We start from the raw sequence: 137,275 nt of genomic DNA on the forward strand, positions 1-137,275 counted from the left end.
TTAGGGCCTGGCTCATAGTTGGTGTCTAAGTAAACATTTATTTATGTTTTGTAAACATGCAAACAATAAATGATTTAGTGTATTGACTAAATAATAAATGAACAAATAAACCTGGAAAAACATTTAGAGCAGAGACTCAGAAAATGAAGACATCTGATTTATACATTTATGTTTCATAATTCTTATTTCTTTTGTCTCCTATCAAAACTCCTGGGTTTTTAATCTTTTTAATTTTTATTTGTTTCTTTATTTTTTGAGATAGGGTCTTGCTCTGTTACCCAGACTGGAGTGCAGTGGTGCGATCATAGCTCACTGCAACCTCGAACTCCTGAGCTCAAGCGATCTTCCTGCCTCAGTTTCCCAAGTAGCTGGGAGTACAGTCATACACCACCACACGCAGCTGATTTTTTCCTTTTTTTTGGTAGGGGCAGGGTCTTGCTATGATGCTCAGGCTGGTCTTAAACTCCTGTCCTAAAGTGATCCTTCCACTTCAACCTCCCAAAGTGCTAGGATTATAGGTGTGGGCCACTACACCTGGTCACTGCAGACTACTCTTTGGTGAACTTTTCCCTAGACTTCAGTATGCCAAAGAATGAGTTTGAAAACTGTTAAAACTGTAGGTTCCAGGCCCCCCATTCTTAAAGATTTTGTATCAGCAAATTTTGGTGTGTCCAGGAATCTTTATTTTTATCAAATATCCACCCAAGGTGACTCACCCTTTGGGAAACGTTGTTCTAGGGGAAGACACAGATAGTCCTCCAGACCCAGCTTTGCTGAGAACTTCTCTTAGCAATTGAAGTGGTATCAGAGAAACAGCTCTCGGTTACTCCGCCCTCCAGGTATGTCAGGGACTCTGGGAAACACACAAGAAGGATATGCTTGAAGCTGAGAGACAATAGGTAAAAATCAGATCGATGTTCTAATATTTCTTCCAACTGCCATCTTCCACTTTGTGTAGGCCTAAATAATGGATGCCACTTGCTTCATTCACTTTTAGGCAACACTTGGGGCAAAACAAACTGAAGAAAGGCCATGGCCTATGTAAGGTTCACCTACCATGCTGTCTTTATGGCAAGCCTGCTAAAATGTAGCCAGAGGATATGAGTCCTTTCTAAGAGGAGATAGAGATGCCTCTATCATTTTTCCTATTTCTGCACCAACATTCCTTCCAACCACCCCTGCATGTTGCACTTGTTCCTGTAAAGATCTGACTTCAAAGATACTTGACCTCTAGGTCTGAGGGGAGCAGAAACTTTTTGAGGGCATGAATTGTCTTATTTATTCTTCTATCCCCAATGCCCACCACAGTGCCAGGCATAGATTATGAGCTCAGAAAATACCAATATCTTCATGTTTAACTGAGGAAGACAATAAAAGAGCATTTCCTTTCTGCCAAGGTAACATCTGGGAAGACCTTGGATGTGATAGCACATGTTGATGGGAAGCAGTGATTACATCACACTCCATGGTATAAATTAATGGAAAGAAATTGTCCTTCTTTTTGTTCTTCCTAGGGTTATGAGAAAGTGGGTTTAATTATTCCTGCTTAATCTCAATATGTTGAGAATCTGTATTTATTCGAGCTTTAAAATGTGAGGTGACTTGCCTTAGCAAAACAATACATATAAATAGGCATTATTTTAATTGTATTCATGAAGAATGTGGCTATGTTCTTGTAATTTCTCATTTGGTTTAAATGATGCCAGTGTTTCATACTTAAGTCACAAATGTGGAATTTTGAGACAGAGGACTCTAAGAATAAAGACGTATATTTTGCCAACATTTCCCCACATTGGTATTTGAGGGAAGAGAATCAACTCTACAGTTGTGAAGAGTAGGGTGCTTTTATATTTAGCAAAAGAATTGCCTGAGCAAGTTATACAATTCCCGACACATCCATTTTTAGCTAGGAAAGAAAAATCTGATAGAATATTTCTGAGTTCTTTGATGAAAAGGTGATAGGACACATTTATAGTGTTCCCACAGTAACAAAAGGGCTCCCAGGACACACAGCTGCTCCAGATAGCATATGTTCAGGGTACAGTGAGAACATTACTGTTCTTAATAATAAAAAGGTTCATCCTTTTTCAGACGCCAAGAAATAGTCAAACGTCTTGGACCAGCTCCAACTCTTTTTGGTCAGCCCTCTTTTACCTCTTGTGGATGTTCTTTTAGCAGCAGTGAAAAAAAAACATGTGGACTAGGAGATGAGCCCGCCAGGAGGAAGGGAGTGAGCATACCAACAGTTCCTTGGTTAGGTGTGGAGGCAGCTGTTGAGCTTCAAATACATAAATAAAGGCAAATTCAAAGATCGAGAACACAGATAGCACTGTCTCATATTTTTCCCACTGCATTTAGTATCTTCTATCTTTTTCAACAGTATTTGATTGCTTTTTCTTGGAATAAATAAAAAATTGTCTTGATCTTCCCATGACTATTCTAGATCAGGCCCCCATTTCTGTCTTTCACATTAATGAGGGAAATAATTTTATTCCTCTTTTAATCTTCAGGCATAAAACCTGGGTCTGCAGGGTTCCCAGGGATGGAAGTGTTGTGTGTCAATCACCAAAGCTAAGTTAGACAAAGAATATTTTGTTAAATGATATATAATTATTATACAAATGTACATTTTTACATATTGACAATGATTTAATACTGGGAAATCGTAAAAGTATATTTTAAAACAGTAAACAAAATGATGAATTTTCACAAATAGTGCAAAGTCTTCTGGACATGTTGGTAGGAGAGTGTTGTGTAAAACTGGAAACCTTTGTAATAGAAAGAATGATCCAAACCAATCTAGGGGTTGCCAGGTATGACATTCTGTTCTTAACCATGTTATCGAAGAGTCTCAGGACACCTGGAGCAAAAAGGATCTAACCATATGCAGAGAGAATTGGTGGCTGCATACCTGACGTGGTGACCTGAAAGACCGTCTCACCACAGGCTATCACAATACCTGTTGTTCCACCTCCAGAGCCAGGCTATGGCCTCCAGAAGATCATATTATGTGTACAAGTATCTTACCCAGGAGAAGTGTTGCATTGACTCATTAATTCTATTCCTGGCATGGATAAGATAAACACTTTGTACTGAAACCTAGAGAATGGCTCAGTGTGAAAGGAGATTTTGGAGATGAGAAAGGAACAGTATTGGTCCTCAGTAGGAGACCCTGCTTGGGTTGGGAGAGAGGTGGGAGCTTGGAGAGCCAGGGGACAAGTGTGAGGACCGTGACTGTGGGCAGATGGCAGTCAGAGAAGGGTGAGGGGAAAGCCTCAGGGTCCTCCTCTCTGGATTGTTTGGTTGTTCTACCAAGAGAAGGCAGAAGGTTTTAGACTCTGGAAACTGGGAAGACTACTCCCTGTTTGGTTGGATGAGGCCTAATAAAATATCCACTTTAGGGTGCAGGGATGATGTCCTTTATGAAAAGGTCAGCTCTGGAGGAAGGCATGTCAATTCTCTCTGCTTTCACGCTCAAGAACAGAATTTTCCAAACAGCAAAATGGGAGCCACTGTGGGACAGGATGGATATTTTTATCTTAATAATTATATATGTTTAGTATCTATTGGAAAAAGGTAAGTAGCACATCAAACCTATGATTTTATGAATATTACAACTTAGGAAGAAACTAAAGTGAAAAGAAACTGAGTCCATTTAAAGGAAAATATTAAGTAGGTTAAAAAAAATCATGAAGGCATATGAATGATTAGGGTGTGGAAAACACTGTTTTAGAGATATTTGGAAATAAACACACCGATGGTCTACTTAAGGGTTATGATATATTTATAAGCTAGTAAATGGAGCCATTTATCTTAAATGCAAATGACTGGGGGGGAAATGAAGTTGGATCCTCAAATGATACAGCATTCTGGTGTCCACAGCATTTTGGGGAAAGTACTGTAATCAATACGCAGCACTTCAGAGACACTATTACAGGGTGGGGTCTTTGGAATTCAAGGTCTGAATTCAGACTTCACAAATTATTAGCTCTGTGACCTTAGGTAAGATACTTTATCTCTCTGAGTCTCAGTTTGCTCACCTATAAAATGGAAATACAGTCGGCCCTCCATATCTGTGGGTTCTACATTCATGAATTCAACCAACCTCAGACTAAAAATACTTGGAAACAAAATAGATGATTGTGTCTGTACTGAAGGTATACGAATTTTTTTCTTGTGATTATTTCCTAAACAATGCAGTGTAACAACTATTTATATAGCATTTACATTGTATTAGGTATAAAAAGTAATCTAAAGATGATTTAAAGTGCATAGGAGGATGTGAGTAGGTTATATGCAAATACCATGTCATTTTATGTAAGGGACTTGATCATCCGTGGATTTTGGCATCTGTTGGGGTTCCTGGAACCAACCCCTGAGGATACCAAGGGACAGTTATATCTCCTTCCAAGGATTACTGTAACAGTTAAATGAGATGATGAATGTAAATTGCTTAGCATACCTAGATAATAGCAGTATCTCAACAATCTCAAAAATGGTTGTTCTGATGTGCTTATTATCCTTTTCTTGCTTGGGACTTTTTTCAATCCTTTTCTTTTAAAGTACCCATCTCTACAGACATGACACTTATTATTACATTCTTTGGTTTCACATGTCATCATTTTAGTATAAAAGACTATGGAAAAGTACATGATTACCTCCCAGAAAACCTCCTGATTGCCTCCCTGGGTAATTCAATTCATGACCATTCTCTGCTTTTCATGCATTTTTAAATGTTTTGCTTCTGTTCGTAGAAGATCCCATATAATCTACCTCTTTCTATTGCCAAAATTCCAGAAAGGCTTCATGATGATCTTTCACCCATTTGATACTTTCATAACAGCCAATCGACCTTGTAACTACGTGACACATTCTTCCACTTGTGGGTCATTTGCCTCTTTTGGAAAGACATGTGAAATGGAGTCTTCTGTTGCTTTATCTAGATACTGTGTGCCAATTGCTGGGGCCACTTAATACCAGGAGAGGGTCAAAAGGAGACATTCCTGAAACAATTCTTCCTAGTGCCAAACTGACCAGCTTAGCTTTCTAGAGCTGAATCATAACCCTCGTTGGCTGATGTATTAGGCTAACCTAACAGGCCTGAACTACCAGGTAACTAAAGCCAGGCTGTTCTATGCTATTTTGAAACAGCCTTGTAAAATCAGTGTTTTCACAATGTGCTTTCAATCATTGAGACATACATCGCCATCATGATGCTCCCTCTGTCCCTGATCACCACTGCCATCATGGTTCGATCAGCAGAAGGTGACTTTGTTAAGAGCGTGGACTCGTGTGAATCCCAGGTCCACTACTCATTGTGTGACCTTTAGCCAGTTACCCGGTTTCTCAGTTTCCTCAACTATAAAATGGGAAGCACACATGCAGTGCTTAGAATAGTGTCTGTGTTGCAGTCATCCCACAGGAATGATTTGAACCCCCACCCAAAATTTGATTCAGATGTTGAAAATTGATAATGCTACACACACACCAAGAAGATATGAAAAGGTTTATCATGATCAGGGTTTTGGGGGAGAGCAGGGCAGGCCTCCCAAACTGGTCCAAAAATGGCTTGAAAGAACAAGGAAAGGAGGCTGGCCAGGAGTTTTTATTGTGGTTAGTGGGTGGGGACCACCGAGGGTCCCAAACATGGGCAGGATCTTGTGTGGTTGGAATCTTGCTGGTGCCAAAGGAGGGAGCGCCAGGACTTCTTACCATCTTGCCCAGATGTGTGCAGAAGGGAGGAGGGGAGGGCTTAAGAGCTGTCAGGAGTCTAACATCAAAAAAAATGGCGTCAGAATCTATTATAGCGTGTCGCAGAGCAAATAGTCAATAAATTCTGTTCCTGTATTTGCCTTCCACTAATCCCTAAAGTTCTCCTACGTGTGATATGCTGGGTTTTTGACCTAATAGTGAGATGTACTATACAGACTTTCCAGGTAGACTTGTTCTCTATTTAATGCCAAATAGAGCATCACCCTGAATGGGTTTATGTTGCCCCTGAAAGACCAAGTCAGTAAGTCAATATGAGCACTTCATCACCAATAGCAAATGACTTAAGAGTGAATAAAAAAGTCTCAATCTACTTTTCTATATTCATATGAGTGGGCGTGTATGTTTCATCATCTGTATGCATATAAAAATAAATACACAATCACTGGTTGTAACATTAGTGTCAGTACATTGCGATAATTTTATACATTATTATCAGCATCTTTGAGATGATTAAAAATGTTTTCAACCTCAGGAATATGGGAATCCGAGACGATAGGTGTGGATTTACTTGCTTTTAGTTTTAAGAATTTTACATCAAAACATCTGTGATAAGTCAAAAGGCAAAGAGAGCCCTAAGTTATGGTGTGTGTATGTGTGTGTGTGTTAGTTTTATCGTGGTATAATTTACATATAATGAAATATAATTTTGACTACAATATGACAAATTTTGACAAATATACAGTCATATAACCTCCACAATAATCATGATATTTCCATCACTCTAAAAAGTTTTCTTGTGACCCTTTGCAGTCAGTCCCCTACCTAAAACCCCTGGCCCCTGGTAACCAACCACTGATCTGATTTTAATCACGATAGCTTTATCTTTTCTAGAATTTCATATAATCAAAATCATACAGTCATTTGTGCATGATTCCTTGTATTAGTTTTCTATTGCTGCCTTTACAAATGCCACAAACAGCAGCTTAAACAATACAAATTTATTATCTCACAGTTCTGTGGGTCTGAAGTTCAGGTACAGTGTGGTCCAACCTGGTCCTCTGCATAGATTTCACAAGGCCAAGATCCTAAGGCAGCCCTGTTCTCCTTACTGGGTGCCCTGGGGAAGATGCCATTCCCAGGCGTGTTCTGGTTGTTGGCAGAATCCAAGCAGCCGCAGGACTAGGGTCCCATTTCCTTGCTGGCTGATAACTGACGACCATCCTTAGTTGCTAGAGGCCTCTCTCCAGTCATTGTATATGGTCCCCAATGTCCCAGAACCAGCAACAGTGCATCAAATCCTTCTCACACTTCGAATCATTTTGACATCCCCTTCTGCTGCATCTCCATGACTCCAGCTGGAGAAACTTCTGTGCTTTTAAGGGTGAACATGATTAGAGTGAGCCCCGCTGAGTAATCCGGGACAATCTCTTTATGTTAAAGTCCTTAACCTTCATGACACCTGCAAAGTCCCTTTTGCCATTTAATGTAACATGCTCACAGGTTCCAGGGATTAGGGTGTGGACATCTTTTGGAGGGTATCCTGTCTACCCCACTGCTTTCATTTAATAATTCTTTTAAGATCCATCCATGTTGTTTTATGTGTCAATAGTTCATTTTTATTGCTCAGTAGCATACCATTATAAGGATATACCATAATTTATTCCTTACCAGTTGATGAACATTTGGGTTGGTTCCAGTTTTTGTCTAATATTAATGAAGTTGCTATTTGGAGGGCTCAGAAAACAATACCCCAAAGTATGGCACTTTGACATGCTGAGTACTCTGAACTAGAGAAAGCAGCCTCGTAACCAAGGTCTCTCCGACCTTTTCCCCGTCCTCCCCTGCCCCTATTTCTTGCTCCTCTGCCTCTCCTGAAGTATACGGTGGGGCTTTCTCCGAAGTTCCCTTATCTGACTAAGGGACATTCCTCCAGAAGAAATGTAATTGTCTTGAGCCCCCTCCCAGAGCCCAGATGAACTTTGTCCCAGGCTATTGTTTGTTTCATGTCTCCTAAAAATTATTTACTCTTCCCCTGAAAGTGCCCACAACCCTTCACCTCCCTCTCTCTTATGAAAAAGGGCATATAAGCTGCTAAATCTCATTGGGTTATTAGGTACCCAATTTCCTCTGATACACCTGTGCACATAGTAATTTATATGCCTTTTCTCCTGTTAATCAGTCTATTACCAAGTTCATTTCTCATTCAAATATTGAATCTCAACAGAGGAGAGAGAGGGTTCTCTCACCCCAATACTATGAAACATGTATATACAAGTCTTTAAGTGAGTACATATTTTAATTTTTCTTGTGTAAATACCTAGAAATAGAATGGTTGTGTCACATGATAAGAGTACATTTAACTTTAGAAGAAAGTGCCAAATTATTTTCCAAAGCGACTGTACCATTTTGCATATCCACCAGCAATATATGAGAATTCTAGTTTCTCTACAACCTCACAATAGTTAGTATTGTCAGTTTAAAAAAAAAAAGAAGCCCCTCTAGTAGGTGTGGAGTGGTATTTCATTGTGATTTCGATTTGCATTTCCCTAGCAACTGATGATGTTGAGCATCTTTTCAGGTATTTATTTGCCATATATCATCTTTGTTTCTGTTTCTTAATTTGCAAAATAGGGAATGTCATGTCCATTTTACAAGGTTATCATGAATTAATGATAATGTAAATCATTAATGAGAATGATTTACCCAAAAGCACCTAGAACTCAAAAATTATTACAGGACAGGTGCTTTAGAAAAATCATCTCATTTAAACCTCAGAACAACCCTTTTAGGTAAATACTTGCAGTGAGTTAAATGTCGGCACCCAAAAAGATATATCCACATCCTGACACCTGGAAGCTGCGCATGTATCTCATTTGGAAAAAGAGTTTTTGCAGATGTAATTAAGTTAAAAACCTGTAAACGAGATCATCTTGAATAACCCAGGTGGGCCCTAAAGTCAATGACAAGTATCCTTATTAAGAGACACACAGTGGAGATGGGGGGAGGATAAGGTCATGTGAAGACAGAGGCAGAGAATGAAGTTATGCAGCCACAAGCCAGGGAATATCTGGGGCCACCAGAAGCTGGAAGAGGCAAAAAGGGTTTTTTTCTGTTCCCTCTCCAATCTACCTTTTCTGGGACTCCAATTACACATATGTTAGACTACAGCTTACTGATTTCCTGTTCATTTTTTTTCCAGTCTTTTTTCTCTGTGTATTTTATTTGAATAGTTTCTATCGCTGGGTCTTCAAGTTCATTATTTTTTTTTCTTCTGCAGAATCCAATCTGCTGTTAATTTCATCCACTCTGGGTGTTTCTTTTGTGTTTTCGTTTTTGCCTCAGGTATTGTGTATTTCATCTCTAAAAGTTCCATTTGTATCTTCTTTATGTCTTTCATTTCTCCTCTCATCATGTTTATGCTTTCATCTGCCTTCCTGAATATATGTAGTATTTTTATAGATGGTTTAATGTCCGTTTCTACTAATTCTATCATCTGTATAATTGTTTTTTATAATTATATTTTGTCCAGTTCATGTTTGTTTGGGGAAATAAATCTGATTCTTATTATTCCATCATGTTTAGAAGCTAAGACTTTAATGTTCTTGGGACAACTGTTGAAGAGAGTTATTTGTTTTATATACTCAAGGTATGCGTAATAATTAGCCAACTGGGAAAATATTAAAACTTATTACTGAGTTAATCTCAACTTGGTGAAAACTGTTGCTTGATATAATTAGGTAAAAGATATGATTACATGATTAGAAAATAAAACTTGACTATGTCTTCAGGGTTCTAAATTTTTATCTTAAATAGAATAAAACTTTTTTACATCAACAATTTTCTCTTCACTTCATATACCACTACAGTGACTAAATTTTCATAAGGTGCTTGGCATTTCCTACATTTGTACTCCTGCATGCCTCAAAAATATGTCTGCACTACTGGAAGAAGTTTTAACACTAGCTGCTAAATGTTCAGATCTTCATTTGCAAATACCTAGCATAGTTTCCCTACTGAAATCCCACAGATAGAATTTCCTATCTGGTTAGTATCTAGTAAATGCTCAACACTTTTTGGCATATCTCCAAATTGATAAGTGAAAAGGGAGCTGTAAAAGTCTCCTTTTGCACAAAGCACTATTGCTTGGTTATGTGAGATGAAAGTGCTTGTGTATTGTTTGCTATATGGTAACTTCTTTGGGGAAAGGAGTGTGTCTTGTGCGTAGCTGTATCCACAGAGACCATGCTGGGCACATAGTAAGTGCTGAAAATATCTGTAGAAATAAGTGAAGAGACTACTGTTTATACTCAAAGATGACAAGACGTACCCTGGCTAATTTACCAGTATCTCTCAGAGCCTGTTAATTTTTGCATTTTCAGCCGAGCATCCAGAAAATTAAAAGACAATAAAAATGATAAAGTATACCCTTAGGTGTTACAGGTTATAGCTAAAATCTTTTGATCAGGAGCCCATCTGCAGTGGCCTATTAAAGTCTGGATGCAAAAATCTGAGAAGACTGGATTGCTGGCATCAGACTGAATTTCCAGAGGTGAATCTTTAACCTTAAAGATAAAACTTAATTCTGGTAGCATATATTTTTATGGTATCATATAAATTTAACCCACCTTAGCTAAGATTATATTCCATAAGGAATACTTTTTCTTATACATTTTGTGATTTTGTATTTCATAATTAAATTTACAAGAGAAGAGATAGTAAATGTTTAGGCTGTTTTAAAATGTTTGCTGAATTTTGCTTGTCGCATCTGTTCATTACTGTGTACTTTATGTCCTTTTAACCAAGCCCAAATTTGAAAGAAAATACCAGATGTTCCCTTATTTTTCCGTGTGTGTGTGTGTGTGTGTGTGTGTGTATGCATGGGTGTGTGTGAAAGAGAGAGAGAGAGAGAGAGAGAGAGAAACTATCTTTAAAAGACATCAAACATAGGCATTGCTTATTGATTGGTAGTCTTTTTTGGTTGCAAACTAATCAACTGACAAAAATAAAGTGGATCCTATGTGTAGAACTTGGAAAATAGTTTATAACAAAGAACTCCAAGCAATGTATGTCAGGAACAAGACCATACATGTAGACTAAAGCATGTATTGTGTGCTTTGGAAATAAACAAGGAAGCTATTAGCTATGTAAATCTTGAATAATTACATTGATGTGCTTTCACTTTATCAAAGTGCATTTTTTGTCATATGGATATCAAATTATTCCACCATTTTTTATTGAAAAGATTATCCTTTCTTGACTGAATTGCCTTTATACCTTGTCAAAAATTAGTTGACCACATATATGTGAGATTATCTCTGGAATCTATATTCTTTTGCATTGATCTGTGTATCTATCTTTATGGCAACATCACACTGTCTTAATAATTCTAACTTTTTAATAAGTCTTAAAGTCAGTTTGTTTGTTTGTTTTTTTTTTTTTTTTTGAGACAGAGTCTCACTCTGTTGCCCAGGCTAGAGTGCCATGGCATCAGCCTAGCTCACAGCAACCTCAAACTCCTGGGCTCAAGCAATCCTTCTGCCTCAGCTTCCCGAGTAGCTGGGACTACAGGCATGCGCCACCACGCCCAGCTAATTTTTTCTATATATTTTTATTTGCCTAGCTAATTTCTTTTTATTTTTAGTAGAGACAGGGTCTCACTCTTGCTCAGGCTGGTCTCGAACTCCTGACATTGAATGATCCTCCCACCTTGGCCTCCCAGAGTGCTAGGATTACAGGCATGAGCCACCACGCCCTGTCAAGTCATATATTTTTAGTCTTCCAACTTTGTTCTTTTTTCAGATTGGTTTTGGCTTTTCCAGAACCTTTACATATACATAGAAGTTTTTAAGTCAGCCTGTCAAATCTACAAAAAAGTCTGCTATGATTTTAACTGAGACTGCGTTGAATCTATAGATTAAAATTTCAGGAAAATTGACATCTTAGCAATATAGAGTCTTTTGATCCCTGAATATGATATGTCTTTCTACTTGTTTAGGTCTTCTTTACTTTCAGCAATGTTTTGTAGTTTTCAATGTCTAGGACTCCAGATATACTTTGTCAGATTTAATCCTAAGTATTCTAAATTTTTTGATGTTATCATAAATAGTATTGTTTTAGATTTCAATATCTGATTGTTCATTGCTAGCATATAGAAATAAAATTGATTTATGTATACTGATCTTCTATCTTGCAACCTTACTAAATCACTCGTAAGTTCTACATAAACAATGACACTATCTCCAATTAGGGACAGGTTGGGTTCTTCCTTTACAATTTAGATGTCTTTTATTTCTTTTTATGGCCTTATTGTATTAGCTAGAACTTCCAATTCAACATTGAATAAAGATGATGAAAGCAGATATCCTTAACTTGTTTGTGATCTTGAGGGGAAAGCATTTAGTTTTGTACCGTTGAGAATGATATTAGCTGTAATTTTTTATAGATGCTCCTTATCAAATTGAGGAAGTTCACTTCCATTTCTAGTTTGCCAAGAGTTTTTATCAGAAATGGATGTTGAATTTTGTCAAATGCTTTTCAAAGTCTATTGAGATGATCACAGTTTTTTGTTTGTTAATGTGGTAAATTACCTTGATTGATTTTCTAATGTTAAACCAACTTGCATTACTGGGACAAACCTCATTTTGTCATGATGTATTACCTTTTTCATGTATAGTTGGATTCAATTTGCTAAAGTTTTGTTTAGAATTTTTGCATTTAGGTTCATGAGGTAAGTTGGTATGTAGTTTTCTTTTAAGATCTTTCTCTGGTTTTAGTATCAGGGTAAAGCTGCTTTCATAGGATGAATGAAGTGTTCCCTCTCCTTCAATTTTGTGGAAGAGTTTGTGTAGATTTGGCATTAGCAGTTATTTTTTTTATTTTAGCAGGGGAGAGGGTTAAATAGACATTCAATTTCTGTCTTAGATATAGGCTATTTGGGTTATCTATATCTTCCTGAATGAGCTTGATAGCGTGTATCTTTTAAGGAATTTGTCCATTTCCTCTAAGTTGTCAAATTTATTGGCATAAAGTTGTTCATAATATTCTCTTATTATCCCTTTAATATTTATAGAATCTGAAGTGATGCCACTCTCATTCATGATATTGGCAATTTATGCCTTCTTGCTTCTTGATGTACATTGGTGTGGTTTTCTTTATGTTTCATGTGCTCAGGGTTTGTTTTGTTTCTTGGATCTGTGAGTTTTTAGTTTTCACTGAATTTGGGAGGTTTCCAATCATTATTTCTTCAAATGTTTTTTCTGCCTCCTCTCTTTTCAGGAACTCTGATTATACCTCTATTAGGCCATTTGAAGTTGTCCCATAGCCACTGGTGCTATTTATTTTCTTTTTTCGCTCTGTTTCATTTTGGTTAGTTTCTGTTGCTATATCTTCAAGTTTACTAATCTTTTCTTCTGTAATTTCTGGTCTACCATTATTCTTATGTAGTGCATTTTTTGTTTCAAACATAGTACTTTTCATCTCTAGAAGTTCAGTTTTGTTTTTAAATGTCTTCTTGTCTCAAGTTCACTTTTTAAACATATATAATACAGTTATAATAGTTGTTTTAATGTCTTTGTCTATTAATCTTAACATCTGTGTTAGTTCTAGGTTGGTTTTGATTAATTAGGTTTCTTCCTCATTGTGGATCATGTTTTCTTGGCATGCCTGATAATTTTTTGTTAGATGCCAGACAGTACGAATTTTACTTTTTTGGCTGTTGGATATTTTTAAATTTCCTATAAGTTCATCTGATTTTTTTTTTTTCTGGGATGTAGTTACATTACTTGGGGATAGTTTGGTTATTGTCTTCCTTTTAAGATTTGTCAGGCAGGTCCATAGCAGTGTTTAGTCCAGAGATAATTATTCCTCACTACTCAAGTAAGACTCTTCTACCACCTGAATTATGAATTTTTCCAGTCTGGGTAGGAACAGGCACTTTCCCAGCCCTGTCTGATCACTAGGGATTGTTCCTTCGAATCTTTTCAGGTGGTTCCTTTCCTAGTCTTGGATAATTTTCTTACTTGAATTTACATAGGTCTCTGAAGTTTTCACTCTGCGCTGTTCTCTCTTCTCCAGTTCCCTGTCCCATAAATTCTAGCCATCTCAATCTACCTGGGCTCTTAACTCCATCCCCTCAACTCAAGGAGTCTCCTGGGATCCTTTAGCACTTGTCTTCCTGCATCATAACTTGGAATTTCTCAGTAAATGGAGGCAATTGTGGGGTCCACCTTTTTACTTTCCATGTCTCAAGGATCATCTCCACTGTCTTGAAAAATCATTGTTTGGTGTATTTTGTCTGTTTTTTTGATTGTTTCAAGTGGGAGGATAAATTTGGTCCCTGTTTCTTCATTTTGATCAAGAGCAGAAATCCAGTTTAAATGTGTTTTAAAGGTACAGTATTATAGCAGGACTTCAAGACACTTCACCAAAGTGTATATATTTACTTTATTATTCCAAAGTAACAAATAAGTACCTAAGATATTATGAAAACCCCACCAATTATGTCTTTTTTTTTTTTTTTTTTTGAGACAGAGTCTTGCTCTGTTGCCCGGGCTAGAGTGAGTGCCATGGCGTCAGCCTAGCTCACAGCAACCTCAAACTCCTGGGCTCAAGCAATCCTTCTGCCTCAGCCTCCCAAGTAGCTGGGACTACAGGCATGTGCCACCATGCCCAGCTCATTTTTTCTATATATATTTTTAGTTGTCCATATAATTTCTTTCTATTTTTAGTAGAGACGGGGTCTCGCTCTTGCTCAGGCTGGTCTCGAACTCCTGACCTTGAGCGATCCACCCGCCTTGGCCTCCCAGAGTGCTAGGATTACAGGCGTGAGCCACCACGCCCGGCCCAATTATGTCTTATTCACCCTTGCACATTTAACATCTATCATAGTTCCTAGCCTGTAGCACATAGTAGGTGCTTAATAAATATTTTAAAGATTGATCACGAATGAAATAAAGTGAAAAAGTATTGAAGGGAATTATATTCAGATGTTGCCTGATTGAGTTCTGGATTCTCTATCTCTGTGTATGCTTAATTTTTATTCTTCCTTATACAGCCAGGCTTTCTCTAGGGAAGAATGTATCAGGGGCGATATTTCCAAGCAACCCCATTTTCGCATCCTTCTCACTATGTGACTGCAGAGATAAGATCCCCTTCTTCTCCAGCTCCAAATGGAAAAATCCTAGGGAAGAACTCTAATCAGTCTAGATTAGATCATATATCCACCCACATGCTGAGAGAGAGAGAGCAGGATACTGTTATTTTTCAGCAAAGCCTTTTTTTTCCATTAAAGTATATGTCATTCATAAAAATGGTGGAAAATTTAGATAGGTAGAAAAAAGAAAGTGTAAGTATTTCACCATCCACTGTAATCTACTGTTAAACTGTAGAACATTTCTTTTCTTTTTATGGATAAGTTCTCATGGAAGATGGGGGAGGGGCAGCAGAAGTAGCACGTTAGCATGTTATTTCAGTTTCTATTGAATCCATTCTTTCTGCAGAAGGGTAGATGGAATTGGAAACCAATTAGACCCTGTATTTTGCCTATAAACACAAGAAGTCTATGTTTTAATTAAGCACTAGAAAATAAGGCAAGAGAAGAATCATTCTACTTCTTTGTCTATGTTAAGAAATACTATGTCTTTAAGAGACCCAGAAACTATTTTGTTCCCATTGCCAGGCTTGACTCACCTGTGTGAAGAAACACTTGTATACCTTCAGGGCAGCCTCTTTTGAACACTTGTATAAATTAAAGTTTGCCTTTAGAGATTTCAAAATTCTGTGTCAAAAGTTACTTGCAAGGGGAGTGTTAGCAAATCAGCTCTAGTGGTTCTCACAAAGCATAGGCCTTAAGATACAGGTTTTGAAAGCAAAGCCCCTATTTTATTGGGGCGAGCCATTCACCAGTGTTTGTTGAATACCTACTTTGGGCATAACACTGTACATGCTACTTTGGGGATCATAAAGGAAATGGACACGTGATTCCTGCCCTTAAAAAGAAAATGAACTACCTAACTGAGGCGGTATGAAAAATGGATTTTTCAGCTTTTGTAGGAGGGAGAGATCAGGATTTTAAAGCCACACATCCAGGTTTGACAAATATTCAGTTCAACAAATTTGTATTTCATTGCCCATCACCGCAATTCACAGCATCTGTTACTGAAGCATAAAATATGAAAGGCACAATGTCCCTCCCCACAGGACCACTGGCAGAACATAAAGTACCTCTTAACCCAGGGAATGGAAATCTCACCAAGTCCCTCTGAGTGGGGTTTAGCAAAATAGTATCTTCTCTTGACTGACCAATTAGAAAAAGGTCTCCCCTCCGGCAGACGAATTCAGAAAAAATGTGCCCCTTCTCCTACTGCCCTGGGCTGAGCAGAGGGGAGGCTGGAATTTGGATACCGTTTGCATCCTTTGCATCTGCATGGCACAGTCTACACGAGGAACCTGCAGTTTATTCTCACTCATCTGTCCTTACTTTTTCTAATAACAACTGATCCTAAGTTTCTGAGCCAGGTAACTAAGGAATGTCCTTATAGATGTGGAATTCTGCTGCCTCAAATTGTTACTATGACTTTTTTTAACCTCTTGTCTTACCTCCAGATTCCACAGTCTTGGTGCTATGCTTATTCCAAGAGATATATATGTTTCTTTTCCCATATTGTTAGATAGATGGCAGAAGATAAGAAGCCCTGGGCAGCTGGAGTAGTTTTTGCCAATACATGCATTTCAGTGCTATGACTTATGGGTAGAGACAAGAGGGCTAGAGTACCTTTGAGCAAATACTCAATCCTCCAGTGACCCCTCTGGCAATACATCAGAGGTTCTGCAGTGTAGCTTCAAGCAACAAATTGAGGCCAGCCAGAATGGATGGGGAGGCCTCTGCTGTGCTCAGCTTTTAAAAATACCTGCACTACAGTGCATGACAACTGGCTTCTGCTCAAGAGCATTTGATAACTCCAAACTGGGCCTGATTGATATTCAGACTGCACTGACCTCAGGAGTGCTTTTGGGAGATGGCTCTGGTCTGCAAAACTTTCTTTTGAGTCAGAGTTGTTTCAAGAATATAACTAGGGTGTTCCTATAACTGACTCCGAATAAACGGAAGCCTAAAGCTAAGAACCTTCAGCCTTTTTACAAACCTTGTTATAAATTACCTGGGATTTGTTGGGACTACCAAGTATACTAAAGTTACTATCTTGAAAATAAACATTGTTTTGTGGGGTTACATCCTTGTTTAGAAAATAATTGGATTTCTGGCCCTCTTTCAGTGCTGGTGTCCAACAGCTATTTGGAAAGCATGAGATTTGCCCCTCTGAAATCTGGACTTGTTTACTCAATTTTCACTAAGCAAATAATCATCTCACCAAATGAGAAGGATTATCTAGGCTCCTAGAAAAAGAATTAGGTTATTTGTTGCTGCAGAATTTGCAGTAGTGGGCAGCTGGAGGTAACCTTAGGATCTATTACTGGGTAGTAAATGCACACCAAGGAATATTATGCGGTGGTTAGAAAAACTCACATGTACACATAGCAACATGGATGAACCTAAAACACACAGTACCTAGTAGAAAAAGTAAGAAGGAGGGGCAAATAAATATAGAACAATAACATTTACATAAATTAAAAATACATGCATACAAGACAACGCTATCTATATTGCAAAAATATATACAAACAAAAAGGTAACACATCACAAATACCAAAATGGATGCCTAGAGGAGCAGGATAGGAAAGAAAATGGGGTATGAGAATGAAAGAATAAATAGCATAAGAATCAGACCTTGCAGGGAGCAATGATTAGTTTTGTATTTATACTTCTGTATAACTGGGAAGTTTTAATTTTTTTTTTAAATCATGAGTCTGTACTTCTTTTATAATTAAAAATATTCATAATTTTTAACAATATGTGTCAAGGTCAAAATTTTAAACAATTTATCCTTGACGAATAGGAAAGGAAAAATTGAAAAAGGTATCCCTGACATATTACTCTATATATTTATACTTCAGAATTTTTTTTAATATGGAACACTTTACAAATTTGTGTGTCACCCTTGCACAGTGACCATGTTAATGTTCTCTGTTATCATTCCAATTTTAGTATGCTCTGCTGAAGCAAGTATGATACTTTAGAATTCCTTAATGTACATAAACTACTTTTATAATTTAAAAAATGTAAGACTTTCAAAATATTGTCACAAAGAGGAACAAATAAATACTTGATATTTTGTTCTATAATGTTCAAGTTTAAGTGCTGGGAACAAGGATACAAATTTCCTGCCTTCGGAGAGCAAAGAGATAGGTAGGACATAATGTAAAATAGCTTCTAAGTCCCAACCCGGTGTACAGAGTGAAAACATCATGGGACAAATTAAAAGGCCATTGGAACTGGTAAGAATAAATGAATTTGTAACTTTCAACAATGGTGTCAGTGGTCTATCAGGGACACTAGGTTTTGGGAGTTGAAGAAAGACCGGATGGGAATGAGTAGGAGGCATCGAGTGCTGGCCACTCATCTGAAATCTCTGCTGGGACCAAAAACACTTCATAAGAAAGTGGTTGAGAGTTTATGTGCTCTGGATGCTCGCGTATGAGTGCTGGCTCTGTCTCTTCCTTCTTGTGTAGCCTTAATCTTAAATGGGGCTAACCGTAGTCTTTGCCACATAAGATTTCATGGGAATTAACTACAGTGCTACATGTAAAGCATTTAAGGTGCCTGGCATATGGTAGGCACTCTATAAATATTAGTTGCTGTTACTATTACTTGTCAAGTTATATTTATATTTATTATATTAGAAAATATAAACATAGTAGCCTTGGACCTCTCATAATTCAATTAATGTTTATAGAACATGATGCTTGCACACATGCCATGAGATATTATCCTTTCCTTAAAGACTAATAGCCAAATAATATTTTAAAAGATATACAATAACGCAGGTCAGTGTATGCCACATTCCAAATATGTGATCTGGACCACACTGGTTCTGCAATTTGAAGATTAGAAAAATCACTGAGGACAGCAGCAATTAGGAAAGACATTGCAGAGATAAGATGTGAATGGACCTTAAAGAATAGGTCAGGAGAGGAAAGGGCACGCTGGGAGTGAGGTGGGGAAATGTGATGAGCAGAGACTAGAAACAAGAAAGACGCCTCGTTTAAATGTAATATGGTGCCCTGGATTGGATCCTTGAACAACAAAGGAACATCAGTGTGAAAACTGGTGTTCCATGAAAGCAAGACTCCTGCATTGCTTAGTGGCCTATAACGGGGCCTGGTGGATGCTCAGTAAATATTTATTGAACAAACAAATGAATCTAGTGAGCTAACCGACATGAGAGTATCCAAATACTATAAAGTAGGACTGAAGGTTGATGAGGGCTAATGTCTACCCATTGAAAACGCTAGTAGGGAGGGAGAAGTTTCCTGGAAGAAGCTTGACAAGGGGAAGGAACACCTTGATACGAATACACTGTGGAGAAGGCTTATGTGACGGAGGGCTTCAATCTAGATCCCTGTAAGCTAAATTGAGCCAGAGAGCATTTCCTTGCTGATGAGTGTCCCTACCTAGAGGAAATAGAGAGCTTTAAGAAGTAGAAGTCTCTGTTTTCTGAGCACGATTCCAGATATTGTAGCACGTTAAAGATGACAGACAAAGGAGATGACACCTTAAGACTTATTGCAGATTGCATTTTTTCCTCCTTTTGTGGATTAGCTGGTGTTGAGTAATGCCTGTCCAGGAAGTAATAGGGAATGTGGGGAAAGAAGGTTTCTGCTGTTCTCTGTGTAATTTTAAGAGCTATGTTATCAGGGAGGCTTGAGGTCTAACTAATACTGTGATGTCTAGACTAAGTGTAAACTACTGATCCATTTTATAGATGAAGAAGCAAAGAGTATGAGTTTCTTGCCAAGTTCACACGGCTAACTTAGCACCAGAGCCATCGAAACATTCCTCTGCTCATATGTCCTGTACACAAATCTACAATGATGTGCGTGCAAACATACACACACGATATTATAAAAATACTGAAGTAGGGCTTTTGACTGTGTGGAGATAACAATGAAGTAAATCTTCCTAAAGGAAGTCAGGCCAGAATTAAGCCCCAAATGATGAGTAGGCATTAAGTTGATGGTTGAAATTGGGTAGGCAGGAGCCAGCTCACAGAGCGTTCTGTGTACCTTGTCATGGAGCTTGGACTTTTTCCTGTTTTCAGGGAGAAACTACTGAAAGGTTTTACACTGGGAAATTATACTGCCAGACTTTCATTTTAGACAGATCTCTCTGTTGGATTTTTTACAGCAGTGAATATCCAACTTTCACATGTGCATCAGATTCACCCAGAGGGTGTTTAAAACAGATTCTCTGGGCCCCATTCCCTGAGTTTCCCATTCAGTAGATAGCATAGCCTACCACACACCTAGGCTATGTGGTACAGCCTATTGCTCCTGGGCTACAAACCTGTACAGCATGCTACTGTGCTGAAATCTGTAGGCAATTGTAACACAATGGTGTATCTAAACATAGAAAAGGTACAATAAAAATATAATATAAAAGATAAAAAGTGGTACAACTGTATAGAGCACTTACCATGAATGGAACTTTCAGGACTGGGAGCTGCTCTGGGTGAGTCAGTGAGCGAGTGGTGAGTGAATGAATGCGAAGGCCTAGTGCATTATCACGCACTACGGTAAACTTTATAAACACTGTATACTCAGGCTACTAAATTTATAAAAAGCAGTTTTCTTTCTTCAATAATAAATTAAGCTTAGCTTACTGTAACTTTTTTACTTTATAAATTTTTTTAAACTTTTTGGATCTTTTGTCCTAACTGTGTAAAACACATTGTACAGCCATATAAAAATATTTTCTTTCTTTATATACTTATTCTATAAACTTTTTTCTATTTTTAAATTTATTTACTTAAAAAATTTTTTTGTTAAAAACTAAGACACAAACACACATATTAGTCTAGGCCTACACAGGGTTAAGATCATCAATACCACTGTCTTCCACCTCCATGTCTTGTCCCCCTGGGAGATCTTCAGGGACAATAGCACACTGGGAGCTACCATCTCCTATGAAAATAATGCTTTCTTCTGGAATGGTAACTGTTTCACAGTTAACTTTTTTTTAATAAGTAGAAGGAGTATACTCTAAAATAATGATTAAAAAGTATAACATGGCAAGTACATTAACAAGTAAGTCATTTATTATTAACAAATGAGGAAAATGAGGTCTAGAAAAGTTAAGTAATTTATCCAAGGTCAAAAAACCAATAAATGACAGAGTCAGGCTTTTGGGGAAAATAAAACTGCAGCAAATTCAAAATGGACAAAATTTGAGTTTAACCTCCTTGAAAACAAAATGCAAACTTTAGGGAGTTTTATTTAGGCAAAGTGGAGCCTCCCTGGGTTAACTGGAAAAAAAACCTGATCACCTTGTGTCAAATGGAAAACTGCAACATTAGCCTTTCTTGTGAAAGGTGATATAATTTAGGGCATATGCTGATGCAGAGTGGAAGAATACTTCAGAAAACCCGAAAAAGGGCATTTTCTTGTGAGACAGTGACCTTTTTTGAGGTCACTTTACTATACGAGTAAATTGCAGCCTGTGTCTGTTCCACTATGCTAGTGCCTGAGACTTTTAAATTTGGAGGCAAAATATTAGCAAACCAATCTGGCCACAGACCTAAGGCCAAATCTTCCATTTCACTTTACAGATAATAAAGATCATATTTTGACTTTCATCTCTCTGACTTCTTATTTGGCTTCCTAATTAGTAGAGAAAGCAGGTGTTATTTACTGACCACCCTCTAAAAACCCACAATAGACAGTGTTCGAATATATACAATTCAGTTACATATCCAACCCTTTTAGACTGATCACTATTGATCATTGTTTTTATTTTCAAAAAAAATTCTTCATCATAACTTCTACAGTTGGACAACATTAACTAAAGTGGTCATACAAAGCAAGATTTTTACAAGAACCATCTCAGGTACATGTTGCAACTCTAACTGACACGTGACTTTGTTTCCAGTGTTCATTTCTAAATACCCCAAATACTATCCTAGAGGCAAAACCCTCCAAAAAGGTTCATGTTCACAAACCCTTGAGGCTTACTTCTCAGTTTCTGGCTCAGCTCCTAAAATCATGCTTCTTATTGCTTTCTTTCAAGCTGAAGGGAAGGCATTCTTTGTCCTTGTCAGTGCTGTATTTTTAAGTACCTGTTTGTATTCAAAAAAAGGAGAGAAAAAGACCTACCTAGGAAGTCTCCTCCTCCAGAGTGAAAAACCACTGGCTCTTCCTTATAACCAGGAGGAGACATTACATTTTACTCTTTTTTTCAGGATTAAATTTTGGAAGAAGAAATTATTTAAAGGTATTTTTTATACCCCACTAAAATCATACCTTGAAAAAGCTGATTGTCTCAGCAACAGCTTGATATCACAATTGCTTTCAGTACAAAATTGAGAGGCTATTTCTGAACATGTCTGAATCTTACCAGAACAGACTATTTTAAAACAAAACTTTTAAATTGTCATGAACAGAAATTTACAATAGTTTTATGCACCCCTAGCTTACCACCAAAAAACAACTTGTACATCCTCTGGAGAAAGACCAAAACCCAACATGAATGCATACTCCTAACACTTTTATGGAACAAAGAGAGGGGGATTATTAATGCATCAAGTATTTTAAAAGATTACTTGCCTAAGTGTTAAGTCTCAACCATTACAGACAGAAATAACTAACAAATGTAATAAGAGAAAATAAAGAGCCTTCAGTAGCTGGGACTACTAGTTACCTATCCAACATTCACTGGATGCTGGTAAATGCTTAACCAAAAGAAGGCAGGGCCTTAATTTTCAGTGTTTGTCAGTTTTCCTTTTAAATACTCCTACCATGGCCAATTTCAGGCTACCAGTGTGTTTTAGCAACAAACTTTACAAAGACCCTGAAAATTTAACCATCAGTTCTTGAAAGCCAGTGCAAGCCTTTTGGAACACACTACGGCGTTCATCCTTCACCTTCTTTCTCACTTCCTCATTTTGTTACAGTGACAATTTGCCCAGATTAAAAATGAAAATGATATTTCCTAGCCATCTTTGCAAATAGGAGAGGCTACACGAGTGTTCTCACCAAGGAGATGCAGGCAGATGTTGTAGCAGTGGTGACGGCCTATCATAGATGGTGGCAGCCAGTGGTGTTTTCCTCAAAGTGGCTTCAGTTTCAGTTCACCTCTCTCTGTCCCTATCCATTTCTTTTTCCTGTCTGGAATGCAGACATGACGACTGGAGCTGCAGCAGTCATTTTGTAATCAACGATGTGGGAGAGGCAAAGGGAATCACAGAAACCTTGGCCCTAACACCTTTGAATTGTCTCACTCCTCCTGATTCCTTTTTCTGGTCTTCCTTTTATAAGAGATGAAGTAAAAACAAACAAACAAAAAAGCTCCTATCTTGCTTAAGCTACTGTCATTTAGGTTTTGTATTAAATGCAGCCAAAACCAATCCTTCAACATGGGAAAACTTGCCAATGGCTGTAGGCCTAGTGAAGAGAAATTGCTTGCTACTGGAAGCAAAACTGTTGAAGAATTTTTTTCTGGAAATCACATAGTCATTAAAACTTTAAAAAATGAATCCACTAATTATTCTGTTGGTATGAGTTTACCTAAAATACTTGCCTTGGGGGCGGAAATTTAATTCTCAGCCCAGCACTATGAACATTCAGTGAAAAGAATATGACCACATTTACTGAACACATACAATACACTATATCCCATGTTAAGTACGTTAGAGGCATCAGGGAACTTGCTGTGTGACCTTGGGCAAGTCACTTAATATGTTGGTGCCTCAGTTTCCTCATCTATAAAATGGAGAGAACACAGTACCTATCGCATAGGGTTGTTTTGAAGGATAAAGGAGTTAATAACACATATGTAAGGTGCTCAAAACAATGGCTGGCAAATAGTAAACATAAGCTACTATTATCATGATTATTATTTCTCTCAAACCCTATTTAATAGTCACTGATATTATCCACAAATGAGAATGATGGCATGTACCTCACAGGGAGCTTCTGAGACTATAAGGAGATGCTGTCCCTCAGGTACTTAGCTTGCACCAGGTAAATGCTCGGTAAACTCTAGCCGTTATGAATCTGATACGTAATAGCACTTGAATGAGGCTCTTTTAGTGAGATTAGTGCCACAATATTGTGATGGTAAAGAGAAAGAACTAGGTTGTTGTGGGAGAGAAGGTCAGTTATTATTCATTCACCTCTATAATGCACTAATGGGATCTCAGGATACATAATTAATGGGTCAAAGGACGAGTGATATGTGACACACAATAAATACAACCCAGGTGATACAAGGCACAATAAGAGGGAGGGAGCACAGGACACCTCAGGAGGGAGGTTTTAGCAGATAGAAGAAATAACTCTAGATCCAGAGACCTGGTATTGGGCCTGATTCTGCCATTTATTCATTTTTTGACCTTAGATAAATTACTTAACTTTTCTAGACCTCATTTTCCTCATTTGTTAAAATGAGAATTTTGAGCTCAACAAGCTCATCCATCCCAGCTTTTAAAATTATTTTTGTTTATTTGTTCATTTATTTAATACCTAGGAGATGATGTTGAACTTTAAAGAATAGGTAGACGTTTTAAAATTAGAGACGCCAGGATTATAACTGAATATGAACAAAGGGTATGACCTTTAAGTGCTTTTGGAGAATATGTGTTGCAAAGTTGCTTGTGTTTGTATGAGAGTATGGAGACCAAGCAAGAAATGTGGGTCAGGGTTGTACTTTGAGAGACCTTGGGTACTAGGCCGTGGAGTTAACAGTTCACTGGGAGGCACTGCTAAACCATGGAACTTTTCTGAACAGGAGAATGACATGGTTCAACCACTGTCCTAGGAAGAATAATTCAGCAGTTAGAATGATACCCACACGCCGGAGGCATGGAAGAGAGTTGGGGGACCACTCCAGAGATCACAGTTAATGAGGGTGTGAGGAAGGCAGGACCTTCCTCTCATGAGAGTTTGAAAAAGGACATGAGTATCATCTGGAAGGAATGAACCAATGGAAACTTCTCCCTGTGTGATTTAAATGGTGACGAGTGAATGTGACAGCTCAGTAGTTTAGCTCGGGATCAGGCCTCGCACAAACTAGGGATGTGAACATTTGCTAGGTGAACTTAGGAGCAACATTTAAACAACAGATAGTAAAATCATTGATAAGCAAAGAGAATGCTGTAAATATATATCAGGAGTTCAGTAGCATTAATAGTCACTGTGAGGTTTTGGGGTATAAGAACATTGAAGTTCTATATAGCAGGAAAATGGTTGAGGGAATCATTTTCCCTCAAAGCCTGTGTCTAAATATTATAAATACTTCCTGACCCCAATGGCAATGTGGCCCCAGAGAATAATTCCATTAAGCAAAGAGTATAGAATGCCCCTTAAATTTCAGAAACTGTGGGAATCAATATAAAATTCCACTGTCACCATAATATTTGCCATAAAATTTTCACACTGAACTTGTAGTATACATAGACTGTTACAAACCCCTTAGGAAAGGGCTAGCAACTTTTTATGAATTTCTAGACTTTAGAATTAGATCCAAAATTCTGACTTGATAGTGAGGACAATCATGAGAACAATTACTGTGCCCTACTTTAAGGAAAAATATCAATTTGTATTTGACCATAACAGTTGTATTAGACGTTTATTCCTTCAGAGAATATTTGAGGGTCTGCCATGACAAGTCTGTGCAAACTTTGGGCCAGTGGTGGGGAACAAACTCGATACAGAGTTTATTGGGAGGCACTTAAAAGGCTAGTGGGTCTTCCCAGTAGATATTCAACGACATGCCTAAATACATTTATGTACAGCTACAAATTCTTTGAAGGAAAAAGAGTGTGATGAGTAAATAAATGTTCTCATAATTCTTTAGCAACAAAAATCATACTTTTCACCTTTTCTGCTCCATAGTGATCACTGAAGCATTCCTTTTTAATATGAAGAATACCCCACCAGTGATCATTGGTGGGCTCATTCCAGGGAAATAGATTCACTTAAATTCACTGAAGGAGCTGATAAATAAATTATTACATTTATTTTTCTATTGCGTGGAACCATCTCTTAAAGTAGGTTTTTGCCATTTTTTCTACATATATAAAATTTACAGCCAATTTTAAGGGCTTACCTTTTTGTAAATTGTTAATAGCTGATTTTTTAAAATAAAGTCATTAAATAGCATAATTAATTTGCCTTTCAGTTCCTTGAAATCTCCTTTTCTCTGAGGATCTTGTCCTCCTCTCTACTTCAGCTGTCTACTCTCTCTGCTTACACCCCTAGATCTTGGCATGACTCAAAACTGTCCCAGCTTCATGATTTCAATTTCAAGCATCTCATTCTCAGACTGTTCCCCAGCTTTTGGGAGTGGCTCCCAATTCCAGCAATTAGTGGACCTCACTGGGACCTTCAATCTCTGGATCCTGTTCATCTTTCCAACATCTCACGCTCCTTTATGTCCTCACCTCCCTCCTATCACAGTCCCCCATAGTCACTCCCTTGCCTACACCTTCTGCTCTCTGACCCTCTTACCCTCCCACACCCACCTGCAAAACCCCAGCCCTAGTTAAACCCAGCTCTGCCCCTTATGCTGACAGAGGCTGGAGAAAATCCACAGGCGTGCTGACTGGTCTTGCTCTAAATTCATGCCCACTAACCTCAAATGGGCACTTAACAGGGCTGCCTGGCAATCCTACCACATTTCCGTAATCCATTTGCTCTCAAACTCTCCCAGATGACTGTTTCATATCGCTCCTCTCTTTTCCAACCTACAACATCTCTTCCACCCCTGCCGCTCTCAGGAAGCAGGTCCCTTGGCCATTTCACCAAGACAAGAGAACAGTGAGAAGACACCTGCATTCCCATCTCTGCAGCCACCAGCCCGTGTGCATCTGGACCCACTCATCCTGCCTTCCCCGCAGTGTCTAGCTTTTGTGGACTGGCCCCCTGGCTTTTCTGTGAATGGGTAAAGTAGACTCAGCTTCTGGGTCCTTGCACTTGCTCTCCCCTCTGGCTGGGATGTTGGAAACCCATCCCTCAGTCTGCCTATTGTGCTTCCTGCTCTTCCCTCAGGACGTCTTGCCAGTGAGCTTTTCCCTGTCCCTACAGAAATAGCAACCTCCCTCATTCCCAACCCCTCCCTCCCTGCTTTTGCCATCAATTGTATCACACCCTAGCATATTTGTATATTTATTGGTTATCTGTTTACCTTGATGGGGCCAGGGGTTTTTATCTGTTTGCCACCATATACCCTAATGGAACAGTGCTTGATTTATTCGTTCATTTACTCAACATATGTTCAATGAGCCCCTGTTAGGAGCCAGGCACTGCTTGGGCACTGAAACTGTAGGAATGAACACAATAGACCAAAATTCGTGCTCTTTTGGCTAAATAAGTAGTTAGATAGTGGTAAGTGAAACATCCACAGCCAAACAGGGAAAGAAGATATAAAATGGATGTATGAGGGATTGAAGAGAGGTGGGTGAGATTTTAGATGGTGGCCGGGGTAGGCCTCATTGAGTGGAGTGAAGAGGGAGGTGAGGAGTGAGCTGTGTGGACATCCATGGGAGGGCTTTCCAGGGAATGCTAAGGGTTGAATGAGTGCCTCCAAGTTCATGTGTTGGAAACTTAATGTCCAATGCAGCTGTGTGGCGAGGTGGGACCTTTAAGAGGAATTAGGTCATGAGGGCTGTTAAATTAAGTTTAGCCTCAAGCTGACTCCTTACATAGTTTAGTTCAGCCTGAAGGTTTCTCCATACACAATGAATTGTAACCTAACTGGATGTGCAAACGGACTGTAACCTACTCTTGTACCAATCACAGAGTTTCAGCCAATCACAGGAAGCCAACTGTTCACACTGTATTCAAATAAAGCAAATGGCAAGCTGTAACCAATCCAGCTGTTTCTGTACCTCACTTCTGTTTTCTGGATGTCACTTTCCTTTCTCTGGCCATAAATATTATCTAATTATGTGGCAGCTACAGAGTCTCTTGGAACCTATCCTGGTTCTAGGTATTGGCCGATCCATGAATTGTTCTTTGCTCAATGACACTGTTGAATTTGTCTAAAATTTTTCTTTTAACAGAGCCCTCATGAATGGATTAATGCCATGATGGGAGTGGGTTTGTTATCTCAGGAGTGGGTTCCTGATAAAAGGATGGGTTCAGCCCCCTTCCACTGTCTCCCTCTCACATGGTCTCTCTCACTGTGTGATGCCTTCTACCAGGTTATGAGGAGCAAGAAGGCCCTCACCAGATGCAGCCCCTTGACCTTGCACTTCCCAGCTTCCAGAACCCTGAGACAAATTAACTTCTATTGTTTATAAATTACCCAGTCTGTGGTATTCTGTTACAGCAGCACAAAGTGAACTAAGAGAGGGAGGGAACCGCTAGCACAGAGGTACTGAGGTGGGAGTGTGCCCAGATTGTTCCAGAAGAGTGAAGAGGCTTGAGTGAGAGGGAGAGCAGGAGACCAGGCCAGAGTGGTAAAGGAGGCAGGGGAAGAAAGATTGTATAGGGTCTTGTATACTTTGTGAGAACTTTTATTCTGAGTAAAATGGAGAACCAAGTAAAGATGTGTTTAAAATTTTAATACAATGATATTCATATACAGTCCACACTTTTTTACAACAGTCCCAGTATCCCAGTAGTGTCCTTTCAAAAAAAGAGTATCCAAATTTTTATTACCACTTAAAGAAATAACTTGCACAAGGGGCAAAATCGAATTTTATAGCATACATAATATTAATAATTATCACTGAGGCTACTAGGACTGCACTAAGAAAGGCCATGTATAGGTTAAAAAAATATTAACAGCTTTATAATGTCATTTTATAGCTTCCCCTCCCCTCCCAGAATCCAATCAAGGATCATACACTGCATTTAGTTATCATGTTTTTTTTAAAAAAAAAAACAGCTTTATTGAGCTAAAATTCACATACCATATAATTCAATGGCATTTAGTACATCCACAGAGTTGTGCAATCATCACCAGAAACTAATTTCAGAACAATTTCATTATCCCATAATCTTTAGCTATCACCCTCCAGGTTTCTCATTCCCCCAACCCTAGGCAACCACCAGTCTACTTTGTCTCTATAGATTTGCCTACTCTGGACATTTCATATAAATGGAAGAATCTAGTATGTGTTTTTTTGTGTCTACCTTCTTTCACTCAGCGTCATGTTTTGAAAGTTTGTCCTTGTAGCATGTACCAGTACTTCATTTCTTTTTTATGGTTGAATAATGTTCCCTTGTGTATATGTGTGTATGTATCTCATTCTATTTATCAAGTGAGGATTTGCACAGGGGAGTGGCCTGATCTGAGAGGCATTTAACAAGGCTCACTTCAGCAGTTGTTCCAAGGAACAGAGAATGATCAATTGTGCCAAATGCTGCGTTTAGGGAAAATTAGATGAGGTCCAAGAATTGACCAATAACTGCTCAAATAGTTTAAGGAAGAAAGGAATTTAATTAGCAGAAATATTCTGATACATAATTTATAAATGGCATTTTATGAGTTTTATGGGATTTGTTGCCTTTCCTTTGAATAATTAAACACGGAATGCAGATACAATAATTAATAAATAAGAATTTAAAATGGAATGCCAGACATGTAAAGGTACACAAACAATTAGAAAGTACCATTAATTTACATTGATCTTTGATGTCTTCTTTATGTTGCTGGTAACAATTCTTTTGGTTCATGTGAAATATATTCCTCAGAATAATTATTCTTCTCTAAACATAATTGAACATTATAGTAATTACCCAAGATTTTATGCCAGCTTCCAGCAAGTTGGCCAAGAGAAAAGCTGACACTTGTAAGAAGATATTTTCAATATCTATGCAGATCGGGTAGATAAGAATAAAGTTTGTTTTTGTTTGGGGGGAGTTGGTGTCATCTAAAAGATTGTAGAAGCTGAACCAAAAATTTAGAGTTCTAAAGAGATATCTCCTTGTGGCATGCCATTATTTGGAGCAACAAGGTTACCTACTCGAATCATTGGATCCCCATTTGGCACAAAAGGCATCTGTTGATTCAAGGTTTGGTAGAAGCACAAGCAATAGTCACTAGGCTATCCAATTCTGGGCACGAGCAACTTCTGGGGCCTGCAAATCATCTGGGGAGTGAGCGAGGGGCAATGAAAACTAACTGTCAAAAATGCACTCAATGTTTATAGGACGATTCGGTAGGCGCGGTGGAATGAACTTTTAACGAACATTTCAGAAAATAAACACACGGAACATTGACCTTTACTTGAAGAGAATGCACCCAGTCCGCTCCTCCGGGACTAAAGAAGACAGGGTTAGGAAAGTCAGAACACCGCCGTGCTGTTTCCTCTCCTTGGAATAAATGGGGCGTGGGACTGGGGGCGGGGGGCGGTGGCTCGGACCGCTCCCCGGCGCCGGCCGCGGCCCCCGAGGCGCTGCGCTCGCGCTCGCGCTGGCCGGGCCCGGAATTTGGAGAGGATCCCTGGTCGCGCGGCAGCGGCGGCGGCGGCGGCGGCGGCGGCGGCGCGCGGGTGCGCGTGTGAGCGAGCGGGCGGGCGGGCGAGTGTGCCGGGTACTGGCAGCCGAGGAGTGGAGGCTGGGCGGCTCCGACTCCCTGACGCCAGCGCGACCAGATCAATCCAGGCTCCGGGAGCGAGCGAGCGCGCGGGCGGGCGGGCGGAGGAAGGAGAGGCCGAGCGGCTCAAGCCCGGGCGAGGCGCGGGGAGGGACCCTGGGAGCAGAGTGCGGCGCAGCGCCTGGCCGGCCGGACAGGGGCCGCGGGACCCCGCTCGCCCGGCCACTCGTGCGCCCGCGCGGACGGGCGCGCCGCCAACCCGGTAAAACGAAACAGACCCGAACCCAACTTTCCCCTTTAGCCGCGTCCCCGCCCTCCCCTCGGCACCCTGGGCTTTTCAGTGCTGCGGCTGCCTCCGCTAGGGCAGGCGCGGGGCCGCTGCGGTGGTGCGGGGCCGGCGGCGCGGGCTGCGGCGGGGAGGGGGCTCTTCCTCGCGTGGGGCGGACCGCGACCCCCCCATCCCCCATGATGGCGCCTCCCGGCCGCTCGGAGGAGCGAACCTGCCACCGCGTCCTCCTCTCGCGCGCAGCCGGCCGGGCTCCCCTCGCGTCTTTGTTGGGTCAGCTTTGGGGGAGCCGCGTTCCTCGGCCCCGAGCCTCGCCCCCGGGCCTGCCCGCGGCGGGACCTCACCGGCCGCCCTCCCCTGCTGCCCGCTCCCGGGTTTTCTTTCCCTTTTTGCAGCCGGGCCGAGGCCCGTCCGCGCGGCCCGCGAGCCCATTGTGTCCCCGCGCCGGCCGGGGCGACCCCTGCGGGAGTTTGAGGACGGCCGCCGGGGCTGCCCCTTCACGCTCCCGGCGCCTGGCGGAGCGGGTCCGGCGGGGGGGGGGGGGGGGGACACCCAGCGCCCTGCGACCCTCCGCATCCCACACGGGCTCCCCTCTCTGCCCCAAACAGCCTCTTTGGGGTCTGAGTCAAGGGAACTTCGCACCGAAATTCCCTCTAATTTATTCAAAGGTTTGGCGGCGGCGCGTAATTTTTTTTTTTTTTCCTCTTCCGCCTACACCCCCTGCGTCTCCGTGTGTCGTCTCATTCCTTTCCCTTTACCGGATTCGATTGCCTCACTGCGTGTGTATTCGTGAGTTCGCTCTTGAACAACTGTTCCTTTACTCTGCTCCCTGCCTTTGTTAGTGTTTCTCGGGGTTGTTTCTGTGGCCAGGTGGGGGTGGTGGGTGTGAGAGAGACAGACGTGGGCTTGTTTTTCTAGTTGCTGAATATATATGAAGGTTTAAAGGGAGAGCGTTTACTTGATGTGCTTTAGGAAGGGAGGAGGAACAAATGCTTGCCAGATCTCACAACTACAGTAGCTGCGGCTTTTGTTTATTTTGAGGCGCATGCGATTTTTAAATACACTGTGCGAGATAACCAGTGAGGCGCTTTCCTTCTGAAAACTGAGGCCCGTCTCAGAACCATCTCCCGAGCATCGTTTTCGTGAGTGCTGTCATAACCGGCCTTTTTCTTTGCTCTCCTGTTGTCCTTCCTTCCATTGTATTTGAAGTTTCAAAGTACGTGGAATGATACAGAAGTTGCATGATAACTGTTATGTCTTCCTGTTGCTGAAACTCTCAGCGGCTAAAATGACAGAATTTCTTTATTTCAGAACATCTCTTATTTGTCGTTGATAACATGCCCACACCTCAGTAACACAATGGGAAAACTGTTCCCTGCCCATGTTGATTTTTCATCTCGTGTATAATTCCACTTTAAATTATATTGACGATAGGTGAGCAGTATTGGAATCACTGTTTATTGATAAAAAGAATCGAGACAGAGCTATCGTTCACCGCCCTGGCATTTTCAATTGGCATAAATATTTTTGCATCAGTGTTACTCTGATGTAGGTGGCAGACCTAAATATGATGTACTGATTAAAGTGTTTGTATTCCCCTCGCCCCCTGTCTTTCCCATTTGCAATTATTTGATTTTTTTTTGCAGGTGGTGTACCATTTGTGTAATACTGCAGTCCTTAGGAAACTAACTAGGGTCGTGAGAGATGATTTTCTGGAGGTGGGTGATGCCAGAGCCTCTAGAAGATCCAGGCAGGATCAGGTTTCTTCTGAGGGTAGGGATTTGTCCTTGATTTAGTTTTGACCCCTACAACTATAGGTATATAACCAAATACATTTTTCTTTTTGCCAGTATCCTTTGGTTTTATACCCTTGAAGAGCTGATGATCTTTGCATTTTAGAGAAATGACAGTTTCTAGGCAATTAAAAATGTTGACCTCTTACACCTCTTGGAATTTAAGTGATTTTATTTTTACTAAGTTCATAAAGCATTAAGAAGAAGTAAGTCTCATTTTCCCAACTACATTTATTACTTTAGCTAAAAACTAAGTTTTAGTTTGTAATTTTGATTTCTAGTGATTCTGGGTTAAAGATAAAATCTAATAACTCGGTAGATTGGAAAAAGAAGTAACTTGAGTGTAATTAGACAAGCATGTTTAAGCTGCAGCAGCCTACATAATCAAGGCCAAGTTGTGTGTGTATAAAAGATCTCATTTGTGTAGTCTTACAGGGCTAATGGAGGCATCATTGAGGCTTTATAAATAATGTAAGTTGTGTATAATGTAGAGTCTCCAGAGACGGCAGAGAAAGCATCATTACCAGCCTTTTCAACCTGCTTGAGATCTTAAATTGATTTACAGCACTGAACTGGTGCAAAATGATACATCAGGATGACATGGGGTCAGCCTGTAAAAGTCTATGATGTCAGCCTATTAGTTCAGTCATCATAATTAAACCGTATTACAGGGGCAGCTAAGCAGGAGTCTGGCGTTATACTTCAGATATGGGTGGTACATGGATTTTGTTTATAGTGGAAAGGTTAGTATGGCCAGGACACTGATGTTTCTGAAAGAGGGAAGAAAGGCTTACAGAACTATGAATTTCTGGAAAAAATTGCAGATAAATGCAGAGATATTTACTCTGCATTGTATAAGTAGCTTTTCATTTGGTAGTGGAAAAACAGATGCGTTGTGGGTGCTGATAACTTCTGATTTGTACTGAATCATGCTTTTTGTGAGCTTGAATTTAACTTCACCTTAGGGACCTTCTAAAATATCAGAAGACCACATACTTCTTATCTCTGATCCCTTTATTAGCACTGAGTTTGCACTGTATTGATGTATTAGCAGATATATTTCTTTAACTAGTCATAGTTACCAGGCCTCTGCTAAAGATACTTGAATTGAACATAGGAACATTTCAGGAAGAGAACATCCTTAGTATTTTTTGCTTAGATTTCTCACCAATGCTCATTCAGTTTTTGGGTCAGCTAGGGTTGCCTTTGTCCAATAAGGCAGCCATAGTTACACGTAGCTATTTAAATTAAAATTAAATAAAAATACAAATGTGTTTTCTCAGCACTCGCCACATATCAAATGTTCAGTAGCCGTGCGTGGTTAGCGGCTACCACATTGGACAGTTTGTATACAGAACAATTCCATCATCGCAGGAAGTTCTGGTAGACAGTGCTGCCCCAGGACCTTTGCCTCTCTTTTCACTTATTACCTCCACTAATGAGTTTGTGGGGTCAAAGAGAGAAAGACGTATATCAATTAATTTTACTGCTGAGTAGCTGTTCTTGTTAAAAAACAGTTTGGAAGTGACAGTTGAAGCTACAAGATAAAAGGAGGTTGACTTTTCTGTAGATTTTATCATCATTAGTGTCATGGACCCTAATTTGATTTAGAGCATTAGGTAGGAGAAATAATCGTAGCTGATTTTTTTCTGGACTTTCACTGGATGTATGCATGCCAGGCATTGTTTATAGTATTAATATCTCATTTAAGTCTCGAAACTTTCCTAAGTGCGATTGTTAATCACATTTTACAGGTAAAGAAACTGAAGCCAGAGTGATTCAGTGTCTTGCCTCAGGCTGCATAACTAGTGAATGATTATGGTTTATAATCTTAGCTGGAATATGAGCAAGGCAGTCTGACTGTAGAGCCTCATTCTCAACTCTACCTTCTAGCATACCCAAATATGCTAGATGGAAACATTGTTCTGCTGTGCTTCACTATGCCAGTATAGACATGACTTTGCTTTTAATTTTTTAGGCCGTTAGATAAATTTGCCTTCTGTTGTGTTTTTTGGGCTATTTTCTTCTGTTGTAAGTGTTTAAGAAAGGAAAAATAATGTTAATACTTATCTAAGCAGTACTTAATTTGAAGAATACAACTGACATAAAAGTAATGCATTTCAAAGCCAAATTAGTTTTATCTCTGTTTTTCTAAATAATTCCTTCCACTTGCCTCTTCATTTTCTTGTATAATCACAAGTTGATATTACTTATGAGGAAAGTTCTAGTAGTTCAGTTTATCTGTCTTGCCAAAATTAGTCTGTCTTCCCTGAGCTGTTAACCACTGAGCCTTGAGATAAGAATAGTTCATTGCAAATTCCTTGGGGATTTTTTAAAAAAACATCTAATGTTTACTTTTGTGTAATGTCTTTTACAATTCAATTGTTCTTAACTTTTTGGGATCAGGGCTATTTAAATCTGATGAAACTATGGATTCTATATCTTCTCCTTATTGCCATCTTCCTATCCCAAAATGTTTATATACCCTAGTGAATTTATGTGTACACTTAAGTACCCACATTGCATGATCTTTCAGGTGAAGTACATCCATGGAACTGCCTTGTTGAGTGCTTTCATAAACATTGATTTGTAATTTCCTTTACAGAGACTAGAGATATTTAGTGTTAAAGGTTGCTTTAAAGATTTCCTAATCTAGTTGGTCCGTATCAAGATGAGCAATCTGAGACCCAGAGAAGATAACCAGCTTGTCTGAAGTCACCCATCTAGTGACTGGAAGAGGAAAAGCTAGACCTGGATCCCTCCTAGTGTGAAGTACCCATTTGTTTGTTTTTTCGTATCATGCTCATTATGTTCCTGAGGCTTTGGTCTGAACATATCCAGTGTAATTTATACAGGAAAGGAAAGAATTTGGCATGATAATGACTTTTTGTACCTAACGTTGTTTGAGCTAAATAGGAATCAAGTCTGACAACCATATAGAGATGTGTATATGTTTGTTTTCTACAGATTAAAATAGATTTTTTTTTCATTCTGGAGATGGAAGAGAAAAGCCCTATGTCTAATTTAATCAATAGGACCTTAGTAGAAAATGGGAGATCCAAGATTGTACACAGTTCAAATTAAATCAGGCAATTCTGACATACAACAAATACAAAATAAAATCTCCTCTTTTTACTCTCAAATCGCATTCCCAACCAAAAGCTAAAGTTTTAGGTATTTAGGGAAGGAGCTAGGGAGTATCAGGGAGACAGTTGGACAAGTCTGAGGAGAAAAAGGATAATTTAAATATTAAAATATGGAGAAAATAGGTATTAAGTCACGAAATAACTTTGAGGTTGATGAAATGTTCTGGCACTTACTATGTGGTTTTACTTTTGGCTACCAAAATTTCAAGGCATGCTTTGATAACAAACAGGGGCATCTTCTCTTCGGCCCAAGCTGAAATCTCTTGACTTACTATATTCCTTTTCTGCTGTTGTCTGGTAGTACAAATATTGAGTTTAATCTGGTGATCTGTCATCTGATTTGCAGCAAAAATACCTGAAATATTTTTAACTCTCTGCCGTAGCTTCCTTTAAAAAGAAAAGGAAAAAAAGGGCAAAGATAAGTAGGCTGAATGCAGTTACTTAAAATCTAAATTAAAACGTTAATTTTGGTATGCATTATCAACATGGTGTCAGTTTTAGAGATGCACCACTAGTCCTATATGGAAAAAAGTAACATTTACAGCTGTTACTGGCTGACTTGAAGAAATGGGCAGGCTGTTTGTAACATTCATTTGCATAAGGAAAGCTGTCTTTCAGAGAGGACAAGCCAAAACTTTTATAAAGGGTTCAACTCCTGTGACTACATCAGGGTTTTAAGAAGGTACTGGGGACTGTAGTATTTGAACAGTTTAGCATCTTTGTCATTTCTGTTAGCTAAAATCAGAGCTTTTGAGAAGTCTGTTTCTTGAAAATAAAGCATCAGTTCCTCTGAGATTTGAAGAAGTCCTGACCTGGTGATTCTCCCAAATCTCTTCTCTGTTCCCAGGTTTGAAAAAGGAGTCTTATTCTCTTATAAGAATCCCAGGTCTGTGGTGTGGTAGATTGGTTTCTTAACTAATTTTTTTGGAACACGTCTAAATTTAAAGAAAGAATGCATGTACATACAGTTGTTAATTATGCATCTATATGCTTTTGAGCTCAGGATGTAAGTGAATATTCACTATGTCCTGTTTGGGAAGACGGGAATAGGGGAGTCTCTCAAGTGATTCAAAATGTGTATTTATACATAATTTTTAAATACTTTATTTGTAGTTTCCCTTTGATTTTAGGGCTGCTGTACTATGGATATCCCCTACATTCTGAGAGTGTTAGGGTATAGTTACTAAAACTATTTATTTATTTTCTTCTCCTTGTCTATTTTTTGTGGTTTCTTTGTGGGTATGCACATACAAAGTAGAAGTATTTCAGACCTTTGTAGCTTTTTTTCCTTTCCCTTTGAAACACTGCAAGAAAAGAAAGGGGAACTAATTTCCTTTCAACTATTATAATTAGGCATTAAATTAAGTCATTATTCAGTTGGTTAAATGCAAAATCTTTTGTTTAGATTGAAGGGAAATGTATCTCATTAATGGAGGAGAGATATACAATATCCCCTTGTTTGATAATTTTGGTGCAGTATTATAATGGTATATGCTTCATTTATTTCATGAATATTTATTGGTGCTAATAAGTGGGAAGACACATAAAAAATACAAGGTAAGATAGGAGTAAGTACAGACAGCTCACATGAGGACCACTGTGCTATGGAAGGACATGTGGGTTTACATAGGTAGAAGGGTGAGAGACATTCTAGGCAGAATAGTGGCCTGGAAGACTTAGGAGATAAGCATGGACGTTGAGTATCTCTAGAGCAGCACTGTCCAGTAGAATTTCTGCGGTGATGGAAATGTTCTATATCTGCGATCAAGCACTAAAAATGTGGCCAGTGCAACTGAAGAACTGCATTTTTTTGTTTTAATTAATTTATGTTTCAATAGCTACATGTGGCTATCATGTTGAACAGCACATACTCAAAGGCGAGTGAGCTGCTCTGCCTGACCTCAGTGGGTATTCCTGATGGAGCCCAGTATGGTGGGGTGGAGATGCTCAGAAAGGATAGTTGAGGTAGGAATTTGAGGACTTTACAGTACCAGAATGAGGAAGCATTGGGAAGTCACTGCAAGTGTTTGAACATGTAGCTCAGATTGGAGGGAAAGAACCCAGTGCCAGGAGATTAATAAGAAAGTTATAGATTTATCTATGTGATGATAAATCTCTGATAAAGTTCTGTATGGAAAGAGAAGGGTTTTGTGGGCAAAAAACCATGAAGACTGGTAATTATATGGCCATAGAGTAATGAGAGAGAGAGAGAGACCAGAGATTGTCCTTAAGTTTCCAACCTTGGTGGCTGGAAAATTTATAATGCTATTACTTAAGGATAGAGAAGAACTGGTTGTAGAAGGAATAAGGATTGTGTGAATAATAAATTAGAATTAACATGTTGAGTTTAAGGTGGGATATCAAGTAGAAGTATTCTACAGGCAAGTTGGAGATATGTAACTAAAGTTTAGGGAAGATCAGTGAGTCTTACGTGTAGACTCTGGGTAATCATCTACTGGGTATTCTGAGAGAACCATGGAGAGAGAAACAGCTGGTAGTTTGATTCTTTCATTGGATCACCACCTTAGGAATTGATAGAAGGAAGAGGCTAATTTGAAGTAGACTGTTTTGCGAGGCTGTTGGGGGAGATGAAGAACTGGAAGAAAGGTGTGGGGTCAGAAGAGTGGTGAAACCAGGAAGCCACAGGAAGAAATTCCAGAGGTAGGTTTGGAGGGGGAAATGTATGGTTCAGGGTGAAGGAGGAAATGGGATCATCAAGTGAATGCAGTTTTAAAGAAGAAACTGAGCGTATTAAGAAATGAGAACTAGATTCTTATATTCCCTCAAGTAACTTGTTTTTGAAAATAGATGAGACCTTTTCATATTCAAAGACTGAGGGAAAGAAGTCTATGGACAGAGAGTGGTTTTGGAAGAAACACTGTAGTTAGTGTGCCAGGGAATCTATGAAGAATTCAAATTCTAAACAGTTGGTGGGAAGCCTAGGGTGAAGTGTGATGAGGCTGTATAGTATACTAGGTAGTTGTCACTTTCTAGTGTCACTATGTGGCCTGGTAGATTCAGGCATAGCAAACAGGCTCAGAGAAAGGCTCTAGAGTCAGCCTGCCTGGGTTTAAGTCCAAGCCTAACAAACTTACTTGCTTTATAACTTTGGGAAAGCTGCCATTAACTTTTGTAGCTCCCTCGTCTGAGTAGAGATAATAGTATCAGCCTCAGGATTGCTGTAAAGATGAAATGAGTTGTACTTCCATTTTTCATCTAAGATTGTGCTAAGACATTATTTCATGTACTACTGAGGAAAAAACCTGTCAATTAAATTAGACATACCATTAATTGTAAGAATTCCTGGTTTCAGGGTGTTAAAATAGGAGGGAAAGATGTTTCTTAGTGAGTGAAATATAGAATACATAAAAGATTTAGCTTAGGAATTGGCACATAATGAGCGTTCGGAATATGTAAGCTATTTATAAAAATCAATGTGTGTGGTTTTTTTTTTTTTTAGAGTCCAGATTGTTAATGAGGACAACTAGTCCAATCTAGATAAGGGGGTGACAGGTTATAAGGAGCCTATTGCACTTAATAAATTGAAAAGAGGTAAGCAGTGGGAATCCTGGTAATGAAATAATGAAATACCAAGTTTAGGAATTTTTTAGATAACAAACAACAAATAACGCTGTAGATAAAGCATTTCCCTAGCGATTCAAGATAAAGGTTTCTAAGAAAAGTATAGTAATTGAATTAAGAAAAGAATCTCTTTGATGATTTAAAGTTATTTAAGTTGCCAGATCTTTACAAAATAAGTACTGCATTCTGAATTTATCTATTAATCTTATAGCACTTATTACTGTTAAAACAATTTCTTTTTCATTAAAGCAATACATGCTTAGTGCAGAAAGATTTTTGGAATAAATTCTTGTCATAGTGTTAGAAGGAAAGAGGGAGATTGATTTATGCCATTTCGGGGGTGGGGGAGGTTGTTATTAATAGCCAGCTGCAGAGCCCTTCTAAATGTGGCTCCAAAAGCAGAAACAATAAAGGAAAATCTTTATAGATTTGACAGCATTTATGTGACCAAACATACTCAGAAACACAACCTGAAAGACAGATAACAGATTTGCAACAAGTTATTGTTCTTTGTAAGAAACTCTCTATCAATAGGAAACACCACCCCAATAGAAAAATTGGTAACGGACGTGAACAAGCAATTCACAAACAAATGAAAAACAAACTAATAAACAGAAAGTGTTCTGCTGTGTCTTGGATCAGACTCTTGACTAGAATAGGGACGATGCCTTTTACTTTATTTTGTAACTTTTTGTGGACCAGGAAATATCAGACTGGGAAAACTGGGCTATTCCTATGGAGGAAAAGGAAGCCAAAATTTTCCAGCCACCTACGAGAATGTGGAGTTAGGAGGAGGTACAAGATATCTATAAGCTGAAATTGTAAAAGGCAGGTATCCTTCTTCCTTCCGTGACATGATTTTGGACTAGGAGTTTCCGTATTAGCGTGTGAGGCGGTCCAAACCCTTTAGGAGCTATCAGTTATACAGTTTCTCAGACAACTGGCATCCTCGATGAACCTTAAAGACACCGATGCCTCCTAGAGCACGTCGAAATAGGCCTCTTTTTGTCCTGCCTGAGTTTCAGTATTAGATTTTATAGTGGCATTTACTCATTGAAGTGAAACACAGTGATGGTCCTTTAATATGGTTTTGATTATTGAGATGGATGAGTTTATAAGGTATTAAAGTGAGAAAAGTTCCTCCATGTAGTAGTAAAACCCTTTATAGTAAAAAAGTTTTTAAAAGTTAGGCATCAGCGTTTAATTTTCTAGATTTTCTTTTAAGGATAATAGTTAATGGTCATGGGCTTTCTGTTGGTGGAAAACCTCAAACTGTTTTTCTTCTGCTTTCACACCACAAGCAGTCAACACAAAAGGCTTCTGTGACCAGAGGCATGGGGTTTTTTCCCCACATACCAGCAGCAGACACACCTAGGTGTCCTCTAATTCAATTGAGTTCTGACACTATCTACTTGGAGATGACCTCAGATCCCACAGGGTGAGGGCTCAGTCCCCAAGGTTGCCCCTCACCACCGCTGCTCACAAGCTGAGGCCTCCAGAACTTCTGACTGACCAGCTTCACGTTGTGATTTCCCACAACCGTCTCTTTGGGTTCAATTAATTTGCTGGAATGGCTCACAGAACTCAGGGACCTTACACTTGCTGGTTTATTATAAAGGATATTGCAAAGGATACAGAAGAAGATATGTACAGGGCAAGGTATGGGGGAGGGAGTGGGGAGCTTTCATGCCCTCCCGGGGTCCCCCACCCTCCAGGAACTCCCACGTGTTCCCCTGTCCAGAAGCTCTCCGAACCTTGTCCTCTTGGGGTTTTATGGAGCCTTTATTGCGTAGGCATGATTGATGAAACCACCGGCAGTTGTGATCAATGTTACCTTCAGCCCTCTCCTCTCCCTTTCTGGGAGGTTGGAGGGTGGGGCTGAAAGTCCCCACCCTCTAATCTTGTCTTAGCCTTTCCCCAGGTGACCAGCCCCCATCCTGAAGCTACTTAGGGGCTGCCAGCCCTCGTCAATCGTTAGCATACAAAAAGAATCTTTGGAGTCTCCAAGGATTTTGGGAGTTGTATGCCAGGAAATGGGGTCAAAGACCAGGTATATATTTTACAGTATTACAGGTTTAAAAAGGCTTTTCATATGCTGCCATAAGGGAATGCATTTGTCGGTTATTGGTAGGATCCTTACCTAACTGAGTAACATTCAGTCTTACCTCAGCATTAAGTGGGCTCTTACCTAGCCACAAGGGGGAATCAGAGTTTGTCTTCTGCCTTACCATCTCCTTTCTTTGAGATGATCTGCAAATATTCCATAGTGGGGGAAAAAAAGACTTTTAAATCTCACAGGCTCACGGCTGGGTCTGCTGGCATCCCTGCCGGTCATTTAAGCCCTTTCTGAGTGATGCTCCAAAGTGGTCTGTGTCCGTCAGACCTGTCACTCAAACACTTCAAGCTAAGTTGGACAGGGAGGATGAGTGCCTGGAAAAGGGGTCTTACTTTTATTGGAGACAACAGCTTTTTGTAGAAAAGAGAATAATGATGCGGTGAACGTTGCCGTAGAAATGATACAGCTGATCGTGTATAGCTTGCTATCTCATCTATTACCACTTCCTGTTTTGCTTACTCCCCATTGCTGGCTTTGCAGTCCAGCAAAATTAATAACAACCTCTTTATTTTCCATGTGTTTCTGTTTGTGTACTCAGGACTTCTATTTAGTTTATTCGAGCTTGAGGGAATATTTGATTGGTTTTAAATGTTTTTCTGTTCACTGTGAACAAAACTTGATTATCATTTAAATGTTGGCACAAAAACAACATTTACAGCATTTATTTGCAGTTAAACACTGAAGAGTTTTGTCACATTGTGTGGGCTGAGATGTTCTGTATTCTAGGAAAGCCTCCTCTGAAAAGGGTGCATCCTCACTGTGGGGTTCTGCTGTTTTGTTAAGCTGATATTAACCAGTTCAGCAAGTGTTGCATGCATTCCTACTGTGCAGCCAGCACTGGGCTCTGTTTTGGGAGTAATAGAGAAATGCGTAAGTCATTTTCTGCCTTGAAGAAGCATCTAACTGGTAAGAGGAGATTATAAGTTTGAAGATGTTTCACTTACAGTTGGGATAGTCTTTTAAAATCAGGGGATTTTGTCTGATGCAGTTGATAGGGCTTTTGCTTCCAGCCCACTTCTATCTTAGTTCATTCCTTCAGCAAGGCTTTGAGTGTCTTTATTTATATTTATACTTACATTCATAGTATATCTCATTGATAAAATTGGGATAAGGGATCATAAATGTAGGACTTGCACTGAGGATCTTGTAACTTTAAGGAACAATACAAACCTGCTTGTCTAGTCTAGCTTCTGTTGTAATACCTTTTATTACAGTTACCTCATTAACCCTTCAGACTGAGTTCCTTGAGGGTATGGACAGTGTCTTAATGATCTTTGTGTTAGCATAGTGCCTAGCACAGTGGTTCTCATTCTGTCTGCTCATCAGAATCGCAGGAACAAGCACCACAAAAATGCCTGGGCCCATCCTATTGAAGGCTAAGGTAGGGAGCTTTTAAAAAAGTACCACGGAGAGTATCAGTATTGTTAACCTTCAGCAATATTAAGAACTGTTGGATTGACACACAGTAGGTACTTGAGTGAATTTTTCATTTTGCTGTTTTAAAAAAATGTGTCAGGAAATATAATACCGTATGCTGTATGTTCCTGGTGGATGTGAGTCGTGTCTTTTATACTCGGTAGCGCTTGGCGCTGTGTGATGCGTGTTGTAGGTGCTCAGACACCACACCAGTCAAGTTCTGGGGATTGACTGTTTTGATCCCCCTTTTTTTCCTTTGAGGAGAAAAGAGGAAGAAACGGTCTGTGTGTTTCACATCTTTCCCTTTTCCCTTTGTGAAGGAATCAGCAGTTCCTTGAGTCCCAGAGTCCAGAAGTGGAGTTAAATGAAGCTGTGGAGGCCTGAGGTGCTCAGATGACAATGAGAAAGGGAGAGGAAGAGTGTGGTGGAATAGAGCAGTGGTTCAGCTGGCAATGTCTAGGAAAGTGTTTGGTTGTTACAACTCGGGGTAGGGGCAGGGGCGTTGCAGCTGGCATCTAGTGGGTGGAGGCCAGAGATGCCACTAAACAACCTGTGATGCTAACGTTGAGAAACCCTGAAGTAGAGGATGCACAGGGGCTCAGGAGACAGACAGGATAACTGAGGTGGTGGTGGCACTGGCCGCTGCCGCTGCCACACCAGTCCCAGGTTTGCTTTGTCTTCCCCCCACTCCTCACCTTCTCAGCCCACATCCTCCAGAGTTCAGAGTACTGTTTTTTGCCATTATCTATAAATAGCGTTGTGACTTACAGCTGGGTGTTAGGCATTAACATTAATATTTTGGTGTTTTACCTATATTAAAATATAGTACTTGAAAGAGTACTATATTTTAGTTTAGTTACATTTTTCTTTATCTCTACCTTTGCTTGATTGGAAAAGTATGACCTCAAGAAAAAAAATGAGCCAGTAAGTTTTGTTGTTTTGTTTATGTTTTCAATAAAGGACCTTAAAAATAATCAATGGGACTGTAAAGAAAATTAATTTCTTAAAAGGAATTTAACTTTAATATTCCACAGATTCAGCATAACAAAAGGATCGTTAAGATTTGAACACGTACATGGGCCGTTGTTGTGAAGTGATGTTGATAATTTGCTTATGTCTTGTTGAATTACAGCTTATAACTTCTTATCCTTGTTCTAAGCTCTTTAGATTAAACTGAATTTAGTTTTATCACTGCTACCCTGATAAAAACTCTTGGTCTTTCCATGTCTAGGAATGTGGGAAGATACTAAGAAGGAAAGCGACAAGAAAAACATGACTAAGTTGGGAAGGGAGGGGAGGGAGATGGAGAGATTAACAGAAGACTGTAAGCGAATCCTGGCTCCCCAGTCCTGCTGTATGCAGCAGACAGGAGGAGGTTAGTTAGGAGGAGGGTGGTAGAGGGGTTGCCTTGGCAAGTTTCTTAACCTTTCTGTGTCTTAGTTTCATATCTCTAAAATATTTAATATTAATAGTACTTATTTTCTAGGATTCTTATAAGGATTGAGAGAGTTATTTAGTAAGTTTAAAGTGCTCAGGACAGTGCTTGGCTGTTCACTGTGGTGGTGATGATAATGATACATGAATGATTTTTAATTCTTTCTGAATACAGTTGACCCTTGAACAACAGGGGCCTGAACTCCACAGGTCCACTTATACTCAGATTTTTTTCAACCAAAACCAGTTAGAAAATACAGTATTCAAGGGATGTGAAACCTGAGTATGTGGAGGGCCTACTTTTTATGTATATACAAGTTCCACAGGGCCACTGAGGGCCTTGAGTGTATTTGGATTTTGGTATATGTGGGGGTGGGTGGGAGGGGTGGTCCTAGAACCAATCCCCGGCATACACCGAGACACGACTGTACTTGTGTTGGAAATTGGTGGAGACCATGGATGCATGTTTACATAGTGTTTCCCATAGAGCCACCTACACGATGCTTTCTCCCTTTGAAATTGGTGGTGATGGTGATAAACGTTCACTGAGTTTTCAAACTGGGATGTCTCATGTGTTCTGTAAAAGTCTGTTTCTTGCAGACTCTGAATTCAAAGAAAAAAATAAGAGTGATTTATATGATAAAACGTTTGTCTTAATTAGTTCTTATAATATAATAAAACCATTATAGTTAACTGTTATCCACTTACAGGTTTTCCACAGTAATTTTTGAATCGTGAATAGTCATTTCTCTAGAACTTACCATGTTCTCGGGGCATATAATAGCTTTATTATTGGTCTAAGCAAAATATAAATAATTAAAAGCTTTCTTTGTTAAATCATAATACATTCTAGAGGCAATAGTTATTATTAAGACTGCTTTGGATTATCCATTCTGTTGTTCATATGCATTGATGTGACTGGTTGATGGTCAGTGGAACATTGGGTTTTCCGTTGCAAGGTAAGTAGCACAAAGCTTAGGATGCATGGAAGATTAAGTTGTAGCAAAGAAAATGGCACAGATTATGATGTTCCTCCTTAAAGAGCCTGAACGTGTCCTGTGACTCTTATCACAGTTTACCATATTACATGGTTCTTCCATGCTTCCCACACCTACTTTGTAACTATAAGCTTGGAGGTGGTGGGAACTGTATCACACTCGTTTTCTTTCTACTGCACCTTTATGTTGATGGTAAGGGCTTAAAGAATTTGTTCAATTAAATAGTGGATTAATTGAGACTAAGGTGTCTTAGTAGTTCAGCATGTAAAGGAGGAGAACTTAAATTCCGAAGGCTTCTAAGAGCACTATATTGGGTTTTTCCATTCTGATTGGTAAATAAGTTGCTGTAGGGAAGTTAGTGGGTAAGACTGGACTGAACAAGTCATGAGAGGTAGAAAAGGTCTAGATTTATGGTGCTGGTCTCGCCTAATTCCACAGGTGATGCTTGCTTATATCTAAAGCGTCATTTCTCTAAAAGCAGTGCAAAATTTTGCATTGGCTTCTTTTAGCTCTTAGGTAGAGGGAGCGCTTACATTCTGGAACAGGGCTGCCGCTGTTTGTGCAGTTTCTCCTCTGAGGTGGCCAAGCGAACGTCTGTAAGTCCAGTGCAGTGTTTGGCAGATTGAAAACAGACTGTCATTGATTGTCATGTGGAGGAGAGAGAAATCTGGCCGACCTCAATGTTTGTTTCAGTGGTTACATAAACTTTGATTTTTAGAAGTTATTCTTCCAAATAACAGATTTATATACTCGAAAAGGGACAGGACCAAATTGCTCTTAAAGATATTTAAGTGATGTGAGACTTTTTTTTTAGTAAAACATTCGCGTCTTGAAAAATTTAATAGATATTTGAATTGGTAATGGAAAAGAAACTTACTTTTTTGTTGTAATATGACATTTTGTGGCATTGGATTTTTTGATCATGTGGCTGAATTGCTTAATAAAGTACATTCCATTCCCATCCATATCATATTCACCCAGAATTAGGTCATATATTCCAATGGTGTATACAGGAATATATTTCTCTGAACATCCCCCTTCATCGGCATTCCGTGTTGTGCACATACACTTTCAATGTTTTTTTTCCTTTATAAGAAGATACATCTTGCCACCTCTTGGTCATAATGTTGTCCTCTAGAGCCATGCAGAATAAATCTCTTACCTACTTTCGGTGTTTATTTATTTATTTAATTTTATTGTTAAAAGTAAAAGTGGCCAGCTCTCCTGTACCCCCGTGCTGGCAGCTCGCTCCTAAGGTAATCACTTGTTCAGTTTTGTTTATTTCTTCCCAGGCCTTTAAAAACACACATGTATATATATAGTTTTTGTTTCTGTTTGTGTTATTAAAAAGGGATCATACTACGGATATTGTTCTGCTACTTCTAACTGAACAGTTATGGTATGGTTTTCTTTTCACGCTAGTACTGTCCATGAAAGTCTGTCTTTTTTTCCTTCTTCTTTAACAGTTACATCGTAGTTGAATGTACCATAATTTATTTAATCATTCCATTATTGTTAGACATCTGGGTTGTTTAGGACGTGAATATACTTGAATATAAATCTTTGTGCGTGCTCATTTGAGGATGCTGCTTCCCTTGTAGCTTCTTCAAATTGTGGCTGTTTTTTCTCATAACCCTCGGACCTCTTTTTTTTTTTTTTTTTTTTTTTTGAGACAGAGTCTCACTCTGTTGCCCAGGCTAGAGTGAGTGCCGTGGCGTCAGCCTAGCTCACAGCAACCTCAAACTCCTGGGCTCAAGCGATCCTACTGCCTCAGCCTCCCGAGTAGCTGGGACTACAGGCATGCGCCACCATGCCCGGCTAATTTTTTCTATATATATTTTTAGCTGTCCATATAATTTCTTTCTATTTTTAGTAGAGGTGGGGTCTCGCTCTTGCTCAGGCTGGTCTCGAACTCCTGAGCTCAAACGATCCGCCCACCTCGGCCTCCCAGAGTGCTAGGATTACAGGCGTGAGCCACCGCGCCCGGCCCCTCGGACCTCTTCATTGCCACCTCCAAACCATCCTTCTACCATCCTCTATAAAAACACCCAGCTTTGACTATCATGTAAGGTTATACCACTTACTACCCTTCCTTGTCAGTTATTTTCTGTCCTGCTACCCTAATTCCTACATTTAATTTCTAGTTGGCGCTCCCTTTAGACTACAGGTTGAATATCCCTAATCTAAAAATTCAAAGTGCCTGAATATCTGAAACTTTTTGAGCACTGATGTGACGCCACAAGTGGAAAATTTTACACCTGACCTCATGTGATGTGTTGCAGTCAAAACACAGTCAACACTTTGTTTCATACACAAAGTTTTAAAATTATTAAAAATACTGTGTGTCACTGCTGTCTAGCCATTGTTAAAATATATTGTATAAAATTACCTTCAGGCCATGTGTATAAGGTGTATATGAAACAAATGAATTTTGTGTTTAGAGTTGGGTCTCATCCCCAAGATACCTCATTATGTATATGCAAATATTTCAGAATCCAAAAAAATCTGAAACACTTCTGGTCGCAAACGTTTCGGATAAAGGATACTTAACGTGTACCCTTGTCATAATTGTCAGACTACTTCTCCAATGGCCTTGTCTTTGACCCAACCTCAAATACTTAATCTCTGGCTAGAAGGATTCCATAAAAAGAAAAAACAAAACTCATAGTCCCCATAATATAGGATTGCATACTTCTAATAGTTATTTTCTTTATTGACATAAGCAGTAAAGTGTTACTTGTTCATGTCTGTACTTTCAAAATATATCCAGAATGTAACCATTTCTGCTACATTGGTCCAATTCTTTATCATCTCATACCTTAGCAATTGCCATAATTTCCTAACTGGTTTCCCTGCTCAATGCTCCCTACTTTTATCCCTGCATCTTTCAGTTTGTTCTCAACCCAGCAAACGATGGTAATTCTGTTGGACTGTAAGTCGGGTAGTGGCTCTGCTCTGCTCAGATCTCCCAGTGGTTCAGCTGCCCTTGTCAGCTCTCTGGCCTCATCTTCCATTTTTCTCCCCTCCATCACTCCATTCCAGCCACAGCAAGGACTCCTTGCTGTTCCTTGAGCATTTAAGGCACATTCTTGCCAAATGGCCTTTGCACTGGCTCTTCTTTTTGTAATGTGCTTCCCCAGTTATTCCTTTTCACGGTGCTTATTCGTAAAGCTCATTCTTCACAAGACCTTCCTAGAACGTCAACTCCATGAAGAGATGCACTTGGAGAAACTGTTTTTGCCTCTCTTTCAACGCTGTGTCCCCAGTGCTTAGAATAGTACCTGACACATGGTAGGTGTTTGCTGAATAAATTGAATGACTGTAGTGGCTATTGGTTTTTCTTTTTATTATTTCCTTTTTTTTTTTTCTTGTTATAAAGTTAGAACTTCATTAGACAGAAAAAAACTAGAACATAAACTTAATTTTTTTGTATATATAAAGTATTAAAATCAGTATTATTGGTGAAACTGCTGTGTTACATACTTTGTTTTTCACTGTTATAATTTTCAAATCAGTCTTGCATATTTATATTTAATCCTTTTAACAACCCTGTGGAGTAGGTGGTAGCATCAAAATTTTGTGGAAAAGCAAGTTGAGGCTCAGCGTTGTTTCTTGTTTTTTTTTTTTTTGTTTTTTTCTTCAAAGTACTGCTACTAAGTGGGAGAGCTACAATTCAAACCTTTTCAAGTCAAGGACTCTTGTTTGGAAACCTTCTTAAAATGGCAAAAAAATTTTGGGCGTTTTATTTGAAAGCCTGGAGAATATGCCCCAGTTTCTCATTCTGGGTTTAGTCTGCCTTTTGTTTCCATTTTGAAAATATGTAAAATAAATGGTTAACTTTAAAATTCCTGACAATGACAGATCAACAAGTTTTATTTCTCTCACCTGTGGAGGAAGTGGCCTCCACCCAGTTTTACTGAATTAGGAGGGAAGTGATTTTTTCAAGTGATAAAAAGAAATAAAATTCCATGCTCTTCCCAGAGGAGGAGTTCAACAATTGGGAGAGTGGCGTGAGACCATATGTTGGTTTGTAAAAGGATATAACTTGTAAAGATGTTTCCTTTGATGCCTGTGATGAATATGGATGTGTTTCCCTTCTAGAGGGTCCTGATTAAATTATGCAATTAAGAGCTGAGCTAAAGGATCTAAATATAGGGAGAGGGTTCGGGCTGTCCTGCTTTGTGTAAGTCAGTTCACCTCTACAGATGTGCATGTTGTTGTCATAAACGGCACCTGTGAGATCAGTGGAGAAAGAGAAGTGTGTTCCAAAAATGAAATATAGTAGGATTTTTGTTTTAAAAATAAGACGGATAAGTTTTTCTTCTGGTAGTTGACTCCATTTTCATCTGTGAATTTGGTATTCGAATTACTTATTTTTTGTAACCTGATTAATGGATTCTTTAGTATCAGTACTAGTTTAAAATGTAGATCTGCCACTGACAAGAATATGGTCTTGAGAAAGTTTCTTAGCCCCGGAGCCTCAAATTTATTAGTCAAGCTGAGGTAATGATATATGCCTTGAAAGATTGCTGTGCAGAGTCAATGTGATGTTTGTAAAAACAGACAGTATAGTGCTTATATAAGGTACTGGCTCAATTAAACAGTTTCATTTATTAGTTAATATGGAATCATTCATAACTGGCCACTTACGGAAATTTACCACAGTAAGCATTCTTTGTAATCTGTAAAATTGCTGTTCTAGGATAACAGTGACTCAAAGAGGATAGTTTTTTCTAAGAAACAAACTCTTAGATTTTTGTCCTTGGGTAGTGAATAAAATTTATTTATTTTAATTTTTTATTTTAGAGTATTATGGGGGTACAAATGCTTTGGTTACATAAATTGCCTTTGCACCGCCTGACAAGCATGCCCATCCCTCAGATGGTGCACATCGCATCCCTTAGGGTTTACCCATCCCCTCCTTACTCCGTCCACCTGCCTGGCACCCTGGGAATGTTACTTCTCATATGTGCACATTAGTGTTGATCAGTTAGTACCAATTTAATGGTCAGTACATGTAGCATTTATTTTTCCATTCTTGTGATACTTCACTTGGAAGAATGGGCTCCAGTTCCATCCAGAATAATACAATAGGTAATTCACAATTTTTTTTTTTTTTTTTTTTTTGTGGCTGGCTGAGTATACATATACCACATTTTGTTAATTGACTCATGTACTGATGGGCACTTGGGTTGTTTCCACATCTTTGCAATTGTGAATTGTGCTGCTATATACATTCAAGTGCAGGTGTCTTTTTTATATTAATAGAATGTCTTTTTTTCCTTTGAATAGATACCCAGTAGTGGGATTTCTTGATCAAGTGGTAGTTCTACTTTTAGTTCTTTCAGATAACTCCATACTACTTTCCATAGAGGTTGTACTAGTTTGCAGTCTGACCAACAGTGTATGAGTGTTCCTATCCCTCTGCATCCATGCCAGTGTTTGTTGTTTTGGGACATTTTGACAAAAGCCATTCTCACTGGAGTTAAGTGATACCTCATTGTGGTTTTGATTTGCATTTCACTGATGATTAGAGATGTTGAGCATTTTTTCATGTTTCTTGGCCATTAGTCTATCTTCTTTTGAAAAGTTTCTGTTTGTGTCCTTTGCCCACTTTTTAATGGGGTTGTTTGATTTTTTTCTTGCTGATTTTCCTGAGTTCTATATAAATTCTAGTTATTAGCCCTTTATCAGATGTATAGCATGCAAATATTTTCTCCCATTCTGTAGGTTGTCTTTTTGCTCTAGTAATAGTTTCTTTGGCTGTGCAGAAGCTTTTTAATTTGATCAGGTCTCATTTATGTATTTTTGTTGATGCTGTGATTGCTTTTGGGGTCTTCTTCATAAATTCTTTGCCAACGCTGATGTCTACAAGAATTTTTTCAACCTTTTCGTCTAGAATTCTTATGGTTTCATGCCTTAGGTTTAAGTCTGTTATCCATCGTGAGTTGATTTTTGTGAGAGGTGTGAATCCTAGTTCAGTCTTCTACATGTGGCTATACAATTTTCCCAGCACCATTTATTGAATAGGGATTCTTTTCCCCAGTGTATATTTTTGTCTGCTTTATCAAAAATCAGACGGCTATATGAGGATGGTTTTATATCTGGGTTCTCAGTCCTGTTCCATTGGTCTGTATCTCTGTTCTTGTGCTAGGGACATGCTGTTTTGGTTACTATAGCCTTGTAGTATAGCTTGAAGTCTGGTAAATTGATGCCTCCCAATGTGTTCTTTTTGCTTAAGGTTGCTTAAACTATATGGAGTCTTCTCTGGTTCCATATGAAATGCCTCTGGTCTTCAGTCTTTCCTGTGTTTGAGGAGTGAGCACTTGCTGGCCAGAGGAGCCTTTATAGTGTATGAGTTGACATGAATATGGATTGGCTTTATCAGAGTGAGGTAATGAGGACCTGGATATCTTGAAAGGCTACCATGTCCTGAAGGACGGTATTCCATCGTAAGCATCATTTTGAGAATGGAGAGTCAATGGGATTAAGGAATGTTGTATGACTTTTAGAGGAAATGGCAAGGAGACATAGAAAAAGCCAAGTTTATTGAAGTTGGGGACAGTAAGAAAACTTATAAATGCCTTCAGTCTCCTTAAGTAAGCATGTCGTCATCTAATGAGACAACAGAACTGACACCTGCTATTATATCGGGAATCTCTATGACTAAGAAAAATTAGGGAGCCTGGATTTGTCAGGATGGAAGGATTTGTGTATGCAGAGCAGAACTAGAAAGAATTCTAGAAATAATTTTCCAATACTGTGAAGGTATGTTGAATAGCATACTTGGGACACCTAAATGTATAAACAACAGTTATATCCTTGTAGACTCACATAATTGTGACATCCATACATTCCTTACTTCCGTTTTGTCAAGGGGAGGCGACTTTTGAAATCATTTGGCTGAAATATGACAGCTTGCAGTGAATTTACACGTGGTAAGTGGTAAGCTAGAATTCAGTCTACGTGTTATTCCTTTTCTTTTTGATTCCTAAGATTTCATTCACTTAACAGCATTGCAACTCTTGTTAGCATGTCACTTAAGTCACACCTGAGAGGCTGGAATACTGGCTGTTAGTGTGTGTGCTTTAAAGGCAGTAGTTACCTACATTATTGCATTACTATACATAGGCTTTCAAGTGCTTAACCTCGCTCCCACCTCCAACTCCCAGTTCTCCAGGTTTGGAAAATCAATCTCTGGAAAAAATTTCTCTAATGGAAAAAACGGCAAACTGGCTATTCTTTATCATCGATCCTATGTTTGGAAGGTTTGGAAGTGTTTGAAAGTAACTAAAACAAGGCTGAAGAGTAAGACGCTCAGTAGGTTAGAATTTGACTCCGGGGTGTTTGTGACAGTAGGAGTCCCCTGCTGCTGGGGACTGACAAGGCAGAGTTCCATGATCTCCGTGGATCTCCACCTGGCTTTTTTGTGTAAGAATTTTGTTTAAATACGTTTTTTCCCCTGAAGACTCAAGCGGAGTTCATTTTAGCCTTTCTAGCAGTGAAATTAAGTACTATACTTTTAAAAGAATATTCAGAGTCTGTAAAAGGAATGGAGAGAGGTTTTATCCATTTTCATTATTCTTCTTATTCTAGAATTTTTTCTTATTTTGGTTAGTGGTGAGTTTTAGCCATATTTGACTGATTTGAGATAGAGAAATGTTGGAAGGTGAGGGCTAACTGCTGTTTTAAAACAGGAAAAAGGAATGCAAAGGCACTTCACCTGTTTCCTCCTACTATACAAACACAGCGGGTCCTCCAATAACATCATTTTGTTCGATGTTGTTTCTTTCTAATGTTGATGAGAAAAAAATTAATTCCCAGCTGGTGCCGCTGTCTATGGATTTAGCACGTACTCCCATGTCTTCATGGGTTTTCTCTGGGTACTCGGGTTTTCTCCTGTATCCCAAAGGTGTGCATGCGAGGTGAATGGTCGCAGTGTAAGTGAGAAGGGAGAGAGTGTGAGCGCCCTGTGGCGTCCTGGCCAGAACTGGTTCCCACCTTGCACACTGAGCTACGGGATAGGCTCCGGCCACCTTCAACCCTGAGCTGGAATAACTGGGTAAATAATTACGTTACTTGTTCTGATTAATCTCTCTTAAATATATGCATAGCTCACATTTATTTCAATATTTTATATTAGAAGTGTTTTAGGCGTTTATTTAGAAGTTTGGTGATGTTTTTGTGGCCAGAAATATGCCCTAGGAACTAACTCATGTTTATATGAATTGGCCTGTAGTAAAATTGGTTTCATTATTTGTCCTTTTGCTTAAAAGTTGCAGTTTCTGAGAACCTGTCGATGATAAGTGAGGATGTACCGTGTCTCAAAACCCAGTTAGTTCCTAATTGGAGTGACCGGGGGAAAGAAGTATTTGGGCATATTATTTATAGAGCATTGCCACTTTGGAGTATTTTCTGACACTGAAATAGTAAGATCCATCTCTGTTTTTATATTCATTGTAATGGCATTGGACTTGTGTAGCAAATTTTAGCTTGTCTTTTTCCTGTCTGCCTTAAGAATAAAGATTTATTTTTTTAAGGAGCTGTAGAATAACCTTGCATACTTTTTATTAGGAACTGTTTAGAGTTGGTACCACTTGCAGTTGCATTCTGCTTGTTCCAGAATACTGTATTCCCCTGTCTTCATTACTGTTTTTTGTGGGTACTGTCCATCAGCTTGTTTCTCCATCTGGAAATGTGAGTATATGCCAGTTTCTGGTTCAGCCCTCTTGCTGGACTGTTCTCTCATGTGAATTGTTCGCTGTTCCACTTTTAAGTAATAGGTATTTTAGCTTTATCAAAAGTTTGCAAGCTCCCAATTCTTCTGGAGTTCTGATTAATTCAGTAGCTTGATTTTATTTAGGACTAATGATTATGACTATGATTTTTCCTCTCATTTTATGAATTCTTCGTCTTACTCTTATCAACAAAGCTTACTGCAATTCTTGCCTTGCAAGATGGCTCGCAAAATGCAAGCAATGATGGATTGTGCTGTATGTTTTAAAATATTTACTGGCATTAAAACTCTGAGGTTTTTTTTGAAGACTTTGTCTTTTTAAGCATTTTTAACCATCATATTTAGTGTATAGTCTTCTGTGGTTTCTGTGAGTGTCAGGAATTTTTAAGGTGTCTTTGTTTTATCCACCTTGGGAATCCTGATGTGTTTTGACAATTCTGTCTTTGTTAGGAGTATACAGTTGACTACCTAAGTGAAATGAAGCAGGTTAAAAAAAGTAGTTTATTTTGGAGTAATGAAAGTTACATTACAGATCCCCTGGCATGATCCCCTTTGACCCTTTTTGGTGTTTTAATTTAGCTAAACATCTCAGAGGAGGCAAGAGTTAATCTCATCAGGCTTTGAATCCTGGCTAAAATTGGATGTTAGGATAAATGATACATGCCTTTCTGTAGTATTAATTAATATTGCCATTGATCACTTTATACAACATATCTCTGAGGTTTCTTACATCTCCATGGCATCTAACGAGGTATATTGTGAAATGATTTTATATATTAAAAGTACTGAACTGCAGAATCTATGTGGTTTCCTTGCGATCACTCTGAAGCCCACTGTAGATCTCCTTTGGGAACTCCAGTCTTGCTTTTTCTGTATATTCACAAAACCGGTACATCTGTTTAAGAAGAAAGCTAGTGGTGTAAGTCTGGAAATATGCACACGGTTGTTTTATTTAATTACTTGGAAATATTTGTTTCCAACAACAACAAGAAGCATCAAACAAAATTTTTATAAAGTTGTCTTTTTTTCTTGAATAGCTTTTCTAGCTGTTAAAGAGTTTCAAAGTGAAGTTGATCAATACCCTGAGCTTTTAGTTCCTTAATTCTTTTGATTTTTATGCCATGATTTTTTACCGTTAGTTAAGACGGAGTAATGAACCAAAGAATAAGAAGTGGAGACCAAAAAAAAAAAGTTTCTTGCTTCATTGACAATAGACCATTTATCTTTGTCATTTGCCTGAAGGTACTATGAGTCTTTGGGGTTTTTTTTCTTCCCCAGTCACTTTTTGGAGCCTATTTAGTTTGTTTATTTTATTGAATAATATAATTATTCTCTCAGTATTCAGTGAGAGGATTTACTTTGTCTAGTCCGTTGAATTCTGTGCCATTGTAAGAATTGTAAAACAACCTCTAGTCGGAAGGTAAGTTGGTCATTCTTTGTCTCCTCATCTTTTATTAAAGGAACTTGGTTTGTAACACTTGTTGGTAACCTCTCCCTTTTTAAAAAAATTGTATCTTCAGATACAAATTAGAGTAATTTTCTTTTAAAACTTTCCATGGGTATTTGAGTTCTGTAAGGTATTCAATGGCAGAGAGTGTATTTTGATGATATTCACACAGTTGGAAAATTTACATGTTTCTTTACTACTATACATGAGGCCAAGATGAAGAAAATGTCCATTGTTGCACAATTGTCTAATTAGGTTTCCTTTAAAGAGAAAGCAAGTGACACAGCTGTTAAGAGTATTTTAAAACTTTTTGCTTTTTTCCTTTTAACGTTAAGGAATACCACATAAGTTACAAAATTAAATAGCTTGTCAAGAGTAGTATATTTTTCTAATTTCACTTGTGGTAGTTCTAATAGAAATCCTTTCCATGGGTGAGACTACTTAGGAAAAGGTTGTGAATTTAGAACCCTGTTTTAAATTCTGTCTTTATTACTTCCAAAACTGGATCACACTATAAGTCCAACCTGACTTCTAAATAGAGTATATGTGTGGCTTGAGCTCATAAATTGATTTTTGTAATTTTGTAATTAACAAATATTTGCATAGAAAGGCTTTTTTAAAAATTTGAAAGTTACAATTTTTCAATGTTTGAAAAGTTTAGAGAAATAGGAGAGGTATTATACTCTGCTTAAGACCTTTTCCAAGTTATTACATAGTTTTTATGAAGATGATTTTTAAGGGCTACATAATATTCCATTGAATGGATTACACAGTTTACTTAGCTATTTTCTGATTGTTAGATGTTTCTCTTTTTCCTATTATAAATAATGCTCCGATGAAAATCTGTGTGAAATTTTTTTCCCTTTCCAGTTCAGAACATTTCCTTAGAGTAAATTTCTGAAGATGAAGTTGCTAGAACAAAGATCTCAATATTTTTAAGGCTGCTGGAAGGTTCTTAACTAGGGGAATGGTTTTTCTTTCTCGTCAGTGTGAAATGTTTTTATTTGGACAAGAGGGAAGGAAATCTCTGTTTGCTGACTCATGTTTTTATTTTGCACTTTAAACTGATAAGGCCACTTAGCTTTTGACATAAACTAAGGCAGGAAGTACAAAAGGGGCAGAAAAAAAAATTTAGTTGTCTTGCCAAGGCCATGGTATCATGGACTCATTTGAGTTCCTTATGTGAAGTAGTTTACTTGTTTGACTTGTATATTTAAAAAATGCTTAACTCAGGTAGGCAAAAATTAGTCATCAGCCTGCATTTTGTTTTGTCTGTGCATATTTATATGCAAAGATTTATGATCTTTTCACTTCAATTTTTGTGAGTGGCATCAAGACATTCACTACCAAACTGGCCTCTGCAGTGTTTGGAAGTGTTAGGTTTTAAAATTTTTTTGCTCCCTCTATGGAGAGATCTTCCTGGATGGAAAGATCTTCCTGTATTGAGGAGGTCACCTTAGCTGTCTTTCTAAAAGACATCTGATCACACTGATGCTCTGATTTGAAACATTCCACTTGTCCACAGGATAAGCTGTGTCACAGGCCCTTCACAGTCCTGCCTCTGCCCTTCATATCAGCCTGTGTCATCGCGAACCAGATTAAATCCTAGCATTTCTATCATGTGTCTGTTAGAACAAGCAATTTAGAAAAGTGGTTTTAAAATTCAAGGTCTAAATGGGTTCAAATTCTGGCAGGCCGTGCCACGTATAGCTGTGTACATACCTTTGGACAAGAAATTTAATTTTTCTATCTTTCCCTTTCCTTACCTGTAAAATGAAGAAAATGATAGTATTTACATTAGGGAGTTTGTTGCTAGGATTAAACTAGTTAATAGATGTAAAATGCTTAGAACAGCGTCTGTCATGTAATGAGCACTCAAAATGTTAGCACTATTGTTTTGCAAAAATTCTAATCCTTTAGATCTGATATTTTTCTTGGAAAAACTTCCTGAAATCCCTGGAGTTAATTGTTCTCTTCTTTTCTGCTTTTATATATTATTGGGTGTCTTAGTCCATTCAGGCTGCTATGACAAGATACCATAGACTGGGTGGCTTAATAACAACATAAATTTATTTCTCAAAAGTTCTGGTGGCTGGAAAATCCAAGATCAAGGTGCTGGCAGCTTCTGTGTCTGGTAAGGGCCTTCTTCCTCCTAGATGACCTCTTCTAACTATGACCTCACATGGTGGAAGAGAGGAGAAATCTCTCTGTGGTCTCTTTTATAAGGGCACGAATCCCATTCATGAGGGCTCCACCCTCAAGATCTAAGCACCTCCCAAAGGGCCTACCTCCTAATACCATCACCTTTGTCGTAAGGATTTCAACATTCAGGCCATTGCATTGTTTATACTTGTTTTATAGCTTTTATCACACTGTTCTTTTTAGTTAATAGTGGGAAAATGCACAGGACATGGGCATCCTCTTCTCTTGTTCCCGCACCCAAAGTTGACCTTGGTACAACCACAGCATTACTTCTGACTCAGGTCCTGGAGATGGCCTACCTAATAAGAAGACATCTCAGCACAGTCCTTTGTCATTAGCATGCAGGTTAGCAGTTTGCTTTATGGGAATTAGCTGTTTACACATTGGCCCTTCCATCGCATTGTGAGCCTCTTCAGGGTGTCAGACATCTTTGCCTTTGTGTCTCTTGTGTCTAGCACAATGCCAGGTACTCAGCAGGTGCTCAGGACAGCTTTGTGGAATGAATGTCAATTTGAGTAGTTTCAACAAAAGTCTGAAGTGGTGGTTCTTATCCACACCCCACCCCCAATGTATTTGCCTTTTGTAATACCTATCTGAGTTTGAAATAGCCCCAAATGATTTTGATGTAAACTTACCCCTTCCATTTGAAAATTATTGGTTAAAATATTAAAAAGCTGTTTTCAGAGTAGAAGAAAAGGACATGGAGAATATGAAGAAATGTATTCCCTCTACAAATTGTTACTGGAGGCCTAGAAAGAAGTCGTCTGTCTTGTTCTTTTGCAAAACTAACCTTTAGTAGAAAGTACATTATCCTAGCAATAGGCACACTCTGACCGAGTGTGACTTTTGATAATAGCATAGTTTTGTTTTCTTTTTCCTTTTCTGTTAAGAGAAAATACTACCTCCTTCAAAAGAACTAGTAAATTTGGGTAAAATGTTTTACTGTAAAAAAGAAAACTGACCCTTTGTAGTCTACTAAATAAAGTTGAACCTCCACACTTGGCCTTCAAACTTTTTTAGGAAGCTAAATCATTCATCAAACATTTATTGAGAATCTGCTATTTGCCAGGTACTGTGCTAGGTTCCAAAGATAGGAAAATAATAAATTAGAGTCCTCAACCATTTTCCTGTAATGAGGAAGGCAGGTATATAGATTATCACAGTTTAGCAGTAAATATGCTCAATTTGCTGTGACAGCTGTTCATAATCATTATATATTTTTTTAACTTATGAAGATTACCAATAATTTCCTGTTTTAATTAATATTCCTGTTAATGGTAATTTGTGCTTCTCTTTTTTATTGATCAGTTTTGCTAGGGGTTTATCCCATTATATTAGTATTTCCAAAGAACCAACTTAGATTTTATAGGTTTTTCTTTAGTATACTTTAAAAAAAAAAAAAAAAACTGCTCTCATTTCTTTTTACTTTCTTTGAGTTTACTGTTCCAGTTTTTTTACTTGTGGTAGATACATAACATACTAGTTTTCAACTTTCTTCTTTTGTAATATATGCATTTAAGGCTACTAATTACTCTCTAAGCATTACTTGAACAACATCCTATAAATTTTGATATGTCATATTCAGTTTAAAATATTTTCTATTTTCATTGTGATTTCTTCTTTGATCCACGGGTTATTTAAAAGTGTGGTTATTTTCAATAACAATATTTTTGTTGATTTCTTAGTTATACTAAGATCAAAAGATATATTCTATATGATTTTACTTCTTTGATATATGTTGAGATTTGCTTTATGGCTCATTATATGGTCAGTTTGAGTAAGTATTCCATGTGTATTTCAAAGTATTATGTATTCTACAATTATTGTGTTCAGTGATCTATATAGGTGAATTGTGTCAAGTTTTTAAACATGTTACTCTTCTATATCTATCAATTTTTGTTTGCTAATTTTATCAGTTACTATGTTAATTTCCCACAAGAATTTTGGATTTGTCTATTTGTCATTTTAATTGTCAGTTTTTGCTTTATGTATTTTGAGACTGTTATTACTTGCATAAAAATTTGAGATTTTGATATATATATAACATGGATAAACTCTTAACATTATGAAATGTCCTTTTTAAAAAAAATCACTGATGATGCTTCTTGCTTTAAAGTCTATTTTATCTGAATGGATAGCTATGCCAACATTTTGGTTAGAATATGCATAGTAGATCTTTTCCTATCCTTTTGTTTTCATTCTTTTTGCGTCCTTATATTTAATTTAAGTACAATATAGTTAAGAGGTGTTCCCCACCCCACCTCTATCTTTTAATTGTCATATTTTAGTCTGTTTATATTTAAGCAATTGGTTATACTTTTGAGATTAGATCTAAATCTTATTATTTTCTATTTGTCTCATCTATTATTTGCTCACTTTTCTCCTTACATTCTTTGGATTAATCATGTTTTTAAAAAGTTTTCATATTTTTTAACTTCTTTATTAGCTTGCTGTAGTTTTTAACTTACTCTCATTTGTTGCTTTATTATGACATGAATTCATAACTTATGATACCAGTAATAATGCTTAACCATGGCTGTCACACAAGGATCTTAGAACACTAACTTCATTTGTTCCTTTTGTTTTTTATTGCTGTTGTCATGCATTTTAATTCTACATATATTTTAAATACCACAAGACAGTCCTATTATTATTTTGTAAAGTCAGTGTTTATTTAGACTTATCCCTATTTACCCTTCAGGAGCTCTTCATTCTTTCCTACAGTTCCTTGCTGATTTGTAGAATGTTTTTTCTTTTACCTGAAGAATTCCCATTGGTATTTCTTTTAGTGCCAATCTGCTGGAGGCCAATTCTCTCAGATTTTGTTTGTTAGGAAACATCTCTATTTCGCAATCATTCTGAGTGATTTTTTCCCTTTAAGTGTAGAATTCTAAGTTACCAGCTATTTATTTACATTTGGTATGCTTAAGATGTCATTTCATTGTCCTCTTGTTTTCATTGTGTCTGTTGAAACGTCAGCTGTCAACCTTATTTTACTTATTTGAAGACCTTGTGTCTTTTTAAAGATTTTCATCTTGGGTTTTCAGTGATCTTACTGTGATATGATACATAGAAACTTGTGGATTTCTTTGTATTTATCCTTCTTGGGATATGTAGAGCTTCATGAATCTATGGCTAGATGTGTTGTCCGTTTTGGAAAATCCTTGGTATCTAAAAAATACTGCTCTGTCACAGTCTTTCTGTCCTCCTTTGGAACACCAGTGACATGGTGGTAGACCTCTGCACCATATATATTGTGTCCTTTCAGTTCCCAGTTCTTTTTTTGAGTTTTCCTTTTTTTCTTTCTCTCTGCTTCAGTATGGACATTTTTACTGATCTTTCTGCCCACTAATCCTTCACTGTAACTAGTCTATTGTTCAGTTCATCTGTTTAAAGTCTTCATTACCATATTTTTTAGTTCTAGAATTTTTATTTCATTCTTTTTTAAGGATCAGTTTTCTGTTAAAATCCTCAATCTTGTGTTCTGTTTCCTTGATGTATTAATCAGTAATCATGAATATTTTAAAGTCTGTATCTAGTAACTCCACTATCTGGATTACCTCTTAGGTATGTTTCTGTTCTGTTTTGTTTTGGTTATTTGGTCCTGTCTCCTGGTATGCCTGCTAACTTTTTATTGATTTCTGCACATCATGAAAAAAAAATTGTAGCAGCTAGGGATAATGTTACCTCCCTCTATAGGAGATTTATTTTTCTTCTGGCAAGCTGTTAGAGTGATACCCATTGTCTTGATCCAGTTTAGGATTAAGATCATTCTCAGCCAGGTTTTAGTGCCAATGAAGACTAGTCCATTTCAGTTTTGCCCTTATTCTTGGGTATACTCCTTCTGGAGACTCAGATGAAAGCCTAGAGTATTTGCCAGGGTTTCTCCTTGTTGGTAGGCTTTTTTGTTTTTGTCTCCTCAGCACTGTGAGCGTACTGGAAGCTCTACTTAGTTTTTCAGCCCCTTAGTTGCCACTTTCTGCTTGGCTACTGGATCCCTTGCTGCTTATAGCATAGGCATTGGCAAATGCCTGGAGAGGAAAAATAGTGAAGAATGTTCAGTTCACTTCATTGCATTGCAAAGAAAACAAGTTGCTCTGACACATGCTGTTCCCTCTTAGCAGGAGTTTATGCACAGCTAACCTCTTTAACTTTTCTCACCTTTTGTGGTTTCATTTGTTGAAGATTAGATAGAAGGTTTAAGTAAGACAACTAGACCAAAGAATTTGGTACAATATGTGTTCATGTGCTTCATTTTTTTCATGTCAATAAAAAGCAAAATTTTAAAAGTGGGAGTTAAATTTCTTACTCTGCTTGCCCTATAGCCCATAGACACGGGCTTGTTTACTTAATAAATACCTTAAAATGTTACCACATTTAAATGGTAGAAATATTAATGTAACTGCCTTTTCTTTTAACATAAGAAATACTTGTGGGACAAACTAAAAAAACAGAGATGTTAAAACTCATATTTTTGTTATTTCCTGTTTTCAGCTTTTGTTGATTGAGGTATATTTTGAAACATATTTTTAGAGGTCATAAATAAATCTAAAATAAAGTATTACAATATCTATTGAGAACTTGGACTTTTTTTGCACTAAAGTGTCTGTTGCCTCTATCCCAGAGCTTATGCAAACAGTGACATACTACTTGTTAAGCTGCGTCTCAGTTTACTGATCTGTAAAATGGCAATGGTTGCATTACCTAGCTCAAAAGACTGTGAAAAAGTTTGAATGCTGTGTGTTAGTCTGCTTTGGCTACCATAATAAAATATCATAGACTGTGTGGCTTAAACAGCAGAAATGATTTTCTAATAGTTCTGGAGGCTGAAAAGTCCAAGATCAAGATTCTGGACAATTCGGTTTCTGGTGAGGGCTCTGTTTCTAGTTTGCAGATGGCTGCCTTCTTGTTGTGCCTTCACATGGCCTTTCCTCAGTGCATGTGCTGGAGGTTAGGGGTTAGGGGAGGGCAGGGAAGAGTGCTCTCTCCTCTTATAAGACCACCAGTCCTATTGGATTAGGGCTCCACCTTTATGACCTTTTTTTTTTTTTTTTTTTTTTTTAACCTAATTACTTGCTTAGAAATTCCATCTCCAAATACAGTCACATTGGGAGTTAGGGCTTCAACATAAGACTTTGGGGGGGGGGGGACATAATTCAGTCCATAGCATCCTATCAAGCATAAAAGCACTTAAAATAGTACTGGCACATAGCAATTACTTAATAAATTGTGGTTGTGTGGTCTCACCTATGATTTAAAATCATAGGATTTTGAACAATTTTTTCCTTCTTTTCTTTGTAGGTGCTGACTTTGGGTTACTTTTTAAAACACTAGGAATGGTAATTTCTACTTTTTGGAACCTCAAACTAAGAAGCTAAAGAGAATCCTGTGTAAATGAACTGAAATCTCTTCTGCTGTCTTCTTGCATTTGGAGACTCCTTTATTTCCCGGTGTCCAAGGAGTGTATAACTAGTGCAGTCATTATGAATGTGACCAGTTTATTTTCCTTCACAAGTCCAGCTGTGAAGAGACTTCTTGGGTGGAAACAGGGGGATGAAGAAGAAAAATGGGCAGAGAAGGCTGTTGATGCTTTGGTGAAAAAACTGAAGAAAAAGAAAGGTGCCATGGAGGAACTGGAAAAGGCCTTGAGCTGCCCGGGGCAGCCCAGCAACTGCGTCACCATTCCCCGCTCTCTAGATGGCAGGCTGCAGGTCTCCCACCGGAAGGGACTGCCTCATGTCATTTACTGTCGCGTGTGGCGCTGGCCCGACCTCCAGAGCCACCATGAACTGAAACCACTGGAATGCTGCGAGTTTCCTTTTGGTTCCAAGCAGAAGGAGGTCTGCATCAATCCCTACCACTATAAGCGAGTAGAAAGCCCTGGTAAGTCAGTCCTGTTACGTTGATGTACTTAGGGTACCCAGTAGCAGATTCGTGGTGTTTAGAGTATCACAACAGTCCTTTTCCATGTATTTATTTGTAATTTTAAAATATTTGGGGAAATTTTCTTTGTGTGTGTGTGAGAGAGAGGGAGAGCACGCTTAAGTATTTCATATATTTTAATAGTTTATTCCTCTCTAGTTATTTCATGGGAGCTCTTATTTCCTAGGAGCAGGCTATCAGAACTGTCATTGCAGCACTAATACCTCTAATTTTTAATAAATTGTTTTTTTCCTAAATTTATTTTTTATGTTTCACATTGGTTCTATGCATTTCTTTAGACAAATTTAGCTATGAATGCATTACAAGGGAAGAAAATTAGGAAAGTAGCACAGTGGTGCCAACTACATACTTGAGGGAAGTACAGCATGAGGGCCGTGCCATTGACTTTGTACCACTTTGTACTTAACAACAGCACTTTTTATCATCTCTGGTAGAATTTTGCTGTGCCATGTTCCCTGTGCAGGATATGAAGGAATGATGTTCTGCTATAGAATCACTTGCTACTGTTACTTTATAAGATATTCCTAGTTTTTACATGTTTGACCTTTTTGGAGAGGGTACAGTAAAGGATACATTTTTAAATTTGTATGGTTTTGCCCTCAGGTTAGAATCTACATTCTCGACAGTTGGATCAATGGGAAAGTGATTAGACATTCAAGCATTTAGCTATCTCATTGTCAGATTGGGACCAATTTTGTTGATGGATTGGCTATTAACAGCTTCATGGTTAACAGAGGTTCCCAAACGTGGCAGTGCAGTAGAATTACGTGGCTCCCCTCCCAGAAATCCCGATCCTGGGATAGCCTGGTTTTCTGTTTTTAACAAGTACTTCAGGTGTTGCTTGGTGTTTGGGAACTACTGAGCTATCATATAATAACATGTTTTTTTCCTTTTTGAAAAAAATCTATATTTTTGTGGAATATTTAAGATATACCAAAAAAAAAGTTTAAAGACTAGGGAAAAATATAATGAACATCTTTGTATCCACCACTCATTTTAAGAAATAAAAAATTACACATTTTAAGAAATAAAAAATTATGCATAAACAGAAACCATTGTTTATGCCTGTCTTCCTGATCCTGTTCCCTTTGGTAATCATCATCTTGAATTTGATATTTATCATTCCTATGCATGTTTTTATACTGTTATTACATATATATGAATCCATGACAATATGTAATATTTTTTGTATTTTTAAATGATATATAATGATACTGAAGTTTCCTTTTACAACTTGTTATATTCATTCAACATTATGTTTTGTGATTTCTAGATTATATACTTTAGGATTACCTTGTCAAATGCTGTGAAAAACTTTCTGGGAATGTATTGGAATTTCATTGATTTCATTTGGGAAGGATTGACATAGTATGCTCTTGAGCTTAATATTTACCACTATAAGTTTTCTCCATACAGTTCTTGCACATCTTTTCTTAGATTTATTTCTAGATAACTGGTTTTTATTGTAGCCTTTTTAAAGTTACATTTTGTTACAGTTGTTCTTGGCTAGGAGTGCTATTGCTTTTTTTCCAATAACCATACTGAATTTTCCTTATCAGTTCTCATATAGACATTCTTTAGTGCTTGTTATACCAGCTGTGATACAATTTTTTTTAAAAAAAAAACTCAACATAGAGATACATGATCCCTTTTTAGCCAGAAATTGAAATGGAGCTAAAAGTTTTGGAGAATAAAAAGTAGTGTGTATGTAATATGTACAAACAAGATAATTTAGGTACATGATTTTTTGATCCCCATAGTAACTTTAAGAAGCGAAGTTTTTAAATTCTGTACAAGCGATGACATTGAAGCCCCTACAAATTGAATGACCTGTGTGTGTGTCAGACAACTGGAAAGTAGAGGTGGTTAGACATGAACAGTATTCCTCTGTTCAATGATATGTCCTCTCCCTCAACGCTCCCCCTTTCTCTCCCACCTTCCAGCATTTCATCTTGCACTGCAGCACCTGCCTCCTGTCTGGTCACCCCCTTCAGTCTGTCATCTGCACTGTGGAGAGGGGTCTTTTCAGATGCAGATGAGAACCTGTTGTCTTCCTGTTTCCCATTGCCCTTGGGGAGACTTGCACGTCCTGGTCCTTGCCTCCTTGCCAGCTTCCTTCCCCTCCCTGCGTGCTTTGTGTGCTTGAGTTGTATGGAACACTGTGCTTTTCCTCTACCTGTACCTTGTTTCTCCTCCCTCTTTGCCTATCTGACTCTCATTTATCCTTCAGGTCTAAGCTTAAGGGAGGTCAGTTTCATTGGGAAGCCTTTCTTGATCCTTCTTTTCCAACCCTCACTCCCCTCCCTGGAGGTTATGTCTCACTTTCCCATAGCACTTTGGGTTTCTTCCTAACTTCGTAATGTTCTTCACACTTACAATTTTTGTTCTGTTGGACTTCTCTGCGAGATGGTGCATAAAGCCCCATGAGGGCAGGGATCATGTATATTGTTAACATTTCCATCTCAGCAGCTAGCACAGTTCAATAAATTTTTACTGTTAAATGAAAATGCTTATTTTAGTTTACCCCTAAAGTCATTTTTCCATTTTTTTGAGAGATGAATTTTCAGTTTATCTATACACTTTGACCATGATCTTCTCACCTCTGACACAAGGAGAAAAGTTAAAACCAATACTGAGATGATTTTGTTACTCTTAATAACTTACATATGCTCTACTAAAAGGTTTGAGAGGGAGGAGGTAGAAAATGGGCTAAAATAGGCATTTTGAGACTCCACGAATATCATTTCAGCCTCCTCTTTACCCAGAAATCTTGTGAGTTGTGCATAGAATGGAATAACTCTGGAAGACTCTAAGGCTGAGGCTGAAATCTGTTTAATTTGAACATGTCAGGATTTTACTTACGTTTTTCGTATTGTGAAGTGACTGGTGTGAGAATTGGAACAAATGGACTTTTCTTCCAGAGACTGCGATGAAGCAGTTCCTGTCCCTTGTGGGGAAAAGCCCCACTAGTCAAAGTGCAAGGGTCCCTCCGCCCCTCACAGCTCCCAGAATGGGCACGTTCCCTCTGTACAGCCCTGTGGAGCACCCTTGGGTGGTGTTGTGTGAGACAGTAAAGAGGGGGCCTGGAATTCCAAGCCGCACGTACACAGCGCAACACCGACTTACTTTGAACCACGTCATTATTTTACCTCAGATGAAGTATTTCAAAGAACAATTTAGCAGCTGAAGCATAACATAGTTAAGTCTCCCAAACCTAGTGTTTTCTGCTGAGGTCCCAGCAACTCTTGAAAAAACTCAACAAAAATTGAGAGTTTCTAGAAGGTGCAGAGTAGTGGTTTTCAAAGTGTGGTCTGTAGACTAGTAGCATCAGCAGCACCTCGGAACTTGTTAGAAATGCAAATGATTATTATTTTAATTGACAGTTATATTTATGGGGTATAATGTGATGTTTCCATAGATGTATACATTGTAGAATGATCAAATCAGGCTAATTAACATGTCTTTCACCTCCCATACTAGTTTACTTATGTTTTGTGGTGAGAAGGTTTAAAATCTCTTTTCACAATTTTTTTTTTTTTTTTTGTTTTGTTTTTTTTTTTGAGACAGAGTCTCACTTTGTTGCCCAGGCTAGAGTGAGTGCCGTGGCATCAGCTTAGCTCACAGCAACCTCAGACTCCTCGGCTTAAGCGATCCTACTGCCTCAGCCTCCCTAGTAGCTGGGACTACAGGCATGCGCCACTATGCCCGGCTAATTTTTCTACATATATTTTTAGTTGTCCGTATAATTTCTTTCTATTTTTAGTAGAGACGGGGTCTCACTCTTGCTCAGGCTGGTCTCGAACTCCTGACCTTGAGCGATCCACCCGCCTCGGCCTCCCAGAGTGCTAGGATTACAGGCGTGAGCCACCACGCCCGGCCTCTTTTCACAATTTTTAAATATACGGTACATTATTAATTATAGTCACCATGCTGTGCAATAGATTACCAGAATTTATCCCACCTGTCTAACTGAAACTTTGTACCCTTTGACCTACATCTCCCCTTTCCAAGTCCCCCTCCCTCCCCTCTACCCTGCCGCTGGTAACCACCATTCTACTCTCTACTTTTATGAACTTTACTTCTTTACAATCTACATGTGAGATAACGTAGTATTTGTTTTTCTTTGCCTGGCTCTTTGCACTTAGCATAATGTCATCCAGGTTCATCTGTGTTGTCACAAATAACAGTTTCCCTCTTTTTAAAGGCTGGATAGTATTTCATTTGAAAAAAATGCTCAACATCACTAATCATAAGGGAAATGCAAATTAAAACCGCATTGCGGTATCACCTCACACCTGTTAGAATGGCTGTTATCAAAAAGATGAAAGATAAAAAGTGTTGGTGAGGCCGTGGAGAAAGGGGAACCCTTACACACTGCTGGTGGGAATGTAAATTAGCACAACCATTATGGGAAGCAGTATGGAGGTTCCTCAAAAAATGAAAAATAGAAATACCATGTGAGCCAGCAATCTCCTACTGGGTATATATTCAAAGGAAATAAAATCAGCATGTTGAAGAGACACTTGCACTCCCATGTTCATTGCCTCATTATTCACAATGGCCCAGATACAGAATCAGCTAAAGTGCTCCACAACTGATGAATGGATAGAAATGCAAATTCTTAACCCTTCCACAGACCTGCAGTACTGAATCAAACCCTGGGGTTGGGGCGGGTAATCTGTGCTTTAACAAGTTCCCCAGGTGATTCCAATACTTGCTAAAGTTAGCAAACCACTGGTTTATGGTATCCAGGCAAGTCATCAAGTCCGATTGTCCAGGTGAAATTGTCTCTTATGGAAAAGAGATGCTAATGATTAGTCTTTTAAATCTTTCAGTGTTTTGAATTTTGCCTATTCTGTTACAGATTTAAAATTGGCTTGCTCTTTCCAGAATTTTCCTTCTTATATTCATTAAGATTAGTACTATGATACGATGTGATAAATCATCTTAAGTGGGTGGGGAAGTGGGGGAGAAGGCCGTGCTTCGCAATTTGGCCCAATTTAAATTTTGTAACTGTTCTTTTGGGGATCTTGTTGTATCTCTGTACTTTGACCAAAAATAATTTTATGGACTTAAGTAATAGCAGTTTTTCCTTAACCTATGCCATTTATTTTCTTATAAATAAAATAGTATAAAAATAGTAGTGGGGGAAAAAAACTGAAACTTATGGAAACATTTTGTTGCAACTTGTATTCAGTATAGTTACCAATGGCAAAAAGTGTGCAAGGTGAAGAAGCTTCCTGTTTTTGAAAGGTACTCCTTTGACCATTACTGAAAAGTACATTTTTGGGAAAGTAGAAAATGTTCGGAATTTCTTTTTCTGCAAATGTGTGGACACTTACAGGGAAAAGAAAGTCTGTGGAGCTTCGGAAGACTATGATCTTTTTGCTGCTAATGCAACAGGTGGACTGTTAACTTGGACTTTCACTAGCCTTCAGAATCAAGGCTACTTATCAGTGGTTGAATTAAATATACGTTTTCTTTTTCTTTACCAAAGTAAATGCTGACAGTGGTTAAGGAAGTCATCTAACTGTGATATGGAGAAGACCATTCACTTCCTATCTGCTGCTATTAAAATGACTTAATGGAGATTTCCTGCCATTTGGCTTTATATTTTTTATGTTTTTCACATGGTTCTTGAAAGTTATCTTTCTGCCCCTTTAACTTAATCAACTTGGAAGGCCATATTAAACCAGAGCTTGAGATTCTGAGATTTCAATTTTGATCTTTAACGCGCTGGAGTTGGCTTCCAGGTGCTTTTATTTTCAGCATAATGGCTGCCAGCTGTTTAAAATTAAAATACACCTAAAATCCTCTTCACCTGTTGACTAAGTGTGTGATTTGCTTCTTTGGCTGCCTCAGTCACCATGTAATTCGTGGCTTGGTAAATTTTACCTTGAAGAGAAAGTCTTAAAATTTTAGAAATGGAGAACAGAGTAGTTGTTGCCAGGGGTAAAGGAGGAGATGGGGGCAGGAGGGAAGTGGGTGTGGCTGTGAAAGGGCAAAGGGAGGGACCCTCGGGGTGATGGAAACTTTCTGTATTTCAGCTGTATCACTGTCAGTGTTCCGATGGTGACGGGAAGGTAAGCAGGATTGTTCTATTACAATTGCATGTGAATCTAGTTATCTCAATTTAATAGATGCTGTTCCATGAAAAAGCAGCTAGTTCAGCCCACATTCCTTAAGACAGCCATTGTTCCTTGGCAAGCAGCAAAGGTGTTCTGTGCAGGGGTCCTGTGTGAACTTCTCATTGTCACACAGAATATTTAAAAAAAAGTAAGAGTCAAGATTTAATAAAATTAATATTTTTTGGAAAACAAAAATGAAAGTCTTTTTTTTTTAAGTGTTGCTTCACCATATTGCGAGTGTACTTTTATATGAGCCAATGATAATAAAATCTTCAGCTTAATTGAATTTTTTAAAAAGTCTTGCATTAGTATATACATTTGGAGGGTGGGGGGAAAAGTATTAACTTTTCCTTCAAGTTTATTTGAGTGGTTATCTCCAGGGATCTGATCATTGAAGATGGAAGCCAGATACCAAAATGTAATCATTACAGGTATTTTTGAAGACTTGGTATTAATTAGCAGCAATATAAACTGTAAAAATTAGGGCATTATGCCCTTTGTTGATGTACATCTAAATTTCTCTTCATTCAGACATTTAGAGCACATACATGATTCCTGAGGAACTGTGCCTGCCTCAGTAGACTGGCATGTAATTACGGCATGGTGTGCAAAATTGAATAATAGAGGATGCAGCTAAGAGTTATAGACCTGAGAGGAGCCACGTAAAAAGCTCACTGAACTCTTAACACATTGTGTTGCAGCCCATGCAGTGTGCAGATGTGTGTGTATATCCCATTGTACCAAGGAGTTAAATCAGTTTATAGGTAGAGGTACAGTAAGAAAAATATTACTAATAAAGTAGACCAGGGAAAACAAAATTAAAAGTAAAGTAGCACATACGTGTTTCATAGGAGTTACTGTGATAGAAATATACTACTGTGTATAATTATTATGTTTGTAATCCTAGTCTGGATGTTTCTCCAATTCTTTTGGTGTAGGGGAGAGATGCCTACAATGAGGTGAAGGAAGAAAGCTTTAAAAGTTGTTTTGCAAGGTACAAAAGCATTTGTGGCTGGGTGTGGGGCAGAGGCTTCCTGAGGGAGGGGTGCCTTGGGGTGAGCAAAGTCCCACCTTTGCAGGTGCTCTTCCGCAGTCCACATGGACGTTTCTTTAAAAGCTCTAGGTCACTACTTAGACGTCTATCTGTGCTTGGCACACAGCCAAGTGGACCTGGCGTTTAGACAGCAAACTTTCTCCACAATTTTATCATTGGCATTTGGCTCATGTTTGAAAATTTCATCATTGTTACCCATAATATTACTAGAAACAGATACAGTCATGAGTAACATTTTATACCCAGATCTTTTAGTGAATGTCATAGTCTTCAATCTAAGGCAAAATATGAAGTTTGTTATTTTGATTTTTTTTTTTTCTGAACAAGTATTCTTAAGTGCATTGTTTGGGGCGTTTGTTCTGGGTTATTTATTAATTGATGAACAGATAGTTTCAGCCATGTTACTTTTATATAAATTGTAAAAGTACATAGATTATGTCAATTGAAGCAGACATCTAGGCAACTACAATGTGATTTGTTTCTGGGTAGAATTTTTCTATTGGCAAATCTACTCCAATTTGAGATTTTAAAACACTAGTAATCTATAGATTATATATAGTATCTTTCTCATACTTATACTTCTCTGACTGTTATCTTCCACTTTCTTTTTGTTTTTGTTTTGAGATGGGATCTTGCTCTGTCACCTAGGCTGGAGTGCAGGTGGCATCATCGTAGCTCACCTCAAACTCCTGGGCTCAAGCGATCCTCCTGCCTTAGCCTGCTGAGTAGCTGGGACTACAGGTGCATGCCACCACACCCAGATAATTTTTTTTTTTTTTTTTTAATAGAGACAGCATCTTGCTGCGATGCTCAGGCTGGTCTTGAACTCCTGGCTTCAGGCGATATAGTCCCTCCTGGCCTCCCAAGGTGCTGGAATTACAGGCATGAGCCACTGTGCCCAGCCTATTTTTCTTCTTATTCTATTAATATTTCTGCAGTATATTAGGTGAGCAAGAGAAGACATTTTCAGATCTTCCTGATTCATTTAAAATGCAGCTGTCTTCCACCCTCCAGTGCTAGTTCATAGGGCAGAAAGAACACCAGCCAGCTAGCAGCTGTTAAAAACAAAACTCAACACAAAAAAAAAAATGGGTGAAGAAAAAAACAGCAGTTTTGAAAATCATAGAAAAACATTTGTCATAATAAGTAAGTAGTGTGTGAAAATGATGCTTTAAAAAGAAAAGCCTGCCTAATATTTCCAAGACTAGCTTTGTGCGAAACAATAATTGAGACCTTGTAAGTTGTGCATTTTTGCTTATTTCCACATTTGGATCATCCTCAAACAATGATTTCTTATAGGTCTGAGGAGGTTTTATGTGTGGTTGGAAGTGGGGGAAAATCACAGGTGATTTGCCCCATGTTGGGAGTGCCCTCTGCCCTTGATGGACACTTACAAAAGGGAGAGAAATAGAAGGGATAGTTGGCTTATGTAATGATCTTAGGTTGATTATCTTGGTTTTACTTTCAGCCTCCTTGCTACTAGGTATCAAGAGGCCAGAGAAAAGACTGGAGATTTCTTTGCTCCAAATGTATGTCCTATCCCCTTGCCATTTTCCACTTCAAAATGCAAATCTTCTCTTGAAAGACATTGTGACCAATAATCATGAATTAGCCAGATCATCCAACTTCTGCCCTGATATTTGGAAAAATGAGATTTGTTTGGGGAGGAGATAGGGAAGCAAAAAGGGGCTATTTATTTTGAAGAGCAGAGCTGTGGGCTGGATAACCATGAGCGCTGTGGTAACAATCTGAGGGCTTGCAGTATAGTAGAGCTAAAAACCCCACATTCTGTTAATTTGCCAGTTTGACTGAGGATTAGTATAGTTGGTCAATACTCGGGTTAGGGCCAGTTTGAAAGGTGCATGCAGACTTCTGTTTCCCCTGGGTTTAGCCTGGGCCTGGTGTCCATCGTCTGGGCAAGGCTTCCCCATGCATGGGAAATGGGGAGATAACCACTTAGCTTGCTGCTTCCCATCCCAATTTCCTAATTCTCATTGCCCTCAAGAGGATTTCTCTAGCACTCAAGCCTGACCATTACACTCGACTGAGGTCTGCTCTTCATAAAACTGTTATGAGCCACAGGGGTTATGTAACTAGAAGTAGCCGTGATTTCCTTGATAAAAGATCTAGAGTCTTGAAACACATTCTGTGGTTCAAATAAAAAGACTTAGATCAACAAAGGACATTTTGGCAAAATTTTTTCTTTACATTGTGGTTCTTTTTCTTTACATTGTAGTTTTTATGCTCTGGAATCTTAGCAGACCTTACAAATGGAAGATCAGGTTTATAATCTGTTATCACTGCCTCCGTTCTAAAACAGCTCTCCAGGAGATGTTGCTGTTCTTAGTTCTTTACTCTTTCACACAAGAGAAGCCATTTCCTATCTGAGTTGTGGCCTGGCTTGGTCTGGCTTAGGTAGTCACGCATCACCCTCACTAGACTACCTGCCTGCTTGCCTGTCTGGGATCTTCAGTCAGAAGACGGCAAAAAAAGAGTGATTTTATAAGGGATATTTGGGCAGCTTATTGTAAACTAAGAGTAAGCATATGTGATAATGGAGTGACATTGCCTTGTATATTTTTTCCTGTGTTTCCCTATAGTTTCTTTATCAGGTATGTCTAACTAGCTAGCTTTGTAGTAGATTCAACAGTATTTTTTCTATGACAGTATCTATCTTTGAGCATCCAAAAAGTTTACCCGTGGTACGGTCATGTACTCAACAGATACTTAAGTAAGATGGTCAGATTAGGAAACAGTGTGGATAAGTGCTTTTGAAATATACAACCTGCAGCTTTTAAACAGGAAAAGGAAGGGCTAATTTTAAAATGAGTTATTAAACATTTAAGAGAAAACTGATGGGAGCATGTCACAAGGACCCAGGGGCCAGCTTGAAGGGGCTGCTCCCGGCCAATCTGAGACAGTTTGATCAACAAAATAATTAAGGACAGAAATGAATTATAAACCATTGGAGGAAAAACAAGAATCCAAGAGTCCATGCTGGTTATAAGTAGGGAAGAAAGGAGAGAGTCTTTCTCAGAGTAGAATGCTGATTTCCAACTGATAAATGTGGAGGTCTTTAGGAAATTCAGGACAAGTAAGGCCATTTAAAGGAGATACATCCCTTTAGTAGTTAAAATATAGTGAGGGGGAATCTGGGTTTAGAAGGCTTGGATGAAATTTTGGCACTTGATAACTTTGATTTTGGGTCAGTCGTGTGTCCTTTTTGAGCTTGTGTTAACCGATGAAATAGGGGAGTGTTTGCTTCCAGGGTTGTGATGAGGATTAAATTAAATAGTACATATGAAAAGGCTTTGTGCACTAAGGCATTCTTGAAATATAATGTAACTGAAACAGTGATATAAGGAACATAACTTCTATGGACATCTTTTTTAGAATAAAAAGTAAGCAAGTTTTCACTAAACAAATATTCAGAAAGCTAATGATAATCGTTACACTAAAAACAGTAACAATAAAAGTTAAAATAGCTACTTTTCATGCTTACTGTGTGCTAAGGTACTGTGTTTATCACTTCCCATGTATTCTCATTTAATCTTGACCACAGCTATAGTAGGTACCAGCAGGGCCACTGAGATGCAGAGAGTTTAAATTGTCACACAACTTGGAACTGGGGATGTAGGATTCAAATTAAAGTCTAACTCTCAAATCCATGCTGCTAACCACTGTAGTGTACTGCTTCCCAAAAGAAGTGGTTTCCCCCTTTTAATCAATTTTTTCTTTTTAACATAGGGGAGGGGCATCCAGAGTTTTTAGTAGTAGAGCATGTGATCTGAAATACACCAGCTGTGTGAGTTTGGGGTTGAGAGTCCACACCTGTGCCTCATGTATTTATGGAGGCTTTACTTGTGTTTATTTCCCATTGGTCAGTAATTGTCATTATTAGATAATAAGCATCTCGGAATATATTTAATGGAATCAAATTTCAACTCAGAATGAACTGGATATAATCAATTCAGCTGCATTTACAGAGCTGCCTGGTGTAACACCTGGGTTAGTAGTACAATACCTAGCAGTCCCCAAACATTTTGGCACCAGGGACCAGTTTTGTGGAAGACAATTTTTGCACGGACCAGGGTGGTGAGGGGTGTGGTGGTTTTGGGATGATTCCAACACATTACACTTATTGTGCAGTCAAACCTCTCTACTGATGATAATCTGTATTTGCAGCCAGTCCCCAGCGCTAGCATCACCACCTCAGCTCCACCTCAGATCATCAGGTATTAGATTCTCATAAGGAGCCGCAACCTAGATCCCTCGCGTGCACAGTTTACAGTAGGGTTCACACTCCCATGAGAATCTAATGCCACTGCTGATCTGACAGGAGTCAGAGCTCGGGCGGTGATACAAGCAATGGGGAGTGGCTGTAAATACAGGTGAAGCTTCACTTGCTCACCCACCACTCGCCTCCCGCTGTGTGGCCCGATTCCTAACAGGCCACGGATTGGTACCGGTCCGAGGCCCTGGGGTTTGGGGACCACAGTAGTAGATGATTAGACACACAGGCTAGCTGCTTTCTGTGTAACGTGACTGTCCCTCACTGAGTGCTTACCATAGCTCAGGAACTTTGTTAAACTAGCTGTTCAACACTGTGAGAGACACTAGCACAGTGGTTAAGAGCTTAGATTACAGTGCCAGGCTGCCTAGGTTAGAATCTGTCTCCGCTGGTTACTTATTGGTTATATATTTGTAGGCACATTGCCTAATCTCTGTATCTCAGTTTCCCCTTTCACAAAGTGGAGGTAATGAGTGCCTAGGATCAGAGTTGTTACGAGGATTAAATGAGTTAATATTTGGTACAGCTTGGTATATAGCACTTGGCATACACACGTATAAGCACTATGTAAATATTAAAAAAACTGAGAGTAGTACTATTATTTCCATTTTACTAATAAAAGTGAGGTTTGAATACCAAATTGCCCCAGTTAATTGTCTAGTAAATAATTGAGCAGAATTTGCAGTTTTGAAACTCAAAAACTAAAACCTGCCTCTGGCTATTGTTATACTTCATGTGTGGCTTACAAAGGATTTTTTCCTCCTGATGTTTTTAGCTTATACCCTGAAGTTTTTTCCGACCTCTAACAACTTTTGAAGTCTCTAATAACATAGTACCTTCCTTCTGTGGAAGTTAAGCAAATAAATATTTGGCAAAGAAAAGGAAACTGGGTAAGAGTAGGAAGAGAAGAGACAGGGAGCTAGGTCTTAGAAAGGTGGTGTGCCACCGCTCTTGACCCTCACACTGCTGTTGGGGCTGCTTTGCTATCCCTCCAGGGAAAGTGAGGCAAGAACTTATGCTGCCTAAATTCGTACAGCTAGGACCTGGACTTTCTTGATCCAAAGCCAGCACCTTTTCCATGACACCATGCTGCTTGACCAAAAACACTGGACTCTATAACTTTTCGTGTCCACTTAGTATAAGGCCATGCCAGCCTTTTCCGTGACATTCTAAGTTAAATCTGTATATGATACTACCTAAGAATCAGGACCAACACCATATAGTGTTTTTTTAGATGTGGAAGGGATGATCTCTAAAAGTTTGACTTAAGAAAAGAAAATTGAAGTTCAAGTTCCACAGCTACTTAGCAATCTAGGTAGGGCAAGAAACCCAGCTCTGTTGCCAGTGCATGTAGCAGCCCCTCATCTTCCCTCACCCAGGCTGTGTTCACCCAGACTTCCTGCAGGTTCTGATTTATTATATCTGGGATCAGGTACAAGAATCTGCCTTTTAAACAAGTATCTTGCTGATTCAGATGCCGGGAGTCTGAGGATTATACTTTGAGAAAGACTGGTCTGTATTAATCCACTTAAGTCAGGAATAGTAATATAATTCACATACATTAGTTGAAAACTGTTTATTAAGGACCTATCAGACAATGGAAGATACAAAAGAAAGAAAACCAGTTCTACCCTCCAGGGCATTAGGGTTTAGGTGAGGTGAAGTCAAATTAGCAATATAATGTTACAGATGCTTGGTGAAAGTGAGTGTTAAGGCCACCATGGGGCACAGAGAGGAATTCATTTCTATTGGGGTGGGTGGAAAGACCAGGAAAGGCACCACAGAGATGCCATTAGAACTGAGACTCGGAAATGTGGCCTAGTGAGCAAAGGTATAGAAGTATCAAACTAGCAGATAGAAACTGCAGAACGCTTAGGATAGCTGGGTGCAGAGTAGGGTGAGAGGACAGTTACCCCCAAAGACAGGTTGGAGCAGGAATCTGAACTAGGTCGTGGAATCACAGCAGATGCACTGTGGGTGCATGGTCTCTCAGATAAGATATATTTCGAGGAAATCACCTGTAGTGTACAAAAAGAAAATCACTGGCCTGGCATTACCTAGGAAGTTGGATTCTCAGATGTTGACCTAGCTAGGTTTAGGCTGTTTTTAAGTAAATCTAGTGATTCTTTTTTTTTTTTAAGCTCGAGAATACTGTTATTGAATATAATTCATTACTCCTATTTGAATTGTGTTCACATATTTGTTTTCTATTAATATATTTGTACACTTAGGAGTAATATTCCTAAAAAGTAAATACTACAATGTTGTTACATTTAGGCAAAACTATCTTATATTTTTAAAAGATGTCTCCTCCCAAAGACAAAAAAATACTAAACAGAAGAATGGAAAGAGAATTTTAAAAATAACTTCCACAATCTCTTTCCAGTTTACAGTACCAAGTAATGTTGCCCCGTGGTTATGAGCAGACCTTGATTCAAATCCTGGCCCTCATCTCAGCAGCTGTGCGACCTTGCAGCTGTGTGTTCCTCAGCCAGGCTGCGCCTACCTCTTCATCTGTAAAACAGAAATAGCCATGTGCGAATTCAGCGATAGCAGCTCTCCGTGGGCAGGGGCAGTCTGTCCTGTTGACTCCTATGTCTGCAGTGCCGCCCGAGATGGAGGTATAGGTAATGCTCAGAGAACCTTATCTAATATTTCAAAACCCTCCCCACCGTCACCTCATCACCAGTAAGCAAACACAAAGATAAAGTGCCACCACTCAGAAATTTGGGCTATTATATATTTTCATAAAATTTAACCTTGGTTGAGGTTCCAAGAATCATTTCTCCAGTGTAAAGTTTCCCTGACATGCCCTGAGGTAAGGAATCTTATATAGTAAATGTATATACTATTACTTTTAAGTGCTCTTACCCTTTCCAGCACTTCCTTGTTGAAAAGTTTCTGTTTAGAAGGTCAGTGAACACGCTATCTGGGGACATCTGTGGAGTACAGATATTAAATTGGGCGCAGCTGCTCTGGCAGCTTGCCCTCCCCTTTCAGTGTTGCTGCAGCTGACTCGCTTTTGGGTCATTCTTTGACCAGCCCTGGGCCACCTTTCTGCTCTTAGGTGGCCTCACTGAAATGTTCTGAGACTCCACTTAGATGCCGTCTAGGACTGAGCTTTGGACACTGTGAAGCTCCAGGTGTGTACATAAAGCAGCATTCTTATCAGTCAGAAGACTTGCAGAATTTAGAGCAGGAAGACCCCTTGGGGAGCAAAGTCCTTTGCTCTTCTGGGAGGAAATTGATACCCTGAGACGTTAAGTGATTGACTCAAAGTCACAAAGGGGTTATCTATCATAGCCCGGACTAGAATTAAGATGTCTTGACTCTACCATTAAATGCCTTCTCCAGCCCTACAGAACCAGAAAGCATTTCTCTACTGCCAGGTTGCAGGTAGCTTGTTTGCCATTGTGTCTATGTGGACAAACATACCAGAACTCCCTTACGTGTTTTTAAAAAAAAATAAAAAAAAGGAAAACTGATTTTTCATGAACATTTGGTGGGTGGGTCACAGCCCAAGTGGGGATTTGTCAGACTTAGTCGCATTACTAGCTACTTTATCATTGACAACGTGGTGATGGAACTTCAGGCAGTACTTCACTGGAGTGTACAGAAATGCTTTCCAGACCTCAGCCCTCTTTACAATTTCAGCTGTTATTCTTCATTCTTTTCCCTGGGCCTTGGCAACGTAGAAAAGCTGAGTCCAATAGCAGAATCACAAATATCTCCCGAACCTCCTGCTTCCTGAAACATTCAGAAGCTTGGTTTCTCTGTTGGCTGGAGAAGAGATTTTATTTTTTAACCAAAAGAGATGCACAGTTTGAAAAGCAAGGTTACATCACTGAGAAAAGGCGGAAATCTAAAGTATTTTTCTGCCTGAAAGGTCAGGAAAAGAAGGGAAGATAGCTTATTTCTTTTCAAGACATACAACAATTAGGGATTTTCTGAGTGGGTGGGAAGGGGATTTCTGAAATCACCTAGGAGCCTTTTTTTCAGAATATACTTGAGGGGGTGGGGTGCAAAACCAGGTTTGGGTTTTTGCCAGAGGCAGTGCTCCTAGAACATAGGAATGACGCACACAGCCTGATTTTTTAAATGACTCAAATCAGAAAGAAATTCATGTGTATAGAGAAAGATGTTTTAACATTGGGCTCCTCTTTCATAGGAGATCCATGTAATTCAAATGAGCCATTAGGAGCAGCCCTGAGAGGGGAGCCCCACACTTTAGTCCTTCTTTGAAGATTCCAGTGGGAGCGGCCTTAGTGCACTAAGAAAGTGGTTCCCTGGACACGTCAGTGCTCTCATAGTTCTGTTTTCCATAAAGTAGAAATATCCTGAAACATAGAAATAGTGAGAGGAAATCATTGCTCACCCTCTCTCCCTTCCTGTTTCTGACCTGAGCCAGGCCTGGAGTTTGCAAATCCTAATTCTTTAGGCTGGTTTATCTCTCACCCAAGAAATGAGAATTGCCCATACAGATAATTAGTCCAAATGTTTCTTCTTTCCTTTTCCCCCAGTAGAAAACAGATCTTCATTATTCCTTACTGCAGTAGAGCTGAAATAAAAGGAACAAGCATGAGGTGGGGAGTTAAAACATCAGAGAGCCCCAGCATTATACTGTAGAATTCCACATAGGTGAGAGGGGCCCAGGCCTTGTTATTTTAGAGCAACACGTGTGTATAGGCTTAACCCAGCCCGACTAGCTTCCACGCGTTTCTTCTCTCTTCTCTTCCGCATTAGTACTTCTTTCTAGGGCTGGCAGCTGTTCCAGACCTGTCTCTATACTTTCCTGAATTTAATTAGTCATTGCTTATAGTTAATATGAACTTATAATTTATTGTCTAAGCCAGGAAACTTTTGAGCTTGACAAGGATCACCTATTACTAATTATATCAGGCAACAGGCACAAATTGGGACTGTCCCAGGCAAGTCAGAACACACAAACACCTTCCTTACAAAGACTTCAAACTACACGAATTTGGATTTGATAATGATTTATTATGCATGATCAGGGAGCTAGGTACTTCTCATAACTGAACTAATCAATTAGACTTTTCTCCTTTAAATTGAATGACTTTAATTTGTCCAGAAACACTCCAGGATTTATTCTACTCATCTATGCCTTAAACAGACTATATAGAATATAACTTAACATTCTGGGAGTTAAAATCTCCATTTTGCAACCATTGTAGCAAAAATTGATTCAAGCAAAAATGGATGGTAAATATGAGCGGTGATGAGAACAGGATATTTACATAGTCTAGCGGTATCTCCCCACTACATACTTATTAATTACAAAAGGAAAAAGTAACTACAGTGGAGAAAGTGCTCAACACCTGTTTAACCAAGGGATCGAGATTAACATCTATCAGGCAGACATCGTGGCTTCTGGATATGTGCCTTGAGAAGGGTATGGTATCACTTAACTACTGGTCCAACCACATGAGGAAGCATCAAACAAACCCAAATTGAGAGAAAGTCTATAAAATAACTTCTGTCTTCAAAAATGTCAGCGTGAAAATGAGGCAGGGAGACGGGAGGTGGGGAAGGCTGAGGAACTATTCGGAATTACAGGAGACTACAGAAATATGACAACAAAGTATAATACATGATCCTAGCTTAGATCCTGTATCAGGAAATTGCTACATAGGACATTTTGGGGATAATTGGCAACGTTAGAATGTGATTTGACATTAGATAAAACCATATCAATGTTAAATTTCCCAAATTTGATAACTATGATGTGTGTATGTAAGTTAATTTTTAAGGAGCTACTCGGAAATGTTATGGGATAGAGGGATATACGTTACCTGCTCTCGTATGATTCAGAAAGTGTGTCTTTGAGGGCAGAAGGGAGGAGAAAGAATGAATAAGTAAATGTAGCAAAATGTTAAAAATTGGTGAGTCTGGGTAAAGGGCATACAGTGTTCTTTATATTCTTGCAATTTTTCTGTAAGTTTGAAATGGTTTCAAAATAAGTTAAAGAATGTTCATAGAAGCTTTATTATAATTGCCCCAAACTGGAAGCAACCCGAATATTCATCAGCAGAAGATAAAACTGTATCGAATGAATTATAATATATACACATAATAAGATGCTACACACATTGGATGAATCTCACAGACATAATGTTGAACCAAAGAAGCCAAACACAAGAGTGTATATGATTCCATTTATATGAAGATTTCTGAATCTTACTGTAAATGTGTAATGTTTCAGTATATTGTTTAAGTTTATTAAAAGATGACTTCAGCATTATACAGTATATCCATATAACAAAACATTTGTACGCCCTTAATATTTTTAAATTAAAAAAACAAAAAACAAAGGTACCCGTACCTATATCAGCCATGGCAAAATCATCTTAATAATCAGAGGTGAGGGGAAAAAAGTTCCTTTCTTGTCAAGTTCATCTTAGGGTGCTGCTTTCTTGTACTTGGTGGCTCATCTCCCAGGTCATCTACTAAAGGTGATTGACCTCACCTGTGGTGTACACCAAAGACAGTGCTATGCCTTAAGGAAACCACTGCACGCCACACAACAGGGTTACCGCAGGAACATGTATGCACAGTATCAAGTCGGGGGTGCAGAAATGCATTGCCCTTTGCTGTGGCTATTGCAAAGGTTAATTCTTTCCCCCCAACTCCCCCCATTTGAGGGAGCAGAAACAAGGAAGTCCTCAGTTCTAAAACAGGCAATAAGAGCTGCTAAAACAGGCACCCAGTAAGCAGAATCTGTGCATGCGTGTTGTGGGGGGGGGTAGGAGAAAGGGGTCCTCTGAAGGAAGAGGAGATGCTGAATTGATTCAGGTTGCTCTCTGGTGCTGCATTTGCAAGAATGGTTTAGGGGTCAGTGTTTGCCCCCTTTAAGGGTAAGAATCAGCCGGCTGTGGTGGCTCATGCCTGTAATCCCAGCACCTTGGGAGGCCAGTGCAAGAGGAGTTCGAGAGCAGCCTGCATTATATAGCAAGATCCCGTCTCTACAAAAAAAAGAGAAAAAAAGGAGACCATAGCTAGGTGTCTGTGAAAAGGCAAGTTGGGAAGTGATAACTCAAGCTGCAGCAGCTAAAAGAAAAGAATGTTTATGATTGCATAGATCATTTAAAGGTATTGGACTATTTTGGAATGTCGATTTCTATTGGCATTGGAGGAGACTTTATCAGGAATTTTTCTCCAACAAAACAAAGCAGTTTATACTTCAGATAACTATTGAAAGGCACAAGGAGAAATTATGCTTTTAATGGTTTGGTTTGGGCGGATTCCATCACTGTGCTAAAAAGAAAACATATTTATTATATACTCAAAAGATTGTTTCTAAAGAATCAAATAGGGAAATCCACAAATTTATTGCTACAGGATTATGTAAGAATTTAAGATACAGCATATAAGAAATTTTTAATACTATCAAAAACCTATTTTTACGTAAACAATTTTAGCTAATAAGTGATAAGCCAAGTGTTAAGACCGTGTTTTTCCATAGAAATGATATAAATTATGGATAGATTCCCTAGAAATCCCTCACAAGTCTACTGAATTTCTAATGCCAATAAATATTGTCTCTGTGGGGAAATACAATATATCCTGAGTCCTAACTGCCAACAACAATAATAGGTTTTAAACATCCTCCTCTCTTCTCCCATACAGTTTACAAAATGGGTTTTCACTCCCGGGCTGGGGCCACAAGAGCAGGAGGGATTGCAGAGGATTTTATTATTAGGACCCGTCCTGGGACCCTGGTGGGGAAACGCAGGCTCTGACTTTGGCTGAGACTCTCTGACTGTTACAGCCCTTCCCTTCTAGAATCATCAAATTTGTAGTGGCTTTGCCTCAGGAGGTTTCTGGAGGTTGATGACCATGGCAGTTATTAGCTCCTTAGATTCCTAACGTGTAGAGCTTTTAGGAGGGACAGGAATTATTTGCTTCTCAACAAGTGTCGACCTTTTGGGCCTTTTGTAAGCTTGAATTTTCAAGTAGCAAAATGTGGATTGTATGACACATTTTTTTCCTTGGCCTGTCAGGTGGTGTTAAGGATTATTGAGAAGTGGGTAACTTCATTAAGATCCTTAGAAAAAAAAGATGTTCATGAAGTATGACTGTTAGCACAGGGTATAACATAAGTTCTGTTTCACAAAGCACCATATTTTGTGTAATTATCTTCACTGGCATTTGGATGTTATACTGCTCACTGTATTTATTTCCTCAGCTTTATTTACTACACTTCTTTTTGTGCTAAAGTGTGTCAAATTAAAACATTTGTGGTGACTAATTCATATCATTGGATAAACATTAACTCTTTAATGTAAAATTTTACCAGCAGGGCTGTGAAGGGGAATTGTCAGTGATGATATATATTCTTAATTGTGCTTTGCTTTTTAGCGCATGAAAAATTAAGAATGGGGAACCTGAACATTTTTAACTTACAAGAATGTATTTTGCAGACTTTCCTCAGGCAGGTTGTCAGTGCTGCAGATCTCAGACATATGTCATCAGTGATTCTAAAGAGACCATATTTGTTCCTGAGTATAAAATAGCTTTTCATTTGAATGGTGCTTTTGAGTTGGCAGCAGGGCAGGGATCAGATAATTTGTTGTCACTTACAGATTGTTTTAACTTTGTTGTGATATAATTACAGATTTTTATCATTCTCATTTTTGTCTTTCTCTTTTTTTTTTTTCCAGTACTTCCTCCAGTGCTGGTTCCAAGACACAGCGAATATAACCCTCAGCACAGCCTCTTAGCTCAGTTCCGTAACTTAGGACAAAATGAGCCTCACATGCCACTCAACGCCACTTTTCCAGATTCTTTCCAGCAACCCAACAGCCACCCGTTTCCTCATTCTCCCAATAGCAGTTACCCAAACTCTCCTGGAAGCAGCAGCAGCACCTACCCTCACTCTCCCACCAGCTCAGACCCAGGAAGTCCTTTCCAGATGCCAGGTGGGTTGGGATGTTCAGTGACGTTCTGTGGTCAGATCAGTGTTGTCACAGTGTCACAGAGAAGCCGGGTCAAGCTGGAATGGAGGGAACTTTTCAACTCTGGTATATGGCACAGTGCTGTGCTACTCTTAGGGTACAACTTTTGGTGAAAGGAGACCTTGTAGCCAAGTAAGCCTTATTTTATTTGTCAGGCACAGATGCTTGAGTAAGCTATATTTTTTCCTTGTTTTTAAAAGATTTTGAAACAGCTGCATCCTTCTGGGAGTGGCATAATTGTTACAGTCTTTGCTCTTGATAAAAGAAAGAGAAAAATAGTGTGTTATACACATTTGCTGTTATGAGAAATACAACCTCCATTAACACCATTTCATACATGGAAGAACCCCTGTTGTAAGTGCAACCTCAGAAAAGATATTTCCTGAGGGATCACATGCCCTCCCATTTAATTAAATTCATCTAAATGGTGATGTAATCCCAAGAAACATATACTTTAACAACAAAGGAATTGCAACAGAAGTACTGGAAACCATCTGCTTGTTCAGCTTAACAAAGACAAAAAACAATTATCCTCTTTTTTTTGAAGACATAACTGATGGTGTAATGGTAATCAAAATAAATGATTAATTAGGACATTATATTTTTCAAGTTATAGGTTCATAAGCATCTCAGAAAGAAAAAATAATGCCAAATTTCTTGCCAGTAGATCTCAAGAAAGATACCCTAAATAAAGATATACTTGACATCTATTAACATTTAGGAAGGGAAAATGACTGTGCAAGCATGTTTATTGGGCCAGTTGAAATGTTTTTAAGTAAATTTGAATTCAACATCAATGCTAGGACTTCAGTTGAAAGCTTTATCTCAAACCAAGAATGAAGACAAAGAGGTCTTCACTTTGTCCACACTTGAAAAGTGGTCCACACTCTATATTGCTTCCTTTTATTTATGTATTTATTACTCTCTTTCATTTTAAGCCTGTTTATTTTGCATTGTTTTGTTTTTCAATCCAAGAGATTGGGATAAGGATGGGCGATGGAATCAGACTAATATATGGTGATTTCCTGTCCACCCCACCCCCTTCCAAACCCGTTGAGTTTGACGGACAGGTTGGTGGCGAGATTAGTTTCACTCTTGGATGGGCCCAAGAGTGAATTGAAGGTTATTGCTTGAATTTACACTTTGTCCTTAGCTGTCAGGGATTAAGGTACAGGCCAGGTAGAGGAAATACAGAAGGAAACCAGTTACAAGGGAGAGGTATGTTACTTGTGGAAACAGTAGAATTACCACCAAGTAATTACCTGGTCCCTTTTGGTGGTGCTGATGCCATAGGTTGCTGATAAAATTTTCAGCAGCCTCTTGGCAGAGATTCACTGATTCAGGCTCAGAGGAGGCTCTTTGTCTTCATTTCTGGCTTGAGATAAAGCAGAGACATCTTCACAGCTGCAGGGAAGAAGCTGAATTAAAAGAAGCTGGAGAAGGGGTGAAAAAGGCATCCAGAAAAGGTCCCTGTGGTCTGGGCTTGATGCTTTGAGTTGTTGCTTGTTAGCAGCTGGGCAGTGGAAGTTTATGGGTTGTGACTCAGCTGCAGAGTCAGTCCTGGAAGCCACTGGGGATCTCAAAAGGGGCAGTGTTAGTTACTCGTGCGCAGTAGTTGCACTGAGTGGTCTAGAGCGCTTATTCAAGTGTCTTGAGTCCCTTGGGAAAAATTTGTCCCCAAGGCCCTGCCATATATGCTCTGACTCACAATAGCCAGTGAGAAACTTGTTTTTGGATTGAAAGGATTATGTGTGGGAAAGCTATACCCTTTATTTATATTAAGAAAACACAAAACTTGTGTTAATGTTCTTTGTTTCAAAAATCATGTTGTTCACCTCTTACTTGCCAGCTGGTTATGTGCTCTTCAGAAGAAACATGTAAATTCTGAAATAGAAGGTAGCTGTCATCAACTGATTCATTTTCTATTATTCTATTACTAGGGATTTAAAGACTAGTGATTATTTAAGTGGGTAGGGAGAAGATAGTCCTAACAGATTGCTTAAAGTCAGGGAAAAGTAACAGTTTAAATCAGTAGGCTGCAATGAAACTCAGTTGGTAAATTCCTAAAAGTCCCCAGGAGGTGTAATGCAAGAGACCCTGAAGCTCCTTTACGTAAGAGGTCCAATGTGGCTTTCAAAGGTTTTCCATCTACCAGAGAAGCTGTGAAATGCAGAGGTCCTCTCAGAGCTGATCGTATGAAAATATGTTTAAATGCTCTTCTGGTTGCTCTTAATGGCTTGATCCTGGATAGGTAGGCAATTTTTGGAACTAGCATATAGTGCTTTTCCTCCCACTGAATTTTTGCTAAAATATATAAGATTATGGGATGATAATACTTTTCAGAAATTGTATATCAAGTCCAGTGCTTGTAGTATCCAGCCTTTTAATGGGGAGGTTCAAATGGCAACTTAATCTCTTACTAATTTCAGCACAGAAGAGAATATATGTTTTAAGCATGTATGTTTATTAAGGTTTAAGAAATAATGTTTTTTGAAACTTTGTAGCTGATACACCCCCACCTGCTTACCTGCCTCCCGAAGACCCCATGACCCAGGATGGCTCTCAGCCAATGGATACAAACATGATGGTGCCTCCACTGCCCTCGGAAATCAACAGAGGAGGTAAAATGAGTTGCTGCTTATTCCCTTATTAGAGGCTAAAGGTTAACTGTTCAAATGTTACTTTCTCTCACAAATTTTTATTAGACTTTAAAAATAGTTATTTGAGGCTGGGTGTGATGGCTCGAGACCAGCCTGAGCAAGAGCAAGACCCGTCTCTACACAAAATAGAAAAGTTAGCCAGGCATGGTGATGTGGACCTGTAGTCTCAGCTACTCGGGAGGCTGAGGCAGGAGGATCGCTTGAGCCCAGGAGTTTGAGGCTGCAGTGAGCTATGGTGATGCCACTGCACTCTAGCCTGGGCAACAGAGTGCGAACCTGTCTCAAAAAAAAAAAAGCTATTTGAGAAAGTTAGAGGCAATGATAGAAGAAGTTCGGTAGAAAGAATCCTTTGGATAACAAATGAGTCTTTTATTTAAAGAACAAATACACTGACTTAACTAATGAAGGTCTGAGTATAGTTGTGCTGTCATCTGTTTAGATCTTCAATACTTAATAATTTTTCATTGGTGATGAAAAGAATATTTTTAAATGGACAAAGTAGTTTTGAGAAAGCATGAACATGGTAGGCCTGAAGTAGAGTTTTCAAGGGTGATTTCCAAAATTGGAAGTTCCTATAACTGGGCTCTGCAAAAGGTTTCTTTTGTAGATTCATAAGCCACATCTATTTTCTAGCCATAATATATGTATAACTACAACTGGAACAAACAAATAGCATCCCTTTCTTGCTGTGTTTGCTTCTAACTTTGTTACGGGAAGAAATTGAGGCACAAATTTTTCCTCTTTTCACCCTGGAAAACTTACAAGCAGAACTGAAAATTTCTTTCCCTCTTTAGTAAAGGGTGGGTCTTTCTTTCCATCTCAATATTATCCTCAACAGTGACTGAGTAGAGCATGCCATCATTTTTCTAGGTCTACACTGGCTAGTTGAGTCAGCTTAAGCAGGCAGAGAGCTCAGGTAGATAAATCTGGTAGAATCCCCGAGCGTCTGTAAGAAGCCCTGGCCACATTGGTGAATAAAACTATTCCCAGGTAACCTCTCATGGAGGAAAGTGCTTCACTGGTGCACTCAACACATGGCATAGGTTGTTCAATTTATATAAAGTTCATGCAAATTGAAGTTAAAGTGCAGTTTGATTACTAGGTATGTCTTATTTCATTCTTAGTGCTTTTTCCTTAAAAATAGGAGATACTTCAGAATTTGTCAGAGTTGCTTATATTTTTTAAGTATTTAAAATTTGATGTGTGATACTATAATGGTGGCTACATGTCAGTATACATTTGTCCAAACCCATCAGATATACAAAACCAAGAGTGATTACATTACCTAATATTAGCTATAGATTTTGATAATAATGTGTAATGCAGGTTCATCAGTTGTAACAAATGTACCACTCTGGTGAGGAGTATTGATAATGGGGTAGGCTAGGCATGTGTGAAGGCAGGGAGTATATGGAAATATAGGTATATGCACTTTATGCTCAGTTTTGCTGTGAATCTAAGACTGCTCTAAAAAATATAATCTATTAAAAAATTGATGATGAGCTCAAAGAACCTTTCTTAGATGTGCAGTGTAATAAATTGGAATGTATGCCTTTCTAATCGGCAAAAAATTTTTTGTATCTTTTTTTATTGGCTCTGTATCTTATAGTTTCTGATCCTCTCTAGAACATCCTCTCAAACAGATAATTATGAGCCAACAATTAAGCACTCTGGTTGGGGAAAATTACCCCTATCTCACACATCTTTGGAATTTGTATTTGGGAAACAAGATAGCAGGAAAGAATAGGCATCATACTACTATACTGTTATGAGCACATGGACCTCTGACTTTTTTGTTAAGCCGAAAATGTCTGATTTCAGGAACCAGACCTTTAAATAGCTTTAAAGTTTTTTCCTTTAAATAGCTTTAAAATTTTTCTGCCTTAGAATAAGTTTATAGTCAGTTAATATTTTCAAGAAGAGGAATGTTGGCCTTTTTTTTTTTTTTTACTTTTTTTTTTTTTTTTTAACCTTTGGTGATTTTCCTAGAGCAGATGTCAGCAAACACAGGCCAATTTATCTTGCTGCCTATTTTTGTAAATAAAGCTTTATTGGAACATAGCTGTGTTCGTTCCTTATCTATTATTTGTGATTGCTTTTGTGCTATAAGGGCAGAGTCAAATAGTTGTGATAGAGACTGTACAGCCCACAAAATCTTTCTGGCCTTTCAGAGAACAATCTGTCAACCTCTGACCTAGATGAATAGTATTTTGAATGATCCTGATAGCTGATAAAAGCCTTCTATTAATGATGTTGCAGCCTTCTTTAAGATTTGGCACTTGTAAATCACTAAAATTTTGTTCCTTGAAATAACAGCAAATTGACATAGTAGAGTTGCTTAGCAAATGGGGAAGACAGTGTATGTTTTTAGCTAACCTACTTAAGTATATAAAGCAACTAATGTATGTGTGGGGTTTTTTAATGATCATTTTGTTTTGTTTTGTTTTGTTTTTACCGAATTCTAAAGTAAAATGCATTTTTATGGAGGTTGATGTTGAGAACACAAAGGTCCTTCTACTTGAGCAGTTAAAGTCCATGCTGATGTGGATTTTCTTTCTTTTCTTTTTTTTTTTTTTTTTTATGATTGTACACACAAGACTTCATAAACCTCAGATCATTATATACTGGTATGCTAAAAAGATACGGTTTGTATTCCTGGAATCTCTAAAGCAGTGGTACAAGAGATTTTACTACAGAAGGAACTTATCTTTAAAACCTTTTAGTTGCAAATGTTTAGAAGCATGCTCTGTTTGGAGATTTGTTAGTCTTAAGAGATTTGACTTAACAAGCTGCATCCTGTCAGTAAAGTTGGGTAATTTCCATTGTTGGCCCATTCTGGGAATGGAGAGACAAAACACACCTGCTCTGCATGACTTAAAGCAAATATAAGGAAGTTAGCATGAAATCTGGATGAGAAAGATATGATTCATTCTGTAAGAATGGCCAGCTGGCAAGATTTCTTCCTGAGTTTGAGAACTGGAGCAAAACTGTAGCTGTGATAGTTATTGGCAACTTAATATGAAGTAAAGTAACTTCTTATCAATAATTAGAAACTGATTTTCATTGCTTTGGAAAAGCGTAGATGTACTAAGACTTTGCCAAAAGTAATTCCTTTTTATGCCAGCACCTTTGGCATATTTCCTATCTTCTATTGTTCTCTTCCCACTTGTTTTTTCACTTGTCACTTGTTGTGTTTCTTTAGATGGTGAGCCAGGGTCTGTGGTTGGGGTGATTTCCATTTCTGCATATTACAGAGCAATTAGCATGTTGTTAGTATTCAGCAAAGACTCTTGCTTTGCTTGCTTAGCTGGTGTTTTGGTTATCTGATAGTAATTGGAGAAAATCGTTTTCCAATTAAAGGAGAATGTCATACTTACTAAGAAGTACCTGCTTTAGACATCATAGAAAAACTACATACATTATAATAGCACTTGCTTTTCCATATCTTCATTCCATGATCCTGAGCCAATTCTACAGCACAGTTTCAGTTTTTGAGAGCCTGAGGTGCTAATCTTGGGTGATATAACCTTTTCTTTCTTACAGATGTTCAGGCAGTTGCTTATGAGGAACCAAAACACTGGTGCTCTATTGTCTACTATGAGCTCAACAATCGTGTGGGTGAAGCGTTCCATGCCTCCTCCACAAGTGTGCTGGTGGATGGTTTCACTGATCCTTCCAACAATAAGAACCGTTTCTGCCTTGGGCTGCTCTCCAATGTTAACCGGAATTCCACTATTGAAAACACGAGGCGGCATATTGGAAAAGGTGAATTTTCACTTTAACTTCTCTTTGTCTGTTGCGTTCTTCCCTCAGAGCTGACGTAGTCATTCCTATAGCAAACTAGTGTAGCAAAGATCAGGTCATGTTCATGTGCTACAGTTTGTAAATATTTTTCCAATTTGTATTACCGGGAAGTGCTTCCCGTCAGTTATTTTTGTGGTCTATCAACTCTCATAATATTGATATTAATTAGTTGAAATTATGATTTGCTATTTTGGGACATTACCTTATGTTTTGCTACAGAGTAAGATGGCTATTAAAAAATGAACTACAACCTGAAATTAAAAGCACATTAAAACAAACTTAATCATATTTCAAATGAATAGTATAACTCACTAAACAGAAGAGAAAGAACTAATAACTTATGAATATAGTATTTGACTATGTATCCTCAGTCTAGGCCAGGTGGGGTAGGGTCAGGGAAAATATTTCAAACAAATCCTGAGCTCTTTTTAGTAGACTTGATTATTTCATCGTGGTGTGAGTGAAACAGTTCTGAAACTTTCAGATGTATTGTAAGATCGAGTAAATGACTAAACGTGTAGTTATTGTTGGGAGCTTCAGTTGCCACTGTGAATAAGGGACACCTGTGGAGGGGGGCAAAAGCTAAAGCCCGTGTAGGTGTGTGGAGGTGGACAGATAGCGTGTACCTCCAGATGTGACACCCTGAGAAGGCCATGACATCACTACACAGAATTGCAGCCGAGATTGCAAATCTTAATCTAATCCCGAGGAAACATCAAACTTAAAGTGAAGAATGTTCCATTAAAAAGGGTGAGAAGGGACTGTATTCTTCTAAAATACCAGTGTCAAAAGACAAAGAAGGGTGTGGGAATGTTCCAGATTAAAAGGTTAAAGAGATAGGACAGCTATGTGCAATACCTGACATGATCTGTACGGGACAGGGGAAAAAATACTGCAAAGGACATTATTGGGGTCAGCAAGCAAAACTGGGATATGAATGGTAGATTAGACCAATGTTAAATTTAGTGACGTTGATCACTATACCGTGGCTATGTAAGAGACTATCCCTATTCTTAGGAAATAGGCACTTAAGTATTTAGAGAAATGGTTCGGGAAGAAATTATGTATATATAAAGGTACCTATTTCTATCTCTGTTTCTGTGTAAAACACTCCTGAATTAGAATACATACATGTACACACACACACGTATGGGGGTGTGTGTGGTGGGGTGAGGGCACAGATGATGAAGTAAATGGAGTAAATTGTCACAATAAGTGAATCTGGATAATGGTTATATGGGTGTTCCTTGTTCTATTTCAAACTTTCCTATAAATTTGAAATTATTTCCAGAGTAAAAAATGAGCTGTGAAATTTAGAACAGTGGACCAGATTAAAAGGTTATTTAGTAGGTGCTTAATGGGCATTCAACATGAAGTTTAACATTTAACTCTGGTCCGGGTGGGGAGACCCAACAACTCTTAAAGCGGGAATTGGTATTTTCTTAATATAATTAAAGAAAAAAACTACACATTCATTGATGAAGTGCTAGAACTTAAGTTCATAACATACATAAATACCTTCCTATGGTCTTTAAATCTGTGAAATTGTATATAAACAGAATTTTGCATACATTTGAGAGGGAAGGACATATTTTTCACTAAATTCTAAAGATGATGATTATTCCAAAGTAGCAAAAAGCCATTGTACGATGGGACATTTCCTCTTAAAAAAAATTAGGAAGAAAATAAAGATTCTGGGAATGCTGTTATTTAAAACTGTTACAGATGCCCTGAGTGGTATACTCAAATGTAGAATTATAGATACTGGAAATAAAGCAAGATTATCATTATTTGCAGATGATATGGTTGATCGATAGTATTCTTGGGATAGATTCTTGAAATGAAACTAGTAGGTCAAAGCTCTTTATATATTTTGCCAAATTACTTCTGAAAAGCATTTATTAATTTACACCTCCTACTGGAAGTGTATGAATGCCTTTCTCCCGTCACCCGTGCCGATATTTATGGATGGGCATTGTGTTTGTTCAGATGATATGATTATTTACTAGAAACCTCCAGAGATCTATTTTTTAAAAGTTATATAAGTCAGTTTCCTTTAATCTGGTAATAACCAGTTAGAAAATACAATGGAGGGGAAAATCCCATTTCCAATAGAAAAACATAAATTTCTTGGAAATAATCTGAACCTACAATATCTGAGGATTACTTAAAGAAGACCAAATCTTACTGAGAGAGAAAATTTGAATAAATAAATAGGCAGTCTGTGTTCCTTAAAGAGAAGACTTCATGTTGTGAGAACATTTTAAAGATATTAATTCTTCCTAATTTAATATATAGTTTACAACAATTCTTATCAGAATCACAGTGTGATGTTTTTTGAAAGTTGGGTAATGTATTCTGATTACCTGGAAGGATAAACAAGTGAGAATAGCCAAAATTTTTTAATGGAAGAGTAAAGAAAAAATTCTTGACATTAGGGTTAATAAAACATTGTAAAACTACAGTTAAATCAGTATGTAGACAAAACAGTAAATTAAACTCAGACTATACTGTATATAAAAATTTAATGTATGTTAAGTGAAGCATAACAAATCAGAGTCTTCTAATGGGCCTGCAATAACAAAGTTAAGCTTCTTGGGTGCGGCTGCGGAAGAGAAACCCTGACCTCATACCACATATGCAAATAGATTAATGAGTTGAATATTTTTAAAAAGGCAAAACAATTAAAAAGCTGTAAGAAAATATATTTGATTAGAGAGGTAGAAATTTTCTATGCATAAAAAGCAACAGAAAAGACTGTAAGAGATTTGACTAAAAGATTGCAGACTTCCTGTAGGTTTAAAAAATATGAACAAAATTAAAAGAGAACTAACAAGGTTAACAAATAAATAAATTATTTATATCCTTCTTATATGCACAGCTCATAAAAAAATAATAAAAATACTAGAACCCCAGTGGGATAAATAGGTAAAATATAAACAGTGAATTCCCAAGAGAAATAGAGATGGCCAATAAACTACGAGAGTATATCCAGCCTCACATGTAAATTAAAACAATTATATTATTTTCAGCTATAAATTAGGGAAATTTGTTTTTGTTTTAAGCTCAGATTCAGGAGTGGCAGGGGTAAAATGAGAAAGGCACTCATACACTGCTAGTGAGGGTGTAAATTGATACAAGCATTCTGGAAAGTCATTTGGCAAAGTGAATCAGAACCTTTGATCCAATGATTTAACTTCCAGGAATCTCTCCTAAGGACATGATCAAACATTGTCCAGGGACATTTATCATGGCGTTGTTATAATAGCAGAAAATTAGTATCAACTCAATGGTCCACTAAGGGACAGTTGTTAAAAAATTGTTATAGCCATACAATCAATCACTCACATATTTGAAATGTTTGCAGAGTAATTTTAATGATACCCCAAAACTGAATACAATGAGTCAAACTACTAACAGTTATTGCCTATAGGTCATTAAAGGAGTGTTAATATATTTTGCTTCTTTATATTTTAATTTACTTTCTGAATTTTCCAAAATGAAACTTTGTCATTTGAATAATCAGGGGAAAAAAGTAAAACACACGCACACACTTTTTCTGTCTCTTTAAAATTGTTTTCTCTACATCAGGCCAAAAAATGGGCTTCTGCCCCAGCAGCTATTTAATAGTTACAGAAGTCTTAACTGTTGTGTGTACGTATAAACACAACACATAATACTTCGTGCGAGGCAATAGTTTTAGCATTGACTAAGCCATGCCTGAGTTACCTTACCTGCAAGGTGGATTGTTCAAAGGCACAGGAGATCTGACTGTTTGCTGGGTGGCCTGTATAAAGTAATCTCCCTTAATGGTGTGTGGGGCTTTGTGAGAATGAGGTTTTCCCCCCCTTTCCTTTTTTTAAAGGCTGAATAAGATCAATTTCCTACACTTTCAGCACTCTGGTTCTCACAGGAAAATGTTTGGAGCAGGTGGTAATTTACTGAGATCTGATTTTACACAGTATGAATTATTTTTCTACTTTTTAATTTTTTTTTTTTTTTTTATTTTTTAACTGGACCGTCCATCAGCAGTGTTTCTCCACCTTTGGTTTTCTAGTTCCTCTACTTCTCCTGCTCCTCCCTTCTCTCTACCTTAAAATTTTCTCAACAGCTTAGGTGCAGAATAAATCTAAGAGAACTTTTGTGGTGAATACATAAAGTCCAGGTTTTATTGTTATATTTTTAGAGTGAGACTACACTTTCAATCCATGCCCAAATAGGGCTTTAAACATCTATCAAAATAAAATTGCTATACTTTGTTATAATTTTTAAAGAGACTTTGCAGCCAGGGCTCGGTGGCTCACACGTGTAATTCTAGCACTTTGGGAGGGTGGGGGATTGCTTGAGGCCAGGAGTTCAAGACCAGCCTGAGTGACATAGCGAGACCCCATCTTTATAGAAAAATTAGCCAAGCGTGGTGGCACATGCCTGTAGTCCCAGGTACTTGAGAGGCTGAGGCAGGAGGATTGCTTGAGCCTAGGAGTTTGAGGTCACAGTGAGCTATGATGACGCCATGGCACTCTAGCCTGGGTGATAAAGCAAGAACCTCAAAAAAAAAAAAAAAAATTAAGAGGCTTTATTATATTATTTTCTAAAAACCTCCTAGTCATGCTTATTGACATGTGGATGGACACTGTATTAACTAATACAGTTAACTCAGATTTTATCAGTTGTGCAGAACATAGAGAATATCTAACTAGAATATCTGAGTAGCTAAAGTTTAAATCCAGGTAAATTTATATGTTGAAGCTGCACAGGTGCCTTTCAGCTATAAAAAATGATAACTAAATGATATGCTCTGTCTTCCTACAGGAGTTCATCTTTATTATGTCGGAGGAGAGGTGTATGCCGAATGCCTCAGCGACAGTAGCATCTTTGTGCAAAGTCGGAACTGCAACTACCATCATGGATTTCATCCCACTACTGTTTGCAAGATCCCTAGTGGGTGTAGTTTGAAAATTTTTAACAACCAAGAATTTGCGCAGTTATTGGCACAGTCTGTGAATCATGGTTTCGAGACAGTCTATGAGCTCACAAAAATGTGTACTATACGCATGAGCTTTGTGAAGGTAAGTGAGCTCTGATTCCTCTAGTTAGGGTTTGACACACTTTTGCTGTGCTTTTTTGCAATATGAAAATCTACATCCTCTTCATAATATGTCTATATTAGCTGACTTACTATCTAGGCACTTTTAAACTTTAATACGAATGTCAATATTAGGAGAATATCATTGGAACATAGGAGTACTTGTGTTAAACAGCAGTAGCAGTAGGCTTTCATAACCTTTTCCTTAGTCAAATAGCACTATTTTAGCTACTGTAATACCATTAGAATATGTTAGGTTATACATTTAACATATAATTTTAATACATGGTTGTCTTATGAGATCAATTGAATAAACACATCTTCCTTTTTTTTCATTCTTTGTTTTTAGTAATTTTTATGATGGTAATGCTTGTTGCTTTTGTTTTAGCAGTAAGCAAGCGATCTTTTTGTAAAAATTAAAGTTCATCACACTGGAAATTATTTTTAATTGGTCAGATTTTTTAGTGGTCTCAGCTAACCTCATGATTTTCTTATAACTCAAAAGTTAACAAGACTCTTACTCAAAGATAAACAGATGCCTTCGCTCTATGATTGTATTATAAGGTTTGAGCAGGGAGAAGGTTAAGGATATGATATTGTTCCTAATAATTGATCTCTTTGCTGCCTCATCTTCTGCCTCTGAGAAATGAAAGTTTTTAAGGTGCCATTGAAATGTTATAAAAAAAAAATCTTTAAATATCTGATTAGATTTTGTGAGTCAGTGACTTATTCCAGTAACTGACTTGACTAGTCTCTGAATTCTCAAAGATAAATTTCATCCTGTGTTACTTTGAGAAACAGAACTAATTATATATTTGGGTGAGGCAATCCCCTTTTATGTCCTCTCTTCAGAAGCTCACCAAACTTGTTGTTGAACCTGTTTTGTAATGTATTTATTACTGAGGATAATTTTGGAGCCTTACTTTGTTAATCATCCTTTAGATCAAAGATATCTTTTCCTGAATATAATTATTTTTCCTACTTCTTTGAATCATCTTAGCAGATTTTCAGTGTGTTCTCGTTGTGTTTGTTTTCTTAAAATATACTTCAACGGTTCTTTGCGGCTGAGTCCAGTACTTCTCTCATATTAAGGGAGGTTTTTTTTTAAAGAGGTTGACCTATATGCTGTGTGCATATGAGACTACAAAGACCTCTGTCATTCATTATTAACATTCACTGTTTAATTTTTAACTTAGCTTTTTGGCCCAAATGATTTTTAAAATAAGGACAGTGACTTGCCAAGAGTATTTTTTGTTAGTTTTTATTGGTATGGAGGGAAAAGTGGCTCTTGAGAGTGAAGAGATGCAGGTTCTAGTTCTATCTGCCATTTTAGCTGTGTGATTAAGGCACAGTGATTCTTCTCTGGTCTTCATGTTCGTCATCTTTAAAATTAGGGTGATGGAGTTGGGAACTGTAGTAATTATTACTGTGGTCCCTCAGTGAGGCTATTATTATTGAAGGACCACTCTAGAAGAATTTATGACTCTAATGTTCCAATTAGCATTCTCCTCCAACTCATTTCATATTGATTACCCAATCAATTGTAACTATTTTACTTTTGCACAGTTTTAATTTACTTTTACTCAAGTAAAAACTACCTTTTAAACTAATAAAAAGTACTTCAGTGCAAAGCTATGTCTTCCGAATTTCTTAGATTTCATTCATTCAGCAGATATTTTAGCACTATTCCAGAGAAGTAATACAAGATGAAAAGCACCTAAAGTCTCTAGCTTCAAGGTGCATAAAGTGTAATCTAATTATAAGACGATAAGCACTAGATTGGAGGGTTATATGAAATATAATGGACATAGCTAGGAAGTTGGATTTAGAGAGTTAAAAATAAAAAATTTGATTAAAAACTCATCACATGATAAAGGGCAGTTGCTTATCATATATTAACAACAAAAAACATTGCATAATGTTTTTACCACATTGTTCTTTATTATTATAACTGCATACTTTACCCTCTCCCACTCAGCATTTTAGAGAAATGATATAGAAGATTTTACTAACATTAATAGCCAATCTTGTGCTATTTTTAAGATGATCATTTTTGGATATTAATATAAAACATATTTTATAAATTATTTGTACCTTAAACTCTCCCATGTCTGAAAAAATCCAAGTCAGTTCAGCTGAATGAGTATTTATAGAGCTTCTGCTTTATGCCAACTGCTATGCTAGATATTGAAGGTCAAAGACAAATCCCTGCCTTCAGAGATCTTGCTGTCTAATGGAGGAAACCTGTACATAAAAAACTTGTAAATGAAATTTAGCAGTTTGTTGATATATATACGAATACATGGGTGTACATACATACATACACATGTAGTTCATATATCACAACTTTCTCTTGAAAGTTCTGATATTCAGATATATTTCTTGAAACTGTTAGAGTAGGTAGGTAGCAGATATAAATAGAACCCAACCTTCTCTGATATTCCTCATGAAATGATTAATCAGAACCTTGTATTCTGTTGTCCACCCACACCAATGAGTTTTTAATCTTTGCAGCAGCAAAATTTCTTTTCTCTTTTGCGTAGTGACTTTCTCCTATGGAACTTTAGTGTTTTAATTCAGTAATTCTGAAGATATCTGGCAGGCTCTCTTCTTGTACAAATGAGTGATGGAATCTATTGATTCAAGGCAATGGCTAGGTGTCAATAATAGCTTTTTGGATACTGACATGTCTCCTGCCAGTTTTGCTTAGAGATGGAAAGATCAAAAGCCCTGTGTTGATAGGAGGACCTTGAGCGGCTAAATAGGGAAGAAACAGGATGTCAGTCTAACACAGCTTTTTCCTTTTCTTGATAAAATGAGAATTTAATAATAGCTATTACATTACTATCAGTCATGTAAAGGGCAATGAAATGAAAGTTTAAAAATGTCTTTATTAAAACAACTTTATAATGTACTTTAAAACTTTCCTTCCCCGAATCCATGGATGGACCTCAGGGAGCTATCCCCGCTCCCCTGAAATTGCCTGCCAGATTATGTGTGCCTTTGTGCACGTGTGCGTCTTCCTTGTAGAAAAGGTCCATAGCTTTAATTAGGGTCTCTGGTTGTGTGAACTCTTTTTACTTTATCAATTTAACCACTGAATTAAATAAATAAATGACCTCTAGTATGTTTTTTCTAGGGCTGGGGGGCAGAATACCACCGCCAGGATGTCACCAGCACCCCCTGCTGGATTGAGATACATCTGCACGGCCCCCTCCAGTGGCTGGATAAGGTTCTCACTCAGATGGGTTCACCTCATAATCCTATTTCATCTGTGTCTTAAATGGCCTCGGGCTTCTGCCTCTTGAAAACTATTGAGCCTTGCATGTACTTGAAGGATGGATGAGTCAGACACGGTTGAGAACTGACAAAGGAGCCTTGATAATACTTGACCTCTGTGACCAACTGTTGGATTCAGAAATTTAAAAAATAAAAGAAAATAAAAAAATAAAACCTTGGTAACATACTGTTGATATCAAGAACCTGTTTAGTTTACATTGTAACATTCTATTGTAAAGTCAACTAAAAATGCAGACTTTGAGCAGGACTTTGTGTACAGTTAAAGGAGAGATGGCCACGCCAGGGACAAATTATCTATAGGAAAAAAACGGTCCTAAGAGATTCTTTTGTGTTTGGCACTTTAAGGTCATCGTTTGGCAAAAGTTTAGCATTAATAGTCTTTCTGAAGTGTGTTTTTATCAGGTGTAGAGCCCATGTTGAGTCTTCTTTTCATGGGTTTTCATAATATTTTAAAACTATTTGTTTAGTAATGGTTTTTTGTTTGTTTTTTAAGTAAAGGTTAATCTTGACGATATACATAATAATCTTTCTAAAATTATATGCTGACCATACTGCTGTCAGAATAATGTTAGGCATATGCTCTTTGCTAAATATGTATGTACAAAATATTTGGAAGTTAAGAATTGATTAGACTAGTGAATTTAGGAGTATTTGAGGCGGGTGGGGGGAGAGGGAAATGACAACTGCAAATGTAGAATATACTGTAAAAATTTGGTTTGTTGCTTTAAAGAAACAAACTGATGTCTGAATTTTGCTGTGTTTCAATTTTTTAGAGATTTTATCCTGTTTTTATTTTTTATTTTTTTTGGCATTCTTCTGTCCCATCCTCGTCAAAAAGCAGTTATCCAGCTGGTTAATTCATATAACTGTGAGAGCAAATAATAATTCCTGCTACTCTGAAATTGACTGCCTACATGTTTCAATACCAGTTGTATGGAGTGCTTGAATTTAATAAGCGGTTTTTATGGAGTTTACAGTACAGAAATAGGCTTTAATTTTTAAGTGAATTGTTTGCCAAACCAAGTAACTCTGTTAAATATTTGGAGAATTTAAAGAACATCCCTGTTTGAATCCATTTCAGACTTTTTTAATTTTTTTGTACTATGTTTGGTTTTATTTTTCTTCTGTTACTCTTTTATATTCACTATGCTCTCATACATTGAGTACTTTTATTCCAAAACTAGTGGGTTTTCTCTACTGGAAATTTTAAATAAACCTGTCATTATTGCTTACTTTGATTAAAAATTTGTCATTTTCTTTCTTCACATAGTAGATTTTAAGATCAGGAAGGTTTGCTACTCCTTTGAGAGTTTTTTCTCTGATATTTTCTGCCAAACATAACAAACTAAATTACTAACGCAGAGACAAGGACGCTGAAGCATGAAGAGAGCACTTTAAATCAGAAAAGAAAGGACATTATAGAACTTGAAAAATTAAAGAAAACCTAACAAAATCTAACTTTTTAATGGAGGCATTACAGCAACAACAATTTTTTGGTGAGTGCCACTCTAAGTCAACCAAAAGTACCAATTTCTAAACCTCAGGTGACAATACAAGCAAGAGTGACTGTGGGAGGATTGATAAAGGGAGGGGTGAGAACTGTTAACTGTGATAAGAGAAATGACTGCTTTGGCGATCTGTTTGGGACTGGGATAATCGCCCCAAAAAAGTTTGCCCGTGAGGAACACAGATTGGAGGACACTTAGATTCTTTCCTGGGCAGACAGATGCCATTCTTTCTCCTTTTTATGTCTTTCCTGGAGTGTGCTGATGTGCCCTGAAATTTAAGGAATCTCCTTCCCCTTTTTAAACCTAGTTTAAAAGAAAAGAATATCTTGCTTTTTCCCACCAAAATATAACATTTATTTCCCAAACTATAACCAAGCAAAAATTTCTACTGCTGCTTTTTTGTCCCCAGAAACATCACAGTGTAAGTGGAGAAAGCCCTGGACAGGAGACCTACCTTGTAACAAATTCATGCACTTCTTTGCTGGGTCACTTCTGTAAATCTCTGTTTCTTCATTTAAGTGAAGAAAATGTAGTTATGTCCTTATCACAAAATTGAGGTGAATATCATTGAGCTAAAAAGTATATGTGAAAATACCGTAGAAACCTACCTGCCATGTCAGTATAGAGGTCACTGATTTCTTGAACTCTCGCCCATACTCTGTGTTTTCCTGTTATCTACGTCATTCCTGGCACAGGTGATCTAGATCCATGACGGTGATAGGTGAGATAGAATCAAAGAAGGATATTAAAACTATTGGGCTTAACAATGCAGTATAACTGGAATTGTCTAAAAATAAAGAGCTCAGGTCAGGATTCCTCACCCTTTTCCTAGTGGAAAGCTCTGTTTTGCTTTCCTTGAGTTCCCGCGGTTGCCTGCTGGGACAGTTATGCAAGCTGTTAATTGGGTGTAGCAATGCTGGTAGCCAGCTTGAGATCCCTCAGATGAAACACCAAGATCATCCAGTAGATTCAAACCTACCCGCTGAGGACCTCTGAAGTTTGCAGCATGGGGCATAAGTGGGCCCTTCAAAGTGCAATTAATTGTATGGTAAAATCTTAGGAAGACCATTGTCATCAGTTATAGAAGGCTATAAGTCTCTTGTAAAATTTTAATTAAAGGAATTAAAAATCAACTACTCGTTTAGGTTACTAGAAAAAAATTAAGCTAGTTCAAACAACAATGAAGAGCAATGTGAACTGTTTCAGAATAGACATATTTTCTGCCAGTAAGAAACCAGTAGCTGGGACAATTAGAAGTGAAGGGCCCTGGAGCTACTGCCTCACTCTGTCACTTAATAGTATTTGACCTCTAGCAAGTTTCTTAGTTTTTCTGCACCTGTTTTCTTATCTATAAAATCGGAGGCAATAAAGCCCGCCTTTGAGGTTATCCTGAAGATGAAGTCAGTACATGCAAAGCATGTGGAACCTCTCACTAAATGCTAATATTGCTAATTAAGTCTGGCTGGGAAGACAAATGGAGTCAACAGACATTTGATGAAGACCTACTTACCTTTGAAATATTTAATAAACACTGGGAAATCCTGTTCTCAAGGAACTTAAGAGTCTAGAGAGAGAAACCTGAAGGAAGAAAACCAGCAATTCACGAGTGCCTAGCCCACTGCATTCCAGGCACCGTGTAAGGAGTTTCCAGACATTGTTTCTTTCATCCTCACAAGAATATATGAGATACTACTCTATCCTCAACTCCTTATGCCATTTTTCTTATAAATGAGGAAACTAGCTCCAAAACTAAATATCATGTCCAAAGTCAGCTAGCTAGTTACTATGGGAATCAGAATTTCGATTCAGATCTGACTTTAGAATTAATTCTACTATATTCTTGCATTAGTTTGCAGACATATAAACTTACTATAAAATAAGGTAGACTGAAGAACACAAAGGGAAGAAGCAGCAGTTCAGATTTGTTTGGGTGGAGCCCAGTGAAGGTGTTACAGAGGAGGTGACGTTTCGGGTTGAGCCTTGAAGGATGGGAAGCATTTTGCTCACTGGAGAAATTTCTGGGCAAGAGAAGAGTCTGAGTGGAAGCATGTGTGACAGACTCCTGTTGTTGGGTATATCCCAGCATCTACCCCCCACCAATTTCTAAAGATGTCCCCCCCAGTCCACAGGAGACTGATTTGTCATGCTGCATAACACCATATCCCCCCGGACCCTGGCCACTGTGAGGGAGTCTACTTGGGAGGCTGCTTTTTGGGAATTCTGGGGCTGGAAATAAAGAAGATTCTCTGCAGGGCTGGAGATATAGTAAACCTTGGGAACTGTCCCCTACCACCTCTCCTGCTATATGGGCTGGAGACAAGGAAGAAAAGAGAGTTCCCAGGGCACCCTGGTGGCTGGGTCTAGGATTTACCAAGCGCTACCACATTCCTGTTCTTCACTATCCTTGGACACACCAGAATCTTCACAGAGAATCCCCTCTTCTGCTTAATGTAGTTTGATTTAAGTTTTTGTTACCTGCAAGCGAGGTTTAACACAGTATGAAAATATTTGACTTTTTAAAAAAAATATTTGTTTGCTAAATCAATTTCCTTTAACCAAAACAATACTTGTTCACTAAAGATTTTTAAAGTACCAGAAAACCAAAAGAAGCTTAAATCCCCTGTATTAACCTGTGGTAATTAAATTAGTTTATCCTTGAACCAGGTGATTATGGCGACCTGGCACTGAGACAACAGGCTGTAGGAAATGCAGGTCTGGAGGTTACTGGGATCATCTCTTTAGCACAGAGATAATGGTCGTCTCCATTCATGGGAGGCAAGAATTCTACCAGGGAGCCACCGATGCCTTCTCACTGACTCTGTTTGTTAAGAGTTATTGCGACCAATCTTGTGCCAGCCACTGTGGTAGGTGATGAAAGTGAACATACGTCAGCCTGCACTCTAGTGGGAAAGGTGGACTAGTAAATAGTAAATGAACAAAGATGACACAGTGCCATGATTAGCAAGGGGCACAGAAAGGTACGGAACCCAGCCCAAAAGAGTAAGGGAAGACTTAGAGGAGAGGGTGCCACAGAGCTCAGTGTTGCTGTGCTAACTGGGTATTATACAGGCAAAAGGTGGGGAGGGGAAAATGTGTCCCAGGCAGAAAATAAAGAGGCACGAATGAGAGAACCTGGCACATCTGGGAAGAGCCAGTAATTCAGTGTAGTGGAGTGTAGGCCAACTAGGCACAATGGTAGGTAAGAGAAAGGAGAGGTAGGAAAGGGCCAAGTCATTAAAGATCTTATGTATGTTGTACTAAGAAATGGGATTTTTTCCCCTAGGATTTTATCTCCTAGGAATCTCAAGCAGAGGATCAGACAGACCAGGAGTCCAAGAGAAAACCAACAGCCAAGCACACACGTAAGGAGCAGGGAGGGGCAGGGAAAACCACAGAGGCCAAGGGAGGCATTTCAACAAGGAGGGTTCGGTTCACAGCGTGACTCGTACAGGAGAGAGATGGATGGAAATTAGAAAAGATTTACACTTAGGAGGACTTTGATGACTTTAGAAGTTTTTAGGGGGTGGCACATAAAGCCAAATCATAAGGGACTGGAAAAAGGAGATGCAAAGAGTATTTTGATTCTAGAAAAGTTTACTGGTGAGAAGAAGGAGGCATAGCACATGGTGGCTGGAGAAATGCGTCGATGTGCAGGGAGGCTGTGCGGGAACGAGGAGCTGTGGACGTGCCAGTTAGGGGATGTCTGCCTCCCTGGTGAGGCTGTCCACGCAGAGGGGATTAAGGCCGGGCTGCAGAAGAATGCTAAGGTCAGAGCAGCTGCTGTGAAGAGAGGAGGCCACTAGTAATAAACTAAAGCGTTGTCAAGAAGCATCAGTGTGCATAGCTGAGGTCGGGCCTGGACTGGCTCCAGTCCCCATAATTACGTAAAGACTCTGGAACTGGGGGACAGGATCAGAGAAGAAGAACACGGTGAAGTTCCAAGAGTTGAGGATTGACAAAGCAGTCCTGGGGACGTTCTCTCAGACTAATGGCCGTCATTGGAATGAGGGCCTGTGTGGTCCAGACTAAGGATGGAGCTAGGGACAAGAGGCCAAAAGGAAGTTGCTGGGAAGCTAAGATGAGAGCTAAGAGCACATTCAGTGTGAATGACCTCAGCCTTCGTCATAGCCTCCTGCAGAGAAATGTAAGAATGCACGCAAGCCTCTCAAAATTCTCAGAGATAATAAATCCTGAACCACTGCCTTCCGTGAGGGGTGCTAGTACGGAGTAGAGTTGTGAAAGTCAGTGGAAGAGCGAAAAATCAAGAGGAAGGCTGAGAGGCGTTAAACGTTTCCGTTCATCACTGTATCATCAGATAGTGCCTGGCCCATAACAGGCACTGAGTAAAGAATGAATAAATGAATGGACGAAGGATGTAATTTAGCTTCCCCAACATTCAAATCCTTTAGGGGATGATGTAGGAGACCCTGCAAAGCTTCCAGTGGCACGAGGGTCAGGGCTGGGCAGAGCCACAGTTGTGAAGAAACAAAACCGGAACCATCAAGAATCCAGAAGCACAAGGGTCTGAAAAGGAAGACAAATGGGGAGAGAAAGCCAGGGGGAGTCAGCACCACCCTCCTGGGGGCCGAGTGGGAGCAAAACGAAAAGCGAAGAGCTTCCTCTCCCAGCGCGCCCGGAGGCTGGCGTGGCCCCAGAGCGCAGTATTTTTCACAGACATCCCTCTGCTATCAGCTCCGTCCTTTGAAGATTCTCGACACCTGAAGTTTTAGAAGGATTTCTGAAGAATTTCTAGCTCAGCTCACAGAGGCTGTGATAGTGTTCAATGAAGCAGGAGCTGGAGAAAGAGGGAGCACGGGTGGGGGAAGCGAGTGAGGCTGGTGAAACACGCTGCATTAGAACTCCTGGGCTCCCAGCGTCTCTCTCCTCTCTCTTGTATTTCAGGTTGTAGACGAGTTGCTTCCCCGGCTGTTACCGCTTTCCGAACAAGTGCACACCCAGCAAGCAGGAAGGATGGCAGGCGGTGAGAAGGTCACAGAGAAAGAAGCAGGAGAGCAATATGGTGACAGGGATACAGGATCTTTTCATCTCCATCAGCGGCTCCAGGATGCGGGGACAGACCTTCTTCTTCCTAAAGCACGTTGGACTTTTGCAGCAAGCGACAGAAAGAGTGGCGAATCTCTGATAAGCTAGCTGCCCGTTGCCAGCTCTGGGGACCATGGGCACGGAACATTCGGTATTTCCTGGGCTAATATAATGCCAGCTGGGTCATTTAGAACAGGAGGTGTTTCTTTCAAAGAATATGTTTTATTTTATGCCTGCATTTTCTCATATGAGCGGGACATTAAAAAGAAATAATTTGCTGAGTGCCTTGCAAATGTACCAGATTCAGATTTTATTACTATGAGGTTTCAGCCAACATAGAAGATGGGTGGTTGGCCACAATGCTAATTGGTTTCTTTGTTATACAAACATTTGTTTTCTTTCTAGGAGAATTGAGATTGCACAAACTGTAGGAGATTTACTGAAAGGTCTATTTTTTATTGAGTCTGGTACCAGGTACAGTTTTATAATTTTTAGGTAGTTTTCAGGGCAGGGGTCCCCAAAGAGGGTGCTGTGGGGAAACCTCCAAGCACTGGAGCTGAAAAACCTCTTCAACAGATCTGGAAGTTTAGTGTTAGCTACTGAAAGGCCATGATCTATCCAGACTAAATGTAGGGTGATAATTAAAAGACAGGGGCCTATTCTATTTAAAAGCTTGGGAGCAACTTCTCTAAGGAATACTTTATGAAAAGCTGACCATCTATAAATTTCCCCTTTGGTTCAAAAACAAATAAATCAAAGTAACTTGGCTCTCTTTACCCCTAGACTAAGTTTTAAAAAAGAAAAAGAAAAGAAAAGAAATTGCAATAGAGTTCCTTGTTACGCTTCAGGACTAGATACCCTGTGAGAACAAGAGAGACAGAACAGTTTCATCTTTGCCTTGGCCTTGGGTCAGATAGAGGCTGGAGAACAGTCACCTACACCTGGTTTCCACGCATGGATTTGCAATGATGTTGCTGACGTCATGGTGAAGCGTGGGCGCCGGGTTCTGTAGACTTGCCCTCTCCTGCCGCCCCCGCCACTTTCTAGCTGCATCTCAGGCAAGTGAATCGATGTCCGAGCTTCAGTCTCATCATTTGTAAAATGGAAAAATAATAATCACTCTCTCGTAGGTTGCTGTGAGGTGGTAATGGGTGTCATGCACAGAGCGACACGGTGCTTAATAGTCACTTGGCTGCAATGGTGACAATACCTAGAGAGCTTCATTGGTACAGGTCTGGTGAGCACTCAGTGTGTTCCCAATATCCTTGGGATATGGCAGGTGATTTGAAACCCAGTAAGAATTTTTAAAATCCCCACAACAATAATAAGCATTATGGTAAAGGGGGGAAAAAAGAAAAAAGAAAGAAAAAACCAAAGCAGTGCTCAGCGCATAGGACAGCTTGTGTTAAAACAGACCCATCAGTTCTCTCCTGATGCTCCAGCAGGAGTCCCGTCTGTGGATTCTTCACCGAAGGGGATGATGTGACTATCTTGCAAATTTTATCCTATTTGCTCTGTAATTGTGCTTTCAGGGTACTTATAAATAAGAATTTTCACTTAGATTACTGCCTATGCCACCCTTAATTTATAGACGAGCCGCTTGGGAGGACATTCCTGAACCTTGTGATTTCTGATACTGAAATAGCTTCTTCATTCGTGGTTCCATCCAGAGTTACTCTACCTCGAATGGATGCCACCAGGCCTGCGCTCAGTCCTGTGATTCTCAGCGTCCTGCTGACCCCAAGGACTCGAGCTACTCTTTAGTTCCTACTGTCACCCACGTCCCACTGCATCTGCTGAAAGGACATGCCAGGTAATCCTTTCATCACACTGGGAATTCTCAGCCAGTCTTTGTCCTCACCCACGACTTTGGCCGTTGCTTTCTGTGCAGTTTCACATCCCACGTTCTTGTTTTTCCCTCTGTAGGCAAGGCTTTATTTCGGTAGCGTGATTTTGTCTCCTCTAGTCAGGACACTGAAGTCTCCTATTCTACTTCTGGAAGTAGATGATTCACAACTGGGTGAACTGGCAGCCACTTTGCCCTGGGTGTCTGCCTAAATACACAGCAGATTCTACTGTTACCACTCATTGTGTATTAATAACTCACTGATATCTAGTAAGTTCCATTAACTCATGTCCCTACCCCACCCCCACACTTGCTTAAATATATTTAGAGACTTAAATTAGCATAGGTCCTTTTGAGAGGAAGGAGACAAGATAAACCAATTTAACATTTATAGGATATGTAATTCTACTTAAGCATAAGGCATTAAACGTAACACCACTAAGACATTTCTTTGAAGCTAATCCCCATGTGACAGTAAAATGCTTTAGAGTTTGAACTAGCAAGACTCCAATACCAATGAGTTGTGACACAGATCTGTCTTTAAAATGGGCAGGGAGTTTCTATATATATTCCAGACTCCAGCTTCCATCTTCCAGGAGACTGGGAGCAGGACAAAGTAAGGGAGAGAGACAAGGCTTTGAGTCAGAGACACCTGTGTCCAAATCCTGGCTCCCGAGCTCCCTCCCTGGTTGATCTCTGGGCAGGTCAGCAGATCCTTTGAGGCCGGATTTTCTCTCTGTAAAATGAGAGACATACTATTCAGGGATGTTGTGAAGATTAGGAACGATTAAAATTCTGCTCATCACACCTGTCACCTGAGTTTGTGCCCAAGAAGCAGTAGTTACTATTATTATGTCTGGTTAAACCAGCAGGGGGACTTGTTTTTTAATTTATATATGTCTATTTGAAAATTCACCGTAACCACCTTTAAATTCAAAAGCATTAAAGTCTAAGGGTATGACAGTTATACCTCAACAAAGCTGTTAAAAATTGTTTTTTAATTCAGAAAATAGAACCTGTCAAATTCCCTTAGAAAATATGAAAATGATTTTTAGACTGAAAAATTTCACTGCCTATTTTGTAGGTGACCAATAAATATTGATTAATGGATTTTATTTGTAATTTTTTATGAGAACGTGAGTCCAAGACCTCCCTTATGTAGACTGCCCTTAATCTAAACATTAATTACCACTTTTGTATCATAAGATGATTATGATATCTGTACTCTATGCATTGGGAAATCATTTGAAATTCATGAAGAAGTACATCCTTGTGCTTTGATAAATGAGTATAATTAGTTCCAAAATTTTTGTTCATAAGCCAAAACCAGTGTCATCAATCATTAAGTATTCCCATTAAAATTAATGCAAAAACCTGTGTTTCTCTTAATGGAATAATTAATAGAGTGCCTCATTTAATAGTGGTGGAGGTCCCCAAGGCTCTGTCCTGGCCACCCTTCTGTCCTCACTCTCCCAAAGTGACCTCCCATCTCCAACCCCATGGCTTGGGTGCCTTCTATGTGCCATCGACTCCCAGATGTGTCTCCAGCCAGGGCATCTCGCAGGAACCCATACCTCTAACTTGATATCTCCACGTGGGTGTCATCTCAAACTTAACATGGGCATGGCATGGGGATCATGAGTTCAGTTTTAGCCATGTGAAATTAGAAAGCATTAAGAAGACAAAAGCCATTTGGTTCCCCTAGGATACAAGGTATGCATCATTTACCCAGTTGCTAAAGCTAAAACTCTTTTCTCATCTCACATCAATGCCATCAATAAATCCTGTTGCCTCCACCCTAACAACATCATTAATCTACCCATTTCCGTCCGTCTCTGCTCCTTCCACCCGAGCCTCCCCCTGAGGGTAGTCATCTCTCGCCTAGACTACCATCAAAACTTCCTGGCTGGTCTGCCTACCACAACTCTTACCCCTGCTCTGTTCCTTCCCAGAATAAAATCTTTCAGTAGGTTCCCATGGCACTTAGAATAAAACCAGACTCCTTCCTGTGGCTCATAAAATCCTGCCTCGGTGGCTGTCATCCTAGGGAGTGCTTGGAATTCTATGGGAGCACTTTCTGCTGTCGTAATGATTGGGAAGAGGGGCTGCTACTGCATTTAGCAGGCAGGGTGGGAATGCCAGGTGCTGCACTGCTGTAGGATGGTCCTCCACTTTGCCTGTTGTTCATTATCTGAGCGTCAATCTTTACTCGATATTATTATATTAAATGCAAAGTACTTACATGGAATTTTCCAAGAGCGCAACTACTGTGTCAATGTGGAAAAGGATGTACTGTACTTTGTTTTGTTCCAAACTTTATCTGCAAATGTTCACCATTTCGGAAAATCATCTCAGCCCTGGAGAAACCACTGGCTGTTTCCGAGTCACTATTGCCACATACTTGCACATGCACGGTGACTCCACCCAAACGGGCAATCATCTGATTACGGCTTATGCCTTTCAGTGGAGTCACGCCTGAGCATATACATGTAGAATGCAAAGTATTTTATTATAAATTGCTTTTTTGACATTACTGCTTTAACAAGACTGAATGGTTGATTGGTAATAACAACCAGTTCAGGCTTAGGAGCAAAGATTTTGGATTGATTATACTCATCCACTGAGGGATGAGAGCACTTCTATATGAAGCACATGTTATTTCCTGATGCATGGAGAGTACGGCTATCATAACACTCTTATGACAAAATAAACAGTAATTAATGCAGGCCACACAGGAGAGGTCATCCTATGTCCTCATGAAAATAATTGCTTATGAGGTCCATCAGTTTTTTGGCCACCTAAAAACTAGGAGCTAGGATTTTAATTTTCCTATCACTTTTATGTATCCTGGGGAAATCAGATGGCTTTTGTCTTCTTAATGTTTTTATAATTTAAAAAATTGGCTTGGAGGCCAAATGTTGGTGGCATGCCTGTAGTCACAACATTTTGGGAGGCTGAGGTGGGAGGACTGTTTGAGGCCAGGAGTTCTAGACCAGCTGGGGCAATAAGTGAGACCCCATGCCTACAAAAAAATTTAAAAATTAGCTGGGCATGGTGTCATGTGCTTGTAGTCCCAGCTACTTGGGAGGCTGAGGCAGGAGGATTGCTTGAGCCCAGGAGTTTGAGGTTGCTGTGACCTAGGCTGATGCCACGGCACTCACTCTAGCCCGGGCAACAGAGTGAGACTCTGTCTCAAAAATAAATAAATAAATAGAACACTGTTCTGTAAAAACACAGGAGATGCATGAAGGCAGGTGAATATTTACATACATTAAATTCAACAAAATTTTATCAAGAATGTTTGTGACCTTAACACTACAATAGAGTGTCCAAAAGAGTGGAGGGTGTGGCCCAGGATGGTTGACGGTTAAGTTGAGGCAGCCCAGCATACAGCGATAGAAGAGAGCTTGAAGGACCAGAAAGATCACGGAGCCCACAGGCCCTTGGATGGTACACGTGTGGCTTTAGGGGTGGGGGATGAGACCCTGAAATTGCATGTAAAATGTTTGGTGTACGTACTAAGGTTTATTTCCCCTGAAAGAGTGGGGATGAATGGGCCCATAGGTTTCAAGAAATTCTCAAAACCATCTGCGACTGATAGAAGATTAAGATCTAGCCTAACATCCACCCTTCCTTCCTCTATGAAGAACACTGAGACCTAAGTTAGGTAATTTCTCCAAGGCGTCCCAGCACCTTCGTGTCAGATCTGTGGCTAGAACCCGATTTCCAGGGATCTGTCCACTTCTTTTCCTCGTTGTCATTCCATCAGGGAAGCCTGGAGCCTCTGGCAGTTTTGTTGGAAAGGCTTCATAAATTGATGACAGTATTCCATTTGTCCTTAGTTAAATATAACATGAAAAGGTACTCTTTTAAAGCTGGGAATAAATAGTAGGCTTATTATATTTGATTTCAGTTTGACACCAGATTATATAATTATGCTGAGATACTTACATCTCCCCCACCACCACCCTGCACAATTTGGAGACACTTTTAAATTACTTTTAAATTTGTGCCACAGATCAGAATGCAAATTTTATAATGAAATTACTGAGCTGTATCTGAGCTTTTAAAATTGCAGTTTCATAGGCTCCTAAGTTTCTAAACTAGTGATGATTTGGTTTATTTATACATGAGACAAGTTAGCTCTCTTAAAGGGACTATGCATTTCAATATTTGAGTTTCTCTGTAGGAAATGACAATCAGAAGTTCCCTGGGAAATTCTTGTTTCAACTCTATTTTTATGCTTTTGGAAAGAGAAGCATCACTGCTTTTTGGTTTGGAATAGAAAAAAAAAAAAAGAGGCTATGCATTTCTGTTTCTCATGGAATATGCCCCTTTTTAGAGTTACTGCTTTGATGTAATTGCAGATGGAAGTGACGAGAATAGTCTATCATTATTTATATATTTTCTTGGCTGCTAAATACAGTGCCTCTTTTTTCCCCAGGGGGATTGGTCCCAGGACCCCACCACACAAACACGTAAGGTACCAAAATCTGAGGATGCTCAAGTTCCTTATATAAAATGGGTAGTATTTGCAGATACCCTATGTACATCCTCCCATATATGTGGAATCATGTGTACATTACTTATAATATCTAATACAATGTCAATGCTGTGTAAATAGTTGTTATACTACATTTTTTATTTGTAAAATAAATATGCTGCATTGGTTTTTTTTTTTTAATTTATAAAATAAAAAAAAAAATGTGGTTCTGCATCTGTAGATTTGCAGGGCCAGCTGTAAAATTAATACTAAAGTAGAACAGGACATTCTTCCCAGGTTGCACAACTGCCTATTGGAATTACTGCTGGAAAAAGTCTCACTTACAGTGCTTACATGAGGGAAGGAAGGGAGAAAACTGCTCCCAACTGCAGGAGAGCTCCATGAGATATGTCACTGTCGTTATGAAGCAGCTAGCCATGCGGGGGTGGGGGACCTGTTCTCATCCTATAGGAATTCCTATTAAAAAAAAAAAAAAAAAAAAAAAAAAGGTGGTATAGACCAAGAAAGAAGAAAGAGCAGAAGGAAAATGATGGGAACATTATGCAAATACAGTGAAATGAATCATTTGCATTTCATAGGAGGGACAAATGCACATAAATTGCAAATGCAGAAGAGAACCAGGGAGCAGGAGGGGTGAGTCTGGAAAGGGCCTGAGAGCAGGGCGGGGGCAAAGGAAGCCAAGGAGAGAAGAAAGGAGGGTGGAGGAGGGAGGAGGAGGAGGAGGACGAGAAGACTGAGAGGAAAACCCCGCTGTTATCTGCACCCCCCCATTCCCCTGAAGTACTCAACTCACGTTCCCAGCCTCCGCCCCCACCTGCAACTGCTGACCAGCTCGTTTCCAAGCCCGTCCTGGAAGCCTATTCCTCCGGCTTCTAATCATTCATTCAGGTACGCAAGCGTTTGTTCAGCAAACGTTTATTGAGAATGACTCTGGCAAGAGTCGAGAATTCATCTAGCTCTGGAGCAGGAAATTGCAACGAGGAAGTAAAACCTGGGACAGTTCCAACAAGAGCCTTAATCCCCTGCTGTGTGTGGTTACACTCAAATAGAATTGGGGTCACTGGCAAAAGGGTCCCTTTCCCCAGCTTCCCTCACACAGCCGTCAAGTCGACGTCGCGTTTGTGCTGACTGCGGGTGGAATGGGGGAGCCGCAGGCGCCGGCGAGTCCGGGCGGTTGGAGATGCGCCCTCTGATATTAATTTGGGGGCAGCTGTTATGTTGTTATCACACACTGACTTGTTCTCTAGGATTCTTCCCCAATCTCCAGGTCAGCTCTGTGTGTTACTATGCTGGACTGCCACCTTGGCCCCCAAACACAAATCTTGGGAGGCTTCTCGTCACCTGCGGTAGTAACCCCAGATTCCCTTGTGAATGGTATGTTTACTACAGCACTCTCTCCTGTCTAACTGCCATCTTTTACATATCACACAGCTCTGCTTATGTTTGAGAATTCTTTTTTACAAATACAATTGTTTATATTTTTTATAAGGTAACATGCATTTGATTAATTAACAGTCAAATAATACAGAAAGACTTAATCATTGCAAAACAACCATCTTGACTACTCTCCCCTTTCTTATTTTTGCTGCCTTGAGGCAACCACTGTTAGCATTTGTTATTGTTTTTCTTTTGGTTGCCATCTCCACAGCACTGAATAATAAGCTTCTGCTTCTATTTCTTGATTTATTGACTCTAGACTTTATTTATTGATTTCCTCCAGTGATAGAGGATTTGGCTAACTCATGTAGCTCCCACATTCCCTTCCTGCCTCCTCCCAGTGTAGCAATTTCATGATTCTCATTTCCCTCACTGGCCTTCTTGTGTCTTCAAACCTTAAATCTCTGTTCCCGTTCCATGCGTTGTAGACAGCGCCTCATGACTGCCCACTCTCTGAGATGAAGACGTAAGTGTTCATACCTTGCCTTCAGCTTCTCCTCCTAACCTGAACCTCTATTTGTACCATGTCCAGGCTGGTGGCATTTACACCATATTCCTTACACATCATCGGGTCTCCTGTGATTGGCCCAAAGGTTGATTCTAAATGTTCCAAGCCAATAAGCGTTGACATTGTCATAACTGTGTAAATAGTGTGTGTCCAGAGCCAAGTGGGGAGCTCTGTTTACCACCCCTCCTCTGTGGATCCAATGTCATAACGACTGAGCCCCTCAGTGAAAAATGTTTCTAGTCAAGTTCAAGTGGATTTTTCTTTTGTGTGTCCCACCATGTAATCAAAATAGCATTTTCATTTTAGTTTGCTTTGTATTTGGACCATAACTTTCTGATGATGGAATTTTTTTTTTCTTGTTTCTGATTCCTTTTCTTTTCTGTTGCCTGCACGTGATGACTTTTTTGAGTATATCAAATTAGCCAGGCTAGAGTACTCAGTTATTCAAACACTAATGTAGGAGCTGCTGTGAAGGGATTTTTAAAATGTAATTAAAGTCCCTAATCAGTTGATTCTAAGTAAGAGAGATTAAAGAGAGTGGGCTTGATTTAAGCCATTGGAAGACTTTAAAAGCAGGTGAAATTCCCCTGGGAGAGAAAGAAGAGATTCCACCTGTCCATAATGGCCTCAGCCTGCAGCAGGGTTTCAAGCCTGCCAAGATCTTCCCTTCATGACAGCACAGTCTACGGATTTTGGACTTGCATAGGCAGCACCCACAATCGTGTAAGCCAATTCCTTGTAATTAATGAGTCTATTTACCATCTGTCATCTCCTACTGGTTCTGCTTTTCTCCTTGAACCACATCTTCAAGTTGCACCAATATCTTCATCATACTATTTTGTCTTCCAAATCCCCCTTTGTTTCTGGAGCCCTCCTTCCTCGAGCTGCCTCCCTCCTCCTGCAGCCCACACGAGCTGCTCTCGAGGGCTGAGTAGCCACTTTCGCAGGACTTCCCTTCCCTGCTCTCTCAGACTGAACCTGCATTTCCTGGATTCCACGGCATCTGATTTGTTGGTTTACTTCCTCGCGTTGTTAGAGGTCAGCTGACAGTTATTTCCCAAAAAGAAAAAAAAAAAAACATGAAAGTAACTTTGAGAAAACATTTTAAATTTTCTCTTCTCCTTGATTGATTGAACATAGAATTCCAGGTTGAAAATAATTTCCCCCTAAGAACGTTGAAGACATTGATAGAGTTTTTCCTTATTATCTAAGGTTGCTGAATAGAAACCAATGCCAGACTAATTATCAGTCTTTTTAATAGGACCTGTTGTTTTGGGTTTTTTTCCTATTTCCACTGAAAGTTTTTAGGACCTTTACTTTATCTTTGGCGTGCTGAAATTCACAATGATAGTTCTAGCGGTGGGTCTCTCTCCCACCAATTTTGCTAGGCACATCCTAATCTCTAGAACCTGTGACTATGTTACTTTACGTGGCAAAAAAGGACTTTGCAGATGTGACTAAGTTAAAGATCTTGAGATGGAGAAATTATCCAGATGAACCCGATGGAATCACAAGGGTTTTCATAACAGGAATAGGGAGGCAGAAGAGTCAGGGTCAGAGAAGTAGATGTGATAATGGAACACAGAGGCGAGACAGCACGTGAGATTTGAAGATGCTATGCCGCCGCTTGCAAAGTGGAGAAAGAAGCCACAAGCCAAGGAGTGCAGGTGGCCTCTAGAAGCTGAAAAAGGCAAGTAAACAGGTTCTCTCTTTGAGCCTCCAAAAGGAATGTAGACCTGCCAACACTTCAATTTTAGCCCAGTGGGCCCCATTTTGGACTTCTGATCCCCAGAACTCTAAGAGAATAAATTTGTGTTGTTTTAAGCCACTATGTTTGTGGCAATTTGCTACCGTAGCAATACACAAGTAGGACAGCTTGTGCTGAGATTTACTCATTTTTATCATCCAGCCTTTCCATTGCATGCTTTATTTCAAGTAATATGTTTTCAAGTTCCAAGAAATATTATTCCTTGGTTCTTTTTTTTATAGCATCCCATTCTTATTTTATAGATATGCTAGCTTCTTGAATCATCACTGTGAGAAGTTTTTCAGAAACATCTCTTATTTCTTTAATTTCTTCTTCCTCCACTGTAAATTTTTCTGGGTGGTGGTGGTGGTTTATTTTTAATCTCGGGCTTTCTACATCACGGTGCCTTGCTTTTCTCAAATGTCTGTTGAGCTCTAATTGTCCATGTATCCTGAAGAAAGAGGCAAGACAAAGGCTGGTTAGAAGCTCTGCGTGTAGGCCAGGGTCTTGTTGACCAGCAGGTTTCCTTTCACAGCTATTATGTTGGGGGACTCCTAAGTGCCAAACTGAGCTAAGTTTTGCTCCAGGGTTCCAAGACCCACAGTGGCTGCCCTAGTTCTTCCCAGAGAGTTTGTGGGGGAAGAATCTTTGCCTTGGAGTAATTGCTGGGCCGCAGCCATTCTGCAAACAGTTCTGCCAGAGTCAAGAGAGAGGTGAGAGAACTATTCTATACAGTAGTCATTCTGTTCTCTGCCTCACTTCTTTGTCCTGTGCTGTGCTATCTGTCCTTTCCAGCCCCCTTCCTGCAGCCGTAGCCCTCACACCTCACACGCTGGTGGCTCCTGCCTCCTAGCTGCATCGTGCCCCATATTCACCATTCTCTTCGCACATTCCAGAAATGTGTTGGGTTCTCTTATCTGTGGATGTTTCCCTTGCCGTTTCATTATTGGTATTATTATTATTGTTGGAGGTTTGTTACATTTTAAATTACTATAATAACAATGGGCTCTCGGAGGGGATATGGATCAGTATGTGTGCTCTGGTCTGCGATCTTGGGTAAATCTTGTGGAATTCTGTAATTGGCTAGGAATGTGGGCAAAGGAAAATCCTCAAAAACACACCTTGAGGCAAATGGGGTTTGATTGTGCCTTGAAAGACAGGAAACACAGCCACAGAGAAAATAACATAAGGTTCCTATTGGCAGATGTAGAATAATTACTAATAGTCTTCAGTGGACCAGTCAGAAGCACCCCTGGTGTTGGCACGCATCATCATAGCCACAAGCCACACAGAACACTTTGCCCATGTCCCCAGCATGAAAAACGTTAACATAGCCTGAATTTTTTCAATCACCGACACCAGTGATCACCATTCATTCAATAAATAGATAATTAAGCATCTATTTCATGCCAGATACTGTGCTGGGGGCTTGAGATATAATGGTGAGCAAACCCAGATACATTTCTTGCCCTCATAGAGTTTACAGGCTTGTGATCCCACAATTACATGTGACATTACATCTGTGGTTAGTGCTTGGCAGGAATGATACATCTACCTATGGGAGTGAATAAGGGGTTGCTGACCCAGTCTGAAGGGTAGGTGAGGGTGTCTGGGAGGAACTGATACGTGAGGAACATCATCTTCAATAAGTGTCACTGTATATTTTATAAACGTGTGTATATTATTAATAGATTGGATCACGGGACATGGTAGAGCCCAGACTAGGCATCAGGAGACCTGGGAGGCCTCGGGTCTTTTAGTCTAGGCTTTGCCAACAGATGGCTGTATGACCCCGGGCAGCTCCACTCAGCCTCCCTGGGCAGGATATTTTTTCCTCTGTAAAATGAAGAGGTCAGATGAGATAATATGTTAGGTCATTTCCAGATCTAAATGTCTCTGTCAGAATATATATGTTTGCATTAAAAGTCTTGTCTCCCTTAAGTGCCTTGGCTTAAGAAATAATTCTGCTTAGGCCATGCATGTATACTTTCCAACTCTAAGCAAGGGTCATTTGTTCAAGGCATATTTTTGAGTATTTGTCTCATTGTGGGTGTGTGTGTTCACATGGAGAGGGAAGAACCAAGCACTTGTAGGATATAGAAATATATTTGTAAATAAAAAACATAACAAAAGCAATAGAAATATATTTGTATTTTTACTTAAAATTACCTCATATCTTTGGATATTTCTGTTTTCACTTAAAATGACCTCATATTGAAAAATGCTTTCTTGTTTCTGGGAGATGTGTTAACTGAAGAACAAGGTTTCAATTAACAATTATTTTTTGAGCATTTATCAAATATTCCTTTAGAACTTTTGCTCTTGGTTTCATTTTATTTGTATATTTATTTATTTAGAGACAGAGTCTCGCTCTGTTGCCCGGGCTACAGTGCCATGGCATCAGCCTAGCTCACAGCAACCTCAAACTCCTGGGCTCAAGCAATCCTTCTGCCTCAGCCTCCTGAGTAGCTGGGACTACAGGCATGCGCCACCATGCCTGGCTAATTCTTTTTATATATTTTTAGTTGTCCAGCTAATTTCTTCCTATTCTTAGTAGAGACAAGGTGGCACTGTTGCTTAGGCTGGTCTCAAACACCTGAGCTCAAACTATCCACCCGCCTCGGCCTCCCAGAGTGCTAGGATTACAGGCGTGAGCCACCGCAGCCGGCCCTTGGCTTCATTTTAAATTGTGAAAATTTCTAAAACGTTAACTTGCTATAATGTTAACTATTGCTCTTGACATATTCATAAAACTGGATGGAAGTTTGTGTGTGTGTGCGTGTGTGTGTGTATTGTTTATTTATGGGTAAAATAAAAAGACCTCTTTGGGGAAATGCAAGATTATTTTCTCAGTCTATAGAAATGTCCCTAGAAACTGTAACATGTGTTAGATTGCCTGAGTAATTTGGCAAATTGAATGGGAAAACTTAAATGTGATCAGTAAACCAAAACGGTTTTTAGAATTAGGCTAGCTCTGATTGTTAAGTGTGTGGTCTTTAATCCTTTGTTTATCAATTTGTGCTTATTCTTGCACTAGATTAGAAATGTTTATAGTTTGGAAATATGATCTCTAAGTGAATTAATACCCACATATTTTACAAATAAAGATATACTTCCATCTTTTAATTTATTTTCAAAGTATCCTTGATTATGTTCATAATTTTAATTCCTAATTTGGACTGAATTCTCTGCCTTCAGGAGCTTCACGTCAGTGATCCACTTGGTGCTCAAATTTAAGTAAGTTTATTATTTCACTAGAGGCGCATCCCTCTCCCCTGGATAAAGAGTTGGAACTTGGATGTGGTTGGCTAAACTCACAGAAAACCTGACTCTATTATGATTTCTTTGGGTGGTGATGAAGCAGGAAGTTAAGATGAGACCTGACTACTAACAGGTGGGGGAGAAACCTCATTGAAGTCATCGAAAAAGGCTAAAGGAGAAATGTCTCTCTTTCACCAATGATATTCTTTACTCCCTGAGAAACAGTGGTTCCACTAGCAGAATGCAGCCGTCAATCTCTTTTGATCTCCAAGGGCCTTTGAAATATGAACATAATTACAAATAGGGTTTTGGGTGGCCATGGAAACATTAACACTTAGCATCATCTTTGGGAAAGTGGTGGTGCTCTCCATGGATTTCAATTCAAAGGCCAAATTCCTTTCCTGGAAGGAGTTTTGTGTTTTTCCCGTTTTCTGTATTGAACTTGGCATTTCAGTTGCTAACCACCAACTACAGTCCAGAATGTGGAATGAGACAACAATCAATGCATAAATAAATACATGTGAACTGCTAATAAGTGTCTCAGAAATGACAGTCATTTTAAAGTATTTAAGAGTTAGAAGCAAATATGTTATTAATATCAATACACATAACCTTGATCAGCTGTGGAGGGATTAGGAAGGGCTGATTAAATCCTTTCTTAAAAATTGCATTAAAATGCAACACAGAAGAGATAAAAGGAAGGCATTTATGATTTCCTAAACCTACAAAGTCTGTGCCAATAGTTTAGACCTGCATTTTAATATTATACAGCCATATTTAGAAACACAGAATTTTTTGGCATTAAAAACTGCACTGTGGATGAATATTTACTGACATGGGGGGAAGTTTGTGATAGACTGATAATTTAAAAATCAGGTTAATTAATATACTAAATGATGTCACTATAGTGAATAAATCTGTATACAGTTATAATAAGAGAGCTGAATTGATATATGGAAGTTATTAACAGTGATTACCCCTAGACAGTGGAATCATAGGTGTCTTATTTTATTCTTTTTGCTGATCTGGGCTTTCCAATCTTTCTTCAATAAGAGGTTGCATTGCTTTTTTTTGTTGTTGTTGTTGAGACAGAGTCTCACTTTGTTGCCCAGGCTAGAGTGAGTGCCGTGGCGTCAGCTTAGCTCACAGCAACCTCAGACTCCTCGGCTTAAGCAATCCTACTGCCTCAGCCTCCCGAGTAGCTGGGACTACAGGCATGCGCCACTATGCCCGGCTAATTTTTTCTATATAGATTTTTAGTTGTCCATATAATGTCTTTCTATTTTTAGTAGAGACAGGGTCTCGCTCTTGCTCAGGCCGGTCTCGAACTCCTGACCACGAGCGATCCACCCGCCTTGGCCTCCCAGAGTGCTAGGATTACAGGCGTGAGCCACCGCGCCCGGCCTGCATTGCTTTTTTAATAAGAAAAAATAATAAACATTAAACATACCGTATCTTAATACTCAAAAAGTATTAAGATCACTTGGCAACACCTGAGCCACTGATATTTGCAGTGATCACATAAAACATGAATGAGAAGCAAATGATTCCTTAGGGCCAACCTTTCCCAAAATGTGTTCTCCAGAACACGTCTACAAAATGCTCTGTGAAAAACAAAAATGAGATTGATTTTAAGATGATCTATGGCAATGTCAGCAACGTTAAACAAAGGATCCTTTTGTCAATTCAAAATGCACTCTGGAAAGTTCTGCAGTGGAGAAACCTGTTGCAGCAATTACTTAACCAAAGACCCTTTTTTTCATGGAACATCTATTAATATTCCATGGCCTCCCATTTTACGAAATCCTGTCTCAATCTGTTTTGTGTTGCTCTAACGAACTACCACAGACTGGGCAATTTATAAAGAAAAGAAATTTATTTCTTAACAGTTCTGGAGGTTGGAAAGTCCAATATCAAGGTGCAGGCATCTGGTGAGGAACTTCTTGCTGTGTCATCCCCTGGCAGAAGGTGGAAGGTCAAGAGAGCATGTGTGCAAGAAAGCAAGAGAGCAAGAAGGGGCAAAAACTCGCTTTTGTAGCAAGCCCACTCTCAGGATGACAGCATTAATCCATGCACAAAAGCAGAGCCCTCAAGACCTAATCCCCCTTTATTAGGCCCTGCCCTCCAACATTGTTGCATTGGGGATTAAGTTTCCAATACACGAACTTTGGGGGACACATTCAAATCATAGCAACAGCTTTGATAAAGTCTGAGAAGACCTTCTATCTTTAAGTCCGAAATGCTTCTTGTTTTTTTTTTTTTTTACTTTGCCTAAAGATGGAATTGCACACCAAAGGCTTTCACTTTAATATGCCTAATGAGTTAAAGTGTAGAATAAATACAGAGCTACCAAGCAAACAGCAGTAACCGTGCTTCTGCTCCCTGACACTGGCTGTGCCCACCATTCCCGCATTCCTGTTGGTGAGAAGGAAATCCAGTGTGCTGTTTCTCTTTGGACCCTGTCTCCGCAGTTAAAAGGAGAGTGGTCTCCCCACAGCAAACTACAGGGACTTTCAACTTTCACCTCCTGGCCTTCATTCCTCAAGGTTAGTCCTTCTCTTAGTCTTTTCCAATCCACTCTCACTTCCTCCATACTGTAGAAATGATGCTTCAAGAGTCCCTAATGAGAATTTCCAGAGCTGGCTTCCAGCACCCACAGACCAGCCACTGGGTGTTTGGCGCACACACAAGGCTCACAATTTGGAGTATATTTAAATGCATTTTTATTATAATTTCAAAATAGTAATAAAAACAATTACTGTGGAAAAAATATATAACAAAATTTACCATTTTAACCATTTTTAAGTATACAATTCAGTGGCATTAAGTACATTCATATTGTTATGCAACGGTGACCACCATCAATTTCCACATTTTAATTACTCCACAAAGAAACTGAGTACCCATTACACACTCTCTCTCCATTCCTGCCTCTTCCCAGCCCCTGGGAGCCTCTATTTTTCTTTCTGTCTCTATGAATTTGATTAGGTACCTCATATAAGTGAAATCATATAATATTTGTCACTTTATGTCTGCCTTATTTCACTAAGCATAATGTTCTCAAGGTTCATCCAAAACATAACATTTTTCAATTAATAACTATTAGTTCATATCTGTGAAAGGGATGATATTATTAATTTTTTTTAGCAAAGTTTCTGTAACCCTCTAAAAAATGAAGAGCTTGAGGCATAGATTAGCACTCACCTGCAATCAACTTCTTTTCTATTAAATATTTCTACTGAAATAGAAAGTCCTAATCATCATTATTGGTCATCAGGTTTGGCAAAATTGCTCAGGAGCTCTGCCTGATGATTCTAAGTATATGGCTCAAACATGCACAAGAAAGTATGGTTTGTTTTCTTTCTCAGTGGTAAGTCAGGCACTAGGATGAAAAAATTCCCACTTAATGCCTGGAATGCCCTCTGTTTTAACCTCAGAGATGATGGTAAATAAAGTCCTACTCCACTTTGATTTCATTTGGCTCTGGAAAATGTTTCTGCAGGTTTGGGAATAGTAGTTGGACTTATTTCTTTTTATGTATCTTATCTTTTTTGGTTATGATGTATGCACGTCCCATGATGTCATTGACTCTCCGATAAATGAAAAAATCAAATGTTAAAATCAAACTTGTTAATTAAGATATTTATGCCATAGTTTGGTCTTCCTAAGAAACCCTGATAGCCACAATATTTAAAATGATAAAATTTACACTTTGACATGATAAACTGAGGCTATTGAGAAGTAGACTATATCACTGAGATATGCCACTTGAAAAAACTACTTTAAAAAAAAAAAGAGTGTTACTGGTGTCATGAAGAAGTGCTTTTATCTCATCCCTGGTTTCAAAAACTTCTGTAGACACTTTTCACCTCAATGAGTAGTTTATTTCTGTTTGGAAAAGGAGGCTTATACTTCCCAATTTCTTCACAATGCATGAACACATGGGGCGACAGTTTGCATGTATTGACTACTTTCACCAACTATTTTCTAGGAGCAATGGGCCATTATTGAGATAACCATTTTTATCCAAGTAAGTAAACATTTTGTTGTGGAACACATAACTGGTGCTGTCAGTGTCTTTCTGGCCTACATTATGGCTCACAAAATAATTGCTAACTACATGAAAAACCTTCCCTGGCATGGGGTTGGAGCACTAAACTAGCCAATACGTCACCACACACTTCCCATTCATGTACTTCTGCACACTTCTGCCAAGCGCTGATTGATACGCTGCACACATGTGATTCTTCCCCAGTGTAAGCCACATACCTTCTAGCACACACTCCTGATAAGACATTGCTCTTGTGTGCTGTTTGGCATTAATATTACATGATGTAGTCCACTTGGATTGTGAAATTCCCAGTAGCTAATTAAAGTTTCTTCTCTGAGCATGGTAACCATCATTAACCTTATAGCTGGTTTCTAAATTTCTTAGCAAGGGTATGAATGCTATGTGTGTTTGTTTGGTGTAAAACTTTGAATAATGTTTCTTTAATTTTAGTCTCTTCTCCACCTTTAAATGACAACATTTATCAATTTCATATTAGAAAGCATTATTTTGTGCTTGTTCAGGAAAAACCCAATCGGTTTATCAGAAAGGTCACGGTACTTTGAAAGCAATGCAAAAGCTTCTGTGGCTTCTTGCCATTCTTTAACAAAGTTTTGTAACAGACAATGCAATAGAAACTAGAGGCAAATTGATTGCTGGTCTGATACAATCCAATTTTCACGTATTCATCCAGATTCACTTGTTCTAGCAAATACAGCTCCACATTCTAAATTTGCATCTGATTCCTGTTCACTGTTTACATTTACAGTGTTCTATTTGTGTTACCATTTTCATCACTATTTTTACACTTAACTACTTTAAAGTAACTCATTTATTTCTGTGAATTGGCTATCACAACACACAATCAAAATGTAAAACTCACAGATGTAAATAGCATTTAAATACATCAAATTCAATAGTCAAGGCAGAGTGTACCATTAACTGTTAACTGAGATGAACAACTTTTAGGAACACAGTGATTATTAAGTATGTGACTAGATTTCTATAAAATATCATAAGTTAACCTTTTGAATTTACAGAATAAACATGAACGAAATTGTTTCCTTGCCCTTTCCTCTTATAGCTAGCCTGGGAAATACCAATGATCACCTGGGAGCAGCATTTCCCCAAAAGGTGTGATTGCAGGTGTTGGCATGGCTACCAGCCATGCAAAATAGCTCATCATCAAAGTCCCCAAGTTGTGATGTATTCTTCCTGTGGCTGCAAGATGGATCTGGCTCATAACACTCAAGGCAATTTTTACTAATATCATGGAGCCCACAGCATAAAGACAGGCTATAGAATAAGCTATATGTAAAACTGCTTTCCTGGAGCATGATTTGAACTTTAAATAAATAAACACGAATAAATGGCAAACTACCAATTATGATACTCGCTGAAGGAAAAGGAAGATAAGAGAGAATAATAAAATGAGGGGGTGTCTAATTTAAATTGGTGAGTCAAAGGCAACCCCTGAGTGAGCTCTTCCAAGGGGGAACATGTGACGAGTACTTGCTATTAATATATGTTTTTTTCTAATGACAGTTGTGTAGTACAGGAATGTCTGGAGACAACATGTGTTTGTTCTTTCATTAAATTAATTTTTTTTCTTTTTTATTCTTACTATGTTACAGGCACTGTTGTAGGCTCGGGGTGGGGCAGGGTACAGTGGTGACTGGGACAGACACAATTTCTGTTCTCATGTAGTTTTTGTTCTAGAGGTGAGAACACCTCCCCAGAATTCTGTTCCTCCCCCAGAATATAGAAAAAAATATATCACTAAACTCTGGAATAAAGATCACCACAGGGATAAAGAAATATACCCTTGCCTAACAACACTTGACTGTAACCTAATTGAATGTTTAATCACATGTTAAAGAAAAAAAGGCATCTATCCATCAGAACTAGTGATCAGCAATGTAGAAGAGAAACCCTAAAATGGAACTGGTGTGTCAGGTATTATACAGATTGGTGACACTAGCCATTAATATCAGCTTATTCCTCTTGCGAATGAAATTTGACCTCAATTGGAAATTTGCTGGTGGAGAGAATTATTAACAAGTACTGTGTGTGCTACTGGCATTCTGGTGCATGCATTAGTCTCTGTGAGCGTGAACATGAATCTTTACCTGAGAGAGTATAAATCTAGCCGTGAACCTGCTAGGCTGGGGGCTGAGTGTGGTGACGTCATCCCCAGGTATCGCCCCTGGGAACTCTCGGCGGGGTGGCCAGCCTTTCCCCAGGAGACTACTGGCTTTAGGGTAAGTTCTTGTTCCAATCAGGAATTTGAATTCATCAATCATCATGAGATATTTTGGAGACACTACATCAACTATCCTTACGATTTAGGATGTCAGGTAGGAAATAGTTATTTCAAGGCTTATAGTAAACCATTTTCAAAAGATTGGCTGATGTTCTCAAGCACTCTCCGAAATAGACTAGAAAATGTAGGAGCAACTGAAGCTACAACTTTTGATCCTTTTATAAGTGCAGTTGCCTGTACAATCAGGAGGAAGATGGGCTGACACAGCCAATGGGATTCTTTTAATTAAATAAACAGACATTTCTCATTTATTCTGACAGCTGAAATTGTGCATAAGATCAAAAAAGAAACATTCAGCAGTTCAGTCTTGTCTGCCTGACTTGTGAAATTGAAAAGAAACAAAACAAGCACATTTGAATTTGGTATAAAAGGGATGAAGAATATTTATAATAGACAGTTGACTATTACTCATTTGAAACCAAAGCTACTCTTTCCGAGTTCAGCAAAAATACACAAAGAATTTGATAAATATTGAATTATGCTTCAGGGCAACTGCTCACACTTTTAATGTAATCATTTTTTTTTTAAATTCCTTTTCTTCTACTTTGAAATTAAAATGTGTCACCAAATATAATACAATTTTAAAAATACATTGTATTGCTTTTTGTCTCAGTTTAGGGAAGAGCTTTTGCTTGCTTTTTATACCATAACATTTAGCAACTTTTCTCTTGAATGATAGGAAAGAAAGTTTGAACATTTCCAGCGAAATGTAGCAAAAAAGAAGGTTTTCGGTAACATCATGTGATCATGTCAGATATATTACACATATCACTGTCAAGGTAAGACAATGTCTTTAAAGATATTAAATGAGAGTATGGTAATTATTTTGATAGTATTCATTTTATGGAGCTTTGTGTGAAATGGAGAATATTTAAATATTGATCAGTTTTTCTAAACTTTGCACATTAGGATCATGAGGCAAGGGGTGAGGGGTATCGTGTTAAAAAAAGTACTGATGCCTGGGTCCCACTCCTGAGATTCTAGCTCCCTAGTTGATTGTAATCTGCAGTCAAGGTTAAAGCCCATTGTCCTAAAATAATAATGTGGTAATGTAACCACCAAACTTCTAGAAATTCAAAATGCATTTAGGTTTAGATCAGGATGTCAAATAAAATAGAGGATGCCTAGTTAAATTTGAATTCAAGATAAACAACGAGTATATTTTTAATGTAAATACGTTCCAAATATTGCATAGGTACTCTGTATTTTTATTTGCTAAATCTGCCAACTTTAATTCAGGTCTTAGTTTTTGCTTAAAAATTCTTTGGAACAAAGTTGTTTTCCTACTATTGGATCTCCTCAGAAATAAAGACTTCTATGATTTAAAACAAAACAAAATTGCGTACAGGTGTTATATGTCCTCCAGTCCTGTGGTCCCAAATCCGTTCACCTTCCTCTTTCCACTTTCAGAGTTTTCCTTTGGTTGTGTCTTGTGTTATGTTCAAGGTTTATAGTTGAACTTAGCAGGGAGGGGCAGGGAGAAAAAGGCTATGTCATTGTGTTCAGAATAGAAGCAGAGCATGTCTCTGCTGTTATTTTTAAATGTTAAGTTTTTTGTTCATAAAAATTAAAAATGTTCTCTTTGCATATTTAAAATTTAAAGTATGAAACTGGGAGATAGCCCCTGCTAACATTATTGTGTATTTCCTTCCAACCTCTATCTAAATAAGGATAGATGTAGATCTAGGAATTTGATAAGGAAAGCAGAGAACTCTCAAATCTGCTGTCTTCCCTGTTCTCTACCAAGACACCTCGAAAGAGAAACCTCAGAGACAATCCCAGCTTCACGAGATGCTGTGGCCTCCCCACCTAACTAACCAAATTTTCCTAGACTATTTACTAATTAATGCTTCTTTCCCCCATATATTTGGGATGCTATCTTTCTCATATACAATTTTTTGTTAGTATTGTGAATCAGGCATTTTTATTGCGATTCATAACTGGTTCTGCTATTATAGAGGAAAATTATTAATGTTTATCAATTTATTTTGTATTCGGCCTCCTTTGTGGACTTTCTATTTAAGAAGTTCGCCAAACTGAGGAACGGCTATCCCTAGGCCTCATCTAGGCTGTAAAATCGGGTCATAGAGAGGAGGAAGGAGATGGATATCAATCAAGGGATGGTGGTCTCCTTTAACTCCTTGTCAACTACTAAGTAGGGTTAAAATATGCCTTTCCTTGCGTCCAGCCCTCTTGGGAAGGAGAGGTTTCTACACATGTCCCTGGGAGGACCGCTTCCCTACTCTTCACAAAAGGGGTTGTCCTGACCCTGTTATTAACCCTCTGGGTCAGAAACTGTGTGCTCAAGGTGTCACCCAGCCTCCATACCTTCACCACTGAGACATGTTCAATGGGCATTTCCAAGACCAACGTTTAAACTTAGTAGGGCTAATGTTTTTACCATTTCCTGTCAGTGCTAAATGGCAAGAAACATAATTTCTTGATAAATATCATCATCTAAGAGTAGTTTTTCAAATATTAAATGGTCTGTTCATGTCGCATGATGTATACTTTATTTTCTGGGAAGAGACACACAAATCTTGGTATGACTTAATTAAGAATCGTCACAGTTTATTAACCCCATATGTTCCTTTGAGAAAAAATGGTGAAGCCATGAGCATGGTGAACCCAAAAAATCTCTGCGAACTATCTTTTATTAATTATAATAGTTTTAAAATTAGTTTTCTTGGGTAGCTAATAATAACATCAAGACAAAAAAATAGTTTGGTCTTCCTTTTCAACATTTATATCTTATAAATGTAATACATTAAATTAAATAGGTCAGTGAAGAAAAACTACGTGACTATCTGAATAGATAAAGAGAAAGGCATTTGATATTCACCATTCATTCTTGATTACATTTTTCAAAAATTTAGTAAACAAGGGATAAGATTATTCCCTAACATGATCAAGGTTATGTATCTTAAACTAATAGTCAACATAAAAATATCTTTGTATTTCTGGAATAAGACATAAATTTTATGTTGGCTTTTGGCATTTCTCTTATAATTAGTTAATGTGAATTATATTAATTGATTTTCTAATTAAAACCAAATATGCTTTCTGGGGTAACCCCAACCTGGCCTTGAATTATTAATATTATGCTTTCTACACATTGCTATTAATATGTTTAACATGTTAGAATTTTAATTAAGATTTATGCATCAAAACTCATGTTTCAGACTGGGCTATGAATTCCTTTCTTGAAAAGTCTTTGAGATTTTGGTATCCAAGTTATGGTAGCCTAATAAATTTAGTAGGAGAGTCTTTCCTCTTTTCTATTCTCTGGAAATGTCTGTGTAAAATTCAAATTTTTTTCCTGATTGATTGGTGGAGCCCACTGGTGAAAACATCTAGGCTTGAAGAATTTTTTTCTGTGGGAATATTTATGACTTCTGGTTCAATTTCTTAAATGGTTATAGGACTATTCAAGTTTTCTATTTATTCTTGGCTCTGTTGTGATTAGTTACATATATTTCTTAAGAATTTTTCCATTTCATCTAAATTTTCAAATGCATCGACAAAATTTTTTTTCATAATCTAATTATTCATATCTTTAACCTCTCTTATATTTTATTTTTTATTCTTTGTATTGATAATTTGTGCTGTTAATATATCTCTTTGCTTTTGGTCACTGTCGCTAGAGGTTTATGAATTTTATTAATCTTTTCAAAGATCCAACTTTTGGCTTTGTTTTCCTCTTCATTGTATGTTTGTTTTCTATTTCATTTATTTCTGCTTGTTTTCTGATTGTTTATTTCCTTCTACTTTCTTTTTTTTTTATTAAAGCATTATCTATCTTTAATAGCAAACAATTGGGAATAACAAGAATGCCAAACAATGAGACATTTAAAGTAAATTATCTATATTTTATAACCTCTAAGATGCCATCCCCACACCACTGAGAAAAGAAACACTACTAACTAAAAATAATACTTACTAAAAGAGCTTTTCAGGGTTATTTCAACATCAATTTTATCTTATAGCATTCTGTGCATACATAAAAAGGAAAAATAAGTGAAACGATTGGTTAAATTATTCCTAAAACTTCTTTCATATAAAATCCAGCTCTTCTCAGTCACTTTTCTTCTTCTTCTTTCTTCTTCTTCTTCTCCTCCTCCTCCTCCTCCTTCTTCTTTTTATTTTTAATTATTATGGGTACATAATAGTTGTATATCCTTATAGGGTACATGTGGTGTTTTGATACAGGCGTACAATGTCAATTAATCAAATCAGGGTAGTCTGGGTATCTGTCACCTCAGGCATTTATCATTTCTTTGTGTTAGGAACATTCCAATTCCACTCTTCTAGTTATTTAAAAGTATACCTTAACTTATTGTTGATTATAGTTACTTTGTTGTGCTACTCCTTCTACTTTCTGTGGGTTTATTTTACCAGTATTTTTCAAACTTCTTGAGATGGTTGGATAACTCATTAATCTTCAGCCTTTTTTCTTATATTGAGCATTTAAGGCAGTAAATTTCCTTCTATATACAGCTTACCTACATCCCACTAGCTTTTTTTATGTAGCATTTTCATTATTATTTAATTCAATATATATTCTAATTTTCATTATGACTTCTTTGATCCAGTGATCATTTATAAATATATGAGAATTTTATATTATTACTTTGTTATTGACCTCTTAAGCTTAATTGGTTTGTGGTCACAGAATATGCTGTATATACTAAAACAATAACAACATACCTTTTTTGTGAAATATGACATGTATACAGAAAAGTGTATGAAATATATGTATACAGATTAATAAATTATTATATTAAATCATAACCACTACTTAGGTCAAGAAATACAACCCTGTCGGCATTCCAGAAGCCTTCCTCATTCCTCTTTTAAAGCACAACCCCCTCCAACTTCTAAAGGTAATTATAATGCTGACTTAATCTGTTTTCTACCATATCTTAAATAGTTTTCGCACCCAAGTGGGATCTCCTTTTAGAGCTTTACTTTGGGTGGACGTTAGGCTTTGATTTCTGTTGTTCACACTCTACAAGGGCACTAGAGCCAAAGTTTGCTTGGTTTGGTGCATGCTCTTAGGGCAAAAGCAGTTTCAGGGCTCTGCTAACATCTCTGGGTTCTCTTCTCTATTTGGATTATGTTCTGGAAATTCCTTACTATCTCATCACATCTTTAATGCTTTAAAGATTTTGTGATTATGTGCTATCTATCATTTTAAGTTGTTCTTCCCTCCAGCTGGGAGAGTTGGTCTGAATATCCTAGCCTGCTATACAATTGGAAATGGAAGTCTTCTTCTATAATTAAAAAACTATATCTAAGTGTTTCTATCCCCTTTCTCATTCCTAATGTATTAGGGGCGTGTGTGTGTGTGTGTGTGTGTGTGTGTGTGTGTCTTAATTGGAAATTTCCAGGGCATTTTTGAATTATTTTTCCTCTAAAGACACTACTCTCTTGGTCTACTTATAACAGTAATGAATTTTATTTCATAATTCTTCAATTTTTCTTTCATCTTTCTTATTTCTTTTCTCATTTTTGGGGGGAGTTCTCTTTCTAACTTATTTAATTGAATGCTGGGTTCATTTAGCCTTTCTTTTTAAAATAATGAAAATATTAAATAATGAGTTGGTTTTTGAGTTCATCTTTGTATGTATCCCATTAGTTTCATTACTTCATATCCTTCTTGTTCTAAAGGATCAATAATTGTAGTTTTGATTTCCTTTTTGTCCTGAGACTTATTTGGAATAATTTCCCTCTCAAATTTCTAAATGATTGCTGTTTTCCCCTTGTATAATCAAATCTTATTAATTTTAATTATATTTCATTATTTTTAGAGACTGTGATCTATTAAGTTTTAGATTATTTTTTAAATACTGAGTTTTTAAGGACCTAAGATATTGTTAATTTTAGCATATATTCCACAGGTCTCTGTCAAAAATAAATAATCAAATAATCATATATATGATAGGATACAACATTCAAGATATACATAAATATAGGTAGGTAGTAGATATTAATCTTTTAAATTAGAGTCTTATATGACTTTTTTTTTCCTACTTGACTCATTGGGCCATTAATTCAAATGGCACAGGTATAAAATAAAATCTTTCTCAGAGTTAACATGTCTAAGTATATTCTCTAAATTTGAACATATTTTCCTTTACATTACTTTACAATACTTAATATTCTCACTAACTGACACTTGAAAGAGCAAAGCATGTGGTTAGTGTCTGTAACAAGATTGTTTTCTCTCAGTGTCAAATCTTTATCTCCTACACCCCTTTCAACACTGAATACATATCAACCATGCCGGAATGGTCTTTCTGGGCCTTGTCTCTTCAGTAAGCAACATGATGACTGTAGGAGGTTTTTTGTTTGTTTTTGTGGGGGCTTTTTGTGCTTCAGACTGTCACTTGTGTCAGTTTTTTCTCAGTAACCACATATATATTTTTTAAATGGCAAGAATGTAATCTCCAAATAGGACTTTGGAAAGTCAGTCTCTCTCTTCCCCCCTTCCTCCTTAATCATATTGATAAGACATTTTATTTTTTTATAAGCATAAAATGGTTTCTCATAGAAATTTTGAAAATAGCACCTGCAATGTAAACAAGCAGGGGGGAAAAAGGTGCCGTGCCTGTAATCTCATCACTCCAAGGCAACAACTGTTAACTAGTTTTGCTTGTTTCCTCCTAATATTTTTTCTAGAATTGTTTTTACACAATAGAGATCAATTTTATATTCTGACTCTTCCACTATTATGTCATAACCATTTTCCATCATTAAAAATTATTCAACAGAATTGTGTCGGAATGCCTTGATAATATGCCATTATTTACTTAATATTACTTTAATATTAGACTACAATTTCAATATCTTTCTATTATTAATTATGCTTTGATGAATTGTTTCTCAAACATCCAGGTGCATTTGAGTTTCTGAATAAGTAAGTCTGGGTGGGGCCAGCGAATTTCATTTCTAACAACTTCAGGTGTTGATGCTGTTTGTCCAGGGACCACACTTTGAGAATGACTGTAATACGAATGTGTAAAGTTTTGCTTCAATAATTTTTGAAAAGCAATCCTTCTTCCTTCCACCGTAGTTTATATCTTTGTTATTGCAGGGGGAAAAAATGCTTACCCTGGTTAGAAAAGGAAGTAATGATGTAAATGTTCTCTAAAATCTTTTAGTCATTGGCTTTTGCTGACCTCTTTGCACTCACTGTGGAATCTTACTGGGACACTTGTCCACGTGACCCCGGAGCTACATCACTATACAGCTGGTCTCGTTATTTTTTTTAAAGTCACCTGCTCTCATTTAATTCATTTCCTTTGGTGATTTCCTTCCTGTGGAAAGTCTCTGACATCTGTCCTACATACTTCTTTTGAATACAAAAGCTCATCTTTTATATTTTTATTTTTAACTTTTATGAGACAATTACTCTTCCCCTTTTGTGATCTTTTCATTCCTTATGTTTTTAAAAGATACTCTAGACTAAAATTATTTATGACTGCTCTTTTTTTAATACTTATTTTTTAATATCTTTAACTACATTCTGTTGACATTTATATTTAGGTCTGAGCCTAGTGCGAAATACCGGCAGCACACAGCTTTCCACCTCACTGGCACCATCATGTGGTGAAATTGTGCGCTGCACTGAAAAATTTGCCAACATGGTGCCATTATATCACATCTTATAGAGAAAGAACACTAACACTGGAGAGGTCATAATAAGTTGGGGGAATCTGAAATAATCCTGTTACTTTAGTAACTTCACAGCAAAACGGGAGGTAGTAAATACCAATGATTAAGTGTGTGGACACCGAAGTCAATTACCTAAGCTCAAAGCCAGGCTCTATCACTTAATATCATGTGATCTTGGGCATCTTGGTCAATCTCAGTTTCCTCATATGTAAAATGGGGATATCAGTAGCATCTATCTCACAGGGATGTTAAGAGGAATGATTAAAACTATAATAGCACGACGGCCACCAAATAGTTTAATAATATCAGCTGTTATTAGCTGTTACCAAACCATTACATTTGGTTTTCCCTTTATATTCAAACCTAGAATAGAAAGAGTATCAGAAAAGAAGACATCCCCTGCAATTAAAAAATTTATATCAAAATGGTATAATTATTTTCAGAATGATCAGAAGTAGTGAGAAGTTAAAAACTGTAAAAGCTAGGGATTGAAAAAGCATTTAAATAAAAATTTTTTTTAGAAAAAAAGGAAGAAAACTTCTGGGAAGAAAGGTCTTATGGACTCTACTTACAAAATGAAATTTGAAAAACAATCCAGTTAAATTAAGCACAATTGACAGCTAAATTAATTATAGGGAGGAGTATCTTAAAACCTTTTGAAGGGTCAAAAAATACTTTTTAAAATTAGAAATAAATTTTTTTGAGATAGAGTGTCGCTCTGTTGCCCAGGCTAGAGTGCTGTGGCATCAGCCTAGCTCACAACAACCTCAAACTCCTGGGCTCAAGCGATTCTCCTGCCTCAGCTTCCCAAGTAGCTGGGATTACAGGCGCATGCCACCACACACGGCTAATTTTTTCTATTTTTTTAGTAGAGACAGGCTCTCCCTCTTGCTCAGGCTGGTCTCGAACTCCTGACCTCAAGGGATCCTCCCAACTCCGTCTCCCAGAATGCTAGAATTACAGGCTTGAGCCAGCGTGCCCGGCCAGAAATGATTTATGGTCCCAAATCCTTTCAATGGTCTATTAAAGATAAATTCATACTTTTATAAATTCTTGAAAGAGATACAATTAGGGCAAATCTGTATGTTAGAAGTATTTTAATTAGAAAATAAATTTTAATTATTTTATTAGAATAATAGGATGAAAAAGATCTAAAATCGGTGAAAGTAAAGAAAAGTATGCAAAGTTGCCATGGTTGTGTGTGTTCCCCAAAGTTTATGTGTTGGAGGCTTGATTCCTAATGCAGTGGTGTTGAGAGGTGGGACCTTTGAGAGGCTCTCTCTCTCTCTCTTTCTCCCTCCCTCTTGTCTTTCCACCTTATGCCCTGGGATGATGCAGCACAAACCCTTTCCACAGATGTGGGCCCCTCAATCTTGGACTTCCCAGCCTCCAGAACTGTAAGAAATAAATCTGTTTTTTATAAATTACTCTGTCTCAGGTATTCTGTTATAGCAGCACAAAACAGACTAAGACAGAAAATTAATAGCAAGAATTGGGGCTGTTTTTATAACAAATACCTGAAAATGTGGAAGTGGCTGTGAAACTTGGTAATATCTGATTTAGATGAGATGTTTGGATTTTGAGTTGATGCTGGAAGGAGTTAAGATTGTTGGGACTATCGGGATGGAAGGAATGTATTCTGCATTGTGAGGACATAAATTTTGGAGGCCAGGGGTGGAATGCTATGGTTCGAATGTGTCCACTCCAAAGTTCACATTGGAGGCTTGGTCCCCAATGCAGCAGTGTTGAGAGGTGGGACCTTTGGGAGGTGATTAAGTCAATGGATTAATGCTGTTATCACAAGAGTCAGTTCCTGATGAAAGGATGAGGATGAGTTTGCCACCCCCACGCCCTCTGCTTTGCTCTTGCCCTTTGACCATGAGATGATGCAGCATGAAGTCCTTCACCAGATGTGAGTGCCTGATCTTGGACTTACCAGCCTTCAGAATGTAAGAAATAAATCTGTTTGTTTTAACCTTTATAAATTACCTGGTCTCAGGTATTCTATAATAGCGGTACAAAATGGACTTAGACGGGTGTATGTCCCCCTCCTCTTTAAAACCTTGCATCATCAAATAGTAGTAATCTTGCTAGAACCAGAATCTTACATTCAGTTTCCAAACTGTGGTTTCCCCAGGTAATTAGCATTGTTCAATGAATTTTTGTTATGCCATTATGCAAATGTAGTCTATGTTCATTTTTCTACTTATTTAATTCATCAAAAGCTGTCCAGGAACAGATTTTCTGTTTTGTCAACTACACCCACAATCTTGTTCCCTGATTTTTCATCAGTATTTTCAGACTGCAAGGGAAGGAAAGCAAAAAATGGGAATGATTTCATGAATTTTAAATATGCTGTAACTCTTAGTACAATATTCAAGTATGTAACAGCTGTCCGCAGTTGCTCCCAGCACACCCCAATCTCAGGGCAGTGCCAGGTTAGTGCAGTTGGTTAAAATGTGGCACTAATATGTCCACTATCATTTCTGATGTGAATCAGCTGGCTGTGCAGAGAAGAAAAATGTCTTTGTTGTCTCTCTGGACATTCCCAAATGTTCTTTGAGGGCAAAACACCTCTCGTTGAGAACCCATGTTTTACTGTCTGTACAATCTTCAGACTATGGATACTGGTAATTTGTCTATTTTTTTAATTAGTTTTATTAGAGTTTTGTAGGCTGTACAAAAAAGCAGAGTAGGTACTGGACTTGGCCTGTGGGCCACAGTTTGCTGAACTTGATTTAGATTTAATTTTTTCCTTTTTGCTAATGAAGGCATGAAAAACTATAAATTTCCCTCTAAGAATACTTTAGCTGTATTTCATAAACTTTGAAATGTTGTCTTGATGGATATTAGCCAATTAATGGAAAATAATGTGAGCTTTACTGAGTGTTATTCCAACAAAATGGGTAACGAATGAACTTTTGGTTCTGTGAGAGATGAGCAATGAAGAACAATAATTAACTACATAAAATTTAGTCACATACATTACATACACTCTCCCAACTAGTTGATAAATTGCTATTAAAATCCTGTAATCTGGCAGCAATATTCTTTCGGCTCTTCTAGCTAAGGAAAGCCAGTCTGCAATGTCAAAAACCTTTACCAGAGCAAGAAAATTACAATGATTTTACTGCACCCTATCGAGTATTGATTTGCTGCCACCTGCTGGGAGGCAGAAACGGGTTTGTTCCGGGTCCTTAAAGGGTGAAGAAAACTACTACATAAATAAATTTTGTAATTTCTTATAAACATAATCAGTGTTTTTTGTTTTACAAAATATAATTGCTAGCCACAAATTGTTCCCAACTTTTTATTTGGAAAAATTGCAAACTTACAGAAGAGTTAAAAGAACGCCCACATACTATTAACCTGAAACTACCAAGTGCTCTATAGTCTTTCTCTTCCCACTTATTTTTGGATTTGGTCTGTACTATCTGAAAGAATTGTGCAGACATGACTTCATTTCTAAGTAAGTGAGCATGTATCTCCTGAGAAAAAAAGGATTCTTCTAATAACTGCAATACCATTATCATTCCTAATTTGAGTCCATAATATTATACTTTGATGTTCAAATTTTTTAAATCTTTAAACCTATCCAGTTGACATTTGCCTTTAATGTAGACCAGTCTTCCTTTTGTTGTTGTCTCTCATAATATTATTATTGCAAAGTCCAAACAAATCATATTCCGAATTTATCTTTTTCCTCACTATCAGATTCAGGCTAAACATTTTTGACAAGAATACTACATAAGTCTACTTCCCATAGCTTCACAGTGACAGGTTCATGTCTTCACCAGTATTGGTGATGCTAGCAATTTTTTTCCGATGAAGCATTGTTAATATTTTGCAAAGGACTAATGTTCCACGGAACACAATTTAGAGAACACCCGAATAAGAAAAAAGTCACATGGACTAAAGTGTTTTCGAGTTTGTAGAATAAAAAGAATTAAAAATCAGTTTTTAACAAACTACTTCATTTCTACGGTAGTGCAAACTGAGCTTTCATAAAACTTAACTCTTACCAAAAAAGAAAGCAAAGAACAAAAAATATTGTACAGATGAGCAAATCCAAGCTTAAAGAAATGCAGTCTCAGGTCCTGTCCTTACTGGGCTTGTGTTCAGTAACAGAGTTGAGTCAAGGTCTGACTGCTTCTATGTTCTTTCCAGTAGGTCCTCTGCTTCATTTAGAATTGTTTTTCTGTAACTGACTACTCTTGTGTCCACAATTACTCTTTGGGGTAAAAGTGGTAGTGTTTTAGTCTAAATAATAATAAAAAAAGATGTTAAGGAAGACCAACAACTCATTTTTTTATTGTTCTATAGTCTGGAAAAATCAACCTATATCAAATAGTTGAGACGGCCTAAACCCTCTCAATTACGCAAATATGTGAGGACTTAAGTCTTGGTTCCAGATACTTAATTATACTGTGTAGCCCCAATTTATGACCATTTCTACTTATTTGTCATAATTTGATCCTGGCAATTGCCTGTGGATGCTGTATTTTTCACATTACAGCAAACATTTGGGACATTAAATAAGTTTTCCCTAAAAATCCTAGAATAGCATACCAGGGTTTTACTACTTATTACATCATCTCACGGGTTTTAAAG

At 38.4% G+C, this 137,275-nt stretch overlaps 1 protein-coding gene and 1 non-coding gene across 8 annotated transcripts; one reads left to right on the forward strand and one right to left on the reverse strand.

Annotated features, from left to right (window-relative positions):
• Positions 1-17,728: 17,728 nt before the first annotated feature.
• LOC138399217 (U6 spliceosomal RNA) lies at positions 17,729-17,831 on the reverse strand. The gene has a single exon (XR_011236114.1). It is a non-coding gene; the product is annotated as a U6 spliceosomal RNA (small nuclear RNA).
• Positions 17,832-30,420: 12,589 nt separating this feature from the next.
• On the forward strand, positions 30,421-100,007 carry SMAD1 (SMAD family member 1). Of its 7 annotated transcripts, none has more exons than XM_069493642.1 (7): positions 30,421-30,626; positions 62,823-63,404; positions 83,619-83,876; positions 86,417-86,533; positions 90,116-90,337; positions 95,189-95,445; positions 98,602-100,007. In XM_069493642.1, the coding sequence occupies exons 2-7, from the start codon at positions 63,005-63,007 to the stop codon at positions 98,743-98,745; spliced, it is 1,398 nt and encodes a 465-aa protein (XP_069349743.1). In that variant the 5' UTR covers positions 30,421-30,626; positions 62,823-63,004; the 3' UTR covers positions 98,746-100,007. The 7 variants fall into 7 exon arrangements, with proteins under 7 accessions (XP_069349743.1, XP_069349750.1, XP_069349744.1 ...); XM_069493643.1 differs by lacking the exon at positions 30,421-30,626 and adding an exon at positions 30,934-31,439; XM_069493647.1 differs by lacking the exon at positions 30,421-30,626 and adding an exon at positions 30,934-31,318.
• The last annotated feature ends 37,268 nt before the right edge of the window (positions 100,008-137,275 follow it).

This window comes from Eulemur rufifrons, chromosome 18 (genome assembly GCF_041146395.1).
Source record: "Eulemur rufifrons isolate Redbay chromosome 18, OSU_ERuf_1, whole genome shotgun sequence".
Taxonomy (NCBI): Eukaryota; Metazoa; Chordata; class Mammalia; order Primates; family Lemuridae; genus Eulemur; species Eulemur rufifrons.

Excerpts from the sequence above, each read along its gene's own strand:
- SMAD1 (XM_069493642.1), top strand. The coding sequence starts at position 63,005 with ATGAATGTGACCAGTTTATTTTCCTTCACAAGTCCAGCTGTGAAGAGA. Across the intron at positions 63,405-83,618 it reads TAAGCGAGTAGAAAGCCCTG|TACTTCCTCCAGTGCTGGTT; the intron begins GTAAGTCAGTCC and ends TTTTTTTTCCAG. Across the intron at positions 86,534-90,115 it reads CTCGGAAATCAACAGAGGAG|ATGTTCAGGCAGTTGCTTAT; the intron begins GTAAAATGAGTT and ends TCTTTCTTACAG.